This window comes from Lampris incognitus, chromosome 1 (assembly GCF_029633865.1).
Source record: "Lampris incognitus isolate fLamInc1 chromosome 1, fLamInc1.hap2, whole genome shotgun sequence".
NCBI lineage: Eukaryota > Metazoa > Chordata > Actinopteri > Lampriformes > Lampridae > Lampris > Lampris incognitus.
The window spans coordinates 121,077,773-121,199,668 of record NC_079211.1 but is presented as its reverse complement, the minus strand read 5'-3'; the positions used below and the strand labels follow the sequence as shown (position 1 = coordinate 121,199,668).

Here is a 121,896-nt window from a genome sequence, read left to right as displayed (position 1 = left end):
AAAAAAAAACCTTGGGGATGTGGAGATCAGAACCACAGGTGCCAATCAGAAACAAGAAGGGCTTACTTTGGTACAAATCTAACATCAACCAACACTCAACCCTTTTACATGAGTTACCCGAATCTATTCTCCACTGCTAATGAACTACAACAGTCAGACAGCTGCACTGTGATTGGACGATTAAAAAGACACAGCTGGAATGTGACTGGACAGTCTGCAGACCAGGAGATGGGGACAGCAGCCACACAAGGCATTGTGATTGGACAGTTCAGAGTTCAGTGTGCTAGGTGGCTGCTTCCATGTTGTCAGCCTGCATGCTAACTGCAGCATAATTCAGTCCAAGCAGTGGGGGCAGGGGGAAATACCACTGACTGTGGTGAATACTTCAAAACTGCAGAAATCAGTTGGTGAATCATTCAGTCAGTAAGTCAATCAGAGTCAGTAAATCAATCAGTCAGTCCACGATTGTATTCCATCCGTTGGCCCCACCCTTCCCTGTCCTCCATACTTTCATTTAACCAAAGCAGTAAACAGCACATAGTAGAGTCTGGTGCTTGAATTGTTTTGGCATTGGCAATAAACATGTCTTACCATGATAAAATGCATTTATGTGGCACAGTTGAACATTTATCAAACAACACTGTCTCATAAATCACTATCTCCTCAGCTCCCCTGAATCTACAGAAAGCATGGACATTTTTGTCATGGCACATGACAGAGGAAAAGGCCCTAACGGTCCCCTAAACCAGCCACTCCCCTCTCTTTTTGTCACATGTCACCTCAACTCTGTTGTTATGCAGCTGCTGCAGAGCTGCAAAGTGACCATCGTTCTGAAAAGACGTCAGTCCGTTTCTCTAAATTGTTGCTACAGTGGCACAGTGGAAATCTAGGAATAATTATACTGCGTCATGGCTGCGTGCTTCAAGCATCATAAATGCTTTACTTACTGGATGGTACCAAAATTAATGAAAAGTAATAATAATGATTAACTTCAATCAATATCAAATTAATGTCAAATAATTTAAAAATCACAGTTTAAATCTATATGTCGAGACCTGCCAATCAATCCTTCACAGGAAAACAGAAACCATTAATTAGAGAGCTGCAATATCATTTGAGAATGGACTGATAGAAGAGCAGGGAAAAGGGTTAAAAACATTACGTTTTCCTTTTCACAAAAATGGGGGAGGGAAGGAGCACCTTGCAATCTAGCTTTGAGGCACCGCACAGACAGACAGACAGATAGACAGACAGAAAGAACCCCCTCCCCCCTCAGCCCTCGAGTGCACAAACTAGTTTCTTTCTGTCATAATAAAAAACAAACCAAAAAAAACTTCACAATGCGCAAAGCTTAAAAATTAGGATCAGTGCTGTACATATTCAACAGCATCTCCTCCTCCTGCCCTATCCTATTCAGTCCTTCTTTGCACCCCCCCCCCAATACATTTCATCAACTCCTTAAATAGTAAGATAACATTTACTGTGCTCACCCCTCGGGGACCAAGGGGTTAACGAATGGCAAATAAATTAGTATTGTGCAACCATTACACTTTTTTCTCCAATTTTCTCTTTTCATGTGTGTATGTTTTATCTTTTCACAGAATGCGACAGTCAGTCAGTGTGTTGAGGACCATCCTGCAGGCACAACCAGCCATTCTCCACCCTGCTGCCACTACACCAGGTTGTACTCCTTTAGGTTGAGCTGCAGGATGGTGTCTTTGACGGCAGCAAAGACGAAACGGATGTTCTCTGTGTCAGTGGCACAAGTGAAGTGGGAGTAGATGATCTTGTCGCTGTCGGGGTTTAGGTCCACGAACATCTTGAGAATAAACTCTCGCCCAGCTTGAGCGTCTCTTTGGGGACCTGGTTGAGACAGAGATGACACTCCATATTCGCATCTAGTAAAACAGTGCCACATTCTTTTCATATCGTGCATGCCACTTCTGCTTTGTAAAAGAGCGTGGTGAGGACCTGGCAGGAAAACAAGATGACACCCTCTTTGGAGCATGCAGGGTACAATGGGGCATCCAGTTACAACTGAGGATGGGACACTTGCCTATCAAGGGGCTGTCCTATAAATTAAATTTCTAAACAGCACACAAATTTTCAAGAAGCTTTTTTCTGGGGCCAATTTCTTGTTTTACAGGCTTGTGCTGGTTGCTCTAACAAAGAATAATGGTTTTAGGGTACAGACTCTTGGTAGGCTTTGTATTAAAATATACAGAGATATCATAATGTGTCAACTAATTTGGACCTTGCAGTAGGATTTGTCTCAGGGTAATAACTCTCGGCTTCCTGACATTACGCCACAAAAAGCAATAAGCGTGGCTTGGTTGGAACTGTGTTTTGGGTCTAGGTTGGACTTGGCTCTTTGCTCAGGGTGAGTCAAGTCAAGGCAAGTCAATTTTATTTGTTTAGCCCATTGTCACAAATTTGCTTCAATGGGTTGAAGAGGTTCTGTCGTCACTCACCATCATATTCTGGGAAGTAGTCAACTAGGTGAGAGTACATGATCTTCTCCTCCAGCAGGTCCTTCTTGTTGAGGAACAGAATGACGGAGGAGTTTTGGAACCAGGGGTATGTGATTATCGTCCTAAATAATGCTTTACTCTCCTCCATCCGGTTCTGTAAACAGAGAGTGTGTGTTGTGTGTGTGTGTGTGTGTGTGTGTGTGTGTGTGTGTGTGTGTGTGTGTGTGTGTGTGTGTGTGTGAGTGACAGGGGAAGTCAGAGAACAAAATACATAAGAGAAAGAGAGAGAAAGGGAAAGTGGCAGTTAATCAGTTAATTAAACCAGACTCTTTCATACTCATTAAGTACATGTTTTACTAAATGTATTACACCGCAGGGACAGAACTGATGATGAGAGGGAGAGCGGAAGAAGAGACGAGAGAGCAGAGCACGGAAGCTTTTCATTTCTCCCTGGTGCTCGGTTTCAAAGTTTAATAGAACAAAACAGTCACATGGAATCCAAGCCTTAGATTTAATCACATTGCTAGTAGTACAGTAAAACAGTACTATATAGTATCTATATGTCATAAAAGTTGTAAAATCAAAGTCAATCACTTTAGAAAAGGACATCTGACCAGTCTCCCCAGTTTTAAAAGTTTTTTTTTAATCCCCCCTTTTTTCTCCCCAATTATACTTGGCCAATTACCCCACTCCCCCTCTGCCAATCCGGGGAGGGCTGCAGACTACCACATGCCTCCTCTGATAGATGTTGAGTCGCCAGCCGCTTCCTTTCACCTGACTGTGAGGAGTTTCGTCAGGAGGACGTAGCGCGTGGGAGGGTCAGCTATTCCCCCCTAGTTCCCCCTCCCCCCGAACAGGCGCCCCGACCGACCAGAGGAGGAGCTAGTGCAGCGACCAGGACACATGCCCACATCTGGCTTCCCACCCAGACATGGCCAATTGTGTCTGTAGGGACGTCCGACCAAGCCGGAGGTTAACGCGGGGATTCGAAAGGATGAATAAACCTTTACAAGCACTATCGAACATTCAGTCCTTTCCATGAGACATTATTCCCCAAAATGTCCTTCTACTTCAGAGGACGGCAGCCACCGATGGATTCATGATGTTGGAAGAGGACAACCTGAGGCGACTGTTTTTTTTTTCATTCAGCGTGCTGTTTAGGATATCATGTTTTATAAGGATAAATTTAATTTGTGGTGGGGATATTCTTAGGCGACGTACCTCCTGCTGATATTTCAGCAAAAAAGCTTTAACAAACTTCCACTTTGTTGTCCCAATAGGCAACTGCAAAATAACCCATATGACTAAGCAAGACAAAGAAAGAGCAAAGGAGAGCCACAAAACACATTCACAAGTCACTTATATTTATAATTTCAGGCCAGAATTTTTGGCATTATTTCTCTACTGACTGATAGCTGAAAGTGCTCATATTGCCCAATACTTAAAGACGGACAAAATGTTGGTGCATCTCATTTCAGATTTTAGAATTGTCTTCATCCCCAGGCCACCAAAACCAGAAAAAGGTGTACACACACGCGCACGCACGCGCACACGCGCACACACACACACACACACATGCTCATTCATACCCTCACACACATGGGTTTTCTGGTTAAGAAGTGGACGTGGCCTGACGTGGTATTCAAAACAGCTGGCTGATCATTTACAAATGCTTTCCAAGGGAAAGAGGGGTGGTGCATGGCTGTGCAGGGTGGTGAGGAGAGTCTCATGTCCGTTGTTTTATATCAGGGACAATGCAGTCTCAATGTTGAAATAAAAAACTGACCATTTTAAACTGACCAATATGTAAATAATGGTCAGTTATTAGCATAATTCTATATTTACATAATACTCAACTACTTTTATGTTAACATATTAAATAGGTTTACTATTTGTTAATCAATTCATTGATCTGATTGTTAATCAATTCAGCATAAAATTCTTGTCAGCTTCTATTTTGTATGTGCTTGAGTGTATTTGTATGTGCGTGTTAGCATTTAGCCTAAGTGCAGTCAACTTACCTCGTTGTCTGACTCCACCAAAACTTGGTCGTACTCACTCAGCGCCACCAGGAACATTATGGAGGTGACATTCTCAAAGCAATGGATCCACTTCCTCCTCTCTGACCTCTGACCCCCCACATCCACCATCCTGGAAAATAGGTTGAAATCAGGAGAGTCAGTAGCTGTTATGAACATTGATAATGTGTGTGGTACTGTATGCATGTCCCCATGATAAACACTTGTGATCATTGGGATTTTGGTCAGACAACTGTCCAGTCTAACAAACTGAGCTTAGACTTTGATCCATGAGCCCATCCTCCTGGCAAACCGAGAAAGATTTTGATATTGTGTAGAGACCAAGTATATATGGCTTGATCACCAACCTGTCTCCCTTCGGCTCATTGCTATCTGATCAACTGAGCATGCCACCAATGAGTGTGTTGACTGAAATTTCCTTAGTAGTCATTAAAGTTTCATCAGATTTTTTTTCCACAGCAAAAGGTCACAGGTGAGTCAAATGTCACAACTAATGAAACTGAGTATCGTGGAACTAGACCAATTTTCGCACCACATCCAGCCATTTGGGTGTTGAGTTTCTAGTGGTAACCACTGAGAATCGGTGAAGGAGTCATTGTTTTCTCTATATTCATTCATTAATATCTAGTTGTCCTCCTATGAGTCCTATAAGATCCAGTCCACAAGACTACAAATTGGAGCGACATCTCAAACAAAATCAAGTGAGTGCCATCTGCTGGTATTTTTCTCCCTCTGCATTTCCCATTCATCAGTGATGCAGTGATGGCACACATCTAATAGGTTTGCAGTAAGCATTATTTTTCCACCTCTGACAATATCTATATTTTGCAGAATTTAAAGGCTAGAAAACAAAGAGAGGGGAAAAAAATAGAACAAAGGAACATGATAATGCTGATATCCTTCAACCAGTGTTGGGGAGTAACGGAATACATGTAACTGCGTTACGTATTTAGAAAACAAAATATGAGTAACTGTATTCAAATACAGTTACAATTTAAATTTATGGTATTCACAATACAGTTACATTCTTGAAATTGATGGATTACTTAATTATTTTTTTTCCTTTGGTGCCATTCTTATTTTAAGAGGATTGCAACACAAAATGCAGTGAAAGTGATACCTAAATGTTAGTTCAACAGTAAATTCAGTAAAAAATTATGCTATATTTTCCTCTTTGTTTAAGATTTTTCATTCTAACAGCTATGGAAATAAAGAAAAGGACATGGAAAAGTTCTCTTCTTTCTTTTTTTTTTTATCAGATACAAAAATCATAGATCTTTTGTGTTTACATACTCTTCTAGCCTTTGTTAATATATATCTAAGGTGACTCAAATGCATTCAGATAGTTGATACAATAGAAGAAACAGAATAGTCTACTCAAGTAAGAAGTATTGTGTGAATGCTACATATACTGTTACACAAAATGTAAGAAAATATTTAAGTAATCCAAAGTATTTAGAATACGTTACTCACATTGAGTAATCTAACGGAATACATTACAAATTACATTTCATGACATGTATTCTGTAATCTGTAGCGGAATACGTTTTAAAAGTAACTCTCCCAACACTGCCTTCAACTGAGTATAGGAAAATAATCTGAATTCACTTAGCAAAAGTAAAAATAATCTTAATTTCCATTTCTACTTAAATTGTGGTCCAAAGTATTTGCTGAAAAATAATTATGTAAGTATCCATTTGTTCCACAAGATACTCTTTTCACTTTTATTTGCTTCGGTGAGGGAAACATATGGAGTGACTATTTCAAATGTTGGGATGTATTCATCAAAATAACTAATAATATCTGTTCCAGGTTAGTGGAGTTAAAATGTGTACAGCAATAAAAGGAAAGATCAGAAAAAAAAACTGGTTTGCTTGAATGTAAATAGTATATTATGGCAAGCAGAACACTATTTCCAGTGCTTCTTCTCCTGGATCGCCACCTTGCCATGGTGGAGAAGCTTACCAATGATCCCATGAGCTATGCTGTCTGGAGTTTGGCGTCTGGTAGGATCATCCAAAGCAGATAGGTCGAGCGGGAGGTTCCAGACAAAGTGCGGTCCATCAAAGACCTCAATGGCGGAACTGGCGGAAGATGCCAGGTCACAATGGCAGTGAAGGCGGATGAAGGCTGCAATATAGGGTGATCCCCAATCATCTTGGTTCTCCATGCCATTGGATTCTGGCCACACCCTGCCAGGGACCGTGTGGTGGCTGCAGGCACATCAGCCTCTCCACATAAAACGCTGTCACGCGCAGGTCCTCCCATTATGCGGCTTCAGGATCGGCCTCTACGCCCACTTGAAGACCCAGAAGGACCCAGAAGGAGGACAGTCATACTCGACCCCGAGTGACTGCCAATGATTTCCAGTGTCATTTTTGTCACTGGTACTTGGGGTACTTTTTGACTTTCCAGCCTCTGGACTTACCTGAATATGACACTCTGCAGGTCAAAGGGGTACTCGATAATGCCTGTGGTTGGAACTCGAACCCTCAACACGTCTTGCTGGGTGGGAAGGTAGGAGGGCTCAGCAATCCGGTCCAATGCGTTCAGATAACTGTGCCAGAGACAGAGGACAAATCAATCAAGATGTCCATTTTCTCTTGCTGTTTTCACCGGGAAAGATATTCAGAGTACTGCATGCATGATAGTGAACTTATTGGTAATAACTTCACAGCAGATATGACATCGACAGGTGACACTTTGGACAGAGTAAAAAAAATACTAGTCTGTGATTTCTTTCAAGGCTGGTAGAATTCTAACCAAAAAAAACACAAAACAAAACAAAACAAAAAAAACTCATGTTAATGTATCATTGTCTCCCTGTTCTCCGTGTATGTCGTGTGGTATTTATAGTATGCATACATGTATTTGAGGCTCTGTGCAAAAGGTGAAATAAATTTCCTCTAATAGGACAATGAAGTATCCACCTTAACTTAATTTAAGGGGGTTAATGCCTGAAAAAATTAATATCCTAAAAAATCTATGACATAAAGATGACATATCCTACCAAGGAATAATAAGAAAATGACCAAGAGAAATACTCTGAACTGGCTTTACAAATGAACCGATACTGCAGTGAACTGTTTCTGACATGTGCAGCCACTATGGCTTTTCCAGAGTGTTTATTCCACAGTTTCTCCATTCTGCTTACTATTTAGTGGAGTCTGAAAGTTGGTATTCCCTCCTTCTGTCATAGCACTCCTGTATCCCGCAGTCGTTCCATAAACTCTTGATAGCATCTACATAAGGATTCTCAAACATGGAGACCTTCTCCACATCCACCTCTCTCACAACGTTGGCGTTGCCCTGCGAAAGGAGAGGAGGAGAAGAACCCAGATGAGTCCCTGAGAATCTCTCCTTGACTCAAAATGAAGCAACTGGACCACAAATAATTGACTAATCAAACTCATTTGATCATGTTAAAAATGGTGTGAAACACACATAAGTGACATAATTAGCAGTCCTAATTAGTATTTTTTTTTAATCACTCGAACGTTCTACTTCCAGAGATTTCTCAAGACCTCGAGGCTCTAGCATGGGTCTGATATTTGCAGCCCAAATCCTGGTGGTGGTGATCCTATTATTACTAGGAAAAACAGGGATGTATTTGTCGCCCCAGATTCATATTTAGAACTCCCCCGGCTCTAATAGCAAACGATGCAGATAAGTCCCATTTGAATTTTCCACTCAATTTCATACAACTCTTCAGAAAAGTGAATTTAAAAATGTGTCAAGAACATTTCTAAAAGACCAGTACAGTGAAAATGCTGGAAAGTTGTACCCTGTTCTAAGTCAGACTGAGTAGACATTGGGAAAATGCTAACAGGATAAAAGTTAAAGAAAGATTGAAAAAAAAAGTTGCCCTTAATGGCATGTAACACGAGTACTGGTAAAAATGTGTAATGGTAGAGAAACAACAACATGGTGGTTTGAGTGTTAAAAACGTTAAAATTGTATGTTTTTTCAAATACTGCATGTTGTGGCACATATTGTGATGATACTTTATAGAAGGACTGTGGATGTGCCGATTTGCTTTCACACAACTAAAGTTCGGTTATTTTAAATCTCAAATGTAGCCGTGTTACAGTTTCCATTTATGCCTTCGGGCCTTTGCCAAGAAATTAAAAACGCTTCGACAGCTGTTTTCAAGTAAGTTAAATGTTGTGCCACCGCTGTATGAACGTGGGAATTTCATCATAGACTAGTTCTATTGAGGGTTGAATTAAAATCATACCCACAGTTGGGATATTGATTACCATTGATCTATCATAATTTGTGAAATTCAATGATCTAGCAGCAGAAAAATCAGGATTCACAGAGGGTTTTTTCATCTGACCAACAACAAGCTATTGCAATATAATATAATGTTAAATTTCAGCAAAAATTATCACAGTGGACTTTCAAAATAATTTCGACTGTCTGACTTAGCATTTACATCTCTGACGTAAAAAAAAAGTCAAGTTCGGGCATCTGGGTGGAGTGGCAGTCTATTCCGTTGCCTACCAACACAGGGATCCCTGGTTCGAATCCCCATGTTACCTCCGGTTTGGTCGAGTGTCCCTACAGACACAATTAGCCGTGTCTGCGGGTGGGAAGCCTGGTCACTGCACTTGCGGCTACTCTGATCAGTCAGGGCGCCTGTTCGGGAAGGAGGGGGAACTGGGGGGAATAGCGTGATCTTCCCACGCGCTACGCCCCCCTGGCGAAACTCCTCACTGCCAGGTGAAAAGAAGCAGCTGGCGACTCCACATGTATCGGAGGAGACATGTGGTAGTCTGCAGCCCTCCCCGGATCGGCAGAGGGGGTGGAGCAGTGACCGGGACGGCTCGGAAGAGTGGGGTAATTGGACAAGTACAATTGGAAGAAAAAAAAGGGGGAGGGGTGAAAAAAAACCCGTCAATTTATAGCATTGACCGGCTCACCTAATAGCGAGTCAAGTGACTAAAAAACAAATAACCGCTAGTAAGCTAATGTAGCCGTCATGGAATGAATGCAATGCTTTAGCAATGTTTCACGTTGATGTTACAGAAAGATTCCCAGAACTCATCCCAAACCCTCTAGTCACCTACAAGTCAGGTCTTTTCTATTTATATATAATTATACCGAGCTGCATTTTACTTTTATGCGAATGCTTGTTTGAAGCTTCATTACCACGTTTGATGGTAAAAGACATTTTGCTTCTACTATTTTGGGCACAAACGTTATAAAGAGATCTGAAAATAATGACAAGGGCTGTAAATTACACAGTTTAGTTTCTCGCTATTATTTTGGGGCAGTTAACTGGTGTCCTGTATTGGAGACATGAAAGTAATGTTCTTTTAACCTTGTATAACAGCAAAAGAAGATATGAACATAAAAACAGGTACATGGTGCAGTTTCAAGCTACAAAATTTCATTTCCTTTTCGTTGTCGGTTAGTTCCTTTCCCAAAGATGCCGCTCATCCCCTACAGCACCTCTATTAATGTAAGAGCATGAGGGAGTTTTGTTAATTTAGGAGTATATTAGTGTAAACTACTAATAAGACACGTTAGTCCCTAACTAACGGGTCTGACCCTTTAGCCGAGCAGTTAGTGATGTCGCCTTGTGGTGCAGTACACGCCGTATCGAATCCCGCACTGGGCAAGAAAATAACCGGTTACATTAGCTATACTAAAAGCCGTATTAGTATCATAATAAATAACTTCTAGATGGTAACAGATTATTATTGCTCCTACCAATCATGAGTGTGTGCAAGTGTTGGTGTGTCTGAGTGTGGTTTGGAGAACTGAGTCTCCATCACAAAACCACAGAGAGTTATAATTAGGGCGTTTTCACACTTGAAAGTCCGAACCAAGGTTCTTGTTTTTATTACATTGTATCCATTTGAGCTAGTTAGTTTTGGTTTCACATTGCAACTATGTGAAAGCACTAAAGAACTTTACATGACATGCCTACGTCCTGTCATCATCACTACGTGGCTGCGTCTCCCTATACTGGACATTGACTGGCTGGTAGACAGGCTTGCGTCTGACGTCAGCGTGTTTTCAAATCGGCGGGTAGCTTTCTATCACCGTTTGAATAAATGGAGTAAATGAATGAACGGATTCATTTTGTTGCCACTATGAAAATATTCAGGTGGCATTGCTCTCCCGTCCTCTTATACCCTCTCTCTCGCATCCTCTCCGATTCTGACGATAGCCTGCCGGAACTTCCTGTAATTGGTCCGAAAGTCCGAACCATCCAAAAAATGTTTTCGCACTACAAAACAGTTTAATCCGGACTGAGACCACCTCTAGCTGTTTCACACCTGTAATTTTGGTTCGGATCAAATTGAAAAATCTGAAAGTATCATAGCGAATTCGGGGGACAACGCAACCACAGGCACTGCCGCGGCCGGGAAGCGAACCCGTATCGCCCGCACCACAGGAGGCATCGCTAACCGCTCGACTAAAGGGTCAGACTCGCAAGCCGGCGGCCAGCGTGTCCAGTAATCCATGCACGTTACAGTATGGACCAAATGAGTTAGATGAGAAAGCCCCCTTAGAGTGAGCCCCTTATTTCTAAAAGCAGCAGTCAGAAATAGAAAAAAAGTAAATTCCGCCCCCCTCTTTTTCTCCCCATTTGTATCCGGCCAATTGCTCCACTCTTCCGAGCCATCCCAGTTGCTGCTCCACCCCCTCTGCCGATCCAGGGAGGGCTGCAGACTACCACATGCCTCCTCTGATAGATATGAAGTCACCAGCCGCTTCTTTTCACCTGACAGTGAGTTTCGCCAGGGGGACGTAGCGCGTGGGAGGATCACGCTATTCCCCCCAGTCCCCCTCCCCCGCGAACAGGCAACCCGACCAACCAGAGGAAGTGCTAGTGCAGCGACCAGGACACATACCCACATCCGGCTTCCCGCCTGCAGACACGGCCAATGTGTCTGTAGGCATGCCCGACCAAGCCTGAGGTAACATGGGGATTCGAACTGGTGATCCTTGTGTTGGTAGGCAACGGAATAGACTGCTTTGCTACCCGGGAGCCCTAAAAAGTCAATTTAAAAGATTTCTAGATGAATTAAACAATCAAGCCAGGGTCAGCAGGTTTCAGATGTTGGGTAGAAGCATTGTGATAATGCATGCATGAAATGCATGAAAGCACATCTGGCCCATTAGTGATAATCCATTTTGTTGTTTAACTCTCATGAAATAATTACCTCTAGCTGTATTAGTTAGCTTGAATTGAAACAAGTAAGTCCAAATAAAACAACAAGCCTTTACTCCTGCTATTGTAAATTACCAATGCCATTAAGTCTATGCATTCTTATTTACAAATATGAGCATACCTATATTTTCAATTCTTTTGTGACTTGACAGTGAACATTCACGGGTCAAATGAAACTTGACTCTGTGAAAAAAGAAGCTATTTACCAACTTAAAGTTATGATAACTTATGGAAGCACACCCTGAACTACTGCAGAATATCTCTTTAAGGGAGGATTTTGCATTTAATGCTCTTTTTCTCTGAAAGAGTGTATATTTTGCCATCTGAGAACGAAATTATGAGTATTTTACACATGACTACCAATTGGTCGAACTCTAACATCCCTGAAATAGCAGCAGTTAAGAAGTCAAACTGAAAAAAAAAAGTTTAATTAAAGAATGGTAATAAATAAAGTATTATCACCTCCTCCCAAAAACCTCTTTAAACTCTGCTCTCCATAGTGTAACGAGCAGCCGTTGCAGGGCAGGAAACAACAGAGGCAGCACGGCCGGCTGTCGCCTCGAATGTCTAATTTATGAAAAGCCCCACTGAGGTGACGACTCCTACGCACCACTTCCTTCCACTTGCAACTCTCACAGGGAATGAGCTGCGAGTAAGAGGTTACTGTAACCGCTCCCAACGCTATGAGTAAAAGGACAACCGATTCAGAAAGCTTAGATGGAATCTGAAGACCTTACAAAGGCAGAGGATGTAATGGTTATTGAAAGCTAGGTCAAGTGTGAGTGTGCTGTCTGAGTGGATATGTGACTTGCCTGAGATCTAAAATGGGCCTCGCTTATGTGTGCATGCAAGTGTGCAGGGACATACACACAAATGAACAGACAGATATTGCACGCGCATGCACACACACACACACACACACACACACACACACACACACACACACACACACACACACACACACACACACAGGGTCTGTTAGGAGGTTATGAGTGGTTTAAGGGGACAGGAAGTTTCAGAAAGGGCAGGAAGCGATTATGGATGACTGCTGCAAATAAGATAGACCATGCTCTTAAGACACACACGTTATGACCACTTGCCATTGTCTCACTTGTCTCACTCTCTCTTGCACACACACACACACACACACACACCCTCCCCGCCCACACACATTGTGAAGACGTGAACACACACACACACACACACACACACACACACACACACACACACACACACACACACTAGACCTTCATCATGTTGCTTTCAATTCTGCGTCACTCTTTGTGAGCATTCAGTTCAGTCGGGGTTTCAGAATGGCTTGAATGAAAGGCTCCTATGTACCTTGTTGTGGTCATATCTGTAGGGGATATTAAGTGTCTCCATGGCTCGGATCATGGCCTGCATGGCTGTGAAGATGTTCTGGTAGACCAGTTTGGTGAAACCTCTCTTATCCTCCTCTGAATAGCCCGTCCCGTGGATAATCCTCATCTGTTTGATGAAAGTGCTCTTCCCGCTCTCTCCGGTACCTGCAAAAGGGGGCAAATGGACAGACATGATTCATTTATGAAGCACTCTGGGATTTTGAAACTTTTTCAATTCCGGAAACCAAGTGAGAAAAATCCTTTTTTTTTTCTTCTTTTTTTTTATCCTGGGAGCAAAGTTCATTAAAATATATTGGAATTATTGTCACATGGGGCCTCATCAGAAGTAGGCCCACAGCCTATTTATAATTCTGATCCATAGTTTTAAGAAGCCTTTTGAAAGGATTCACTTCTTTAGTTTTGATCTTTCTGTGACTTTTAAGTGCCTATATACATTCCTATGTTGTAAAAACTATATAAAAATAATCCAAATGGTAACAGTGGCGATGCACCTTCTAGACAGGGGTGCATAAACACATTTTTAAAACTCTACCAAACTGATAAAACTACAGTTCAATGAACACTGCATTCATTTATTTTCTCTGAGAAGAGTTTGGCATTGTTTTCAGACAGTGTGTTGTGAATGAGGACATGCTAAAGGATAAAGCTTGGAAAGTTATTCCAACTAACACAGCAAAAAATAAAATAACATCCAGTGAAAGTGTGGATGCGACGTTCTCAATGAATCAAAACATGTGTGTATGTGAAGACAGACACTTTTCCTGATAAAAATTTTCCTGATGGGAAAAAAGGTCAATCATATCTTCACACACTATGCCCAGTCACGGAAGACATATGGATACAAAGACATGCAAGCTGACACACACACACACACACACACACACACACACACACACACACACACACACACACACACACACACACACACACACACACACACACACACACACACACACACACACACACACATATTCATGTATGTGCACCAACAGAGTGATGATATTCAGTGGTATCTGCTTGCCTTTCAACTGTTTGGTTTGCTCGGGCTGGTTGTGGCCCACATCTCTTCCTTCTCTATGGTGACAAGAACTGTTTGGGTGTGAAGAACCGAGAGAGCTGGCATTTCTGTTCAGTCCAGAGAAAACCTTGGCAAACCAATTCAACAGTCATACCAGTCAAATGGTCTAACCTTAATTCTCAAACTCCAGAAGAACGTAAGCAGGAGGGTATGTGCTGGGTTTTCCATGTCGGCAGTCAGGGGGCTTGCCTGTATTTACGGCCTACCACTAAAGCCATCAATCTATATTTTTCATTTAACAGTGAACATCAGTTGGCTATCATGCACAAACAAGTTGAGGAAGTAGATTGTAGGGTGCTACAGTCTGAAGGTAAAATATCATGTTTGTGACTGAGGATGGTCATATAAAATAACATGTGCAGAGAAAGTTGCTGGGTGCAGTATTAGAATTCATATCCTTCTATTTATTTTTTGCTCGTCATGCAAAACATCGTGGCAATTGCCATAGTTTGCAACTATGTAAGTTCTGATTTACTAGAAATACATTTGCTAAATTATTTGACATGCATTTTAAACAAATGGTAAGCTACTGAATACATGAACAACTACTACTGCAGTATCAGCTGCAGCTCAGTTATGATTTGAGAGGAACAAGGGCAGTGTGTGTTTTAAACAGAACATTTGCCTGGTTCATCCGTACAAGTCAGTCATCATGAAGACAGGCAAATACATGCCCCACTGAAGCTCTTCCCTAAGCACTGAGCTACTCTTTCACGTGAGTGACACTTTTATTCATCATTTTAAATATAATTAAGCCACTTATAATAATGACTTCATACAAACAACAAAATCCCCTAAGGTGTCTTCTCAGCCAGGGCGCTTTCACCATTCCTACATTATTGCTAATGCAAGATTACGCATACAGATTTTTTTTTGCAAAGTGGACATGAATGTGCATATAAACATAATGTAAGTATGAGTTATTCAAATTTTCATCTCTTTCCTGGGCTGTTGCTCTAGTATACTGTTTTAAATGGATGTCTGTGTGATGTGGGGGGGAAAAAAATCTCAGAAACTATTTAACTATGCCAGTGGGTTCTGGATTTACATAGACACAAAGGATCTGCTTAGCTATTTCCTCTTAGGTGATCATTACACAATGCAGTGAAGAGCATGGGGGGGGGGGCAGTGTTTCTGCGCCTGTGCAAATCTCAATGCATCTGTAGCCTTTATGATCTGGATCCCTTTTCACTTGCCAAGCATAAAGGGTTCTCAAGGAATTTGATTTGTTTTGACTGGTGCTGACACATTTCAAAACAGCTGCCCAAGTTAACAATCAGATTGCGTCAAATTTTGTAACACCTGAATCCACTTGAAACTAGAAGAGTGCACTCACTAGAGTGCACATCTCTACCAGGCGTACCTATCTCCCCTTCTCCGGTGTCTGAACTTGACAAAAAACCAGAAAACAGAAAAACCAGTGTTTCTCCTGCCATTGTAAGACATTTTGCACAATGCCCAAGTCAACTGAAAGGGAAATATGAAAAAAAAAGTTGTTAATATGCAGTGCTCAAGCTAAAAAATCTACCTAATAAAAACAGTTTGCCTGTCAGTCTGTGAATGTGCAACCTCCTAGGTGGATCCTCGCACAGAAGCGACCAAGTCTGGCATGAAATGACAAAAAGGAGGACATCATAATTTCAAAGCCCTTGTTAAAACACTTCAAATGTGTTTAACCGTCGCGGTTTTCACGATATAAAATGAATCAAGGTGAGTGGCTGCTCTGCTGATTGACTTTCATTCATAAAACAACGATAAGAAACAGCTCAGCCATGGGAAATATTCTATTACAGCTACTGAGATGATTTCCAGCTGCGACTGTGATTAATCCTACTCTTGAAATTGTATTTTTATAGCGGAGTTTTAATATTAGAGACTATGGCACTTCTGCTTGGCAGTGAGGTGAACAAGGTGAATTATTTTTGGTTCATCCAGTGTTCCTCCAGTTCTCCTGTGCTGAGATCAGCAGTGAATGATTTGCTGGCTTGCAAAATATGAACGACTTCATTTACTTTCAAGACACATACTCAAATACATGTTTTTGTTTTGACACTATCACTGCCCGATCTGACTCAACTGTAGATGTGAGTTGCGCATGTACACGGTTGACTCAGATCGGGCAGTGACAGAAAGCAATGTTAGTCGAGCAAGTTAGAGTGTGAATGCGGAGAGGGAGCAGGGACAGCGAGAACAAATGTTTTTCCAAGGTTTTGAATCACTGCAACCACGAGAGGTTCATCATACAGTCATTACTGTGCATAAAAATTTTAGGCTGATAGGTCCAATAGTTTGCAAGCTTAGCCGTGGACACACACACACACACACACACACCCACACACAATCAAATGCATAATCCCCTCAGGCTATACTGCCTGGTGGAGATAAATATGAAGCTGAGGAGGAAGAGTTTCCTCCGATGATCCACATATTCAAGATATCCAAAGGAGTTGAATCAAGTGCAACTGAACTTGGTATATATCCGTGAAGATGTTTCACCTCTCATCCAAGAGGCTTCCTCAGTCCGTGCCTTTCTGACTAGACCAAGCTAGTCTGTCTAGCTTGGTCTAGTCCAAGAGGCGAAACGTCTTCACGGATATATACCAAGTCCAGTTGCACTTGATTCAACTCCTTTGGATAACCATGACCTGGATGAATGAGAAAATTCACAGACATATTCAAGATAGTTGTCCTTGCAGTTTAAGATAATCAATTCCAGCTCACTACTGTTTTGTGAGCTTTGCTAACCTACAGTATATCCATCCATCCATTATCCAAACAGCTTATCCTGCTCTCAGGGTCGCGGGGATGCTGGAGCCTATCCCAGCAGTCATTGGGCGGATAGGCCGCCAGGCCATCACAGGGCCCCAGTGGGATTCAGTACTTTCTAAAGTTGCCCTGAGACAGTTTTTTTGGGGTGGATATGGGTAAACTCTACAGCAATGATAAGGCCAGAGGCAATATCTTATCTAAACTCCAAAGTATTTCAATGAAAGAGATGAACCTTAACCTTACCCTACAGTATATAACTAACCTAATCTACATTATTCTGTGATGCATGCCACTGAATGCAGTTGTGTGGGCAGGCAGGCTAAAATAATGCTAAACTGCTCTCGAGTAATTTAGGAACTTGATCCACTCATGACACGAATTTGAGTCCTGAGCAAGGCTTTACAGGCTGAAGCTCATTCTTATCTGAGAAATCACCAGTGACATTACTGTGTGTGTGTGAAAAAAAATAAGGAAACAGGGAGTAAGTGTCAAATGCTCCATTTGGGCTAGTTTCTCTCACGTTTTTTGGTGCAACGTGGACATACCCAATGATTTTAATTCTGTCCAATTTCAGCAATGTCTGTGATTTTCACTCTCCTCCGAGCAAATAACCCACTGTTATTGGTCAATCTCTGGGGTAATCTGAGAAATTCACCACTGTCTGTAGTGAAACACATGTAATCTTTACGCACATCTCTTATCACAAATATGTTTTGACTGCTATCGGATGCCACTGGCCCACTCTCTTAATACTGATTCCAAATCAATAAACTGAATTCTCCTAAAACGCGGCTACAAGTGGATCTGATCGCCCCATTATGACGGGGTTTTGTGGTTATGTGTACAATTTTCAAATTGGTGTTGGAATTTGGGTTTGTTCCTTAAAAAATTTTAAATTCATGTTTGCAGTCATCTTTACACGCGTTTCCCCCCCCCCCACCACCACCTGTATTCTGACGAACTCTACTTTTGGGTGGTTAAATTTAAGATTAAGATTTGGGTTAGCGGTTAAGATTAGCTAGTGGTTAAATTTGGGGTTAGGGTTGGTTTGATAATGGTTAAGTTTAGGCTTAAGGGTAGATTAAGGTTAGAGTGTCATCATGTTGAACAACCTGCAATTTATCAGAATATGAATGGGTAAAGAAATATCGCTCTTTAAACTCGAGTCATCACATGACCATGCATGACTCACACATCTCAGACTAGCCATGCCTACCTCCGTAATACTGAGGAGAAACTACCGTGATTCCATTACCATCCATATGGGTATGGATATATGAAGGCACGCAGGTATATGAAAAGCCAGATGCTTTGTTTGTGTGTGTGTGTGTGTGTGTGTGTGTGTGTGTGTGTGTGTGTGTGTGTGTGTGTGTGTGTGTGTGTGTGTGTGTGCGTGTGTGCGCACGTGCATGCGCGCGCACACTCACAGTGGACATGCTCAAATTCAACAAGGGGAGTGGTGGGCAGATTGGCATTTTTCCTCACAAAACCTCTCCACTAAATAGTAGACTGCCAACCTCTTCATCCTACTCCACATTCTGTCTGTAGCTGTTTGTCTGTGGCAGTGTCTACATATATGTATGTTAATTACATTGCATTACAGTCATTTAGCCGACACTTTTATCCAAAGCGACTTACAATAAGTGCATTTAACATAGGAAATCAGGAGAACTACAAGTCATCAGAGGACATAAGTGCATCTAAACAAGCATCTAAGAGCAAAACCAGTGCTTAAGTAAAAGCCCAAGAAAGTTTTTTTTCTTTTTTTTTTTTAAATGAGTGAATACAATCAGTGCTAAGAACAAGTAACAGGGTAGTAGTTCTTGAAGAGGTGAATTTTCAACCTGCGCCAAAAGATGGGCAGCGACTCCGCTGTCCTGACATCAGTGGGGAGTTCATTCCACCACTGTGGGGCCGGGACAGAAAAGAGCCGTGACCAGGTCGATCGGCAGCAGGGGCCTCTGAGCGACGGGGCAACCAGGCGTCCTGAGGCAGCAGAGCAAAGTGGTTGGGCGGGGGTGTAGGGCTTGACCATGGCCTGGTGATAGGAAGGAGCTGTTCCTTTCACTGCCCTGTAGGCTAGCACCAGAGTCTTAAACTGGATACGAGCAGCTACTGGGAGCCAGTGTAGGGACATGAGAAGGGGAGTTGTGTGGGAGAACTTAGGGCGGTTGAACAACAGATGAGCTGCAGCTTTCTTAACAAGCTCCAGAGGTCTGATGGCTGACGCCAGGGCGCCAGCAAGGAGGGAGTTGCCGTAGTCCAGCCGGGAGATGACCAGAGCCTGGATGAGCACCTGTGCCATCTCGTCGGTGAGGAATGGGTGAATCCTCCTGATGTTATAGAGAAGAAATCTGCAGGAGTGAGCAACCGATGCAACGTTTGCAGCAAACGACAGTTGGTCGTCCAGGATCACACCCAGATTCCTCGCAGTCCAAGTTGGCGTCACCACAGTGTTGTCAATGGTGATGGCCAGGTCTCGGTGCAGGCAACCTTTCCCCGGGAGGAACATCAGCTCTGTCTTGTCCAGATTGAGCTTCAGGTGGTGTGTCGCCATCAACTCCGAAATGTCAGTCAAGCACGTAGCAATGCGTGTCTCTACTTGTGTGTCAGAGGGAGGAAAGGACAAGATCAGCTGGGTGTCATCGGCATAACAATGGTAAGAGAAGTCATGCGAGCGAATAACAGAATCCAGGGATGTTGTGTACAGGGAGAAAAGGAGAGGACCCAGAACTGAACCCTGTGGAACACCTGTAGTCAGTCTGCGAGGCTCTGACACAGATCTCCTCCATGTCACCTAGTAGGAGCGACCTGTCAGGTAGGATGCAAACATTGAGGGTGCAGAGCCTGTGACACCCAGCTCCTCGAGGGTAGAGAGGAGGATCTGGTGGTTCACTGTGTTGAACGCAGCTGACAGGTCCAGGAGTATCACGACAGAGGAGAGAGAGTTTGCTCTCACAGAGTGCAACGATTCTGTCACTGCAAGGAGGGCCGTCTCTGTCGAGTGACCCACCCTGAACCCAGACTGGTTGGGGTCCAGGAGGTTGTTCTGGTGGCGGTACAAAGAAAGTTGGTTAAAGACAGCACGTTTGAAAGTTTTGGATAGAAAGGGTAGAAGGGAAACCGGTTAATGTGCATGCATGAATGTTTATCGTGAGTACAGTCATTCCTAGACTAGGTCTAGTTAAACTTAGGTTCACCTGAAGGTTGGTGCCAGTCTAGGCCAGTTTTCTAACTGCTAATTTAGCAGCCTGCCTTTTTTCATTTTGCCTTTTTTGGGGTTTTTTTTTTACCCCCAGTTGTACCCGGCCAATTACCCCACTCTTCCAAGCTGTCCCTATCACTGCTCCACCCCCTCTGCTGATCCGGGGAGGGCTGCAGACTACCACGTGCCTCCTCCGATACATGTGGAGTCGCCAGCCACTTCTTTTCACCTGACAGTGAGGAGTTTCACCAGGGGGATGTAGCACGTGGGAGGATCACACTATTCTCCCCAGTCCCCCGCCCCGAACAGGTGACCCAACCAACCAGAGGAGGCACTAGTGCAGCAACCAGGACACATACCCACATCCGGCTTCCCACCCATAGACATGGCCAATTGTGTCTGTAGGACGCCCGACATAGCTGGAGGCAACACGGGGATTCGAACCAGCGATCCCCGTGTTGGTAGGCAATGGAATAGACCGCTAAGCTACCCGGACCATTTTGCCATTTTAACAGTTAGAAGCCTCAAGACATCTTAATGCAAAAGAAAATACTGGGGTCAGATGCACGAAGCATATTCGGCTATACATAAAAACCATTACAGGAGTGTAAATTAACGAAGAATCAATTAATGGATATTTTCTAACCCAGCCACTAAGGATGCACAAGCCAGTGCATTCTTAGTGCCGGTCCCAAGCCAAGACAAATGGGGAGGGTTGCGTCAAAAAGGGCATCCGGCATAAAATCTTTGCCAAATCAAATATGCAGATCATTAAATCAGATTTCCATACCAGATCGGTCGAGGCCCGGGTTACCAACGACCGCCATTGGTACTGTTAGCCAGCAGGGTGCTGGTGGAAACTATGTTACTGTTGGGCAAAGGAGAAGGAGAGGGGGAAGGAATGTCCAGAGACAGTGGGAGAGGAGGAAGGGTAAGAGTGTAGAGGTGAGTCAGAACTTTGAATGTTGGCACTATGACTGGTAGTTAATGGATATTTTCTCTTTAAATATGTGTATGTTCAGGGGGGCGCTGCTGAGCAGGCTTGATGTAGGACGTGTTTTGCAGGTGCTCCGCCGAAATGTGACTTAATTTATACTTTTTTGCACTATTTTACACTTTTGTAGCTTTTCGAGCTTTACTTTTGCAGCTACTTGCTTTAAGTGACTTTTTTTTCGACTGAGGACGATCTATGCTGGCAAATAGAGGGAAATCCGACGCTCCCAAATCAGGTCGCGGCAACAAGCCTCGGCTTTCTCCTGAGCCAGAATCCCAGCATTAGCTAGATGCTAATGAAGCCCTGTTAATGAATATGAGCCAGATGATGGACGAAATGCGCTCCGATATAATCAATAAATTTGAATCCATCGTCTCGGGTGCTGTCAAAAGAGAGATTACGGCGGCTCTGGAGTCAATCGAAGCTAAACTGGCCTCTCAGACTGAGACTATAACTGACCTCGAGCGCTCGGCTAACGACCACGATAGCAGGCTAGCCGACCTTCAAGCTAATGTTAGCACGCTTAACACCCTGGTCGACTCTCTCTCTCTCCAAGAAATGCGAGGACCTGGAGGGGCGGTCAAGATGGAATAATGTACGCCTGGTGGGCCTGTCTGAGGGTCTGGAAGGCCAGCGACCCACCGAGTTTACTGCCCAACTCTTACGAGACCTATTGGGACTTGATGACAAACCTGTACTGGATCGCGCCCATCGTACCCTCCGTGCAAGGCCCAAAAATGGAGAACCTCCACGTCCGCTTGTTATTCGGGTTAACCTGTTTCAAGTTCGGAACCAGATTCTGCGACGCGCCGGGGAAGCCTCTCCTCTCTCCTACAATGGCAGGAGGATCTCGATTTTCCCAGATTTCACTCCAGCGGTGGCCAAGAAACGGGCCGCCTTTGCCAAAGTGAAAAAGGAGCTCCACTCTTGCCCAAACATCAAGTTTGGTCTTCTCTACCCGGCAACGCCTCGCATTACCTTACCCATCGGACAAACTCACAGGTTTGATGACCCTGCTTTGGCATCAGATTTTGTCGAGAAAAACATTAAAAAAGTTGTCGATCCTGATGCAGTTTAACTGACATGCTAACTGTTTAGTTGGTTAGCCGCTACTGCCAGGCAATAAGACTACATTTCCCATAGTGCCTTGCTTCAGGGACGTTCGATTGCCTACGGTTAGAGACCAGTCTATGCTAGAGACTGATGTTACCACTGTTTTCTGTTCACTTTTCGCTGCTTTTTTTTAAATCTTAAGTTGTTTAGTTAAAACTTGAATACACATTTGCTGTTTAATTATGCATGAATACTTCAACTTCGAAGTTTTAACAACAGGAGTCACTTTCATGTTAAGCTTGTTTGACGCTGCAAATTCATGCTGCTTGTCTACTTTTTCTAGGGTGGAATAGTTACATGTAGCTGCTTAGACCATACATAATTTACATTATTAGGCTATAAGCCTGTTTATTATTGTATATTTTTATTGTTTCCTTAAAATGTCACATTTCCTTAGTGGACGCCGAATAGTGTTTGGTGGGTTTTTATCAGAGCTACTAGGAGGCGTAATAGTTTGTGTGGGTTTTTTTGGGTTAAGTTGCGCGCATCCCGTTTGGGGGGATGCTTCTGCCAGTGGGTGGGTGGAAGGGCTTTTGGTTTTGGTTCGGTTTTGTTTTTCGTTTTTGTTCTTGGTCCTCTTTTTTCCCCCCCATCAGTCAGGCATTTGTTTTCAGTGTTTGCTCTACTACTGTCACGCTGCCTTGTATATAGCACTGTATATGCTTAGTCATATCTCGTACTAATTTAAAAGTGCCTTCATATGGGGGGGCATTAAATTCGTTAGTTTTAACTGTAAAGGACTCAATAACCCCATAAAACGTAGCAAGGTGTTGCATCATCTTCACACTCTTGGTGCTCAGGTGATCTTTTTACAAGAAACCCATCTTAAAGCTTCTGATCATGCCAGATTGAAAAGGGGATGGGTGGGTCAGATATACCATTCTACATTCCAGGGTAAATCACGGGGGGTTGCCATTCTGCTGCACAAATCTGTTCCATTTATTTATTCATCTGTTATTTCTGATCCAAATGGTAGATTTGTTATTGTTACTGGCCAAACACATAACACTCACTTGATTTTGGTAAATGTACACTACCGTTCAAAAGTTTGGGATCACCCAAACAATTTTGTGTTTTCCATGAAAAGTCACACTTATTCACCACCATATGTTGTGAAATGAATAGAAAATAGAGTCAAGACATTGACAAGGTTAGAAATAATGATTTGTATTTGAAATAAGATTTTTTTTACATCAAACTTTGCTTTCGTCAAAGAATCCTCCATTTGCAGCAATTACAGCATTGCAGACCTTTGGCATTCTAGCTGTTAATTTGTTGAGGTAATCTGGAGAAATTGCACCCCACGCTTCCAGAAGCAGCTCCCACAAGTTGGATTGGTTGGATGGGCACTTCTTGCGTACCATACGGTCAAGCTGCTCCCACAACAGCTCAATGGGGTTCAGATCTGGTGACTGCGCTGGCCACTCCATTACCGATAGAATACCAGCTGCCTGCTTCTGCTCTAAATAGGTCTTGCACAATTTGGAGGTGTGTTTAGGGTCATTGTCCTGTTGTAGGATGAAATTGGCTCCAATCAAGCGCTGTCCACTGGGTATGGCATGGCGTTGCAAAATGGAGTGATAGCCTTCCTTATTCAGAATCCCTTTTACCCTGTACAAATCTCCCACCTTACCAGCACCAAAGCAACCCCAGACCATCACATTACCTCCACCATGCTTAACAGATGGCGTCAGGCATTCTTCCAGCATCTTTTCATTTGTTCTGCGTCTCACAAACGTTCTTCTTTGTGATCCAAACACCTCAAACTTGGATTCATCCGTCCACAACACTTTTTTCCAGTCTTCCTCTGTCCAATGTCTGTGTTGTTTTGCCCATCTTAATCTTTTTCTTTTATTGGTCAGTCTCAGATATGGCTTTTTCTTTGCCACTCTGCCCTGAAGCCCAGAATCCCGCAGCCGCCTCTTCACTGTAGATGTTGACACTGGTGTTTTGCGGGTACTATTTAATGAAGATGCCAGTTGGGGACCTGTGAGGCGTCTGTTTCTCAAACTAGAGACTCTAATGTACTTATCTTCTTGCTCAGTTGTGCAACGCGGCCTCCCACTTCTTTTTCTACTCTGGTTAGAGCCTGTTTGTGCTGTCCTCTGAAGGGAGTAGTACACACCGGTGTAGGAAATCTTCAATTTCTTAGCAATTTCTCGCATGGAATAGCCTTCATTTCTAAGAACAAGAATAGACTGTCGAGTTTCAGATGAAAGTTCTCTTTTTCTGGCCATTTTGAGCGTTTAATTGACCCCACAAATGTGATGCTCCAGAAACTCAATCTGCTCAAAGGAAGGTCAGTTTTGTAGCTTCTGTAACGAGCTAAACTGTTTTCAGATGTGTGAACATGATTGCACAAGGGTTTTCTAATCATCGATTAGCCTTCTGAGCCAATGAGCAAACACATTGTACCATTAGAACACTGGAGTGATAGTTGCTTGAAATGGGCCTCTATACACCTATGTAGATATTGCACCAAAAACCAGACATTTGCAGCTAGAATAGTCATTTACCACATTAGCAATGTATAGAGTGTATTTCTTTAAAGTTAAGACTAGTTTAAAGTTATCTTCATTGAACAGTACAGTGCTTTTCCTTCAAAAATATGGACATTTCAATGTGATCCCAAACTTTTGAACAGTAGTGTATATGCTCCAAATTATGACGACGAGGCCTTTTTTAAACGTCTCTTCTCAACTCTCCCTGATATGTCCTCACACTGTTTGATTTTAGGAGGTGACTTTAATTGCTGACTCAATCCTCAGTTGGACCGCTCCTCCTCTAAGGTTTGCTCACCTTCGAAATCTGCCAAAGTAATCCAGTCTTTCATGGAAGAGTTTGCAGTTTCTGATGCCTGGCGCTTTTTCAACCCTTCTAAAAGGGAATATTCTTTCTTCTCCCATGTGCATCACACTTTCACCCGTATTGACTTTTTCTTGGTTGATAATAGACTACTTTCATCGGTGTCAGACTGTAAATACAATCTTATTGTCATATCTGACCATGCTCCAATCTCAATTAACATTTTTTTTAAAAACATAATCAACACGCACTCACCATGGCGTCTTAATACACGCTTACTATCAAATGAGAATTTTGTTAACTTTGTTTCACAACAGATTGACTTTTTTGTGAGTGTAAACAAAACACCTGATGCGTCTGCTTCTTTGCTGTGGGAGACATTAAAGGCATATATTAGGGGCGAAATAATTTCTTATTCAAGACATGAGAGAAAAGTTAGAGAGGAAAAATTATCTAGGCTGGCAAAGAGTATTTCTCAACTTGATAACTTGTATGCTTCCTCCCAGTCCCCAGATATTTACAAGGAACGTCTCTCCTTACAAGCTGAGTACGATGCCCTCATGACTCATCGCACTACTGAGCTCTTGCTCCAGTTGAGATCCTGGTTCTATGAACATGGTGATAAGGCCAGCAAGCTACTATCACACCAGTTGCATCAAATGGCTACATCGCGTCACATTTCTCAGATCCAAACAGATTCAGGTAAAACTACTGACCCTTTACTGAAATTTTAATAATATTTTTAAGGAATTTTATGTATCTCTTTACTCTTCTGATCAAGGTCCATCTCCTCCTAATTATGATACCTTCTTTGAAAATTTAGATATTCCCTCTATTGGTCTATCAGACGTGAAAGTATTAGAGAATTCAATTACTTTTTCAGAACTTCACACAGCTGCTACATCTCTGCAAAATGGGAAGTGCCCAGGCCCAGATGGTTTCCCGTCTGAATTTTATAAGAAGTTTTGGCATAAGCTGGTCCCTTTACTATTAGATATGTTCAACGAATCACTTGTCGCTGGACGTCTTCCTCAAACTCTTAATCAAGCCTCTATTTCTCTCCTCTTGAAAAAAGACAAAGATCCCTTAGCTTGCTGCTCTTATCGCCCAATAAGTTTACTGAATGCTGACTTTAAATTGTTATCCAAATTACTAGCACTACGCCTTGAATCTGTTCTCCCTTCTATAATTTCTCAAGAGCAAACAGGATTTATTCGAAATAGGCATTCATTCTCTAAACTTAGATGTTTGTTCAATGTAATTTATAATGTTCCGCCTTCTGACACTCAAGAGGCTTTGATATCTTTAGATGCCGAGAAGGCGTTCGATAGAGTGGGGTGGAATTATCTTTTCTTCACTTTAGAGAAATTTGGCTTTGGAAAAAACTTTATTTCATGGATTCAGTTACTCTATTCTTCTCCACATGCTTCAATCAGGACGAATAATATTAACTCTGACTACTTTCGCCTTTTCCGCTCTACAAGACAGGGCTGCCCCTTAAGTCCTTTGTTATTTGCTATTGCCATTGAACTCCTTTCAGTAGCGCTTCAATCCAATCCCCATAATACAGGCATAGTAAGAAATGGCATGGAACTGAAAGTCTCGCTTTACGCGGATGATCTCCTTTTATACGTTTCTGGCTTGCCCACCTCTGTCCCTGCTATACTCGCCACTCTTCAGTCGTTTAGCCTGATATCGGGATACAAACTGAATTTGAGCAAAAGTGAAATATTTCCTATTAATGCCGCCGCTAACGATTATCCCTTGCATACTCTACCCTTTAAGATTGCCCAACAGTTTCACATATTTGGGAGTTAAAGTCGCGCAAAAAATGGAGGATCTTTATAAAGCAAATTTTGCCCCTTTACTGACCCGAATTAAAGGGGATTTGGATCGCTGGTCCGTTCTTAATCTTTCTTTGGTTGCACGAGTCAATACGGTCAAAATGAATACTCTCCCACGCTTTTCCTATCTATTTCAATGTATACCTCTTTTCCTCCCTCAAGGCGTTTTTCCACAAAGTGGACAGCATGATCCTGGAGTTTGTATGGAATAAGAAAGTTCCTAGAATGCGTAAGCAATATCTACAAAGGCCTAATTTTTCGGTGGCATGGCACTGCCTAACTTTAGATTTTATTATTGGGCTTCCAATATAAGAATTTTTAAATCCTGGCTTCAACTTGAGGCCTCTCAACCCCCTCCAGAATGGCTTATCATAGAATTCAATTCGGCTAAACCTGCGTCGTTAAAAGCTTTGCTACACTTCCCTATCCATTCCTCCACATCTCCATATACTAAGAATGTAATTGTTAAAACATCTCTTAGAATCTGGGTTCAGTTTAAGCGCTTCTTTGGCCTACAGACTTTTTCTACCTATGCTCCACTAGCCGCCAATCATGTTTTCCCTCCTTCCCTGATGGATAGTGTTTTTTTAAGGTGGGAAAGGCTTGGCATCAACACCTTTAAAGACTTGTATATTGATAATGTTTTTGCCTCTTTTCAGCAATTGTCAGACAAATTTTCACTTCCTAAGCAACATTTTTTCAGATATCTGCAGGTCTGGAGCTTTACTCATAACATGTTTCCCATGTTTCCCCACCTACCTAATGTTTCTGTTCTAGATAGTTTCCTGACACCAATCCCAACCTTAAAAGGCTCCATCTCATATATTTATAACCAAATTTATCTTTTACGTCCGGACTCCTTAAATTCCATTAAGATGTTATGGGAGAAGGATTTGGGGGAGGCAATATCAGAGGAAATTTGGGCGGAGATTTTAAAACGAGTTCATAAATCCTCTATTTGCGCCAGGCATAGCCTTATTCAGTGTAAACTGGTTCATCGCACCTATTATACTAATGCCCGTTTGTCAAAGTTCTATGATGGAGTGTCCCCTGCATGCAACAGATGCCAGCATTCATCTGCGGATCTTATACATATGTTCTGGCTTTGCCCATCTTTGCAAAAATATTGGACAGAATTTTTTAATATAATTTCTGTAATAAGTGGGGAAAAAGTTGAGCCTGACGCTTTTGGTGCGTTGTTTGGAGTCTTTCCTATGTTACCAACTCTCTCTGCAGTTAAAAAAGACCTCCTCGCTTTTACCACTTTTTTGGCAAGGAGACTAATAGTAATTAAATGGAAGTCACAGGTGTCACCCTCTTATTTTCACTGGGCTCGAGACGTTCTCTATTTTCTTAAATTAGAAAAACTTCGACTTTCACTGAGTGGTTCTGCTGATAAATTCCAGAAATTATGGGGTCCATTTTTTCAATTTATTAATCACATAAGTTTCCCATTTATCCCGGACTGATAAACGTTTTTATGGTTTACAGGGCTACTGATGCTGGGCAGCGTGTAGTTTAACTGCTGTTATACCAAAGTATTGTGGCGTGCGTGGGTGGGTGGACGCGTTGGCCGGTCGGCTGGGGGGTCCGGCCCGTTGGTCGGGGGCCGGTGTGTCTGCTTGTCCGTGTGCGTTACGGTATTGTCTAGTGGGGACACCACTGTCTGCTGACTGATGTTTTGTTTTTGGGTTTTTTTTTTTTTTTCCTTCGTTTTCTCCCTCCTCTCTCTTTTGGCTGCGTTTTTGTTTTTGTCTTAATTTTTTGTTTTTTTTTGTTTTGTTTTTTTTATTGTTATTTTCAGTTTATTTTCTGAGGCAGTAATGCTGTTTTTGTGCATAACATTTTTGATTGTCACTTTTTTACAGTAATTTGATAATAGAGAAGTTTATCGTATATGTACATATACATATACTATATTTATACCTGTTTTGGATAAAAACATTTTGTAATGCAAAAAAAAAAATATGTGTATGTTCAAAACTACAAGCTACTGAGATCAGACACTGAGACAATGTGAATGCAATGAATCCATAATTCAATTCTGTAAATATTTGTAATATAATTTACGGCAACGACACAACAACACTAGTGACCTGGTTTCTTTTCAAATGGATCTCTGGTAATCAGAGGGGTCAACACCAAAGTTAACATTGTCAACCGTAGGCATCAGTAAACTAGGCAGAAACAATGCTTCTCATGATTTTAACTTTGATCAGATTACAATTCAGTAAAATGATGAATTAAATCCCTCATGCTAGACTATGTTGTGAAAGAGTTACAGTTTGATGTATATATGGCAGGCTGTCATGCTGCAAGTCAGGTACCGTTGCGCTTTTCTGAGTTTTAACGTTGTTTCATGAGATGGGATCCCCTGAACTATCTTGGCAAACAATGACATAATAACGACCCGTCCTTGCTTCTTCTAAAACACAAACATAAGTCTTGCTTGGCATTGGTTTTTTTTCTTTTGTACTGTGTGGTTTAGCTTTATCTCCCTCTCTCTTTTCTTATTATACCCAATGGACCGGTTTAAATGTACCTCCCACAAAAAGCTTCGTTCCAAGATTTTTCTCAGGTTTCAGATAGTGGGAAGATTTTAGGGGCAATTGTGGGAGTAACCTGGTCAGATTTACCTTATATTACACTTCACAACTTCTAGTCCAACGCATGTATTATTCACATAATCTCTTACACTATCAATATCCTTTATTTAGCTGTGGTGGAATGGGGTGCGGACCAACTGCCCAAAGTTAGCTTAATTGGCTCGGGGCAGATTAAATTGTGTCCGCACCCACATGAAGACACACCAGATGGGGGGGGGGTAGGGGGTGACCCCTCCAAAAATGTTTGACTGAGAGCATCTAAAAATGTATGCTGTTGTAAGACATTAAAAATGTTTTTTTAATGAACATTTCAACCATCATGGGTAAGAAAAATGAGGACATTTTTTTTCTGCAACCCCCCCCCCACACACACACACACTATCCTCTCTCGGCCTCTCTCTCATATTTTATCACTTGGTATTGCCCGTGCAGTTTCATTCAAGGTAGGATTTCACAGAAACACCGCCAACAGAGAACCAAGTAAAATATCCTCAATTGCCTTTTACGTTCTCAAACAAATCAAATCAATTGATAAAAGGTTTTAAGTTGTTGGCTAGCTATAAACACGATTCAGATGAGCTAACTTAAGCTCTGTTGAACCAGTGCAAAAGCATCTATTTCTTTTTCTCTTTTTTTTTAGTTTCCCCCCTTTTCTCCCCAATTGTACTTGGCCAACTACCCCACTCTTCCGAGCCGTCCGGGTCGCTGCTCCACCCCCTCTGCCGATCCAGGGAGGGCTGCAGACTACCACATGCCCCTCCGATACATGTGGAGTTACCAGCCGCTTGTTTTCACCTGACAGTGAGGAGTTTTGCCAGGGGGATGTAGCACATGGGAGGATCACTCTATTCCCCCCCAGAACAGGGGCCCCAACCAACCAGAGGAGGCGCTAGTGCAGAGACCAGGACACATACCCACATCCGGCTTCCCGCCCGCAGACGCAGCCAGTTGTGTCTGTAAGGATGCCCGACCAAGCCGGAGGTAACACTGGGATTCGAACCGGTGATCCCTGTGTTGGTAGGCAACGGAATAGACTACCACGCCACCCAGACACAAAAGCATCTATTTTACAATGTCAATGTTAAGCAAATAGGGTACTATGTAAATATCATGTAACCTTAACTACTCTATGAAAAAAGGGCAGTAAATACCAGACCTACTTCAGTTCACAACAGTTATACGTTGCATCTATGACAGCTTGTCCTTGTCTACCAGGCAACGCACTACAAAAAAACAAATGACAAATAGTCATCAGATGGAAAATTCTTCATTTAAAAATGTCCAACCAGAAACTGCTGCTCCAATAAACCTGCTGCTCTTTTTGGAGAACACTTTTCCCATTTGACATCCAGTGATTGTGAGTGAATTTCTAATTAACTGTGTGCTTTTTAGTGTTTTAACATTGTTTAATTTAGCACACAATCACATTTTGATGGCCAGTCCTTGCCTTTTCTAAAACACAAACACAAGTCTTTCTAGCGCTCATTTTCATATGTTATTGTTCACAAAAACAAAAAACACTGACACAGCTAACTTGTCATTTTCTGTGCCTACGGTCCCTATTCAAATGAACTTGTCTCTCACGGCGGCTTTGCTCTGAAAACCTGCAGTCAGACTTACCATCAACTTTCCCACTTCTCTTTAGATTTCTCAAAGACCTTTTTGGGCAATTTTTTTCCTTTTATTAGACAGTGAAAAGCAGACAGGAAATGTGGAGGAGAGAGGGGTATGACATGAATCAAAAGTTGCTGGCTGGATTCGAACCGGCGACGGTTGTGGCCATGTGGTATGTGCTGAAACCATTCAGCTACAGAGGTGCCTGAGATTTCTCAAAAAAGCTAATCAAATGCTTGAAAAGTGTTAATTAATTTACTCTTTTCATAGAACCAACAAAGACCATGTTCTCAGTTGAAATACATGTGCGTGTATTTGCATGTATATTACATGTTCTGACTCATAATTTTACCAGCATTTAAAGCATAACCTCCAGTAAAGTAAAGGTCTTAATGACCAAATGTCCACATTTAATTTCTATTGTTTTGATTCATCCCTCAAGATTTTCTCATTGGGACGACAGTAACACGTCTTCTGGCAGCCAAACGGTGGAAGCTGCATGTTTACAGTTGGACTGTTACTGGTTTGAATGAGTGGGAAACGAAAAGCATATGAATGAGATGTGCTCTCTCTGGCCTCTAGAAACACAGCCAAGAGTTCTCCAAGCAAGGCTCAGCTACTAAGGCCGGCTTACTCAACAGCCAAGAGTAAAATACTATGCTTGTATTGGACAGCATTGTGTATCTTTTTCACACATAATTTCCAAGCCTAATCATATCAGATGTAAAAGGAGGGCGGATTAAAATAATCTAAAGAATTCTTAACTCGCTAAATTATTTTTTGTTGTCTGTACCACAGAGTACAAAATCCTCAGGGATAAGAAGCAATTAATGAGTTAACACCTGGAAAAATCAGAAAGCCAATAGCGAAAGAGAGGAAAGTCCAAAATTTCAAGATCTGAAAAAGAATGTTCTGTACTTGCTGATGAGTTTTGTGCGTTGTATGTGTGCCTGATGGCATGCAGTCCACAGGGACACAAAGCAATTAGCAAGTTTGCGAACTCTCAATAAACAGATAGCATATAGGTTAATGGCGCCTTATGGAGCATGCATCACTTCCTCCAGTTAACGCAACTACCACTAATGCAGGCAGTAACTGTCTATAGGGAATGAAAGTAGACACATTGCTTTGTGTGTGTGTGTGTGTGTGTGTGTGTGTGTGTGTGTGTGTGTGTGTGTGTGTGTGTGTGTGTGTGTGTGTGTGTGTTTTTGTCTGCTATCCGCGTTTGGCCTAAATGATGTCCTATCACATCTCCTATCCTATGATCAGTTGCAACCTCCCCATGCCACTACATAAATCATTCACACAATTCCCTGGGACAAAAGCGCACAGAAAACAACAAGCAACACAGGAAACAACAAGCAACACAGGAAGTGAGCAACCACTGTAGGGAAGGGCTGTACGCATAAAGAATATGTGCCTCATCAAAAATCTACGACTGCAGAATGAATATGTTGAAATGAATTGGATGCACTCCTTGCAAAGCTATTTACACTTAGTTTTACCTTTATGCAAATTGTGACATTTTAATCATACAAAATCTTTGATCACACAAAAGCCATGCTGATGCACAAATGTTAATGTGTTGTATATTACATTCTTGTTATAAGTCAATGACAAATTTTCCCCTCATTCATACTGCTCAACTTCACAGCAAGCTTTTCCTTTTCCACTTCTTGGGTCATATTTTCTGTGCATATTTATAGACAACACAAAGTGCACATCTTGATATTGTAATGCACTATTTAACCACTTTGGAATCCAATGAAATAAACAAAAGCCAAGTAATACAGTACGATAAAAAAGACTAATGGAAATATGAATCACAATTACGATCCCTTTGGTTGGGGCCGGAGTGATGATAAATTAAATAAATATTTAATGTAGAGAAAGACTTGGACTGAGCGGACGGCAGACACACACCATAAAGCAAACACATTTTGGTTTGAGTCAATGACTGAGATTGCATTTTCACAGAATGAGAGTGGTCGGGTTTGAAATGCTTTCACCGGATGACATCAAGGGACTTTATCTATATCTAATAAGGATTGTGGCAGTCAGCTCAATTAGCTACTTTATCTTTTACCCAAGGTAGATTGTTAACAGGAATGATCTGTTCCATCATTTAAAGAAACAAGGAGGTGTCACTCTGCTTCATACCTGCTTCAATCATCGTTTTGTTTACACTATGCTTTACAAGCCTCCTTTACATGATGCTTTGAATAAAAGGATTTAAGGGCCTTGCCTGCTCTGTCAGTTCATCTCCTATCAAACATGTTCAAACAGAAATGTGTCAAGAAAATAACAGAATTGATTTCCAGCTCTTGATTCTACAATGACAGTTCGTTTATGAAATTGACTTTTCCCCCCAAATTTAATAAATGGGCTCCTGTGAAGATGAATCGCTTCATACCCACATTTCTTCATGACTCTTCCAACAACTGATATGGCTTACATGCAAAAAAAATAAAAAAAATAACAATAACGTATCCTTAGATGAATAGCCTGCACTTTTAATAACACCCCCCTCCCCCACTCACTAAGAAATACCCGGCTATAATCATCTTATTATAAAGGCATAAGAACGAAATTAACAGACCTTTGATATTTACATGGGCTGCAACCCTTTATTGGCTGATAAAGTAAGACTAGGAGGGGCAGTGCATTTTAGAGAACTTTTGTGATGTCTCTCTACGCTCATTGCGCTGTCATTATGTTTCAGTTACTTTAAAATGACTAAATGCATGAATAAGTGAGCATAGCACCACACATAAAAGTCTATATATATCATAAGATCCAGTCCCCTCTATACATCATAAAATCATACATCCCCTACCTCCATATAGTCATTCCCCTCCTTTAGTCTACAAAACACCTCCTACTTAGTACTCTGGGATTGATATGACCGGAGGTTGGTGTTATAACGCAATATAGCCCAAACTGCTCCCCAATAAAACATGCTAGACTTTGACCTAGACAGATATAACACGACCATGAGGGGCCTTTCAGCGTGCACGGGTTTGATTTAGGCCTGTGAGGAAACGAGGGAGGGTTGTTGACAGGGTAGGATTTCCTAGACATTGACAGGCTGCAGTTATTCAAACCAGGTGATTTGTATTGGAAATGACGGGCCTGTATATCGTCGCCCCCGGAATGCCTGCTGGCCTAACAACTGGTGCACACGACTCGTAACACCGAGACGTTTAACCCCCCTCCCCAACTTCACTCGTGAGGGCAGGCAGCCTACAAAAACATCAGCCTAGAGGGTATTTCTGGAGGAATTTGGGCTTTGCGTCGCTCTTTCTCATCTCGCCCACCCGGTGCCCCCAACCCCCCCCCACAGCCAGCTTACCGAGAAGCAACAGTTTCAGTTCCCTGCGAGCGTCCCTCTTGTCCCGGCGGAGCTGCCTTTCGATCTCGTCGTTGATCCGCCTGGCTTCTTTCGCCTCCTCGCTGAGGCAGCACGCCATTATGGACTCCAGGGTCATTATCTTTTTTTTTCTTCCTTTTCTTTTCCAAACACGCACTTTTCCCGCTTCTGCCCCTCAGTAATTCATCCAGATTTGAGTTTGATTGAAAAATCGAGGCCTAGGAAAGCTCAATAACGCCCTCGTGCAGGCCTGTTTGTGGTGAAATAACGCGTGGACGCCCTTATATATTTGCCTAAAGAGTGCACAGATTTGGGGGGGAAAGGAAAATGTAGATTTCAGAAATTATTCTCCCCCCTCCCCCCGTTTCGGTTCGCGTTCCGGGCTCCCGACACTTCACAAATGGTTCGCGGAGCCGTTCGCATGGAATATCTGTGCAAAACCTTAATTGGTGTAATCTTCTTTTCCTTCTCAATATGATCAACAGATCCTTTTAAGACATATCCTCCGTACTGCTCTGTGTGATCTCGTCAAGCATTCTCATCCGCGCTCAGTCACTCTTCTGTAGAAGTCCTCGGTTTTGGTTATTTCGTCTCGACAGTATCCCTTACGGCGAGGTTATACTCCGTAATTCAGGGCAACAGAAAGAAAATAAAAATACACGAACACGAGGTCCCCCGTTTTATTTCCAATAGCTCGACTCCCGGGCGTGGTAAAGCAGAATATGGCGGACTTTCACTCCAATCCGCTAGACTGGGATACAGTACAGTTATCTCTCCCTGTCTGCTTAGAAAACCCAGAAAGCCATTCACACGGCAGTTCGCCCGGGAAAATATCGCCCATAAGTCTCAAAAAGTTTGAACATCAACAACTCGGTACTGAATGACATGCGAAAGAAACGCCGTGTTGTCTTTTCTTCCCCAAGCAGTCTTCTCCTTTTCCTCAATTCCCTTCATGTAATTTTATTACAGAGGCCATCCACTCATCGGCTGGCTGAGTGACGTCGCCTCCCATCGATTTGGGGGAGTGTCACGTCAAACCACCGCTGCACACAAAACGCGAGCGTCTGCCCCCAGCCTGTGAAACAGCTGAAAGTTGTGCAGCTGTTGCGCGCACGAAAATCCGTGACACACTTGCAAATACAGCAGACCCGGCGACCCCCCCCTCACACACACACACACACACACACACACACAATCTTTACTCTGCTGACAGTCTGGTTTGCATGCTTTATGTGCTATATGCACTTCTCAGGAGCAGTCATACTTCCTTTAAAATAGAGGCGACAAATCGCAACCACAATGGTTGGATGGATGGATCTCATATCATGTTATCAGTTACATCTGTGTCATTATTTTAAGGTGGTGTCATCGGTGAGATTATCTTTGTATCCCTGGCTTGTTCATTTTAAACAATTTAAGTGTATTATTATTATTTTATTACTCACAAAGGATAGACAGAAGTCAAAGTCAGTGATAACAAAATACTGTGAGACTTTCTTTTGTATTGGAACTACAAATCAGACCTGGGCCTACAAGCCATCTTCTGTATTTGGTCCTTGCATGACTAAAGTAGTAAATGAAGTTGGGTCCAACAAATAACCAACTAAAGTTCTCATTTGGGTCTCAGGCATGTTAAGATTCAGAACTATGGCTGAAGGGGATGTTTAACCTTGGTTAAAAGACCGTCTGTAAGGTTAACAATTAACATGGAAGGTCACAGTGTTTACATCTATAATGTTGACCTAAATCATAATCGTTTCTTGGCACTGCTCTGCATTGCTACCTATGTTAAGCTGTTTGTGAAAATATTCACATGCCTGTTTGTTTACCTAGAGCCTCAAAAATGGAAATTGAATTCATAACTTGTTAACATAATAATAAAAGACTTGATACTTTGCAGTTGTTTTGGCTGAGGATGCAATCAACAGAATTTCCCACAGATCAATGAGTGTGTAATCCTCATGCGTGGTGAGGAATGGGGTCTGTACTAAATCAAGAAGGTTGTCTTTATGAGCTGAATTTGGTTTGGTGAGACTCTTACATTTGCTTCACGTCTACATGTAGCCTCGATGAGGTGACAACATTTTAAAGGCCATTTAAGAGAAAAGAGTCTGTTTGATATAAGTGAATATTTGTGCTATCTATTATTGCATACTATGTTCTCATTATAATGTTCAAATGTGTTTATAATGAAATTTCTAATGCCTTATAAAACCTTAGGACCAGCCCTTCAATTGTTCAAGTGTTACACACAATTTGAATACCAATTACAACAACCAGAAAGTTTAAATTGAGGTCATCTCGCAGAGGTATTGTAGTCTGTTAATTGTATCCCAGCTAAGTGGCCCACTTAGACCTCTTCAAATGAGGACATTCTGGTGGCTAAATGCATAAAATGCACTCATGTTAGGCTGACTTTTAATGCAGCACCCAAACTGCTGTATGTTATGATGCATTGTTTCCCCTTTTCCTGTCATTATGTCTTTAACAATAAAATATCACACATAAAACAAAAATAAGTTGAGATGTAAAATTGTGTCAGTAGAATGAATGCTAGGTGTCCAGGGACCGGTCTGACTTGTCCCAGATTTGCTGCCTGGGGAGTCATGTCACCCTGTGTCTGAAATGGAGGGCAATCAACCAACTCTCCAAAGAACCCATTCGGCAACAGGTCCATAACATTATAACCTATTACATGTTCCCCACACTTTAAAACAAATATTGTTAAAGCGCCTGTCCAAGGCCATATTTGCTACATACAAAACTCTTTACTGAAATTTCGTTTTTTTTTGAGAAAGGCAGGTATCTTAAAAATGATGCAATAATTTTCAGAAGTATCCTCATGTCATGAAATCTTTCCTACACATTTAAGAGTGTAAGACAACCTCAAGAAGACATTGACAGCAAAATTTTACTTCTGAGATTTGTTTGGTGGTAGCAACAGAATTAGTCTATAATTTTGGACCCATTCTAGAGACAAAGGGACAAAATACTACTACTTGATATTGATAAGCAAAATACAAATAAGTCAGTCAGTCAATCAGTCTATCTATCTATCTATCTATCTATCTATCTATCTATCTATCTATCTATCTATCTATCTATCTATCTATCTATCTATCTATCTATCTATCTATCTATCTATCTATCTATCTATCTATCTAAACTTAGCACAAAAAGTAAGGAAATTGTGTTTGGTAGATTATTTCTTTGTTGTAACAATGCTTCTTGGCAATAAATCTTATATCGGGCAGCTGATTGTCAGCACCTCGGGTACCAGAAGCTCAATTCAAGATTCAGTAGTAACAGCAAAATAAGCTGTTTGGCATTGGCAGAGAAGATTTGGCACATTTTTCATGAGCACAACCCACATACTCAGCTCTGCTGCTCAACCCACAAATGCATGTTCCTTACAAATGTGGCACTATTTCAAAGGGAAATACACAGGCTTTCCAACGGTATAAGATTTATTGCCAAGAAGCATTGTTACAACAAAGAAACAATCTATCAAACACAAATTTCCTTACTTTTTGTGCTAAGTATATCTATCTATCTATCGATGTTGACAGGCCTACTGCACACGTGAAAATTCTACACCACATATCGTTCTTCACCTATGCCGTTACGTACACGTATTTGTAGACATTCAAACTATGCATTTGTTTATTTGCTCATCTACTTGTTTTTATTGCTTTTATTTATCAATATATCTATAAAGCTGTAAAATTTACTAAATAATACGGGTAATGTAGGTCATATACTGAATCTGTGCCTTTATTACAACCTGTGAATCACAACCGTCACTGTTCTGTCATCACGTTTTCCAATACGAGTTTTATTTTGAAGGAGGAAACTGTTTTTCCGGGCGTGTGTCATGTGACCGTGTGCTCGCCTAGTTACCGGGGGAAGCGTCGCTAAGGAAAGTAGGATGGGTCAGTCCTAGTTGGAAGAGAACGGTCCACTTCTCAACGGGATTTAACTCAAGTTACGAGTATGCAAGTTGACGGGAAACGCTTCTCGAGGTGTTGGGCTATGAGACTACCGAGGTTTTGCATTGTTAGATTGGCATTCTGGCGATGTTGCTTCGTTCGGTTTTTCTGGCATGAGCGATAAAGCGAGATTAATTAGCTTGCTGTCGAGCTAGCTATCCAGCCACAGCATCTCAGCGACCACGCCTGCTCGTGACAGGTAAGACATTTGTCACACTCGTGACTCGTACACTATGCACCATCACTTTACATTGTTATTCACTGTAAGTAAGCATGCAAACCTTCCTATGTGTATTCCCACGTGACGTATTTATTGCACATAGGTCATGGAAGTAGACAGTTCATAGAAGGTGTTTGTGTAACTAATTCCCTCTGACAGTAATGATGCGGCACTAATAGGATTTTAGCCATCTCTTTCCTGCCACTTGTTTTGTGAGTAGGGCAGGATATAGAGCGAGGTGCTTATTACTTAGTTGTGCGTGTGCTTGTGCGTGTGTGTAAGTATGTATGTATGTATGCATGTATGTATGTGTGTGTGTGTGTGTGTGTGTGTGTGTGTGTGTGTGTGTGTCTCGGTTGCGTGTGTCTCGGTTGCGTGTGTCTCGGTTGCGTGTGTGTACGCGCGCGCATGTTTATACAACTGCGCGTATGCATGTGAGTGCGTGATGTAATCTCACTGGATGTTGGTCTGACCGGACCCTTATGCAAGGCGTAACAGTAACAGATTGTTGCTAATTAAGGTGGAACAAATGGTTGGTTGTTCAGCTCTAAATTGCAGTACAGAGAGGATTATGGTAGAGGAAAAAAATTGCCATTATGATAATTATCATAGGGATTGATTATAATCAGTCATCAGAACATAATCTGGATAAATGTAATTTATAACACAATTTCGACAGATACCCTTATTCAATAGCGGAGTTAGCGTTGCTGCAAGCTTTGCAATGTATGCAATTTGAGGCCAGCAATCACTTAATAATAATCTAATCTTTTTAAATGCAAATATCTCCATTTCAGCATTGTAAGCAAACATGAATATGTTTAAGATCCATCCATCCATTATCCAAACAACTTATCCTGCTCTCAGGGTTGTTGGGATGTTGGAGCCTATCCCAGCAGTCATTGGGCGGCAGGCGGGAGGCCATCCTGGACAGGCTGCCAGGCCATCACAGGGCTATGTTTAAAATGATCCACTTAAATTTAAACAAGATACCCTGTCGAAAAAACAGTTTCGGTCTTTCAAAAAGGGGCAGTAGCTCCTTACATTTAAAAATGGTTCAGGTGCCTAAATGCCCTTTTACCCCATACTTCTGAGCCGTCCTGGTCGCTGCTCCACCCACTCTACCGATCCGGGGGGGCGGGGCTTCAGATTACCGCATGCCTCCTCCGATACATGTGGAGTCGCCAGCCGCTTCTTTTCGCTTGACAGTGAGGAGTTTCACCAGGGGGACGTAGCATGTTGGAGGATCACACTATTCCCCCCAGTTCCCCCTCCCCCCCGAACAGGCGTCCTGACCGACCAGAGGAGGCGCTAGTGCAGCGACCAGGGCACATACCCACATCCAGCTTCCCACCACAGATACAGTCAATGTGTCTGTAGGGACGCCCGACCAAGCCGGAGGCAACACAGGGATTAGAACCGAAGATCCCCATGTTGGTAGGCAATGGAATAGACCGCTGCACTACCCTGACGCCCCCCTTTTCACTCTTGCCATGTCCCCAGCCCCCCTGGGCAATTTGACATGCTAAATAAAGAGGAGTTTTGTTCTGGGGTTTTTTTTTTACTTCAGAAGAGGACTTTTGTCCAGGTGTAGTGGCATTTATGAATATGTGTCTCTCTATGAAACAGCGAAACTGCTCTAGGTTTCTTACACGGACATGGGCAAACTACAGAGCAAGTTCCGCAAGAGATCTGACCGCTACAGGTAAGACAAGCACACTCCGTGAATACTACTTGAACAAGTGTTTACACCACATTTATTCTGCAGTACTGGGACACAACTCTGTAAAACAATTGTGTCTGCCTCTAGGCAACATGTAAAAAGTGATAATTATACCACTCTAGTTTAAAATTAAGAATGTGATATACGTCATCATTACTGTACATCTCATCTCATCTCATCATCAGCCGCTTCTCCAGGGTCGGGTTGCGGTGGCAGCAAGCTAAGTAGGGCACTGCAGACGTCCCTCTCCTCAGCAACGCCCTCCAGCTCTTCCTGGGGAATCCCAAGGCATTCCCAGGCCAGACTGGACATGTAGTCCCTCCAGCAAGTTCTGGGTCTACCCCGGGGTCTCCTCCCAGTTGAACATGCCCGGAGAACCTCCAAAGGAAAGCGCCCAGGAGGCATCCTAATCAGATGCCCAAACCACCTCAACTGGCTCCTTTCAAGGGGAAGGAGCAGCGGTTCTACTCCGAGCTCCCTCCGGATGTCCGAGCTCCTCACCCTCTCGCTAAGGCTGAGCCCAGACACCCTATGGAGGAAACTCATTTCAGCCGCTTGTATCCATGATTTCACCCTTTCCGTCACTACCCAAACTCATGACCATAGGTGAGGGTTGGAACAAAGATTGACTGGTAAATTGAGAGCTTTGCCTTCCAGCTCAGCTCCCTCTTCACAACAACGGTTCGGAACAACATCCGCATTACTGCTGATGCTGCACCAATCCGCCTGTCAATTTCCCTCTCCATCCTACCCTCACTCGTGAACAAGACCCTGAGATACTTGAACTCCTTCACTTGAGGTAACAACTCATCCCCAACCCGGAGGGAGCAATCCACCATTTTCCAGTAGAGAACCATGGCCTCACACTTGGAGGTGCTGACTCTCATCCCAGACAGTTAACACTCAGCTGCAGACTGACCCAGTGCACGATGGAGGTCCCGTTCTGATGAAGCCAACAAAACCACATCATCTTCGAAGAGCAGAGATGCAATTCTACGGTTCCCAAAACAGACACATTCCTCACATTGGCTGCACCTTGAGTTCCTGTCCATGAATATCACAAACAGAATCAGAGACAAGGGACAACCTTGGCGGAGTCCGACATCCACCAAAAACGTGTTTGACTTTGTGCCGAGAATGCAGACACAGCTCTCACTTTGGTTATACATGGACTGGTTGGCTTGTAGCAACTACCATGGTACCCCATACTCCTGCAGTATCTCCCCACAGCGTGCCCCGGGGTACATGGTCATAAGCCTTCTCCAAGTCCACAAAACACATGTAGACTGGCTGGTCAAACTCCCATGCCTCCCTCAGCACTTCCGCAAGGGTAAAGAGTTGGTCCGTTTTTACCCAGCCAGGACGGAATCCACATTGTTCCTCATAGATTCGAGGTTCGACAATCAGTCGGAACCTCTTTTCCAGCACCCTAGAGGACGCTTTCCCAGGGAGGCTGAGTAAAGTGATGCCCAGATAATTGGAGCACATCCTCTGGTCCTCCGGTCCGCTCCAGTTTTTAAATATGGGAACCACCACCCCAGTCTGCCACTCCACAGGTACTGTCCCCGACCTTCACGCAACACTGAAGAGGCATGTCAGCCAAGACAGCCCAACAATGTCCAGAGCCTTCAGCATCTCATGGTGAATCTCATCCACACCAGGCGCCTTGCCACCGAGAAGCTTCTTAACTACCTCAGAGGCCTCTGCCAGGGATATGGGTGGGGATTCTCCCGGGTCTTCAGACTCTACTTCCTCCACCGAGGATGTGTTAGCCAGGTTCAGGAGCTCATCAAACTGTTCTTTCCACTGCCCGACAACATCCTCAGTCCGGGTCAGCAGTTCCCCTCCCTGGCTGAACACAGCCTGGGTCAAGCCCTGCTTTCCCTTACTGAGTCGCCAGATGGTTTGCCAGAACTTCCTTGAGGCCAACCAAAAGTCCTGCTCCATAGCCTCGCTGAACTCCTCCAACACCCGAGTTTTTGCTTCTGCGACCGCCGAAGCTGCAGTCCTTCTGGCCTTCTGGTACCTGTCTGCTGCTTCAGGAGACCCCTGGGCCAACCAAGCCCGAAAGGCTTCCTTCTTCAGCCTGACGGCTTCCCTCATCACCAGTGTCCACCAGCGGGTTCTTAGGTTGCCAACTCGACAGGCACCAATGACCTTATGACCACAGCACCCACCTGCCGCATCTAGAAATAGAGGCTTTGAACATGGCCCACTCAGACTCCATGTCCCCAGCCTCCCTCAGGATACACGCAAACTTCTTCCGGAGGTGGGAGTTGAAGATCTCACGGACAGGGTCCTCTGCCAGACATTCTCAGTTCACCCTCACTACACGTTTGGGTTTGCCCGGTCTGTCCGGCAGTCTTCCCCGCCATCTGGTCCAACTCACCACCAGGTGGTGATCAGTTGACATCTCAGCTCCTCTCTTCACCAGAGTGTCCAAAACATACAGCTGCAGATCTGATGATATGACTGCAAAGTCTATCTTCGATCTTCGACCTAAGGTGTTCTGGTACCACATACACTTATGAACTACCTTATGTTCAAATATCGTGTTTGTTATGGCCAATCCATGACTCGCACAGAAGTCCAGTAACAAGATACTGCTCAGGTTCCGATAGGGGAGGCTGTTCCTCCCAATCACGCCCCTCCAGATTTCTCCATCGTTGCCCACATGAGCGTTGAAATCCCCCAGCAGAACTATGGAGTCCCCAGGCGGAACCCTATCCAGGACACCACCCCAGAAACTCCAAGAAGGCCAGATACTCCAAACTGCTATTCGGTGCATAAGCACAAACAACAGTTAGAGCCTTCCCCCCGGCGACTCGCAGTCGTATAGAGACGAACCTCTGATTCCCTGGGGAGAACTCCAACACGGCAGAGCTCAAGCAGGGACTCTTGAGTATCCCCACACCCGCCCGGCGCCTGTCACCTTGGCCAACTCCGGAAAAGTAAAGAGTCTAGCCCCTCTCCAGGATTTGGTACCAGAGCCAATGTGGAGGTGAGCCCAACGAATTTGGTACCAGAGCCCGTGTGGAGGTGAGCCCAATGATATCTAGTTGGTTCCGCTCCACCTCCCGCACTAGGTCAGGCTCTTTCCCTGCCAGAGAGGTGACATTCCACGTCCCAAGGACCAATCTACGATGCCAGAAGTCGGCACGCCCTGATCCCCGCCTTTGCCTGCCACCCGGCCTGCATTGCACCCTACCTCAATGCTTATCGCCGCATGTGGTGGGTTCACGGGGTGGTGGCTCCACGTTTTTTTTTTGGGGCTTGGCCCAAACGGGCCCCATGGGCCAAGGCCCAGCCACCAGACTTTCGCCAGCGAGCTCCCTTTCTAGGTCTGGCTCCAGGAGGGGGCCCAGTTTCCCTTTTCCAGGCAAGGTGCTGTAGCTCTGCTAGCGTACTTTCATTGGGTTTCTTGAGAATCACTTAGTCTGGCCCCTGCCCTGGGACCAAATTGCCTTGGGAGACCCTACCAGGAGCTATTGCCCCGACAACACAGCTCCCAGGATCACCGGGACACCCAAACCCCTCCACCACGTTAACGTGGTGATTCTTTGAGGGGTACTGTACATTTTGTACATGTGTATTACTGTACATTTCTTCAACAAATATAGGTCTGTTATTAGGAATTAGCATATTTAACAGAGGATAGTTTAAGCACTGGAGCCTTTATGAGAACCTGGGGCTAAAAGAGGAATGGATAGGCTTCTAAGAGCAGTTACACTGACATAAAAAATAGTAAAAAATGATGTGAAAATTATTTACAGGAGTACTCTTAGATCCTAGTTATGTTCATTTTGGCAAGCTATATAACTAACTATGTTATAGAAGTGTCTGTGGTTAATTCTTTTTGGTCTTATTGTCCCATGGACTTAATGGTACCCCATAGTTACAGCCCATTGGCGAGAGCCTAGCAAACCTTGTTTTTGTATGAGCCTGTGTCTTACTGGGATTCAGAAAACTTGTGTGTTGTGTGATTATTGTTTACTGTGGGTGTGTTCCCGTGCAGGGCATCTCGGGATGAAGGGACAGCTCATTCCTCTGACAGTCAAGTGGTGCAGTATGAACCTGCCCATCAAGGATCTATCAATACTGTCACTAACCTGAGTCTGGACTTGTGTGTCTCTGGAGGAACTGACCAGGTGCAAAACAGTAACCTTTACATATTAAAGGATTGATTACTGATAAAAATAGGTGATGTTTACCATCTGTGTCCCCTGGCTTTTATAGAGATAAATTTGTTAGTATCTACAAAAGGGATGGGTTATGCAATAAAATAGAGAAAAATATATTAGTAAACAAGTTAGAGGCCTTGTTTAGCCCTTACCCACTCTGTTTTTATTGGTGACAGCCTAATTTTGGAGATAGTTCAGCCCTGCTCAGGAGGTAATAGTAAATCCAAGTACTGAGAACCTTCAGGCATTGTTGTCAATCATGATTGGTCAAGAAATGCGTCACACACCATCAGCACTACGCCACAGCTACAACCATCATTTTATAAATAGGGAGGAGAGCCACTCCTCTGTTTGCTGTGCACAACGTCGCATGACAAGTGGCACTGACAGTGTGACCATTGCTTTTTGTGTCATATTTTCCAAGCTTGGCGATTTTTACAATACAATGGAAACAAAAAGAAGAACCTATACCAGAACTTACACAGGATCTTAAATATTCTACATACTGAAAGTTCCAGGTTACGGGTCATTAAGCTTTGATGATAGGTAAGGGCAATTAGAAACCACTCCAAGAGACAATTTGTAATTTAGTATATTAAAGTCAAGTTTATTCATATAGGCCTCTATCACAGTTACAGTCTCAAAGGGCTTTACATACCTGCAGTGAAATTCAGTAGATACAGTAAACAACACCCCCTGTCCTTAAACTATTGGTTTGGATGAGGAACAACTCCATAGGAAAACTTTTACAGGAAGAAAATGGGAGACACCTCAGGAAGATGCATACAATAGAACACAAGTTGACACAAGAACACAACAAAGTTGAAATTGGTGAAACAAATTTTGAAATAAAATGTTTGAATGATAATACTTAATGATTACACTTAAGAGAGTGAAACATTTTCCACAAAGCAAGTAAGAAACCCTAGAAGTCAAATATGTAAAATAGTGAATGCTTGGATTGCATGGTATGCAGATGCATGGAAAAACACCCTTGTCAGAAATTACTTTAGCAAAGGAGGGATAGGAAACAGTATTTTCATGTGTGGTCTAAAAATTGTTTAGGTGAGGCACAAATGAGCTAATTTCCTCACAAGTGTTGTAATTAGAATTGGTATGCATAGCTTATTGTGTATATAATGCTCATTTATGTGCACAAATCCCTGTAGGCAGTGGTGGTGTATGATTGGAAGCAAGGCCGGATGTGTCAGTCTTTCCAAGGTCACAACCGAGAGGTTACCAAGGTAATACCATTGCTACAATTTAGCTCTGCATTTGTGTGTGTTACAAATTTTATGCTCTTTTATTTTATATGCAATTTTCCTGTGTTCTGAGCTCTAATCAAGTTGTGTCTCTACATCTTATTTCATCGTTTTTTCCCTTCTCCTTGCCTCATCTTCTCTGGTATTCTCTTCTCACACCTAACCCTCTTGTCTTTCTTCATCTGTCTTCATAGTTCTGTGTTATCCTGTCAATACACAAATTAATGCTGTTCTTATCGCTCCTCTCCTCTTTGGACTATATGTTTCTTCATAATTCTTCAAGACTCTTATCTCCCAGGTCCTGTGCTACCCTGGCAGCACATGGATCTTTAGTGCATCAAGGGATAAGAGTGTTCTGATGTGGGACCTAAACCAAGGGGACGAACCAATTCAGGAATTTTGTGGACATGAGTTGGTGGTCAATGGACTAGCTGTCAGCCCTGGTAACACAAAAAACAACTAGCTATAATATATAATTTGAAAATAGATGCTTTAAAACTATAAAACATGCAATGAATAATACAACAACAACAACAACAATAATAATCATAATAATACAATAACAATAAAACAGGCGGCACGGTGGTGCAGTGGTTAGCGCGGTTGCCTCATGCAAGAAATTCCTGGGTTCGAGCCCCGGGGTAGTCCAACCTTGGGGGTTGTCCCAGGTTGTCCTCTGTGTGGAGTTTGCATGTTCTCCCCGTGTCTGCGTGGGTTTCCTCTGGGTGCTCCGGATTCCTCCCACAGTCCAAAGACATGTAGGTCAGGTGAATCTACTAAATTGTCCCTAGGTGTGAATGTGCGTGTGTGTCGGCCCTGTGATCGACTGGCGGCCTGTACAGGGTGTCTCCCCGCCTGCCGCCCATTGGCTGCTGGGATAGGCTCCAGCATCCCGCGACCCTGGTTGGGATAAGCGGCTTGGATAATGGATGGATGGATGGGACAATAAAACATACTTTTATCAGGCATTCAGTTAATTTTCTAAAGGAAAAAGGAGCATTGTTGTTCTGCAACCATTGTGTGTTGAAGTAACACAATAATCTAATGCTCACTTAAGTCTGTTTGAGAGTAGCGATCTGCACTTCCCAAATGATGCTGTATTATTGTAACTGTAGTCTATTCACAACAGATGGGAGGAAGCTGTGCAGTGGTTCTCGTGACAACTGGATGTGTCTATGGGACATCGAGACTGGGGAGTGTGAGAACAGACACAACATCTCCAGAAACCTGGTGAGAAAAAACTCTGTGTCTATGTAGGTTTGTGTTTGTGTGCTTGCGTGGGCACGTGCATGTGCTCTGGCAATGAGAATGGGATTCTGGCTTGCCTGTTTGCATGCATGAATTTGTAACCTATTTTTCATAGCTCATGCTGGACTGTAAACTCTCCTACGTCTCCCCATCTCTTTCCAGGTGACACATGTGTGCTGGGTACCAGGCAGCTCATCTTTAGTGCAAACCTCTGAGGACAAAACAATCAGGTGCAAAAGGAGTTGCTAACTACCTGTTGTAATAACTTATGAAACCAATAACTAGACTTGGATATGATAGTTAGCCTACACACTTACCAATTCAGTGTAGATATACACAGACCATCCTCGGTCATTCAGGCTACAGCTAACTTACTACCACCCCTTCTATGTAGTGAATGTACTCTGAATTGCTTGTTATTTTCATTATTTAGTTCAAACATCATGTTTCAAAAGCCTACGTCAGATGGTATTTTGTCAGAATTCTCTCACGTCTTTGCTTGTTTGTGTATGTATGTACATATTTATACATGTATGGCCTGCATATCTGAATGCGTGCAATAATGTGTACTATGTGTGTGCATGTGTGTGTGCGTGTGTGTGTGTGTGTATGTGTGTGTGCGTGTGTGCGTATGTACGCACAGGGTGTGGGACAGTCGTGTGTGGCAGGTGACCAATACTTTTCCAGCTAAGCAATACATCCAGACTCACTGTGACGTTTCTCCTAGTGGAAACTACCTTGTGTCCAGTAGCAATGGCTTTGGAGGCCAGGGCTGCGAGGCTACGGTAAGGATGGAAATGGGCTGTTTGGTTGCAGTTGGGTGCTATATTGCTTTTGGTGTAAGGCTGAAGGTGTGGGGCTTGTTTGGGGGTAGGTAACATATTTGAATTCTCTGCAAGTTAATTATGCTTTTTCCACTGCACTGGATTGGGGGGGGGGGGGTCGATAAAACATTGTCTGTTGAAGATATTTTTGTCATGGTCTCAAAAACATATTTTAATTTAAACAGAGATTGTTGCTTGGGCTTTAGAATGGTTTGAATATATATGCTTACACCACAAACATTTTCCCATGTGCTACATTTTTATCATTGTTAAATTGTTATATTTTTGACAAACAGGATGTTACAATATGTAGTACAGTTACCTGGGATAGTACATACTTTACAGTGGTATGTGCCTGTGTCTCTCCATTCATGTGTACAATTCTTTTTTGAAATTGTGCATATTAAGCACAACTTGACTTTCAAATGGTTCAAAAGTAGGTAGAAAATGTTAAGTTTGGGGAAATATTTTTCTATCAGATTTTGGTTTGGAAGATGAATGCATTATCCTAGTCAAGACTCCAGTGTGTTATTTGCCTCATGCCGATATTCCTGATAGTTCCATTTTGATTCCTTATGCTCAGTGTGCTGTGTTAGCATGTATGTTTGTGTTTGTGCGTATTGGTGTCTTTAGCTGTGGGACCTGCGGCAGCCTGGCTGTAAGGTTGTGGAATACAGAGGGCACCTCCAGACCACAGCCTGTTGCATGTTTCTGCCCTCTCCTCCTGGTGGCACTGCCAAGGTGGCAACCTCCTCTCACGACAGCTCCATCAAAGTCTGGGATCAAAACACTGCAGGTAAATACACAATGAAACACACACGGATGAAAACACATCTATGCAAACAGAAAGAGACAAGAACATTTATGCTGTACACGAACACAAAAAAAATGCAATGCATACAAAGAGATATACTGTATTCACTACATACACACATGCTCATTTCTGTGTGCAGATGCATGTTCATGAGTTGTGCACACACACACACACACACACACACACACACACACACACACACACACACACACACACACACACACATTAGAGTGGTGTTTGTAAAGTAAGCTTACCCCCTGATCTTTGCCTCCCTCTCCTCTAGCCTGTCTTGGGAGTTTGGCCATGGACGGCGCTGGTCCTTTGGTTTCTTTGGCTCCCATTGACCCCACCAACCTTCTATGTGCCAGCTTTAATACTGGCCTCCACCTTATCCATGTGGGCCAGGGATCTGGGCAGATTCAGGGCTCTGAACAAGGTTCAAGTGCTGTGTCTGGACTGGACATTAAAGTAGTAGCACGCTTCTGAAAACTGAAAAGAACCTGGTGTGACTCAGGTAGACCTGGGAACCACCAATAGCACAGGAAAGAAGTAGCATCATCTGTTGTGTGGACATCTCAACTTTTCTTTTTTTTACAGATTATTTCGATGGCAGTTTTTCTTCATACTTCCTTTGGATAGCCCTACATACTGTAGAGCGTGACAGAAAGGGTGGGGGAGAACTTGGGAGAAAAGGAGAGGATGTGACATCTGTCAAAGGTTGTCTGAATGTTGAACACAGACCAACCCACAAAGCTACCTGGATGTCTGTCATGTATGTCCCTACCAGAATTATGAGGTCCAGACATGAGCATGTCAAATCAAATCTGATTGTTCGCCAAGCAAGTTGGAACACTAACATAAAAAGTGCAAGGTATATATAAACATTAAAGTTTGTGAAGAACATCAAAAAGGGACAATAGGACAACAGAATGGCTATCTTTTCACATCCATATAATAACCAGGTCCACTCTGCCCCTCTCCACTGACTGTGGGGTTTGGGTGAAAGCTGGTCAGTCAAGGATGTGGCCAGGACATGAGAGACATAAGACAGGGCAAACCAAAGAATAAGTAAGTAAATAAATAAATAAAATAAAGCCTCCTAAAAGCAGCAAAGCAGGAAACTCCATTTGAAAAGAGTTGCAATTGTATGAAAATGTTACTGTTGGAATTGGTGCATACAAAAAATGTGCAAAAAGAGTTCGAGTTATATTTTATTATTCTTCACATCTTATATACACTTACAGTGTTTACTGCTGTTGTTTTGCCTTTCCCATGTTGGGGTATGGTGGCATTAAATAGTATTTTTGTGAAATTGGATTCTTTGTACACTTCACATTACCCAATAACTAAATGTTAACAAGTTGATCAAACTAAATAATTGAACGTTTCAGCCATTTTCCAGTGTGCACCCAAGTCAGCAGTGTCATTACTCAGTCTTGGAGGTAACATCATTTCAAAATATCCATATTATGCTTGGCATAGGCCTTTTTTTGCATAATTTAAATTTTGTGTAAATGAAAGTTAAATCCTTGATGGTTTTTTTCTGATTTGAAATTTTTACGTATCCAAGGGCTGGACACCCCTGATAAGTGTGCCCAGAAGACCAAGAAAGGGGCATGTCTTTGAATTGGTTTAAAGAATAACTCAGTAGCCAGCTGCAATAGCTAATATCAAGGCTTTCAAACCTTTACAGCACTGGCCTGGGCTTCTGGATTGGAATCAAGTGACAGACACAAATTGACTGACTGATACAAGTGACCCAATTCCAGTTTTTTTGCTCATGTGACACAGATCAGATATGTATTATGAGAATATAAGCAGGAAAAAAGCACATGGAATTGGATATGGGTTCCTTTTAAAAGTAATTGTAAATAGGCGGGCAACAAAATAAGTTACAGGCAGAAAAAAATTCTGAACTGGGCATCAGAATCTGCAGTGTAAACGTAGTCTAATTAAGCCTTGTAGTTATGTAATACTAGAAAATGAGAGTGAATGAACAGTTTGAGAAAGGGAACATTGTTTATTTTTGTGTGTGTGGGGGGGGGGATTATGCATCACCTCATGAAATTTTGCCAGGGATTTGCGTAAGCGCAAATATCATTTTGTACTGAGGTTGTGATCATTTTCTCTCCTATAGGGAAGGTGTGATCTGGTATTTGTGCAGCTCTCATAATTAGTAGGTGTCATTGCCTTTCATCGCTGAAACATACTGGGGGGGGGGGGCATCTCCACAATGAAGCCCCTCATTAAATAAGGTTTTTTTAGATGGAAACAGACTGTGTGACCAATCTATTGCTTCATCTGACCCCGGCTACGACTTTTGTCATTGAGTCATTGTGTCTGGAGGCTGGACAGACCTTACAGACACGGCACACACATTTATCCATCCAGAGTGGTAAGAGGTCAAACAAAGCAAACATTACAGTGACTCTGATTTTGACTTTCAAACAATCTTGACAAAAAACAAACGCATTTGACGTTACTAGATGAATGATCTATTTTGAAGTCAATAGAGGTTATGTATTCTCAGATTGTTCAGAGTGCACCAAGAATGCACATTTGTCTGAATTCTGGTTCACTGTTGAACTGAGACAGGAACAGAAAGCACTGTGTCGAGATATGGCAATAGTGCAGAATTCAAGTTAACTTTTGTGTAAGGCAAGATTTTTATTTTATTTCAAAATGGAAGACCATTGTGGAACCAAAGAACATAGGGCATTCATTTTGTAAGAACCTGTTCTGTCAATATTATTCAAGCTAAATGACCTGAGAATCAAAAGCAAAAAAAAGATAGAATAGAATTGAATAGCCCGTTTTATAGGTTAAGAAAACAATAAATGTGTTTAATTTCTCAGCATGAGTAGAGGATCTTTGGCCGTAGCTTAAACTGTGAACATAATGACCGTGTATCATAGTTTTTTCTCACGTTCTGTATATTAAGAGCTTCATTTAACAATGAAAGTAACATACTTGATCATTCTCAGCAACATAATCCGCAATCCAACCACGAGAAAATCAATTGGGGGGGGGGCGGCAATTTGCGGGTTCAAACCTTTCCGCTCTCAACGGAAGGAAGCAGTTCAAACGGACAAAAATTAAAAGCGCGAGCAGCAACGGGCGGGTTTCCGGCTCCACAATGTAACAAATAGGATTGTTGTTCCTAGTTTGTGTTTCCGGGGAGCAATTAGAGTGTCACACAGACCCCGAGTGACGCTGGCTAGACATGAAAGTAGCTGAACTGTATGACTTAAGGAAAAAAATGTATGACTTAAGGATTTCTGTTAATAAAGTGATAAGTAAGCAAGTAAAGCTTTAACCGTCCATTCTGTGGGATTAAGTAAAGAACGGAACAGAATGAAACATGGTGGCAGCGGTGTCAACCGATTTAGTTGCCGTTTGATGTGGACGAGTGTAGCAGTGCAGCTAGCTAGCTAATTAGCTTTGAGGAGTCGACTGGTTAACGTTGTCGCCCGCGGTGCAGGAGATACGGGTTCGCGTCCCGGCTGTGGCGGTTCCCGGGCTGCCCCCCTAATTCGCTGCATCTTGTGTCACTCGGGGTGACACAGACCCCGAGTGACGCTGACTAGAGATGAAAGTAACTGAACTGTATGACTTAAGGATTTCTGTTAATAAATTACCTATCTGGTGTTATATACATCACAAACACTTTGTGCTTGTGATGTATAATAAATCCAGGCTTAGTCCACTGGGTAAATGTAAGCTCAAGGTCAGAAACCCCAGAAACAATAAATTGTACAGACTGGAGTTTCAAGTGGTGGACCAGAAAGGCAGAATTCCTTTACTGGGCAGGAAGGCCAGCAAAGCCATGAAGTTAATAAAGGTACAGTACGAAAATATCCTGGCCATTGACAGCATAGTGAAAAAAGAACTGAGTCATGTAACGTGAGGAGATATGTGGCAGACACATGACGATGGAGAAAATCAAAACAGAGTTTGAAGATGTGTTCACTGGTGATGGCTGTTTGGAGGGGGAATATCGCATCGAAATAGACAACAGTGTAGCACCAGTGAAACTGCCAAAACGCAGAGTGCCAGTTGCTATGATGGCACCTCTTAAAGAGGAACTCAAGGATCTAGAGAAAAGAGGGATCATCACGCCAGTAGAGCAGAGCACAGACTAGATACGTAGTATGGTCTCAGTGACAAAACCAAATGGGAAGCCAAGAATCTGTATAGACCCAAAGCCACTGAATAGAGCACTCAAAAGGAGCAATTTCCCCCTACCTACCATAGATGACATCCTCCCAGAGATGTCAAAGGCAAAAGTATTCACAGTTTGTGATGTAAAGCACGGCTTCTGGCACGTCAAATTAGAGGAAGAGTCAAGCTACCTAACCACATTCTCCACCCCCATTTGGCCGGTACCGTTGGCTGAGAATGCCGATGGGTACAAGTCCAGCACCAGAAGTCTTCCAAAGGAAGCTCATGCAGGCACTTGAGGGCTTACCTGGAGTTAACATCATAGCGGATGATGTGTTGATCACAGGTGAAGGTGACACAGAATAAGGCAAACCAAGACCACAATGAGAAACTCAGATGCTTCCTGACCAGGTGCAGAGAGCGAAACATCAAACTAAACATAGACAAATTCAAGCTACGGTGACCGGAAATACCCTACATTGGACACCTGCTGATGACTGAGGGACTGCGGGTTGACCTGGGGAAAGTATGTGCAGTCAGGGAGATGCTGAGGCCGACAGATGTAAAGGGGGTACAGAGACTGGTGGGTATGGTAAACTACCTGTCAAAATTCTATGTTCACCTGTCATATGATTGTGAGACAACTCACACACAAAGAGAACATGTGGGAATGGATAGATGTACAGGAAGAAGCATTTCAGACGCTGAAAGACAAAATAGCCAATGCACCGGTTCTGAAATACTACAACCAGGATGATGAGTTGACGCTACAGTGTGATGCATCAGAAACAGGGCCGGGAGCAGCCCTGACACAGAGAGGTAAACCAGTAGCATATGGTAGTAGGGCACTCACACCTACTGAGAGGGGATATGCCCAAATCGAGAAAGAATGCTTGGCAATAGTATTTGGGATGGAAAAGTTTCACCAATATACCAATGGCAGACAGGTGACTGTACAGAGCGACCATAAGCCACTGGAGAATATTCACAGTAAGCCACTTCTCAGTGCACCAAAGAGACTGCATCAGATGCTACTGAGGCTGCAAAAGTATGGCATCAGTGATCTACGTACCAGGCCAAGATATGTTGCTGGCAGATAGGCTGAGTAGGGCATACTTACCAGAGAGCACTAAGGGAGAAATTGAGACAGAGTTAGAGACTGTGAACATGGTTAACTACCTTCCCATCTCTACAGAGAGACTGAGCTCAATTAGATCTGCTACGAAAGAGGACACAAAGTTACAGAGGGTGACAAACATGATTCTGACAGGGTGGCCACAGAACGAAAATGACATCCCAGCAAACATCCAGAACTACCACTCATTCCAGGATGAACTGAGTTTTCTGGATGGCATCGTATTCAGGAGAGAGAGCAGTGATACCTGATGCACTCAGGGCTGATATCACTCATTGTATCCACTCCTCCCATCTTGGAGTAGAAGGATGTCTCAGGAGAGTGAGGGAAAGTGTATACTGGCAAGGAATGAATGAGCACATAAAGACTTTCATCTCCAAATGTGACATATGCAGGTCAGTAGACCCTAAGCAACAAAGAGAGACACTACACCCTCATTATATGGCATACAGACCTTGGGCCAAGGTAGGGACAGATCTGTTTTCCTTTAATAACAAAGACTACTTGATAACTGTAGACTACTACTTCAACTTTTGGGAGATAGATTATCTACCAGACACTAAGAGTAGCACAGTGATCAGAAAGCTAAAGGCCCACTTTGCACAACAGGGGATACCAGATGTTGTCATTTCGGACAACGGACCGCAATGTCTCCGGAGTTTCAACGATTGAGTCAAATGTGGGAGTTTGAACACAGGACATCCTCACCTGGATACACCCAGAGCAATGGTAAAGCTGAGTCAGCTGTAAAAACAGCCAAGCGTCTCATGCTGAAAGCTATGGCTGCAAGACCGGATCTATACTTGGCTATGCTGGACCATCGCAACACACTGAGCCAAGGTTATAACACGAGCCCGGCACAGAGACTACTGAATAGGAGGACAAGGACCCTTCTTCCTACCACAGACACTCTGTTGGAGCCGGTGATAATGGACAACACACAAGGACTGATGCCTAACAGACAGACAGGAGAAGTACTACAACCGCACAGCAAAGGACTTGGACCCTCTTAAAAAAGGTGACAGTGTGAGAGTTCAACCTTTTGAACCACATAAGGTCTGAAGAGTGGCAAAGGTGATAAAAGCAGTGGGCCACAGATCGTATGAGGTGGCGCTGGAGTCAGGAGGTATTCTGAGAAGGAATCGTTGTCATCTCAAATCCAACCACTGCACATCCGCCATGTCTACACAAATAGGGACTGAGAGACACACCAAAAGTGGAAGGGGTAGATCAGAGTCAAGCAGGGGACCAACACACTATCACTACAAGGTCGGGTCATCAGATTATCAGACCTTGCTACCTGAAAGACTTTACTCAGTGTTAAGAATATGGGTTTGGGACTCTTGCAAAGACTGAGAATAGTGTAAGGTTTCGTTAAAAAAAAGGAAAAAGAAAAGAAGGAAAGAGATGTGGAAGTGGAATGTTTATACAGTTTAAAATGTTTGGTTATGGATATTTGAATAGGATTGTTATTCCTAGTTTGTGCTTCTGGGGAGCAATTAGAGTGTGACACAGACCCCGAGTGACGCTGGCTAGAGATAAAAGTAACTGAACTGTATGACTTAAGGATTTCTGATAATAATGTGATAAGTAAGCAAGTAAAGCTTTAACCGCTCTGTTACATGATTTCTAAATACAATACGCCCATTCTGTAGGGTTAAGTAAAGAACAGAACAGAATAAAACACACAAAGCCAAGTAAAGTCTCTTAAGCAAGTTTGATTCTGTTTAAAAGGAGCGAGACCAATCACACACTTGTATCATCATTACAACGTATGCAAGAAAAAATTCCAAATTCAACAAAGACGTCCATATATCTTCTCTACCACATACAGAGGCGGACACCCCGGCTTCAGAAAGTGAAAGTCCTACCATGTATTTGTTCTAGCCATTCACTAAACAAGGTGATTTCACTCTACCTGGCTGAAGAGTTGTGCTACTTAAATTCAGCTGGTGTAGTGTATGCATGGGTGGAACAAATACATGGCAGGACATTTACTTTCTGAAGCCAGATTGTCCACTTCCGATCACATAGAAAATGGGGAACTTAATTGGGGAACTTATTGATGGAAAATAATCATCTAATTCAGTGCCATTTATCATGATGCTAAGCCGGTTTTGTTTTGTTTTGTTTTTTTGCCCTGTTTCAGCTACAGATGATCTAGGTCACATGGTATGTTTGATTTGTTGCTATGCTGAAGATGAATCAGTGGTTTATCCTCACAATTTGTTGTTGTTTTTAGAAGGCATACACTTTGAAGACTCCCAAGTACAGCTGATTGATTACTGATTCAGTGAATGATCTTCAATAAACATGGGCATTGACTGAAATATGAGCTAGTGCTAACCAAGTGAAGAATGAGCATACAGTAGAATGCAAAGTTACTGTTTGGCCCAGATGTGCTATATTGTATCACTTTGGGCTAAAGATGAGCCCGAGTACTCGATAAGAAATTTAGCAACTTATGTACAGATTTTACATTTATTATGCAACTCATAATATACAACTAGGTATCCAGTTATACCAAAGTAAGGCGTTAGGCTAAGAATTCCATAATGTTTAAAGGACTAGCCCAGGCCTGTCCTGTTTCATAATACCACTTTCTACCTCTAGAGGCAATAGTGAGTCACTGTAGTGTCCAGTCTGCCCTCAGTCCAACATTTTTGCCAGTGTAAGCAATTCACAACAATTTAACTGTTGGGGGTAAAATTCTGGGGGGGGGGGGAATCACACATCAACATTCTTCTCTCAGGTGTATTGTCAAAGATTTTGGTGAATTTTTTGTTTTTCTTCAAAAGATTGGATGGAATAGAAAATGTACAGTACAAATTATATAAGATACTGAATGAATATCACTGCGGACTCACCGTTTTGACAGATCTGAACACCATTTCAAATATGTGGTATCTAGTATCTAAAGAATGTCTGTGTCAATTTTGGTAACATTTGAGTGAATACTTGTGGAGATATAGATGTTAAGGCGGCATGGTGACGCAGTGGTTAGTGCGGTTGCCTCACAGCAAGAAGGTCCTGGGTTCGAGCCCCGGGTAGTCCAACCTTGGTAGGTCATCCCGGGTCGTCCTCTGTGTGGAGTTTGCATGTTCTCCCCATGTCTGTGTGGGTTTCCTCCGGGGGCTCCGGTTTCCTCCCACAGTCCGAAGACATGCAAGTCAGGTGAATTGGCCATACTAAATTGTCCCTAGGTGTGTGTGTGTATGTGTGTGTCGGCCCTGTGATGGCCTGGCAGCCTGTCCAGGGTGTCTCCCCACCTGCCACCCAATGACTGCTGGAATAGGCTCCAGCATCCCTGCGACCCCAAGAGCAGGATAAGCGGTTAAGATAATGGATGGATATAGATGTTAATTCATTTTGAATATTTTGAAAAATATAGTGACGGACTTCTGAATTGACTTTTTCTTCGGCAGACCATCGAAACGACGATGACTGTGATGCAGTTTAAGCTCGGCAAGCATGCCTGTAGGCCATCAGGCCCGCATTAGAGCACAATATCGCCCACATTTGTTAGACGAATGTTGTTTAAGTTGGTCTGTTATGTCTTGCATGGTGGGCCTTATCATAGGCTTCTTGTCTCTTGTTCAACAACTATTACATTTGGGTGCCAAATGTAACAGACCTTTTTTTCGCCCCGTAGCAGAGGCAAACTTTTGTCACACATCAGTGGATGTGCTGAAAAAAATTTCAGCTCTCTAGGACATACGGGTGGTTTTTTTTTTTAATAATTGAAGTGTGGAATGTGAAATGTCTAGAAATCTAGATTTGTTATAAGCCATGCACACTTTAAGAAATCATTTATGCATCGACTGAGTAATAACCCTGGATCGTGCAACCCGTATTTCAAATGAATTCATGCAGCCGATTACGACATACAAACTTTTAGCATATGTTTAAAAGTTTTGTGTTGATTCAATAAAAAAAAATTAATGGTTATGGCCAATTTCCTGCTAAACCCCGCCCTTTGCGAAGTTTTTTTGATTGATGGCAGCCATGTTTTTGGACCGATCTTGACCATGTAAAGCAGATTTGTGTATCTCAGTGCCCCAATACTGTTTGCTAAATTTGGTGTTGATACAGTCAAAATCCAAAAAGTAAATGTCACATTACTCTTTTTCAGTTCATGCAAATTAGTAAAAAAAAAAAAAATCCATCACGGCATACTTTTATGGTCCAATTGTAGGCTCCAGCAGTGATGTGCAGTCAGGGGAGGCAGTGCCTCACCCGGGCTAATAAGAAAAAAAATTAAATATCATGATAGTTAAAAAAAAAGTATTTATTTATTTATTAACTTTAATTTGTTAAGATTGTTGTAAAAAAATTTTTTAATCATGTAAAACTTGTTTTATCAATTAAAGGCATGCCTTATTCAGGACGGCTTGCTCTCAAAGCTAGCGTTCGTGAACGCAGGCTGCTGAGACAGAGTCTGCTTGTGCCTCTCTCTGGCACAAATACATATAGTTCACCGCCTACCCAGCCACGGACCTCACTGCACGTTACTGGGCTCCAGCATCCCCGCAACCCTGACAGCAGGATAAGCGGTTTGGATAATGGATGGCTAGATGGACATTCAGCTGGATGTGTGTTAATTTCAAATCAATCGGATTACACAGTGTGGGCGTCTCGGTCTTTAGAACTTTACGACTCCACCGCAGAATCTGACTCCCCTTCGCGTGAACGGGTTCTCACGCGAAGGGGAGTCAAATTCTGGTGAGGGGGGTCGGAAAAGTCTATAACATTTTTTTTAATAAATCATAGATTGCAGTCATGTTTCTTGTAAAGCATTTGCACATGATTTCTAGTTATCGAGCCAAGTTTCATGGGCTTGAACCCTATTTATTTTTCTATTGCCCTCGGTTCACCTCTGTTGAGTCTCTTGTGCCATATGAGATCAATTTTTTATTCCACATTCTGTACAATTCATTCAGATCTGACTGAACTCATTTCTACAGACAAAAGTGTTGATTTTGACTATGAGGGAGACTTGATCCTTTCGACTCATATTTTAAAACAATATAAAATGTGTCTGATAATTCTTGAACACACACAACTTTTACCGAGATATAAAATCCTAATTACCCGACCTAATATTTTAACACTTGGTACAGCTGAAATGAATGGGGTACAATTAAGGAGAAAGTGCATGAGGATATCCATGTTGATAAAGTTTAATTGATTCAAATCTGGACCTCATTTTCACTGTAAAACCACTTTAAAAAGAACCCCTCCCCAAAAAAAAAAACATCTTTGGAAGTGACAAACACACAATAAACAAGCAGGCAGAAGGACTTGGTGCTCCCCACATCACTGAAGCACAGAACATATTAAGATAGAAAATGTTCAAAAAACATGTGGATCAAAAAAAGAAAAAAAAACTAACATCCTTCTCTCAAGACAGTTAATGGCCTGAAATGATCCGAATTGGCACAACACAAGTCAAGAGGAGGCTGTATGGACACATCATCATCTTCATGGACTGAAATGCTGAGAAGGCCGCCCAGACACAGGGCACATGTCAACTCTGTCACAACAGGTCTGACATGAGACTGTACATAGTCCTGCCATATTACACCTCCCCAAGAGAGAGAGAAAAAAAGTAAGGTTTCCATTATTTGCAGTTGGCAACCCAGTGGACAACTCCAGTTAGGACATTAATCATGTCTAGTAGAAACTTCAGTGGCACAGCGTCTCTTACAATATAAACTTCAAAATGTCTAGGATTTTTATAAATACTATATCGATTTATCACTGATCAGCCACCTCTCATGGCATCTATTTTACATCCTGAATGCTGGTATAATTCGAAAAGAAATTGGCACCGATCTCCTGTTAAACATGTTAGCAATGCCAAATCTCGGTAAATGTTGCAAACCATTTACACCAATAAGCTAGCACAATAAATACATAAAAACCACTTGGAGGGATATGATTTGTTCGTTTTGTTTGTTTTTTTGGAGAAACCAGCTCTTTCACGTCACCACTTTCACAGCTTGAAAACTTTTCCAGCAGGATTGATTAGTGACTCTGGTCCTTCCCTTAAACAGTAGTGTGGAAATATTACATATCATCTGATACTGAAAGTTAAAACCACAAATAACCAACAATAAAGATGGGTCCCTCCAAAGCAGCTTAGTAAAACCTCCTCACCTCAATCACTTTACATTAATAACACCAAGAACACCTTGATGCATTTAGCAACCTCACTTTCTGCCTCAATAACAACATGCATTACTGTTCACTAAACACCATCGTAAGCACACACACATCATTAGTACTACATATACAGGTTACCATCTACACTCTCTTGGGATAGATAAACACTACCGAATGCTGTGGACCAATCAAGCACCAAAACAGCCAAAGAAATCATACTATCAAAGGTCCTTTCATATTAGCTTATCCTTTACAATTTCAAGCTTTTCAGACAATGTCATGACAAATTTAAATTAAAAAAAATTCTGAAAAAAGATGAGTTATGGCCAGCGGTCACAATCATGATCATAAATGGGGTTCAACCCCGTGTTGGTTTCATTTGGTGAGGCTTAGGTACCACTGGACAGGGCGGCAGTTTCTCCTATTATGCTGTAATGGATTTGTATCACTGAAGTACATAAACAATTTATGATTTTTGACTCTTTATGGGGCTCTCCTCCACTGCACTATCGACAGCCACCACAAATCCCACAAGTTATACAGCCACATTTTGAACCCACTTTTTGCCAGTTCAGCCTTTTCCTATATAGAAAATCAAAGATTGGTGAGGTGACCTGAGGGTGACAGCGGGGTGGGACGGAGGATTAACTGTGGGGTTTGTGTTGATATCATTGTTGGTGGGGATGACACAAGGCAGAGTCTTGCAGGGTGAACCTGCCCTCTGACAGAGAGGAAGATTTGGTCTATGCGACGATAAACAATCAGTGCTGCAGCATCTGCAAAATCCTCTTTACGCTCAAATACTGACTTATTCATCCAGCAAAACAATAACATCTTAAAAGCTCGCCATCAGTACAAAATAAGACAAAGTGGTCCTTGGCAGTTGGAAATATTTCTCAACCTCGATCACCAAAATGTTTACAGAACACAATGTTTTAGTCACATAAAAACATAGCAAATATGGCATGCAAGAAAATAGCGGGTTGTTTGGCTGCATGGCCAAATCATAACTAGCCTTGGGAGTTGTTTGATGGTGAGAAAATCTGGCTTCAACAAAAACAGAGAACAGGAGGCCCATGCAATTAAAAACAATCTGAGTTCAAATGACAAACACTCATTGTTGATTTTTTTTCAGTCCCCGTTTATGGTCTTAAATCCTATGAAAGTGGGACAATAACAGAAAAAAGGCATTATGGCAATCAGAGCTCAGCCAGGTTTGCTTCAGTTATGTAACAGAGAGTTTGAGCCCTCCAGTGGTTTTGGCAATTGCCAAAATATGGGTTTAAACCAAGGACCGGACATGACCGCTTTCGTTAAAGGACATGCTACAGCATTGGTTATGCTCCATGGTTGTTGGTACATCACTAGAGACGTAAGGCTGTCGTTATTACACAATTTCAGTTGCAACATGGTGTGTAGTACAAACTGGGCACACTATCTCCCTCCACAGCATTGCTCTTCTAACTGGGCAATCGTGAGCTGGAATTTTCTTTAAAAAAAAATCAAACTTAATCACGGAAACTCGGAAGCTGAGGCAGAAATACAACCCTCAACACAAACTGTACAATTTACATCTCACTTAGTCACAGTGAGAGCTGGTCGCGACTGCAACAACAGGGGCTTAAGTTAAGGTATCTACTTTCTTTGACCTTAGTAATGTTGCTATGAAAGACCACTGCTGATGTTACATCTCACCTTCCAACACAATTTATAAGCGACCCTATTACATGACTGACATTCTCACAAAGATTTCAGTGTCCCAATTTTATATGGTAAGTCTGTGTGACCCTGAAAACTAAACTTTTTTTTAAATTCACACAGCGCTAGGGTCACTTGTATAAAAACATCTACTTTACACGCTCGACATTAACATTACATGAACAAGTCCTAAATTTAACAGGTATGAGTTTTAAAATGACTGCAAAGAGAAGGGTAGATAGAGATAATTTTGGTTCAAAATAAATGGGTGGATGAAAAGATACAAACTATTACAATGTCAAAATATAAAATACTGCATAGGGATGGGTACCAAAACCCGGTATTAAACGGGCACCGGTGCTAAATCATTCAGGACCGTAGTATTGATAAGATCTTGATGTTAACGATTCTGCTATCGGTATTGGAGAAATTAAGAAAATAAATTTCCTATTTATTTAGGCTACATAAACATTATTTTACGCCTTTTATCTCACCAACTCCGTTTCTAATTTGCAATAAGATTAAGACATTTGGTGCATTTTCGCTATTCCCAATCCAGAAACCGGATCTCTCTCGGAGCCTGTGGTATGCGTGAGCCGAGGGGCGGGGCCAACTGTCTCGCGCTCTCAGACGCGCGCATGCGCACACAACCATACACGTAGGAGAGAGACTAAATGGTCAAAAGTCTGGTACAATGCTCGTTGCCACAAGTGAAACAAGTCTTTTGCATGTAAGGGGGGAACACAGGCAATCTTTAGAAACATCTAGCGAAAGTGCATCAAATACAGGCGGAGAAATTAGTTTTCGACTGCCTAACTCGTAGTTCATCTCGTTGGCTCATCCACCTCAGTTGTTATGTATGCTAGCAGTCTACAGCCCACACAGCGTTAACTAAATTATACAAACAGGGTGTCTCCCCGCCTGCTACCCAGTGACTGCTGGGATTGGCTACAGTATCCCGCGACCCTGAATAAGGATAAGCAGTTTGGAGAATGGATGGATGGATGAATTATTAAAAGTAATGCTCTGTCCAGACATCCATCCATTATCTTAAATGCTTATCCTGCTCTCAGGGTTGCTGGAGCCTATTCCAGCAGTCATTGGTGGGGCAGACACCCTGGACAGGCTGCCAGGACATCACAGGGCCCACACACACACACACACACACACACACACACACACACACAAACATTCCTAGGGACAATTTAATATGGCCGATTCACCTGACTTACATATCTTTGGACTGACTGTGGGAGGAAACCGGAGCCCCCGGAGGAAACCCACGCAGACATAGGGAGAACATGCAAACTCCACACAGAGGATGACCCGGAATGACCCACCAAGGTTGGACTACCCCGGGGCTCAAACCCAGGACCTTCTTGCTGTGAGGCAACCACGCTAACCACTGTGCCACTGTGCCGCCCCTGTGCAGACATGAGAAAATAAAATGTTAATTCTGTTCTTTAGTTTTGTTTTTTCTCTCAAAAAATAATGAAAGGGGCATCCGGGTAGCATATGCTTGTCGTTTGCTGATACAACTACATAGACTGTACTTCAAGAGACACTCAAATAAATGTTCAAGACCCACCAAATCAAATGGGAAACAGAAAACTGGCGTGACGTTGTGAATGCATGCTCGACTGCGGTCAAAGGGTGATAATGATGTAGCGTAGTGATCTATTCCATTGCCTACCAACACGGGGATCGCTGGTCGCGGGTGGGAAGCAGGATGTGGGTATGTGTCCTGGTCTCTGCACTAGCGCCTCTGGTCGGTTGGGGTGCCTGTTTGGGGAGGAGGGGGAACTGGGGAAGGATAACATGATCCTCTCACGCGCTATGTCCCCCTGGCGAAACTCCTCACTGTCAGGTGAAAAGAAGCAGCTGGCGACTCCACATGTATCAGAGGAGGCATGTGGTAGTCTGCAGCCCTCCCTGGATCAGCAGAGGGGGTGGAGCAGCGACCGGGACGGCTCAGAAGAGTGTGGTAATTGGCCAGGTACAATTAGGGAGAGAAGGGGGGCAAACAAAAAGAACCGATAACAGTACTGTTAAAGTACCGGATCGATAAGCAGTATCGGTAAGAGTAGTTCCATCAAAATCTTAATGATACCCATCCCTAATCTTGAAAATACAGTACTACATGAGAAACTAAAAAAAAAAAAAAAACCAAACAAAAGGCTGAAGTGACCAAAATATTAAAAGAAGCTGCCATGAACACTGACCGAATATCAATAGTAGACACAGGCAGCCATGTGCCATACAGTACCAAGGCACAACACCGGCTTGACCATTTCTGATTTATAGAAACCACTGTCTTCCACGTGTTACACGGTAAATATTAAACCTTACCAGTGAATTATTCATATGACCTTTAATGTGAAATAATAAACAGAATATACAACTGCTTAATGTGGAGACTTGTAAGACACGTTCATTTTGCACTGCAGGGTCAAGTGGGGCTTACCAGGACCAGCTCATCTATCTTGACGTCACGTTCGGCCTATAATGTTGACAAATCGACCCCATTCTAATCTGCAAAACCAAATAGATACCAAACCAAATATGACCACTAGATAGGTAGGAAAGGGATTTCTCTCAACAACCTGTGTAGAAAATCGGAATCTGATCATGTATTTGCATCCAAGTTTAAACACTCTGTATGGACCAAATACAGGATTTATCACTATTGATATTTTAAATGAAATTACAAATGGATCAGTGAATTGATATTTCAGACTGTTTTTTTCTTTAAGTGACTGAGATGACTGTTAAAAAGTCCCAACTGACCTTGTTTGGCCCTGTAGTGAAATCTGGCTGAAATCGACAAATTTGTCCTTGTCGGTTTGGTGTGTGAGGCAGCACTTAACACTTCCTCCCATTTACAGATGTCGAGATGTGATTCAAATCTTAAGTTTCAACATGATCTAAAAACAGAAACCGTACCCATCTGTCGTGGAATTGCTTGAAATAACTGAAGCGACTGCTAGTTGATATCTTTAAACGATTAGCTATTTCTTGATTGTGTCCCTGAGATATTGTTGCCCATCTGATTTTCCCAAAATTTGAAGGCGACTTCCCAATATCCAGTGACTTTTGTCATTTAGCAAGCTTGAAGCGATCACACAGGGGAACGCCTAAGTAACACATACAGTGCCTTGCAAAAGTAGTAAGACCCCCTTCACAACCATCACTAATTTCTGGATTATACAAGATACCCACACGTCTATTCCTGAACAGTATTATTTTTGTGAACCCATAAGCTCTAACTGCATGTTCCCAAAGCCAAACTGTGCAGGTCTTACAGGGTGGTGGGATGGTGCCTCTGGACAGCGATTTTCAGTCTGTACCACAGATTTTCAATAGGGGTGAGGTCCGAACTTGGATTTGGCCACTCCAAAACGTTCACTTTTTTATTGCTGAGCCATGCCATTGTTGCTTTAGCCTTGTGCTTAGGATCATTGTCCTGCTGGAAGGTGAACCTTCTCCCAAGCTTCAGTTTTATGGCAGACTGCAACAGGTTTTCTTCCAATATTTCCCTGTATTTAGCTCCAATCATTCTTCCCTCAATTTGAACAAGGTTCCCAGTGCCTGCAGATGAAAAGCAACCCCATAACATTATGCTGCTGCCGCCATGCTTCTCTACTAGGGAAGGTGTTTTTTAGAGCATGAGCAGTGTTAGGTTTGTACCACACATAACGCTTTGAGTTTTGGCCAAAAAGCTCAAATTTCAACTCATCTGACCACAAAACCTTTACCCACATCCTAACTGGGTCTCTCTCATACTTGGTAGCAAACACCAAGCGGGCTTTTATATGCATAGTTTTGAGCAACGGTTTCTTTCTTGCCACCCTCCCATACAGGCCAGATTTATGAAGGGCCATCATATGGTTGACTCATGCATATTTACTGCAGTTTCAGCCACTGACCTCTGGAGCTCCTTCAAAGTGATTCCAGGATCATCTGCGGCTTTCCTCACCAGCCCACGTCTTGCTCAGACACTTGGCTTTGAGGGACGGCCTGTCCTACAAAGCATCTGGGTGGTGTGATACAGCTTCCACTTTCTGACAATGGATCCAACAGTGTTCCGTGGGACATCCAAACACTTGGATATTGTTTTGTATCCCTCTCCCACCTTCTGAATTTTAATCACTTTGTCTCTTACTTCAGAATTATGCTCCTTTAACTTCATTTTCTGATGGAGTTCATGCCCGGCTAATGAACTTTACACAGTGCTGTTTATACCCATTAACGAGACCGTTACTTTTATATCTTACAGATGCACACTAATTATATCCAATTGTGTTAACCTGAGTTTGTTTTAGGAATAATTTGTCATTTGTGTAAACTTGGAGCTTTCAGAGCACAAGGGGTTGAATGCAAGCACTATATTTTAGTGCTTGCATTCAACCTCTTGTTTTTATTAATAATTTTTTTAATAAAAAGTCAGCAAAACAACTTATTTTGGCTTTGGGAACATGCTGTTAGAGCTTATGGGTTCACAAACATAATATTGTTCAGGGACAGATGTGAGTATCTTTTATAATCCAGAAATTAGTGATGACTGTGAAGGGGGTTGAATATTTTGCAAGGCACTGTATTTTCACATGTCAACAGCATGCCTCCTTGCACAAGCACACTCTTTCCCACAAAAGGAAAGGAGGTCTTGATATCTCCTTTTACCTATTTCTGCTATGGAATGGTGATTTAATGACATCAACAACAACAAAAAGAAAGAAAAAATCAGAGATTTCAACTAGAGGATGGAAAAAAACACAATAAATAAATCCTCTTTTGACAAGAGATCTCACATCATGATCCCTCACTGGACTTTCACCACTTAAGAATACAAGTTTTTTTTTTTTTTTTTAGTAAAACACTTACATCCGATCGCCATTCTATTTCAATTGCTTCCAAAAGAGAAAAATAAACGCCCCATTATGTTCAAAGATAAAAATAAACCCACATCATATGCTCATTCATCAAGAACAAGCCTTCATAACAATTATCTAAAATAGCAAAAAATGTAACCCAAGCTTGCATGGTTCTTGAAAGAAGTACCAGTGTAGAGACCGGGCTGCATTTCATCTCAAAAACTTTGGATGTTTCCTTTTTGTACCTCCAAAGAGATGTAGCCATTAAATTGCAATTACTTCAGATGATAAGGTTAATAAAATGAAAAATAAGGAGTGTGATTTACCTTAACTGCAAGTGAACTGTCCACCCTTGGGAAGTCAAGCAGCCGAAACACTCGAAAAAATTTCCAAACCAAGTTTTGCCCCAGATCTGACAACTGAAATAGCTGTACATATGTAGCTGCAGATATGCGGAGGAAACCACTTTCTGACATGAAACGCAGCTGGTTCTACACTATCTATCCATAGTACCATCCCCGTGTCCCTCCCAATTGCTCTTTACTGCTCCCCGTTGTGTTCCAGGCTGACTATGACCCGACTCAACCTGATGTTGAGCACCCTGATCTGAGTGTCCAAGTGGTCGATCTTCTCTTCTAGTGAGCCAGTCCCTCCTCCCCGGCGCCAGTATGCTCCCACAGGCCCCGTCATGAAATACACTGCCATGATGAAGCACAGTGGCAACACGGCACGCTCGGGGTCACCTTCAAACTTCTGCAGGATGTAGAGGCAGGACAGGGCAAAGACAGCCACGCGTGCCAGCCAGAAGAACCGTCCAAAGGCGGTGTGCAGCACGTAAAAGAAACCCCCCAGGAACAAGGAGAGAAACCAGTAGGCTAGTAGCATAGCGCCGACTAGGAGTAGTGCACGGGCGGGTGAGTTGATGAGGACCGTGGGACTGAAGTAGTGGCTGATGTTGGAGGCTGTGGGGCAGGGGGCAGGGAATGGGAAAAGAAGTAAACATCGTTGACTTTAATATAATTTGCCACAAGAGAAAAAAAATCTCAGGGGGATGTAACAATATATCTGAACTAAACAGACCAAATCAAGCTGGAATGCTAAAAAAACAGATGGAAAACTGGAATTTCTATTAGGATTACAAGGCTGTTCTCAATGTAACTACTTTGATCTTTAATATGTTATGATTGTTGATACCAGGAAGTACAATGATCTCTATGTCGCAGGAGTCTGTATGTCATAGAAATCTCTATATCGAACACTTTTATTCCACAGGTAAAACCAGGAAAACTTTAAAAATGCAAACTTACAATCGAAACCCATGACATCCAGCAGATCAGTCCAGATCTTCCAGATGGTGTCAATGAAGGCATCGACTCGATGGACAAACCGCTCTGTCGTCTTTGAGAAGAACTACATAACAGAAGAATAGTAAGAAATGTATTTCCATTCAGGGAGTTTTCACATAGCTGGATTAGGTGTGACTGATAAATTACTCAATTCAAGCCCCTGCAGTCACAACAGTGAATGTCAACAGAACACTTATGACTTTTTAAACAGTATCTTAAAATCTGACAAGTTGTGTTTATTATGTGTTTACAGCATAGTCAATCATAAGGCAGGATTTAAATGGTCTTTCCATTTTTTAAACACAGGACTTATTAAAAGGTTCTGGATTTTCTGAAATAATGAATTTCCTTTAAGATGCACAACACGGGTCAAAAGTGACTCGGGCAAATGATTTTATTTTTTATCTTTGCATGTTATACATTTTATTACTCAATATTTAATGAATTCATCAACTACATTGTTTTTTTAACATAAAAAATTTATTGCAACGTTATATGTGTGTTAATGTTTACCAAAAGCAAATTCCACCGGCCTTGGTTGTGTGGCTAATAAAACAATCTGATATTATTTTATATTTGCATAAGGGATAGCATGACTGTATGCCTGTACCTGTGTTTTTTCCTCCCCGTTAGTGATTAAAGAAGTTAAATATAAACTCGTATTTGGACTCTGCATTTGTCCCTTAGGGGCTATAACAATTAGCAACGAGGTAAAAGGAAGCTGGAAGAAGGAAATATTCACTTTTGTTTATTGTTTTTTTCTGATCAAATGTTTTTTTCGGCTGTGTTAGCACCAACTCGGAGTTAGCGAACCGCTGAGGGAAGAACAATGACAACAGTAGGGACAGTCACTGTGTAACCCACATGATTACATGTACCCTGTGACGTATGTAAGTTCCACGAGTAGCCTCTAGGAGGCACACTAGCTACAGAGTTTAAACCATAGAAACAACTGTCGACAATAGAGAAGAGAAATACGGATATTTAGAAATACGGACAACTTTGACTATGGATACTTGAATTATTGATATTTGAACTACGGATATTTGAGCTACAGGACATTTGAACTACGACAAAAAAAGATCCCTCCCACGAAGCTTCCTTGGTGAGCCGCTAGCCAAAGCTAAAAAGTAAACAGCTTTCTGTGTTCCATGTAATCATAGCCATTTACGTAGGATATCTTGATTTTATCCAAAGACAGATGATCTCCTGTTGAAGGAGGAAGGAAGACTCTTTTCTCTTGTGTTTTGTACGCTGCTGGAATCCTGGTGAGATAAGAGTTTAAAATCTTGAAATCTAAAGACTGACAATTTTCCATTGGTTGCTAAGCTAAGCTAACCCAGCTAAAACGTATATCTATGATCCTTAGCAGTTCCCATATGATTCAGAGCTTTAAAACCAGTCAGGACACCCGGTCCATAGGGTTTATTTGATGTAGGAATGTTAGACATTTTAATATAATAATATGCTTGTTGTTAAAAAAAACTGTAAGCTCCAGTTGCCACTATAGTCCATGGGCCAGAGCCCAAAATTTCCTATTTCGGTACACTCAAGGTGGCAAAACTTACTTATAATTTTTGAAAGGATCCATGTCTGTAGATGATATTTTAGTATGATAACCATTCCTGAGTGGCAGCTGTATCACAGTTATCAGCTCATGAAGTTAACCACCCCCTAAAGTAAATTGCATTTTAGACGCTGGTGCATATCCTGGTTTAGCCTCATGGTCAGGACATTTTTCAATGTTCTATAATATTGTCTTTGGTATCATTTTAAAGGGGACCTTCTTAGCTTTCATTCAAGCCCTGTTGTGGATATTTCTCACAAATATAGAGGTCACTTGAGCTCTTCAACCCGTCAATAACACACATCTTTCTGCAATGTTCGCCTAAACTATATACTTTCTTTTAGCCCTGTGGCATCTAGGAATATCAGGGACACAAAACACAAAAACTGGAATACTCACAGGACTGATTCAGGAAATGTATAATATACCCATACCATTTCATTGTGTGAGGTGATTGTGAACCTTAAATTAGAAGGGCATTATTACTAAGAAACTAACTAGACCAAAGCCAGTTAGTCCATGGGTCAGACCAGATATCGATATCACCCAAGGTGACACAACTTCACTGGTGCCATTTTATTTGGTACACTAACAGAAGTAAAATAATACATGATAACCTTTCCAAATGAGCAGCTATTTCATTTTTCTTTCAGGAAACCTGTTTCTGTGCCTCTCACGATTGTGTATTTGCCCAGATTTTTACAAATATAGCATTTCAACACCCCTGGTACTGATTAGCCTAGCTTAAACTCTGGGACAGTTCTTAGTTGGCCAACAACCAAGGATAACCAGTACTGTGTACTTCCATTCATTGTGCTAAGCTAGGCTAACGTGCAGCCAGATAGCTTTCTACTAAACACATATAGAGGAAACTGGTATCTATCTTCTTGTCTCACTCTGGAGAAGATTGTAAGCTAATTTCCCATAATGTTAGCATGTTCTTTTAATGTATATGTTAATATGATTAGTTAAAGTGGCTACGAGGAACTTTCATCTTGTGTTGATTTTAGCGGCCTCATGTGGACAAAATACTGCTGTTGCATAGCAACTAGGTAATGTATCTATTTGTGGCTATGTAAGATAAATAATGGTAATATGACGCTGGTGAAGCAAAGTAAACTTTGTTTTAGTAGTGTTCATACACCTAAGTTACATGTATTTGTTTGTATGTGGCAGGTGAAAACTGACTGAATATGGCCACTGGTGAACAAGCAAGTTTTTACCCAATACCAAAGCGCCCACGGGTGGAGTGCATTATCCACTGTTCTGATGATACAGATAAGCTGGTTTCACTACAAAGTGTCGACTCATGGAGAACTCTGCTCAGGGCAGCTCAGATACGAAATCATGCACCAGTTTTGAAACTGGCAAAAGACATTCCTGAGGGACAGATTCCAGCAATCTACTACCACAGAAAGTGTCGCAGTATCTTCACTATGAAGCAAATTCTTGATGGCCTCCTTGCAAAAGAAAAGAAAAGTTGTGTCTCTGCTGAAGAGAAACAATCTAAGAGAGTAGCTCGACATGCTCCAAGTACATCTAGGACTTATGATGCAGAGTGCATATTTTGTCAGAAAAACAGCAAATATTCCAAGAGACAGAATACGAGAGAAGTACTGGTGCAGTGTCGAGAACTGCGAGCTGATGCAAAGATCAGGAGTGCAGCCACAAAGAAAAGGGACAGCAGATTCCTTGCCATTGTGAGTAGAGACCTTGTAGCAGCTGAAGGGCACTACCACAGGTCATGCTATAGACTTTACACCAAAGAAGAGGTTTCCAAAGGAGAGGTTGCCAGCAATGAAGATGATGATGCTGCAGCCCAGTATGAAGCTGCTGTGAATAAGGCATACAATGAGCTGTTCCTCTTCATCAGGATGGAGCTTTTTGGCAATCCTCAAGTGATGACAATGACTGATCTCTCTTCTAGACTGGTAGCTTCAATGAACTCCCAAGGCATTGCCCAAGTCAAGGAATCAACCAAGAAGCACATAAGGCGAAACCTGGAGAGTGAGTTTGCTGGAGCCTTGCAGATATTCCCTGATGAGAAAGGAAAATTCCTCCTCTATCCCGATAACTTGTCCATGAGGGAACTTGCCAAAGAAAATCAGTCTCTCAAAAGGGAGCTGCAGACCCTGAAAAGTGTCAGTGCACAAGATGTTATAGCCAAAGCAGCCATCAAATTGAGAGCAGACATTAAAAGTCAAGATGTTCCTCAAACCTGGCCGCCTGACGTCAAACCAGAAGCAGAATGTCCTACCATTCCAGAGTCGCTCATTATCTTCCTGTACTCTCTACTCACAGGCTCAAATGATACTGATCATGCATCCCAGAGAGTGCAGTGCCTTCTGCAGTCATTTGGCCATGACATAGTATATGCAGTGACATGTGGAAATACCAAGCCTTCCAAGCACATTGTTCTGCCATTCAGTGTCAAATCGTTGACAGGAAATGTAGAGTTGATAAACATCCTCAACCGACTTGGTCACAGTGTGTCCTATTCACAGATGGAAGAGATCAACACTGCCCTGTGTCTCCAGAAACTCTCATCATCAGGGAGTGGCATTGCCCTTCCAGCTAACATCCATCCTGGCATATTCACAACTTTAGCCTGGGACAATATCGACCGTCTTGAAGAAACTGTCAGTGGTGAGGGAACATCTCACAGAGTCAATGGGATTGCTGTGCAAGCAAAGCCAGTCAACCCACTTCCTGTCCAACCCATGCCCACTGTTCCCAAAACAAAGAAGAGAAGCATTGATGGACCCCCACCAATGTTACCAACTTACAATGCTGGACAACGGGTAGAGCCACCACAAAGCAAAAAGTCAGATGCCGATACTGCAGCCAATACTAAGCTTGCCAGAGAGAAAAACCTTCTTTGGGTCCTAGCACGCATGTCACAACAAGAAGAACAGTCAGTCAGCAGCTGGACAGGCTTCAACATCCTGACTCGAGGAGAGATGACGGTCATCCCCGACAATATAGGCTATCTGCCTACCATCAATGCTCCAGCGACACAAATGTCTACTGTCAACGAGGTGCTTAACCAGTCACTGAGCATCATGCAGTGCTTAGGCCTGAGGAAGATTGTCTGTGTCTTTGACCAAGCCCTGTATGCGAAGGCTGTCGAGATCACATGGAAACACCATGACAAGTTCCATGATATTGTAACCCACATGATTACATGTACCCTGTGACATATGTAAGTTCCACGAGTAGCCTCTAGGAGGCACACGAGCTACAGAGTTTAAACCATGCAAACAACCGTCGACAATAGAGAAGAGAAATACGGATATTTAGAAATACGGACAACTTTGACTATGGATACCTGAATTATTGATATTTGAACTACGGATATTTGAGCTACAGGACATTTGAACTACGACAAAAAAGATCCCTCCCACGAAGCTTCCTTGGTGAGCCGCTAGCCAAAGCTAAAAAGTAAACAGCTTTCTGTGTTCCATGTAATCATAGCCATTTACGTAGGATATCTTGATTTTATCCAAAGACAGATGATCTCCCATTGAAGGAAGAAGGAAGACTCTTTTCTCTTGTGTTTTGTACGCTGCTGGAATCCTGGTGAGATAAGAGTTTAAAATCTTGAAATCTAAAGACTAACAATTTTCCATTGGTTGCTAAGCTAAGCTAACCCAGCTAAAACGTATATCTATGATCCTTAGCAGTTCCCATATGATTCAGAGCTTTAAAACCAGTCAGGACACCCGGTCCATAGGGTTTATTTGATGTAGGAATATTAGACATTTTAATATAATAATATGCTTGTTGTTAAAGAAAACTGTAAGCTCCAGTCGCCACTAGCCACCGAGCCAACTCGGGCTACATGGCATGCATGGAACCCATAGCAGCCAGCTAGACGTGAATTCACGTTGATAGTGCCGCAGCCTGGCTGCGATGACATTGTTTTTAACTGTTCTTACAGCAATAGGCAGTTGTCATTCAGCCGCATATTAGTTATATGTAGGAAATGATTTAATTCTGAGAATTGACTCTAGATTTGGGTATTTTTATTTTGTTTGTAATTGTTTGATAGAGATTGCAATTAATAAGGAATCTGTACAATTTTGTGCAGACTGTTTTTTTAGTACCCCGAACAACCCCCCTTGCTACACCCTTTTGGAACCCTTGGATACCCCCTTTGGATTGCCCCCATCATCGCCCTGGATTTGGATTCATCATCATCGCCTCTACATTAACTTGCCCCTGTGATTGTGGTAGGATCTGGACATTGCACCTTGCACAGATTGGAAGACTGAATCATTCCCCCTTTTCTTTTCTTTATTATTTTCTTTGAGTGCACTCATACTTTATTTTGGATTATTTTCTTTAATTTGTTAGTGTAGAATATGGCTGCATGAGTAATATATTAGAAGGGTATAAAATAGAATATAGATAGATATAGACAATAAATAGAATATTAGGAAGAACTTTTAAAAAGTATAATAGAGTAAAATATATATATATATATATATATATATATATATATATATATATATATATATATATACACTACCGTTCAAAAGTTTGGGATCACCCAAACAATTTTGTGTTTTCCATGAAAAGTCACACTTATTCACCACCATATGTTGTGAAATGAATAGAAAATAGAGTCAAGACATTGACAAGGTTAGAAATAATGATTTGTATTTGAAATAAGATTTTTTTTACATCAAACTTTGCTTTCGTCAAAGAATCCTCCATTTGCAGCAATTACAGCATTGCAGACCTTTGACATTCTAGCTGTTAATTTGTTGAGGTAATCTGGAGAAATTGCACCCCACGCTTCCAGAAGCAGCTCCCACAAGTTGGATTGGTTGGATGGGCACTTCTTTGAGCAGATTGAGTTTCTGGAGCATCACATTTGTGGGGTCAATTAAACGCTCAAAATGGCCAGAAAAAGAGAACTTTCATCTGAAACTCGACAGTCTATTCTTGTTCTTAGAAATGAAGGCTATTCCATGCGAGAAATTGCTAAGAAATTGAAGATTTCCTACACCGGTGTGTACTACTCCCTTCAGAGGACAGCACAAACAGGCTCTAACCAGAGTAGAAAAAGAAGTGGGAGGCCGCGTTGCACAACTGAGCAAGAAGATAAGTACATTAGAGTCTCTAGTTTGAGAAACAGACGCCTCACAGGTCCCCAACTGGCATCTTCATTAAATAGTACCTGTTAGAGCCTGTTTGTGCTGTCCTCTGAAGGGAGTAGTACACACCGGTGTAGGAAATCTTCAATTTCTTAGCAATTTCTCGCATGGAATAGCCTTCATTTCTAAGAACAAGAATAGACTGTCGAGTTTCAGATGAAAGTTCTCTTTTTCTGGCCATTTTGAGCGTTTAATTGACCCCACAAATGTGATGCTCCAGAAACTCAATCTGCTCAAAGAAGTGCCCATCCAACCAATCCAACTTGTGGGAGCTGCTTCTGGAAGCGTGGGGTGCAATTTCTCCAGATTACCTCAACAAATTAACAGCTAGAATGCCAAAGGTCTGCAATGCTGTAATTGCTGCAAATGGAGGATTCTTTGACGAAAGCAAAGTTTGATGTAAAAAAAATCTTATTTCAAATACAAATCATTATTTCTAACCTTGTCAATGTCTTGACTCTATTTTCTATTCATTTCACAACATATGGTGGTGAATAAGTGTGACTTTTCATGGAAAACACGAAATTGTTTGGGTGATCCCAAACTTTTGAACGGTAGTGTATATATATAACACATCTAATTTAGTATTGATATTGAAATAACTTTACTTTGAACTGTTGAAATAAATTGGTTTTTTTATTGTAAACTATACCCACGAGTGTGTGTGTTGTCTTTGGGGTGAGTACTAGAATCCGGTCTAGAAAAAAACCTACACCAATCTCCACTGAACTTAGACATTAGACTGTAAACTGTCCCTGCGCAAGCATAGGCCCATTCCCCTGTCGTGCAGGTTACAGAAAGTTGGCGAGCCAGCCAGGAGATTGGTTAATTAGCGTTTCAGGCCATATACTACCCCACTGACCACACCTCTCTATAAAATACTTGATTATATATATTTTTATTTTGAAAATAACACAGTCAATATGGATCTTTGCAATCAGTATAAAGTCCATGGACAAAACTGCTTATTAGTTGAAGGTGTCAATGAGATGAGCTCTGCCGAAACGATAATAAGCTTCTTCGAACAACATGGGAAGATCTCATCCTGCATCAGAGTTGTGGATGAGCCCAACCAACCTAATGGTAGGGTAATAATAGAATTTGAGTGTGAAAAGTCAATCACCAGGATAACCCCAGATACCCTTGGCCTTATACCTAGCCCTGTTGATCCAACTACTCTATGGAATGTCAGAACAATTAGACAAATATGTCAAGAGGAAATAGGCAAAGACTTAGCCCAGCAATATCTCGAAGAACTCAGCGCTATTGGTGGTAGTGCCATGTCAGGCTATGCCTCCATCTTAAAAAATGAACTGAGGCGCATTCGGTCTACAGCATCACAGAAAACTGACAACACGTCTTTACCGGAACACAGCCCTATGCAAGACACTAAGCCTAGCATTGATGTTGAGCACACGCCTAGCATGACCCAAGAATGTAACAGACGGCCATCTATATCTGACATTCACCGTGCTCCAACCACACACTCATCCATGCGTAATTCAATGAGCCTTGAAGAAGACATCATTAATCCCCCGAGCATCCAGAACGTAGTAGTAGAACATGTTATTAAGAATGAGTCAACACAACCATACAGTAGCCCAAGTAAAATTCGAACCTTCTCAGGTAGGCTTCCAAAGCCAAATGGGGAAGTAGATTATGAAGCTTGGAGAACTCAAGTTGAGCTGCTTCTAAGTGACACCTATGTCACCGATTCACAAAAAATCAGAAAGGTTCTAGAGAGTTTGGTTGGTCCAGCTTCTGACATGGTGAAACCGCTTGGTGTCAATGCAAACCCTGTTGCGTACGTAAACCACATCGAATCAGCCTTTGGAGTCGTAGAAGATGGAGAAGAGCTTTTTGCTGCATTCTTGAGTGCAAACCAGAATTCTGGAGAGAAGCCATCTGATTATTTATTCAGACTTCAGACCCTCCTCACTAAAGTCATCTCTAGAGGGGGAGCTTCACTTGTAGATTCAGAAAAACACTTAATAAGACAGTTCTGCAGAGGATGCTGGGACCACTCGTTGATTTTAGGTCTTCAGCTTGAACAGAAAAAAAATAGCCCACCCTCATTTCCTGAATTGCTTCATCAGCTTAGGACAGAAGAAGGCCGTCGTTCAGCTAAACTAGATAGGATGAAGAAACATCTAGGGAGCTCAAAAGCTTCAGTGCATGCCCACACTGTTTATGGAATCGAAGCCCCAGCCGAAAACAAAAATGAAGACACACAGAAACTCCGCGATGAGGTAGCTGAGTTAAAGAAACAAATTGCAACCCTGTCCATCAAGGAAGAACCACAGCCAAACAGAACTCAGATTGAAACCAGCTGCATGGTCATGAATGCCTCCACACCTCGAATTTACACGCGTCGTTTTCCCAAGCCATGGTTCTGCTTTAAATGTGGTGGAGATGGTCACATTGCTGCCCACTGTGTGAGTGCCCCCAACCCCGCTCTTGTCCATCAAAAGAACACCAAGCTGAGACAAAAACGTGAAGCTCACAGGAATACGCATACCCTCACCTCCATGCCTTTAAACTAGTAGCAGCTCCTGTTTCGGGACGTTCAGGAGCTAAGTACCAGCATAACAGTCCCAAACCCATTAATGATATTATGAATAGAACCCAGACAAGAAAAAATAGATACAGACAAAGATACCAAAATAGCCAATCCCTTCCCTGTGAACTTGTAGGGCCACGCTGCACTGCATCTGTCTCCATTGAAGGAATAGAATGTGAATCAATCCTTGACACCGGTTCCCAAGTAACAACCATTTCAGAGACATTCTACTTGAACCACTTATCGTTCCTCCCCATCCAGCCCATTCAGACTCTTTTCCAGATAGAAGGTGCAGGTGGCCAACATGTTCCTTACCAGGGTTATATCCAAGCCCTCATCTCCTTCCCCAGCAGCATCACTGGCGTAGCTGAACAGGTCTCTTCATTAGTTCTCATTGTGCCAAATTGCCATCTTAACACTCAGATTCCCCTATTGATTGGAACCAATGTCCTTGACAGATTATATGAAGGTGGCATAGAAAAGCATGGAAGAGAATTCTTACAAAGGCCCAATATCAATAGTGACTGTATCTTGCTGTTCCAGCATGTTGCCCTAAGTCATCAGGAAGAGATTTCAGCCAATCATGTTAAGTTGCATGGACGCCATCCTGTCACCATTCCACCAGGAAGAAAAGTGTGTCTTTGGAGATGTCAGAGTGAAGAAACATTTCCCACGTTCCCTTTTCGTGGACGAATCCCCTGAAACCATTTCCTTACCTGGTGGAGTGTTCGTTGAAAATTCCTTGATAGAAACTCCACTTCGATCTTTAAACAAGATTCCTGTCATTCTCAGAAATCTGACTGATCGTAGTGTCACACTGCATCCAAGGCAGGTGATAGCTGAAATGATGGTAGCACAGTATGTGATGCCGTCTGAATCCCAAAATATGACTGTGCCTGACATCCCTCAGTCTCAGAGTAACACCACCAACTTTGATTTGGAAGATTCCCCCATTCCAGAAGAGTGGAAAAAACGGATCACACACCAGCTGAACAGCATGCCAGAGGTGTTTGCTGTTGATGACTTGTCTCATGGTCATACAACTGCAGTAAAACATCGCATCCGACTCCAGGATGAGGCCCCTTTTAGAGAGCGACCCAGACCCATTCATCCCTCTGACAGAGAAGCTGTCAAACAACACCTAAGAGAGCTGCTAGACGCTGGAATTATTCGCGAGTCAGAGTCTCCATTTGCTTCCCCCATTGTAGTTGTCAAGAAGAAGAATGGTGCAATAAGACTCTGCATAGATTTCAGGAAGCTGAACATGAGAACGATCAAAGATGCCTATGCTCTCCCCAACATCGAAGACACCTTCTCTGCTCTTAGTGGAGCCAAATGGTTTTCTGTCATGGATCTGAAGTCAGGCTACTATCAAGTAGAAGTTGCAGAGGAAGATAAGCACAAGACCGCTTTTGTCTGCCCTCTAGGCTTCTATGAGTTTAATCGTATGCCCCAAGGTGTGACAAATGCACCAAGCACCTTTCAGAGACTGATGGAGAAATGTGTTGGAGACCTGCATCTCAATGAAGTACTAGTATTTCTGGATGACCTGATTGTCTTCTCTGACACACTAGAAGAGCACGAGGCCAGATTGATGAAAGTGTTGAACCGGCTCAAAGACTATGGCCTAAAGTTGTCCCCTGAAAAATGCCATTTTTTCCAGACTTCTGTTAAATACCTTGGCCATGTTGTAGATGCCAATGGAGTCCACACAGATCCAAGCAAAGTCTCTGCTTTGAGAGAATGGCCTCAACCCACCAACAGAAAAAAGCTCAAATGCTTCCTAGGATTTGCTGGATATTACCGACGTTTTGTGGAAGGGTACTCTAAAATAGCAAAGCCATTGAATGCTCTAACTGCTGGCTATGTTGCTCCAAGGAAAAGAGGGAAGATTTACAAGAAGGACAGGGTCAAGACTTCCATCAATCCCACCTTACCTTTTGGAAATGAGTGGACTGAAGAGTGTGACGTTGCTTTTAGAACTCTCATAGATAAACTGACTTCGGCCCCTGTTCTTGCCTTCGCCAATCCCAATCTTCCTTACGTCCTGCATACTGATGCCAGCCGCGATGGTCTCGGTGCTGCGCTCTATCAGGAACACGATGGGAAGCTGAGGGTTGTAGCTTATGCCAGCAGAGGACTATCCAGAAGTGAACAAACCTATCCTGCCCACAAGCAAGAGTACCTCGCCTTGAAATGGGCCATCTGTGAGAAATTCCATGATTACCTCTATAGAACAGAATTTCAGGTTTTAACAGACAATAACCCCCTAACTTATGTGTTGACCACAGCAAAGCTTGATGCAGCAGGACATCGCTGGTTAGCCGCTCTGTCAACCTACAGATTCACCATAAAGTATAGGGCTGGGATCAGCAATCAAGATGCCGATGGGTTGTCCAGAAGACCCCAGAGTCCGTCAGAAGAAGATGAGGAGTTCAAGCAGGAGAAAGCGAGGATAGAAGAGCTGAAGCAAAGGGTTTTGGATGGAGAAAGCAAAACTGTTTCTGGTGACATGCTGTCTGCTTTATGTCAACGCCACTCTGTGACCACTTTGGCTGACTATTTGCAGCCAGAACTCCCCATTCTTGCTGAATCCTTAGCTTTAGATGCTTCTGCCATCCCTGATGACTTTGTGTTCTCTGGACAAGGCACCCTCCCTGGAATGACTCACAATGACTGGTATCAGTCTCAAAGACAGGATCCATCTATCAGACGTGTGATCAATTTCATTCAAGGAAACCGAAAACCCACTTTTCAAGAGATGTCCTCTGAACTGTCAGAAGTCAAGCTGCTCCTTAGAGAATGGAATAGACTAGAGCTTATAGATGGAGTACTGTTCAGGAAATGTCTTGATCGTGGGAATCAGATCTATCAGCTGGTGCTGCCTAGTAGCCACAGAGAAAGAGCATTGCAAGGCCTTCATGATGAAGTCGGTCATCTTGGCGCTCAGCGTGTCCTTCATCTTGTTCGTTCCAGATTTTTCTGGCCAAAGATGTTTCAGTCTGTTGAACAGAAGTGTAGGACTTGTGAAAGATGCGTGAGGCGGAAAGCCAATTCCCAGCATGCTGCTCATATGGAGAATATACAGACCAGTTATCCCCTTGAACTGGTGTGTATGGATTACCTCTGTATTGAGCCTGATAGTAAGGACACTAGAAACATCCTCGTCATCACGGATCACTTCACCAAGTTTGCCGTTGCCATCCCCACGAAAGACCAAAAGGCGAATACGGTTGCCAAAACACTGTGGGAAAACTTCATTGTACAGTATGGTTTTCCAAGTGGCCTTCTCAGTGACCAGGGGAGAGATTTTGAATCCCACACCATCAAGGAGTTGTGCTGTCTGATTGGAACCAAAAAGATCAGAACCACGCCATACCATCCACGTGGAAACCCTGTCGAGAGATTTAACAGGACCCTTCTCAGCATGCTCGGGACACTAGAAGACAAGGATAAATATCATTGGAGGGACTTTGTCAAACCGCTAGTCCATGCATACAATTGCACGAAAAATGACACCACAGGCTACTCTCCATATGAATTGTTGTTTGGTAGACAGCCAAGACTACCCATTGATCTGGTTCTAGGCCTTACACCAGACCAAATTGGATTCAAGTCGCATTCAGAGTATGTTAAACATCTTCGACAGCGCCTCCAAGACAGCTATGCACTTGCTTCTGAAAGCTCTAAGAAGATGGGAGAGAAGAATAAAGCCAGGTTTGATAAAAAGATCAGAGCCGCAGAACTTGTTACCGGAGATAGAGTCCTGGTGAAGAATGTCAATTTAAGAGGAAAACATAAACTTGCGGACAGATGGGAAAAGGAAGTCCATACTGTGGTAAAGAGGATGGGAGATGGCCCAGCGTATGTCGTCAAGCAAGAACAGGGTGAAGGTCCACACCGTACCCTTCACAGAGACCTTCTTCTGCCCTGCGGCTTTCTACCTGTTACAGATAAAGTCTCAGAACCTGACACAAACTTACCAACAAGGAGGCTGAGACGCAGGGAAACAGTCTCGCAGCAGACCAGGCACGACAATATTGTTGACCCAGATATGCCCAGCAGTGACGAGGATGAGGATTGCTATCCACAGATCTCCACAAGGTTTCCCCAAAGCATTAGGACAACCACACAGGCCACCCCTCTAGCACGTGCCACGGAATTGTTGAACCCAGTCGGGTTGAATCCAAGTCCGTCGGAGTTCTCCCAATCTGATAGTCCACTCCTTAGTGAAGTACCCCATACCCCTGAGTCTGTTCACAATCAGTTACTTGAAAAGAAACCAATTGGGCGTGAGACAGAAGTAGTCACAGATGAATTCTCTCAACCTGTTCGAAGACACTTACCTGAGGGAGACCCCGCATCATCTACTACTGTTGTACCTCAATTTGGACCTATTGAAGGACGTTCACCTGAAAACAACCCACTTGAACCCGAGAGTGCACCGCCCACTGGTGTGACAGGCCAGGCTGACCTGTCTGACGGAAACCCGTCTGAGAGCGAACCGATCAGAAGATCTATCAGAGAAAGACATCCCCCTGAGAGACTCTGTTATGGTGAACTAGGAAGACCTTTAGTCCTAGCCATGGCCTCATTTTTCGAAAGTTTGGGCAGAAATGTCCCTGATTCTTCTAGAGTGCCCTCTGCAAGACCATACAGTGTTTAGACGCATGCAGAGACTGATGCGGTTTAGAGGGGGAGAATGTAACCCACATGATTACATGTACCCTGTGACGTATGTAAGTTCCACGAGTAGCCTCTAGGAGGCACACGAGCTACAGAGTTTAAACCATGCAAACAACCATCGACAATAGAGAAGAGAAATACGGATATTTAGAAATACGGACAACTTTGACTATGGATACCTGAATTATTGATATTTGAACTACGGATATTTGAGCTACAGGACATTTGAACTACGACAAAAAAGATCCCTCCCACGAAGCTTCCTTGGTGAGCCGCTAGCCAAAGCTAAAAAGTAAACAGCTTTCTGTGTTCCATGTAATCACAGCCATTTACGTAGGATATCTTGATTTTATCCAAAGACAGATGATCTCCCGTTGAAGGAAGAAGGAAGACTCCTTTCTCTTGTGTTTTGTATGCTGCTGGAATCCTGGTGAGATAAGAGTTTAAAATCTTGAAATCTAAAGACTGACAATTTTCCATTGGTTGCTAAGCTAAGCTAACCCAGCTAAAACGTATATCTATGATCCTTAGCAGTTCCCATATGATTCAGAGCTTTAAAACCAGTCAGGACACCCGGTCCATAGGGTTTATTTGATGTAGGAATATTAGACATTTTAATATAATAATATGCTTGTTGTTAAAAAAAACTGTAAGCTCCAGTCGCCACTAGCCACCGAGCCAACTCGGGCTACATGGCATGCATGGAACCCATAGCAGCCAGCTAGACGTGAATTCACGTTGATAGTGCCGCAGCCTGGCTGCGAAGACATTGTTTTTAACTGATCTTACAGCAATAGGTAGTTGTCATTCAGCCGCATATTAGTTATATGTAGGAAATGATTTAATTCTGAGAATTGACTCTAGATTTGGGTATTTTTATTTTGTTTGTAATTGTTTGATAGAGATTGCAATTAATAAGGAATCTGTACAATTTTGTGCAGACTGTTTTTTTAGTACCCCGAACAACCCCCCTTGCTACACCCTTTTGGAACCCTTGGATACCCCCTTTGGATTGCCCCCATCATCGCCCTGGATTTGGATTCATCATCATCGCCTCTACATTAACTTGCCCCTGTGATTGTGGTAGGATCTGGACATTGCACCTTGCACAGATTGGAAGACTGAATCATTCCCCCTTTTCTTTTCTTTATTATTTTCTTTGAGTGCACTCATACTTTATTTTGGATTATTTTCTTTAATTTGTTAGTGTAGAATATGGCTGCATGAGTAATATATTAGAAGGGTATAAAATAGAATATAGATAGATATAGACAATAAATAGAATATTAGGAAGAACTTTTAAAAAGTATAATAGAGTAATATATATATATATATATATATATATAACACATCTAATTTAGTATTGATATTGAAATAACTTTACTTTGAACTGTTGAAATAAATTGGTTTTTTTATTGTAAACTATACCCACGAGTGTTTGTGTTGTCTTTGGGGTGAGTACTAGAATCCGGTCTAGAAAAAAACCTACACCAATCTCCACTGAACTTAGACATTAGACTGTAAACTGTCCCTGCGCAAGCATAGGCCCATTCCCCTGTCGTGCAGGTTACAATATCATCGTTAGGCTTGGGGTATTCCACACCATCTGCACACTGCTGGCAATAATAGGAAAGCGTTTCCAAGATGCTGGACTCAAAGACCTCTGCATTGAGTCTGGCATGATTGCAGAAGGCTCAATTGCTGGTGTTATGGATGGCCGCAAGTACAACAGGGCAGTGCGACTACACAAGCTCCTGTATGAGGCTCTCATGCGACTGACCTTGAATGGTTTCCTGTCCTGGTTGGAAGAAACTCACAGGAATGACATGGTTCACCTGAATGAGACACTGAAGACCATTGACAGCCTTGGGAAAGAAGTCTCACAACATGCTTTGAAGGAGGTCCTCGAGAACAGCTCTTGTACACGCATCATGGATCTATTTGAAGTCTACCGTGAGTTCCTTAGAGGTGGAAACGGCAGCCTCTCGAACTTCTGGATGTCCTATTTGGACATGGTTGAAATCTTGTTGGGGCTCATCCGAGCATCCAGAGAGGGAGACTGGATGCTACACTTGGCTAGCATTCGAGCAATGATCCCATGGTGCTTTGCTTATGACAGGATGAATTATGCACGCTACCTCCCCTACTACTACGCCCAGATGTCTGAGCTGCCCATCACACACCCAGATGTGTACACAGAATTCATGGAAGGAGGCTTCTCAGTCCAACTGGGCTCCACCAATCCCTTTGGCCGAATCCCTGTTGACCAAGCTATAGAAGAAACGGTGAACAAAGACACCCAAACAGCTGGAGGGACAAAGGGATTCAGCTTGAAGCCAGGAGCTGTGACCAAATATTATCTCACAGCTGAGTATAGAAGCATGTACCTCAGACAGCTGAGAGACCTGACAGGTCAAGGCAGGTGCAAATGGTCTCATCCAGATCTACAGAGTCCAAGGATCAAGAGAGATGAAGCAGATGTCCAGTCTCTCATGGACCTTATGGAGAATAACTGGCTCAATCCTATGTCCCCTGATGAGATTGATTTGGTTAGCCTCTCCACTGGCAACATGGCTCCACCTGATGTGACCATAGATCTCTTGAGAGCTCTTGAGAAAGGAGAAGAGGCCTACCAAGCATTCCAGCAAACAAGGTTAGATGCAGACCCACCACCTGTGAAATTCCACGACAAGATGACCAAGCAAAGTCTGAAAACATTCTCCAATGTCAGCACAAAACAAGCTCATGGAAAGAAAGCACAGGATGTGGTTCTGAAGGCAGATAGAAACCTTTTCAGTCACATGATCCTGGTGGCTGAAAGCAGGAAGGTGAATCTGAAGGATGTCCTTGCCTACCCATTGGGCCCACTACCATGGGCACTGGCAAATGCTGATGGGTCCTTACGAAAAACAAACAAGGCTGCACTTGCCAGAGAGCTTGAAAAGAATGTATCTCCTGCAGAAGACATCCCAATCCCATCTACTTCCATCATTGATGGGATGAGCCTGGTCCAAAAAATGAATGGCAACAACAAAACCTTTGCACAGGTGGCAGAGTCAGCCTTGACCCAGGTCCTCCATGAGGGAGCACAGAGTGGGAGGATTGATGTTGTTTTTGATGTCTATCACCAGACTTCGATCAAAGATGCTGAACGACTGAACCGGGGTGGAGACATCACTCTCCAGTACAAGAATCTTGCAGGGGGACACCACGTCCAGCAGTGGAGAAAATTTCTGTGCAGTTCCTCCAACAAGACAAGTCTCATCAAGTTTCTGGTGGAAGAGTGGAAACTCCCACGATACAGAGCTATGCTGCATGGCAAGGTGTTGTACATGACCTGTGAGAAAACCTGCTACAAGTTGACAGAAGATGGGTGTGAGGAAGCAGCAGAACTGCACTCCACACATGAAGAAGCTGACACCCGTCTGCTCCTGCATGCATTGCATGCAGCAAATGCGGGCTCAAAGTCAGTTATCATCACAGCTGAGGACACTGATGTCATGGTGCTTTGTCTTGGCTTCCAGAAGGACATCACCTGTCCCATCTACCAGAAGTGTGGGACTCAGAACCGCACACGGTTTGTCGACATCACCAAACTGGCAAGTTCACTTGGAGACAGCATCTGTGACAGCCTAATTGGCTTACATGCCTTCACAGGCTGCGACACTGTCAGTGCATTCGCTGGTCGAGGGAAGCTGAATGCCCTGAAGATAGTGAGAAAGCACACTTCCTGCCAAGAGACTTTTAGTCAACTGGGACAGACATGGAATGTGAGTGATGAGCTGTTCCAGAAAATTGAGCAGTTCACCTGTCGGATGTATGTTGCTAATAGCAGCACTGCTGAGGTGAACAAACTGCGTTACCAGCTCTTCTGCACCAAAAGGGGAGAGGTTGAGTCCAGCCAGCTGCCACCATGTAGAGACTGTCTCTTTATGCATGTTCAACGAGCCAACTATCAGGCAGCAATATGGAAGTGCTGTCTGCAGGCTAACCCTGTGGTGCCAAGCCCTACTGAGTATGGATGGACAGACGATGAAGGCAAGCTGGCCATTTACTGGATGCGCTCCCCACCTGCACCAGATGTGGTCTTGGAAATGCTAACATGCAAGTGTGTGCATTCATGCAAAATGCCAAGCTGCATGTGCCTGTCAAAATGGACTTCCATGCACAGACATGTGCAGGTTACAGACCTGCAGTAACCAAAAACAGCAGGATGGTCCAGAACTGGACTTTGAACTTGGGGAGTCAGATGATGAGAGAAACGAGCAGTTTGATGAATGACAGTGTGATGATTATGATGGTATTACTGTGGTAGTAGTCTATTGATGCACAGGATGTTGATTCTGGACTTGGTTACCCAGAGCTTGATAACAATAATGTAACCATATTCACATATACCCATTACCCTACCCATTACCATTACATATACCCACTAATGATATGGGATTACATGTATCATTGACTAAGTATATGTAAATGTCAATGTTGTTTAAAATATTAAAATAGTTCATTACCTCACTATGGTATTCCTTTTTATCATGTATTTTGATTGTGTATTTAAACAAATGTATAGAGACCAGTTTGTGACCTAACTGGCTTTGGTCTAGTTCTCATTTAAGGCTCACAATCACAATTCATCATCATCGCCTCTACATTAACTTGCCCCTGTGATTGTGGTAGGATCTGGACATTGCACCTTGCACAGATTGGAAGACTGAATCATTCCCCCTTTTCTTTTCTTTATTATTTCTTTGAGTGCACTCATACTTTATTTTGGATTATTTTCTTTAATTTGTTAGTGTAGAATATGGCTGCATAAGTAATATATTAGAAGGGTATAAAATAGAATATAGATAGATATAGACAATAAATAGAATATTAGGAAGAACTTTTAAAAAGTACAATGGAGTAAAATATGTATATATATATATACACTACCGTTCAAAAGTTTGGGATCACCCAAACAATTTTGTGTTTTCCATGAAAAGTCACACTTATTCACCACCATATGTTGTGAAATGAATAGAAAATAGAGTCAAGACATTGACAAGGTTAGAAATAATGATTTGTATTTGAAATAAGATTTTTTTTACATCAAACTTTGCTTTCGTCAAAGAATCCTCCATTTGCAGCAATTACAGCATTGCAGACCTTTGGCATTCTAGCTGTTAATTTGTTGAGGTAATCTGGAGAAATTGCACCCCACGCTTCCAGAAGCAGCTCCCACAAGTTGGATTGGTTGGATGGGCACTTCTTTGAGCAGATTGAGTTTCTGGAGCATCACATTTGTGGGGTCAATTAAACGCTCAAAATGGCCAGAAAAAGAGAACTTTCATCTGAAACTCGACAGTCTATTCTTGTTCTTAGAAATGAAGGCTATTCCATGCGAGAAATTGCTAAGAAATTGAAGATTTCCTACACCGGTGTGTACTACTCCCTTCAGAGGACAGCACAAACAGGCTCTAACCAGAGTAGAAAAAGAAGTGGGATGCCGCGTTGCACAACTGAGCAAGAAGATAAGTACATTAGAGTCTCTAGTTTGAGAAACAGACACCTCACAGGTCCCCAACTGGCATCTTCATTAAATAGTACCTGTTAGAGCCTGTTTGTGCTGTCCTCTGAAGGGAGTAGTACACACCGGTGTAGGAAATCTTCAATTTCTTAGCAATTTCTCGCATGGAATAGCCTTCATTTCTAAGAACAAGAATAGACTGTCGAGTTTCAGATGAAAGTTCTCTTTTTCTGGCCATTTTGAGCGTTTAATTGACCCCACAAATGTGATGCTCCAGAAACTCAATCTGCTCAAAGAAGTGCCCATCCAACCAATCCAACTTGTGGGAGCTGCTTCTGGAAGCGTGGGGTGCAATTTCTCCAGATTACCTCAACAAATTAACAGCTAGAATGCCAAAGGTCTGCAATGCTGTAATTGCTGCAAATGGAGGATTCTTTGATGAAAGCAAAGTTTGATGTAAAAAAAATCTTATTTCAAATACAAATCATTATTTCTAACCTTGTCAATGTCTTGACTCTATTTCTATTCATTTCACAACATATGGTGGTGAATAAGTTTGACTTTTCATGGAAAACACAAAATTGTTTGGGTGATCCCAAACTTTTGAACGGTAGTGTATATATATATATATATATATATATATATATATATATATATATATATATATATATATATATATATATATATATAAAACACATCTAATTTAGTATTGATATTGAAATAACTTTACTTTGAACTGTTGAAATAAATTGTTTTTTTTTATTGTAAACTATACCCACGAGTGTGTGTGTTGTCTTTGGGGTGAGTACTAGAATCTGGTCTAGAAAAAAACCTACACCAATCTCCAGTGAACTTAGACATTAGACTGTAAACTGTCCCTGCGCAAGCATAGGCCCATTCCCCTGTCGTGCAGGTTACAACTGCATTTGATAGCCAGTCACAATCATGGAAGGAATATATTGACATTTTGGAACATTTTTTTTATTGCTAACAGGACCCTTAATTGTCCCTAGGTGTGAATATGTGTGTGTACGTCGGCCCTGTGAAGGCCTGGCGGCCTGTCCAGGGTGTCTCTCCGCCTACCACCCAATGATTGCGGGGTAGGCTCGAGCATCCCCGCGACCCTGAAAGCAGGATAAGCAATTTGGATAATGGATGGATGGAGTCCCTGCAATGTGAATGGCACACTATACTTTGGAAATTGTCTACGCAATGAACACAGGATAGCTTCTGTTACATCAGACAATTTCGGGTCGCAAAAACATTTCAATTTGGAACTGGACAGAAATTTTGAAGAACAAAAACTGAAAATGACAGGTCAATGAGGTATAAACAGCCAGACGTCTTTCTGCACAAGCTGCAGAATGTTTAGATGAGTGACTGTTAATAGTTTGCAGGAGACGATGCCAAAGTGTAGATGCGTAACTATAAGAAATAGCTTTTATTAATTACTAATGATGTGTCCAGGTTGCACCACATGGTATATCAAAGAACTAACTCAGTATGACGATACCAGTGACATCCAGGAAAAGGCTGGATCACAAACACGAACAGTGGGGTGACAACTGGAGACAGTGGAAAGCTCAGAGAGACAGAAACCAGGTCAGGGAGGGTTAGCTCCCCAAACTGCAGCTCTGAAGAGGGAGCACCCACAAATATGCTACGAAGAGCCTTTCAAAGAAATATCCCCAGTTGGGGGGGGGGGGCAAATGGGTGGATATACTGATAACAACCCAAGCTAATGAGCAAATGACTACGAGCTCAGTCTGCAGATGCGGCAAGGTCTGCAGATCCACCAGACCAAGATGGGCTGCTTTAGGAAGGAGCAAGTGATGCAACGTACAGTACCTGATACAGCACCTGGTGAAATGGAGGTGGAGCTAGGCCCGGAGACACCCCACAGTGTCCAGAACCTCAAAGCATCACAAGCTACACTGCAAAATAGAACATCCCTGGGTTTTGTGGCCTGCTGCCAACAAAGAGTCAGAGTGGCGCCAGTTCAACAAAGATGTGGATGCAGACCTTGAAGCAACAGCCAAAGGTGGTGCAAACCAGAGGCTCCAGACAATGAGCACCTTCATAGTCAGAATCGCTTGGAAAGGTTCGGCATCAAGGCACAATGGGCCACCAAGACTACTGCAAATCCAAACCAACAGGAAGTCAAGATCGCCCAACTTAGACAAGAGCTGAGGACACTCAAGCCAGTACAGAAAGGCAAGTATGCAGATCTGGTAGTATTGGAGGAATGGGTGGAAGGCCCACTCTGCTGTGAGCCAGCTGAAGTGGGTTGCAAGGGCTTTGCTGGCCAGTCTCTACACCGGGTCCTGTGACTCTTGGGGATATGTGTGCTGCAAAGAAGCGCCATTAGGAACATATTTGAAGCTGCTGAAAAGGCTTCCTGTTGGCTATGGGTGAAGAGGGGTGATACATGGTATAATGCGCTACTTGGACACGGGTCAGGGCTTGATCATCCCCACCTGGGTCACCAAGGTGAGGGTGTCTGATGTTAAGACCCAAAACACCTGATGACCCCAGGTTCATTACTGACAATGTGTCCAGGTTGCACGACATGGTGCATCAAAGAACCAATATTCACTTGTTAGTCCATTTGTAATAGGCAGGGCACTGCTTATGATGAATTCCAAGATATATGCACACGTTTAGGAAAAAAAAAAAGATTACTTTTCATCATTCAATTTCTCCAAACTCGTTTTACTCATCTTTCAAAGAAATATTCTAATATCTTGTTTTGATATATCAATATCAATCATATTCTCATAATTTATTTCTTTTTATCTCATTTTGTTGCCAGCAGCCTCTCCAATTGCAGCATGATCTGATATTGTCATGTTGGTGTTGTTCCCACGACACCATAATTAATGTTGCTCCAGGATCATCACTGCAATGGACCAATCATGTTGTTGTGATGTTGTGCCTATGCAACATGGGGAAAAAGACCGGAAAAATACCAAATCTAATCTAACATAACCTCAAACAATAGCTAACCTTAACCTAACTGATAGCTAACCCACCCCCCACCGAGTCGCAAAGGCACAACAACACAACATGATTCACAGAAAGTTGAATCAGTTCATCTGGACACGTTTATTGAGAGAAACGTTTCATCACTCATCTAAGTGACTGCTTCAGTCTCAACTGACTGCAGGTATCCCCACCCTTACAAACAATACAGTGGCATAATGACCTAAAACAACGACCTGTTTCATATGCAAACTGCCGTGACCATTAACCAGAGTTGCAATGGCAATGTGTACTATTCACAGAGGATTGGGTAATGGTTGCAAACAGCATTGTAAGATGGCGACCGATGTAAAAAAAAAAACGCTTCTATGCACCCTATGCATTGCCTTTGAGCACAGCCTGTTGAGACCTATGTACTATTGAATTTGAACCTAGTTTTTTGGCACTTATTTGCGCTGTCGCCTCCTGACTAGATCCTTGCTTGTGTTGTATTAACTCTCAGATGTACGTCGCTTTGGATAAAATTATCTGCTAAATGAAATTGTAAATTGTAATTGTAATGTACTCTTACCCCCCACCAGATCAGATGGTCGTTCCCTCTTCACATAGTTGGCCTCTTGACTCGTTCAAACCAGCGTTCCTCCTTATCAAGGATGTGCACAGCCTCATCCTTGAAAGAGTGACCACTGGCCTGTACATGGGTGTAGACTGCGGAGTCCTGGCCTGACGCGTTAGTTCTTCTGTGTTATGCCATTCTCTTGGCACAAGAGGAGTAGACGAACGAGCAGTCAAAGAGGTCATCTATGTGAAGAGGGAACGACTATCATTGAACTGGGGGGGGGGGCCTAAGAGTACATCTGTCGCCATCTTACAATGCTGTGATTGCAACCATTCCCCAAATCCTTTGTGAATAGTACACATTGCCACTGTAACTAGTTATTGGTCACGGCAAATTGTTTATGAAACCGATCGTTGTTTTAGGTCGATGTGCCACTGTATTGTTTATAAGGGTAGGAATATCTGCAGTCAGTTGAGACTGAAGAGGTCACCTAGATGAGTGATGAAACGTTTCTCTCAAAAACCTTGTATCTAGATGAACTTATTAAATTTTCTGTTATTTTCTTACCTGGATTATTGAGCATGCATAAAAACAACGTGACTGTTCGGTTGCAATGATGGTCCTGGAGCAACATTAATTATGGAGTCGTAGGAACAACGCCAACACGGCAACATCAGATACACCCAAAATGCAGCCTACATAGTTATAGTAGTTATGACTATAGTTATAACTATAGTTGCCTACATGCTCAAAGCACCAAATTTTTTAGCAGTCAACACGCACTTGTAGACAGTGTAAGACCAGGTTTCACTGCTGTATCTGCCCTTGACTTTGCAGAAGAGAAACGGACATTTACTGTATCGTGCATCCTTCATCACTTCACTTCCCGTTACAAAATCCAACAAAGAATCAACCAACAAAAGACTTGCATAGATCTTGCAGAAAACACCGCTAAACTGCAGCCAAACATTTCCTCCTGAACTACACGGTGTGTGGAGTCACACAGGGGCCTATCCCGTATGTATGGCATCAGTGACACGCTGGTACAATTTGGCGGGTTATTGCATGAAGTGATATTAGGACGTAACATTAGTTTGCTAAATGCAGAAAATGTGAAGAAGAGAATGTATTACAGAACATAAACAATCGTGAATTTAGTTCCTTCCAAAGAATAACTTGGAGATAACAACGAAGGGACACCTATGACCGTCTGAATTAAGCAGCCCGTGTCATCTCTGCAACAAGATGTCACTTAAATGAGTCAAATCCCCCATACACTCTGTTAAATGTGACTTTCCAGCATTATAGTGCACAGCTAACGATTATAAAAATAATAATTTAAAAAAACAGTATCCACTGATACGTTGCCAGAAACGACTTGACCACCAGCCAAGCTTACAGCAGGTTAACGAGCTCATTTCAAAATGGCAACCACGGATGGCTCATGCCGGGTCGCGATTGTTTCCTATTCGCCACGCTGCTCTGGTCATTTAACAGCAGCAGGAATAGATATCAGTCTGCATTTACGAGGATGAATGAAATGAACTCACTTTGTACAATCCTCTGACGCTGTCCTCTCCAAAAATATTGCTCAGAGTTTGGTAAATGCCGTTTGCCGCCCGTCGGAAGCTGTTCTGGTTGCTGGAGTCCTTCCTGCTCCTGGCCGCTGCGGCTGCACACAGCAAGACCAAAAGCACCAGCAAGACGACGGAGACTCTGGTTCCCTTCATAGCACCGCAAACCCCAAGACGTCCAAAAGAATTGTGTTCCCGAATGACTCACTCAAACGCAGACAGACAAATATATCAAAATGTTAGCTGCCCTGAAGGTACACCTTAAAAAGGGACGACAGCAGGAATAGCTGTTATGATGGACGGAGCATCTTCTTCGTGTGCGTCTAAAAGCGCAGCTCAACTCAAGTTTACTGCTGCCCTCCACTGGTAATGAGGGAGTACTTGTAAGGCTTCCCTGACGTCTATGCCAGGGTCGAGTAAAATGCTGATGCGTATCATTCTTACATTAATTATTAATTAAACTCAACAGTCCGTGTCAGGCTATACTCAGTTTGGCGAGAAAAATCTCACATTTCCGCTTACACTGCACGTTTCTGAATTGAAAACTCTGGCTTTAGGCTCTCCGTGCGTTTAGGCAGATCCACAGATCCATCCCAGAAAGTTGAATCAATTCATCTGGACACAAAATTTAGTGGGAGAAACGTTCCATCACTCATTTAAGGGACTTCGTCACTCTCAGCTGACTGCGGGTATACCCAACCTTATAAACATATACCTGCAGTGGTGAGTGATGAAACGTTTCTCCCACCAAACGACTCGCAAGCCGCGGTCTGAGTACCACTGGTCCAGATGAACTGACTCCACACTCTGGGATTTCCTTACCTGGATTATTTATTGAGCATGCGTCGAGACATCCACAGATGCCCATTTCAGTAGGCTTGAAGCCTCCATCTGAGGCGGCGACGTGTGATAGCAGCATCTCTCCGCTAGAGGGCAGAAGGCAGCTTCGCTCATTTCCATGGGCAGCTGAGGCTGTCGTGGTTTGCATGTGGTCTGCATTCACCAGACAGACTGGTTCTGATCTAACAGGTAATAGTGACGATGATGATCATGAACTTAACCTTAGGTGTGATTTTTTCTTTTTTTATGTTCACAGAGGGGAAAAAAAACAGAAAAAACTTAGACAAAACATTGAACTTTAAACAAAACAAAACAAAGTTTTAAATTCTAACAAACATGGTGATGCAAAAACAATTCCCATTTTTTTTCCCCCACGCTAAACGTTCAAGTCCATAACTACAAGGTTTTCCTCTTGGTTTGATAGGGATTAAACCTATGGGTCTGTTTAACTTTGAGAGTGTTATTAGGTGAATAAGTTTTTTTCTTCTTCAACGACAGATTCCCTGTGAAATGCCACTAAACGTTGTGCCACAAAACAGACTGTCTCCATCAGCAGGTTAATTGACTCTTTAATTAAAGCTTTGTTACATAGAGCTCATTAATATCTTTTTCATTCAGCCTACTTTCTCCACTACATTTAGGGTCCTATGCTTCCATGTTGTGATGTTTGTGTACCCCTCTGTTGGCCCATGTGTGATTCTACATGATTCTAGTCAGCCATGTATCTCCCACTGTCAATTCCTTGCGTATGTTCGTATGTTGACCAGAGAGACCTACTGTATGTTATTTCTGTAACAGCCTTTTTTATTATGGCCGGCAGCTATAATTATTTTGAGAGAGCTGGCCAGGTTACAGAGAGAGAGAGAGAGAGAGAGAGAGAGAGAGAGAGAGAGAGAGAGAGAGAGAGAGAGAGAGAGAGAGAGAGAGAGAGAATATAAATAGAATTCTGAATCCATTATTGAGTGCAGATATTGGGGATGGTCTCTCTCATGGGTACAGAGACAGAGTTGTCTTCGCAACATAAATAGCAACCACTCTCCTAAGTGAAGAGGGTTACAATTTCCTCTCTTCATCCTCAGCCCAGGGACCGGCTTAATCTGATAAATGCGACACGCAGAATAACATTTAACTGGTTGGCATAACAGGTTAGACAAACATACTGATGTCAAGAACAGGTGCTCCAGTTCACATAAGTCAGATTAATGCACACAAAAAATGGACAAATCCATAAAAGTCATAAGAGATAAAACTATTCTTGTGAAAATTGTAATTGTTGATTAACTTGCCGACACCTCTAGTTTTGTAATAATTTGTATAATAATTTGTAATTTTGTAATTTTAGTAATTTTGTAATTTGTGACATTGGGCTATACAAATAAAATGGACTTGACTTGACTTCTGGTGATACTGCTAACTACCATTGGTGTTTGGCCTTGCTAAATCTTGATGATCCATTCTGGTGCTATCCTGTCAGCAGGCCACGTACCACCAAACAAAAAGTTGTGGCTATTTATTTTGGCATGTCTGTTGGAAAAGGTCTTGTGTGTCCTTGGTCTCCTATATCTACTAGTACGGTATGCTGTGGTTACTGTTACCCACTGCACAATCTGCCATTTGCACCAGTTCACTGTTTACAATATGTCACCTTACTATTGCGCAGACATTTTCCACTGTAGCACAATGTCCAACAAACTACATCCAAAGTCTGCAATGGCTGCTTTTTTTGTTTTTGTACATTTTTAGTTTTAGGTTTTTTTGCACGTATCCTGTTCTTGCCCGTTGGCTTCTCTAAGTACTCTTAAGAGTGCTTCTATTTCCCACTTGTGTGTTGACCCTGCAAAACAAGCATTGGTAAGTGTAAACTTGCTTCCATATATGGCAAATGAACGTGAAAATGTATGGGAAGGTACTGTCTTGAAGCCGCCGTCGATAGAAGTATAAAAAAAAAGGACTTTTATTTTTGTGTGTAAAAACAAGTCAGGCTGGGAAGACAAGGCACAATATGCAGGTTACGAGAGGAAGTCACCGGAAATGAATTAAAACTTAACTTGAAATAACGGATCATTGCCCATGTTAGAAAACATTACCTCACTGAACTTTATAGATATATATAAATACTTCTGTACCCATGACTACACAGCCAGCATCTTCTCTGTCTGAATGTCCTGTTTCTCTGCTGCCCATTCTGTGGGTTAAATATATTCGTGTGTGTGTGTGTGTGAGGTTAGAGGCACACTTACATTAAGACACACTGTAACACACGTGTGAGTGTGTTTATGTGTGTAACTAAACTTCCAGGCTACAAACAGCTGCTAGAAACGTTTGCATTTTTAAAGCTGTAGAATATTTGTGTGTAAATATCCTTGATGCTGTCCATCGCTGGCGTATTTGATACAGTTGCCAATCCGTAATGATCCGAATCGTGAATACTTTGGTGGTTGCTCATTTTATCTGTCACTGCTGGTCGGACTTGCCCGGGAAAGAATGAGCTGGCACTTAGTGTTTTGTGTTTTCACCATAGGTGCAGAAAGAGGAAGACAAGCAGCGTGACTTTAAACAAGTAAAGCTGCTGTGCTTAAAAAAACAGATATGGCAGATTATGGTTGTAGAAGACTTTTACCAGTAGACACGACAGCAGTAGCTAAAACATTTATACACAGGTCAGTTTCAACCTTTTGTGTGTATATGTGTGTGAGTATGTGTGTGTATGTGTGTGTGTGTGTGTGTGTGTGTGTGTGTGCAGCATTGGAGAATGTGTTCACACGACAGCACTGGAGACGGTTTCATTTTGAATTGATCTCTGGGATTTAGTGTCATTAAACACCAGAGAAGCTACCAGTATCACTTTAAGTGTCTACACAACCTCCACACTTACACACCTACACAACATGCACAGTCAAACGCACACACACACACACACACACACACACACACACACACCTACACAACATGCACACACACACACACACACACACACACACACACACACACACACACACAGACGGCGTCCCTACAGACACAATTGGCTGTATCTGCGGGTGGGAAGCCAGATGTGGGTATGTGTCCTGGTCGCTGCACTAGCGCTCCCTGTGATCGGTCGGGGCGCCTGTTCGGGGGGGGAAGGGGAACTGGGGGGAATAGCGTGATCCTCCCACACGCTACGTCCCGTGTCAGGTGAAAAGAAGCGGCTGGCGACTCCACATGTATTGGAGGAGGTGTGCGGTAGTCTGCAACCCTCCCTGGATAGGCAGAGGGGGTGGAGCAGCGACCGGGACAGCTCGGAAGAGCGGGGTAATTGGATGGGTACAACTGGGGAGAAAAAGGGGGGGAAATCCACCCCCCAAATAAAACAAAACACATATACACAGATGTCAACACAAATTATAGTATGCACTTGTGGGGTTTTTGAAGCACAAAAAGCAAATTTGTAATACTTTCTTTTTCTCTGGCCTTAAAGGCCTTACTGACACACACAAATACATGCAGACACACACACACACAAATCATTTTAACATTTGACCCGTGTGCTGTAATTGTATATGGTGCTAAAAAGGCATATGATCTGTCTGTTTCCTGCATAGTAGACATGTTAGTCTTCAGACTGCCAACAAGCCAAACGTGTCTGCATGCACGAAAACACATGTATGTACATCTGCTTTTGTTTGTATGAGTTTTTCTATTTGTGTGTGCATGCGTGTGTGTGTGTGTGCGTGTGCATGTGTGTGTGTGTGTGTGTCTCAGCAAAGCCTTCTTTGAGGCTAGGAGAGCTTGGCAAGGCAGAGAGAAAGTTATCACTGTAATTGCAACCCCTGCTGTGCTTCAAACACACACAAAGACTTCGCCCTGTTCTTAGCTAAGCTACTTGCTCACCTTTAGGGAAATGCAGATGACATTATGAACCCTGACACGTCACAAGCCCTCTTACAATCAACTTCTTTCCTCCCAAACCATCAATCTCTCTTTTCAATTGAGCTTACATGTGGTTGGTTGGCTGTAATAGACCCTGGAGTGTCCCCTGGGAACTTCATTAGTCAAAAACACATTTTATCTCTACTCATCTATACTGAACTGACAAAGAACAGCCTGAATGGATGAGTTACAACATTAGCGGTTTGCTAACGATTGATAACTTTGAACACAGCCTACCTTTTGTTGTTTTGCAGCTTTTATGAAAGAATGCTAAATTCAATTAAACATACCTAACAAACGAATCAAGGTCACCATGTTCATAATAACCTCCAACAAGTGCACCCAAGCCCACATAAAATCTGAATTTAATTTAATTTGATTATGGTTTATAGAAACACTTTGGGGTGAGTTAAGTAACTCCACCTTCATGAAGCGTACCCTTATACGGGCTACCAAAACACCATCCACTGATGTAATTCTGCTGTTTTATTAACCTTTTTTTTTTTACCTAAACTGAAGGTTTTTTGGGTTTAATAACTAATTCTTAGGATAAATTTAAAGTTCTGTGATCACTGTGATCCAAGAATCTGAATGGACAATCTCAGTTAAACAATGCATTTCTGCCAGTCTGAGACCAAGCCAGTTTGCCTTACCTTCTGTAAATTGCACTTTTAGAGAGTACAAAACTTCGCATCCTGGTAGCGTAGCGGTCTATTCCGTTGCCTACCAAGATGGAGATTGCCAGTTCAAATCCCCGTGTTACCTCTGGCTTGGTCGGGTGTCCCTACAGACACAATTGACCATCAAGTCAATTTTATTTTATAGCCCAATATCACAAATAACAAATTTGTCTCAGGGGGCTTTACAGCAACACAACATCCTGTCCTTAGACCCTCACATCGGATTAGGAACAACTCCCTAAAAAACTATCCTGACAGGGCCCCTGTAATAACAATGAAAACAGAGATTTCAGCTTTAGTTTATGCGGAAATGATATGCATTAGCTCAACAATAGCTAGAACAGACCAAGAGGTCATCCATTTTTCCCTCAAAAAGGAAAAGTTCCCTAATCCAGAGGTAATAGTCTATAGCTGGTGAGTGCAGAAGGACATAAAAAAAACAAAAACATTTGGATTGTGATTCCTGATTAGATGGTTAACAAAGTGTCTTTTCCTGGCTGCCGTCCATCGACGGGATAAATGTAGAGGGGAGGGGAGAGTTCAGAGTTCAGGACTCAGAGTTGAGGAACATAAGTTGGCCCTAACAAGTAGTTGATCATCCTTCTGACAGCTTCAAAGCACTTCCACTGGTCTGGGATGCAGAAGGGCTCGAAAATGTGAGGGAAAGGAGTATCGTAACCACAAACCCTGGAGATGCGAGCCTCCAAGTTGAGGAAGCACTCCTCCTGCACTGCTGAGCTGATCTCAGCAGCAAATCCACCTGTGACTGGTGTCTCATGACTGATGAGCAAACGCCCAGTTTTCACCATGGACTTGCAAACTTTTTTCCCCCCCAAAAACAGGCTGTGGGTGGGAAGCCAGGTATGGGTGTGTCCTGGTCGCTGCCCTAGTGCCTCCTCTGGCTGGTCGGGGCACCTGTTCAGGGGAGAGGGGGAACTCGGGGGAATAGCGTGATCCCCCCCATGCGCTATGTCCCACTAGTGAAATTCCTCACTGTCAGGTGAAAAGAAGTGGCTGGCTACTCCACAAGCATCGGAGGAAACATGTGGTAGTCTGCAGCCCTCCCCGGATCGGCAGAGGGGGTGGAGCAGCAACCGTGCAGCTTGGAAGAGTGGGGTAGTTGGCCAAGTACTCATTCATTCATTCATTATCCAAACCACGTATCCTTACTCAGGGTCGTGGGGATTCTGGAGCCTATCTCAGCAGTCATTGGGCAGCAGGCAGAGAGACACCCTGGGCAGGCCGCCAGACCATCACAGGGCTGGCCGAGTAAAATTGGAAGAAAAAGGGGAGAAAATCCAAAAAAATAACAATATACAAAACTTACATTTGATTGCAGCAAACTGTAAGATGTTTCCATGCCAGGAGATCTGGTTTTATTAATTTTCCACTTACATAAAATCTAATTATTACACAGCATGATGCTGAACACTGTTTACTGAATGTGAGCTAATAATGTTAGGTGTAAGACCAGGAAACAAATCCCTTATCACTGGAAATCCTAAAGTTTTATGAACTCTCTGTGATACATTTTGTTCAGACAGGCATTTACAGATGGCCCTTCGCTCCTCTGTACCCACTCGATTTCCTACAAACTGTGTCTGTTATTTGCGGAGCAGTTAGTAAAAGTTTTATTATAGTGAAAATTTAACTTTAGCTATGAATACTCAGATCTCGTTATGTCTTTATGCATGTTCAACAATCCAGGTAACTTTCTTTGACTCAGATATCAGTTAAAAAATTTTCATGCAATCATCCAAATTATTTTTTTTATCCTTACTCCAAGAATGATCCCACGTCATTAATACAAATGCACTGTGACACTTTGCAGAATCTGCAGTAATTTACTGTAATAAGCGCCTACCTCTTGAAATCTTTTGGCTTGTTCTGTGTTTTTCAGGGGTCGCCACAGTGGATTTTATTGTTTCAGTCGGTACCCTGTGAGGGCACAGCACCAGTGGCAGCCGTTGTTAACCTGGGCCTCGACCGATCCAGTATGGTCTTGTCAAGCCGCATACTGATTTGGCAAAATTTTATGTCGGATGCCCTTCCTGACACAACCACTAACCCTATGGACGGGGGCACAGGTAAAAGCACTGGATGCCATCCCAGAATTTGTGGACTTAAGCCCATGCCCGTTGCTTGAAATACTTCAGATATTTCCCTCTTTAGTGTTAAAAGACAAATGGCTACATGGCATGTCTGTTTATATGTTGTAGTGAAGATGAAGCACTATTCCAAGTCATATTTTGCAGATTGGTGGGTAACAAATGTTTCCTTTTTGGCGTGCACTGAAAGTATAGTACACTAAATTGCATTCTAACTCCAACATCTCTTTTCATGCACCTTTTCCATAGACATTAACATTCACGGAAGAAGGCCACCCTGCCCATATCAATGTAGTAAAAGGAACCAAAGCCTGTCTGTGACTTATTGTGTTGTCATTAAACTCTTGCAAAAGTCCAGCTCGGACCAAATTTCTGAGATTCTCTGATTTTGACGCCGAAGTCGCAATATTTGTTGAATCCATTTCTAAATTAGGATGTTATTGGAAAACACTGAAAAAAAAAATGAATGCATCCTTTTTCACCCTGATCTACTGATCAGGCCAAAACATGAACAAAGTGTGTCACTCTCCCTACAACAACCTTGGATGAGATGAGATGGTAAAGCACTGTCATGTGGAAGTATTTGTCTCCTCAACATATCCCCGCTCATACAATTCATCATCTCCACTGACTCAGCCAAATGTCCCATTCAATTATACGCAACAGGTGCGTTCTGGACCCTGTGTCTGGATTTTCTTCTTGTGCTACCAAAAAGTGGATGAAGCAACAAGTTAAGTTGTGGGACGCTTCCAGAGCTGAGCTCACGTGGAGCCTCCGGGTGCTCTCAGAGGGGTTTTCACATTTTCTTGACAGGGACCCAAACACGGGGCACGCTTTGCACCAGTCATACATCTCTGTCACTCCCCTAAATCAACTTGATGTGCCGCTGGGTGTGTGTGTGTGTGTGTGTGTGTGTGTGTGTGTGTGTGTGTGTGTGTGTGTGTAAAGAAGTGAGAGAGGCCTGAAAGACAAGTGCTAGAGTTATACACACTGCCTGTGGGAGCTGACAGGAGAGCTAATTGTAGACATGCCAGTCAAGGCTCCGGGTGCCGGCAGGCATTTCACTTGCTCTGTGTGTGTGTGTGTGTGTGTGTGTGTGTGTGTGTGTGTGTGTGTGTGTGTGTGTGATGAGTTGATTGTAGACAGACCATTCTAAGTACATGGGATTTTTTCTTCTCTGCTCCCATCCACTTATAGTAGGAGGAATAACATGGGATTTAGTGGCGTAAACTGAACAAGGTGCACCTCTTCACCAAGTTAAACTTGAGTCTCAAGATGACATGGTTACACAACAGTGTGTAGGTGTCAGTAGGTAGATGCAAAAAAAAAATGAATTGAGGATCCACTTCAACTAATCCTGCTGCCATTTTCTGAGTTGTTTACATATTTATTCCCGCTGTGTCGGCCACCTCGAGCAAAGGCTGAAAAGAAAAGTAGAATTTGGCCATTTCAAGAGAGTTCATGAGGAACTGCAGTTGGTTTGAGTGACAAGAGCTTTAATTTGTAAATGGTGGTTTCATCTCCTAAACTGAGGGGCTGTCAGATGTGATTCTTTTCCCATCCCTTCACAGCACCCATGGCTAGGTTTCTGTTCACTGCATACCGTTCTCAAAAAACAAAAAACAAAACAAAACATCTCTGTTTCTAACAGTTCCTTTGACTGCGGTGATTGTTAACATTGAATGTTGATACTGATGAAGAGGATTCCTTGAAACGTGTATTACGGCAAAGCTGAATACCCAAAATTGCAAGTTATAAATACTCACATGCTGTTGGATAATGCCAGTTTGAGATTGTATTTCTTGAGCTGATGCACACTCTCTCCTGAGTCTTGCTGTCCTGCTAAAGCAGTGGAAGTCACTGCGTTTATGAATTATGTAGTTGTACGTGAGTTGTACGGGTCTCCCTTTGTGATTTCTTTGTTGCAGGTGCAAAATCTCTTGGTTATCTGAACATCAGCAGAAGCATTTGAAGTATTAGACTTTTCTGTTGAATGAGAGTAGCGAAATATTTTTGTAATCATAACGCTGGCATCCGTTTTGTAGCCATTGCCAATTACAATGAAAACAGGCCCGGGGGTTTGAAGCCACTTGTTAAACATCAGAGATGGTTGTGAACAGACAGGATGGCTGTCTGCTGGCGTTATGTAAGCCTCACCTCCCTCGTTATCTCTCTCTCTCTTGCTCTCTCTTACTATCTCTCTTTCTTTTTCTGTGTGCTGTGTGAGTGTGATTTTTTGGGGGGGGGGTCAGAAAAAAGGCAAGGAGAAATTTCAGAGGAAAGAGAAAGACAAAGAAAAAAAATTTGAAAGACAGGGAGGTAAAAATAGGCATGAGGGCAGAAACCGAGGCAGAGAGGTGAAGTGGATTAAATGTAGAGATGGAGGTATCAGCAGCGTAACAGATACCTGTTGGCTGAAACATCCATCGGTCTCTCAGCCATTGGATCCACCCCCTGTTCCTTGCCAGGTCTGTGCCCAGAGGAGAGCAATGGGTTGCAAAGTCAAGCAAAGCAAACAATGTCTCTGATCTTAATGCCGACTGTCAGCTGCTGCCATGCATCAGAGCGAGCGAGCGAGCGAGCGAGCGAGCGAGCGAGCGAGCGAGCGAGGGAGAGAGAGAGAGATTGAGTTTGTAGTTTGTTAAGGCACATGTAACTGAGTGTGCAGTATGCAGATGTCTGGCCACAAGGGACATCACTTGTTTGTGTGGAAGAGAATAGAAGATTTTTCAAGGACCATTTTCATAAACGAACCAGTGTTTGTTTAAAAAAAAAACTCATCGTGCATTCACACATTTCAGGGTGGTTCTGGTCATGCTTGTATCTGAAACACTTCTCACCCACATAGTCAGGGCTGTGTCTGACTCAGCACTGGAAAGCCACAGTAAAAGACGAAGTAAGGCGCGTTGATCAGATAGGAGGAGGAGGGAAAGAACCTCGCACAAAGAGTGGATTCTCAAAAGAGCGTAGGCAGCCTTGATAGATGAGTCACTCAAGATCTGTGGTGGATGGTTTGGTATTGGCCGCAAAACAGAGACACAATCTGAAATCCTTAATTGTTCAGTGATATCAATGTTTTATAGGCTGCAATCGAAAGGAAAAAGAAGGGAGCAAGATAAAAAAAAACATGTCCACTCATATTATGAACTACATCCTCTTTCTACGAGTTTTGATTTCTGGTAAATGAGGGAGGACAGTGTCTTATTACAACCAAGCAAATTGTGCAGCTAATGCTGTGTACAGTGTAAGAGAGTGAAAAGAACAAAATAAAAGCACAGGTATCAATCTGCAGCTGCTTTCGTTTGTTTGATATGGTGTTTCCATGAAACAGGAAGTCAAGCATCAATAGTAAGGTAATCATCTAAACAGGAGTATTTATGAAAAACATGACCGTCCCTCGTTGATAAGCCAATATAGCTTTTTATTGTGGGGAGTCTGTCATTACCTGCCAAGTTGTGGCAATGGCATGGCCATAAAACTGTTAATGGATAAAGGGTGTTTTCTTGATGGAATGTAAAATATTTTATGTTGCCTCTGTAAGACCGGACCAATTTAAACAGCTGGGAAAAAATCTATCTGTGTAACTGTAATAAAAAGTCTCTGTTCACAGCATCTGCAGACTGGATCCACTGATGTATTGGGTGGTATGGTGACTCTGTGGTTAACACTGTTGCTTCAGAGGCATCTGGGTTTGACCCTGGCCCCTTTTTCTATGTGGACTGTGTCAGAGTTACCTGTGGTCGAACGAACGGGCTTCGCTTCCACAGTCCAACGACACACATCAACTGCTGACTAACTTGTCCTCCAGGTTTGAATGGGAGCGAGAGTGATTGTGGTGTGTCTGTGTGTGTGTGTGTGTGTGTCAGTAAGGCCTTTAAGGCCAGAGAAAAAGAAAATATTACAAATTTGCATTTTGTGTTTCAAAAACCACACAAGTAAATACAATAATTTATGTTGACATCTGTGTGTGTTTTTGACTGCATGCTGTGTGTGTTTTTGACTGTGCATGTTGTGTAGGTGTGTAAGTGTGGATGTTGTGTAGACACTTACAGTGATACTGGTAGCTTCTCTGGTGTTTAATGACACTAAATCCCAGAGATCATTCAAAATGAAACCGTCTCCAGTGCTGTCGTGTGAACACATTCTCCAATGCTGAACACACACGCACACCTGCGTGTGCACACACGCACACACACGCGCACACACACACACACACACACACACACACAAGTTTGAAACTGGGTTTTAGTTTTAGCCACTGATCTATGTATAAAGGTTTTGGCTACTGATGTCTACTGGTAAAGGTCTTCTACAAAGGTGAGTGACACCCCAGAATGATGCTAATGGGTTTTATGGAATAGACACTTCATTTTCAGTAAACATGAATGGATCTCAGCACATGTCTAAGAGCTTACTGCTGCGAAACCCAGCCGAAGTCACTGATATGCATGTTGGCACAGTTTCCCCCTATCCCCCCCAAAACATTCACCTTCAGCACATGCTGTAAACATGCTGGGACCAAGCTAGGATCATCATACTGAACGGAGTCAGCAGGGTTGCCTGGTCATCAGGGACTCCACTAAAGGATTGCTAAAGTCACTGCTTCAGTTTGCAGCAGAAACTGTCAGGCCAGTCTGACTGTTGTTTCCTTGAGCAATGCACTGACTAACGCCTGCTCCAGGAATAGGTTGGGGGGGGGGGGGACTTCCCTATTCGCTTCTGTCACTTGTGCCCTTGGCTTGCATGTGAAAGTTACATGATATGGCAGAATGTGTTATATGGCAACCAGATGCTCTGATATTCACATTCAGCTATAAATGTGCTGTACTGTGATCCTGCTAAAACAACAATATTTCAGCCCAGGATCACAGAGCAGCACATTTATCACTTCGGTGTGTTCATGAGCGTTCAGACACTCGAATTAGATACCTACGTATGTCATCCTTTATTTGTGTTATTGTCTTGCTTTTTTTTTTTTACTTCCTCTACAAGTGCTGCTAACACATACAAGCTAAACAGGATGTGATGATTTATTTGTGTTCTTTGTCTTCTGTTTAAATAATGATGACACCGGGGAGTTTATGGCATGACAGATGAATTCATACATTCAGGATGTAACTCTATTTTAAATACATCAATACTTAAGAAAACACTGTATGTTAAAAAAAAAAGGGGGACATCATGGCAGTATGGGGTGATGTCGCAGTTGTCCTGAGTTGATTCAAGACAGCTTTTACTTGTGGCCACCCATTTAAATATTTTAAGTAACTTTTTTTTTAATCTGGTGTTTTTTTTCCTTTATGTAATTTTAATGAATGCGTGTTTGTGCCCTCAACCAGCATTTTTGTCCGTTTCTCTGTACCAGAGACCACCGTCTGTGCTGCAGCCTTGCTACAGATGCCATTTTGGCTGTTTGTAATATAAACAGCAAACCATTTGTGATAAGATGGTAAGTGGTTTCGATGGGCTCGCACATGCCAGTTAAAAGTATAGTTGGGTTTTTGGGGTTTTTACTATATGTCCTATTTAAATAGAGTCAGGCAAACCTGTGGATACCCTTTTTACATCTATGTGTACAATCTGAAGCTACATTGAATAATGAGTTTAGCCTGGCTTGGCTCAGTAGCAACTCCTCCAAATTCAGTCGATAATTTGTTGGAGTTCGCCTGGAGTTAAAAAAAATTTCCTAACCAACCTACATTCAAAATATTAAAAGTTCAATTATAATTTGGAAATGTTCTGGTTTTGTAAATGTGAAGACAAAGTATTAATGATCAACTTTGGAGAGGGAATATTTCCCTTCTTTTGAGAGGCACTGCTAATGATATCTGTAGACCACCAGCAATTCAGCTATGCTAGGCTAAACCCACCGTTCAACCAAACTTCATGTCGCCCCTTTTACCCCATGACAATAGAGGGCAGGGCCTTAGGTTCTCTCACTATAATCCAATTTACATTCATCTTAGTTTGGGTTCCCTAATTATAACAATTCCGATTAAATGAATAACCTTTAGACGAATAATCAAACAAGACAAAGTTGCAACTTGAAATAATTATTGTAAAAAACAAATAAATAAATAAATAAATAGTGCACTTTCACTATATCAGGCTCAATACAGTTCAAATACAAAATTACAGTAGGTATCTTTTTCAGTATTCCAAATCAGACACATTAAACATTAACTAAACTAAAGCCGGCATCTATCAAACTAATAAAGGGGTCTTCAAAAACCCACCCTCGTTGCAGGCCTGATTTCACATGTCCGACCGATGTTAACGTCACTCTTGCGCGCTAAACAGACAAACATACTCACTCAGTTCAGGAGAATAGCAGTTCCAGAATGTTCCGGAAATGGTGGTGCACGCGAATGGTCCAGGCGCGGGTGAAAATGAGATGAAAGGTTTGCTACTGGTGACTTGCTCAAACATGAGAATCCTACGTAGCCAGAAGAAGTTTGAGAAAACCCTGGTGGCTCAAACCCTTATCTGGTGTGTCTGATCCCATGCGAGTCTTCTTTTAATAGCTGCGTATGTTCACTGAACTAGCAAACAAGGCTACTACATCAGCTAGCTTAGCTAACTAGCTTAGCTAACTAGCTCGCTAACGACAGTCACGGTGAACTGGAGAGTGATGCAGTAACGCCTAACCGAAGTTCACTTTACATCCACCAGTATCACACTTAACAGCTTACACCTGACTCGGTAGCTATAAGACTGACGTTTGCTACGTTTTCCAACTATCTCCTCTTCACCAGCATTGAATATACCATCTCACCCCTTCTCTTCTTCTTCCTCCTCTTTCTTCACAACCACTTGAACCTCCCTTCACCGTGACCCTTCCCCCTTAATCCTGATTGGCCTTACGTGCACCAAGTAAGTAAAATAAGAAAACATATATAATCATATACATATTTCAATGTAGTACAACTGTACCAAAATAATAACCGGGTTACACCCTCCCCCTTCTAAACGTATGTATGGCCTCATAAGACACTAAGAAACTGGTCAAACTAAAGAGTACTTAGTGTGAAGAGTGTTAGGAGTGTATGACCTGTTTTGCTCTGAGTTTATTTGATCTCAATGACAAGACCTCTGTGCACAATGGTTAGAGGTGGGTTGCTGGATCTACCTAGCTCATCATAGGTAAGCCTGACTGCTTTACAGCTCTCTTTGGCCTTGGCTCAGATCTGACTCTCATATTATCTTTGGACACATTAACTGTCTCTTCCTTATACCTACTGGGGATTTTACCCCAGGTGCTTCTCTGGGGTCTACTAGGCACCTGCTCTACACTGTCTGCACTAGACTCATCTGCATCCTCCAACTGTCTTTCCTCATCTGACCCATCCTCCTGTTGAATAATAGTCCTATTTTCACTGTACCTCTTTGGCCAATTGGGTGTTAGGTGGCCAGGGTGTGGCCAGAAAATCACAGGGATTTATAAGTCTGGCCTGATTCAGTTTTAATCCAGTGTGCATCTTAACTTCTGGAGTGATTCTGAATTGCTGGTTCATCTAGAATAGAGTAAGTATCGTCTTTCTTGCTTAACAAGTTGCTACTAGTCTTATTCCAGCCGCTTGAGTATTAGTCCTTTTGTCTATACATCTGCTGCTGGTTCCTAGTGGGATCTCATTCTAGCTGTAGCTGTCTTATTCTATGTACTTACTTGTCTTGTTTACATATTCTATCTGTAGCTCTTTTTCACCTAGTGTGTCCTTAAATATTTCTTGTTGCCTAGCTGTTTTGACTTAGTTATCCTTTTAGCTTATAAATATATTCCTTGGTAATTTTCTGTTTGCAGTTTTAATACTATTGTGTGAGGTTTGATAGAGTTTTACATAAGTGACCAGTTTCTGGGCAATAGTCCTATTTTCAGTGTCTCTGTTTGGCGAATTGGGTGTTAAGTGGCCAGGGTGTGGCCTGCACTCATGGCAGACAATTAGCAATCAGTGTTCTTTAAATCACTGCTGCTGCTTCCAAGCATCAGGCAAACAAGCCTAGGTTGAACGAAGGCTAGAGTGAACAAAGGCAAGCACGACTTTTTTAAGCCAAAACTTCGTCAAGCATGGACTGCTCTTTTTAGATCTGGTCAGTCATCTGTATTTTGTGTACCTAGTATAGACTAAGTGTTTCCTTCGCATTCCTGTCCTTTCCTCTTCCCGGGGCTGGCATAGATGTTGGGGTCACTCCTAGGCACTGTGACCCTACCAATCTCATCTATCCCACTCTCTCCACTCACGTTGAGCGAGTGGTGATGGGAGGGCTCTGGAATTGCCAGTCTGAGGTGCCGAAAGCTTAGTTTATCTCAGGCTACGCATCCTTGCTCTCCCTCAACTTTCTTGCTCTAACTGAGACCTGGATCATGCCAGAAAACACTACCACACTCGCAGCTCTGTCTCATGTGTACTCTTTTTCTCACACTCCCAGAGCTGGGAGGCGGGGTGGTGGTACTGGCCTGCTAATCTCCCTGAAATGGAAATACTCTCTTGTTTCCATTCCACAATTTTCTCCTCCCAATTTTGAATTTCATGCTGTTACTGTCTATTATCCAGTCAAACTCACCATCGTGGTTGTGTACCGCCCACAAGGCCCCCTTGGTGAGTTTCTGGAGGAGCTTGACACACTTCTCCAACTTCCCTGTTGATGACTCTGCACTTATCCTTCTCGGTGACTTCAACATCCACACTAACAAGCTAGATCCTCTTCTCTCTTTCCTCTCCTCCTTTGACCTTCACCTCTCACCCTCTCCTCCTACCCACAAGGCCGGCAACCAGCTGGACCTTGTCTTTACTAGACACTGTCCTATTTCAAATCTCTCTGTTACTCCCCTCCAGCTCTCTGACCACTATTTCATGTCCTACTCTCTCCCTCTCTTCACCCCCCTCAGTCCCTTCCCCTACCCACATGGTTTCCACCCGTAGACACCTCCGCTCTCTCTCCGCCACTGATCTTTCTTCCTCTGTTACCTCTATTCTCCCTACACCTGAATCTTTCTCTCTCCTACCCCCTGACACTGCCACTGATCTTCTCTCTACCCTCTCCTCTTCTCTGGACAATCTCTGTCTCCTCACCTCCAGGCCTGCACGCCCAACTCCACCTGCCCCTTGGCTGACTGACTCAGCACGTACTGACAGACGGAGCCTGAGAGTGGCAGAGCGCAAATGGAGAAAAGGCAAACTCCCAGAGGACCTTCTCAACTTCCAGTCTCTTCTTTCCACTTTCTCCTCCTCCCTTTCTGCTGCTAAGGCTGCCTTCTATCGCTCTAAAATCCTATCCTCTGCCTCTAATCCTAAAACTCTTTGAAACCTTCTCTACACTTCTTCAACCCCCACCTCCTCCTCCTACTTCCTCCCTTCTCCCTGATGACTTCGCTAACTTCTTTGACAAGAAGGTTAACGACATCAGATCCTCCTTTTCTCACCACCCGGTTAGTGCTGCTTGCACTATCCCACCCTCTACACCGTCCCTCACCTGTCCATGTCCCCCCTATCCCACCTCGCTCCCCTGTCCCCCGACGAGGTTCTTAACCTCATCACATCCAGTCGCCCCACCAGATGCTCCATTGACCCGGTCCCCTCCCCTCTTCTTCAGTCTATAGCACCTGAACTCCTTCCCTTTCTAACCCACCTCATCAACACCTCTCTCCAGGCAGGATGCATTCCATCTGCCTTCAAGACTGCTAGAGTCACCCCCCTTCTCAAGAAACCATCACTTAAACCATCTGACATCAAAAACTACAGACCAGTTTCCCTTCTACCCTTTTTATCCAAAACTTTCGAACGTGCTGTCTTTAAACAACTTTCTTTGTACCTCCACCAGAACAACCTCCTGGACCCCAACCAGTCTGGGTTCAGGGTGGGTCACTCGACAGAGACGGCTCTCCTTGCAGTGACAGAATCACTGCACTCTGTGAGAGCAAACTCTCTCTCCTCTGTCCTGATACTCCTGGACCTGTCAGCTGCATTCGACACAGTGAACCACCAGATCCTCCTCTCTACCCTTGAGGGGCTGGGTGTCACAGGCTCTGCACTCTCAATGTTTGCAACCTACCTGACGGATCGCTCCTACCAGGTGACATGGAGGAGATTTGTGTCGGAGCCTCGCAGACTGACTACAGGTATTCCACAGGGTTCGGTTCTGGGTCCTCTCCTCTTCTCTCTGTACACAACATCCCTGGGTTCTGTTATTCGCTCGCATGACTTCTCTTACCATTTTTATGCCGATGACACACAGCTGATCTTGTCCTTTCCTCCCTCTGACACACAAGTAGAAACAAGCATTGCTGCGTACTTGACTGACATCTCAGAGTGGATGGCGACACACCACCTGAAGCTCAATATGGACAAGACAGACCTGATGTTCCTCCCGGGGAAAGGCTGCCTGCACCGAGACCTGGCCATCACCATTGACAATACCGTGGTGACGCCAACTCGGACTGTGAGGAATCTGGGTGTGATCCTGGACGACCAACTGTTGCATGCTGAAAACGTTGCATCGGTTGCTCGCTCCTGCAGATTTCTCCTCTATAACATCAGGGGGATTCACCCATTCCTCACTGACGAGATGGCAGAGGCGCTCATCCAGGCTCTGGTCATCTCCCGGCAGGACTACGGCAACTCCCTCCTTGCTGGTGCCCTGGCATCAGCCATCAGACCTCTGGAGCTTGTTCAGAAAGCTGCTGCTCGTCTGGTGTTCAAGTGCCCGAAGTTCTCCCACACAACCCCCCTTCTCATGTCCCTACACTGGCTCCCAGTAGCTGCTTGCATCCAGTTTAAGACTCTGGTGCTAGCCTACAGGGCAGTGAAAGGAACAGCTCCTTCCTATCACCAGGCCATGGTCAAGCCCTACACCCCCGACCGACCACTTCACTCTGCTGCCTCGGGACGCCTCGTTGCCTTGTCACTCAGAGGCCCTTGCTGCCGATCGACCCGGTCACAGCTCTTTTCTGTCCTGGCCCCACAGTGGGGGAATTAACTCCCCACTGATGTCAGGACAGCGGAGTCGCTGCCCATCTTTTGGCGCAGGTTGAAAACCCACGTCTTTAAGAACTACTACCCTGCTACTTGTTCTTAGCACTTATTGTATTCACTCATTTAAAAAAAATTCTTTTAATCGCTTTCTTGCACTTTTACTTTAGCACTGGTTTTACTCTTAGATGCTTTTTTAGATGCGCTTATGACCTCTGATGACTAGTAGTTCTCCTGATTTCCTACGTTAAATGCACTTATTGTAAGTCGCTTTGGATAAAAGCGTCGGCTAAATGACTGTAATGTAATGTAATGTAATCAAACTCTGATGGGGTTGTCGCTTTGGGCAGGATGAGAGTGACTGAATCTACCAGGTGCATTTGCCCAATCACAGTTCCCACTGGAACAGCTGTCTCTCTCAGAGAGTAATTTCTTACCAAGACTCTGAAGCTGTTAATGTCCATTGTCTGTCTCCACACCACCATGGGCTGAAGTGTCACGCCAGCAGGGAGTGAGGAATCTACCACCAGGATTTCTTGGTCAACAGCATGCTTAAGCTCAACTTTTCACACAACTTGCACATCACCACCAGGGGGTAGAATTACAGGACAGGGTCCTTGCCACCTCACACAGCCTACATTCACCTTCTCCCTCCACCAACACATCCGTGCCATCAAGTGTAGTCTGGTCTTCTACACCACAAGCTTGGACACCCTGAGTCTGAGTCACGTCAATACCACTGTCTCTGCATTGCTTCACCAAGCATCTGACATGACTAACGTTGGTCCCTACAATGACAGATGGCTGATTTGCAGTCTTGGGTCTTGGGGCATCAATCAATCAAGTTGCATTTTATATAGTGTATAAGGGCAAGTACTGTCACAGTCTGACTGGTACCCACCACCTCTGCAGGATACTCCAGATCTACTACTATATAGCCATGGTAGGGGTAGCTGAGATTGGATTCACGTAAACCCCAGAGGGCCAGCCCAGAGACAGGTTGAATGGGGACATCAGACAAGTACTTCTGGTACCAGGGTTCAAAGATGATAGTCACCTGTGAGCCACTGTCTAACAGCGTGGTGCAAGGTTTCCCACTCACTTTCAACTGCACAAGGCTAGGTGGCCTGACCAAACCTTCAGGAATACTTGGGACTCTCCTGTAAAGTAACTGCACTTTTTTCACATCACACTTTGGGTCGCCAGCTGAGGCATCACCTGTCTGCTGCTTGTCTTTTGACACTTTCAGGGCCTGGATTAATCTCTTGATAACCTTAGCCTGATTTTCAGGGTTGTGGCACTTCCCTGCAAAATGCCTACTCTCCCCTCAACGGTAGCAGAATTTCTCTTCTGCACCCTTTCATGATCTTCGGGGGGAACTGGAGACAGGTTTTGAAGCTTCCACAGTTGCGACTGCACTTGTAATCACTGGTTCAGTCACCCTATTGGCGACTTTTTGCTTAATCGCTTCATTTACTTCTTCAAAGCTGCCAGCTCGGAGTCAGGATGGGGCTCACTGTGCGGAGATGCACTGAGGGATGTTTTCTCAGCACATTGCTGCATGGGCTGGTCTGGCCTAGTTGCCATAGATGCAACTAAGGACTCCAGCTCTTTTATTTTGGCTTTCAAGCTCTGAATTTCAACCTGCTTTATGTCAGCCTCTTGCACTGCATGTCCACACTGCACAATGGAGCTGAGCTTTTTCCTTGACGCCGCATATTCCTCCTCTGTACGTATCTCCTTCAACAGCTCAAGAAAGGTTGGCGGCTTAGCTTTCCTCTCTCTTAGGCAGAGATTAACTAACATTAAATCTGAGGCTACAGCACCTCTCAACAATCGCTCTACCCATGCTTTATCCACACACTCAGGCAGGATACCACCTCGCTGACTCACTTTATATGGCACCTGTTCCAGACACCTCAGGAAGTCGTACAGCTTCTCATCTGACTGCTGCTGCATTAGGTGGAATGCAAGGTACAGGTCATCTCCAGATACTACATTCCTAAAAACATGTTCAAGTGCTTCCAGGCACTGTTCAGGGCTGACAACAAGATTGCTGACTCGGGCAGCTTTAACTACATCAAGGGCATGGGTCCAGAAAAGAGACGTAGGCAGTGATAACTACCATGCTCACTAGGGGGTTTTGTCTTTTCAAGCAAATAACTAAGTGCGCACAGGATGGATTCTGTTGGGCTAATGGGAGGGTCTTGGATATTTAGGAATGGAGAGCCCATGCTCTGGAGGTCATCCTCCATCTTACCCTCAGCCTGCAGCAGCCCTGCTAACGTCTCACTGAAATCATCCACGGATGCAGGTGGGGCTTCACCTACTATGACTATAGGCCACGCCTCTTTACCATCAGTAGGCAGCACTTCAGGAGGAACATTCTCTTTCTTTAACTTCTCCCGACATTCACACAGGATCATAAACCTGTTGCGTCGCATGTTAAAAATCCTACCTCTGACACGCACACGACCCAAACATTTCACTGTCTGCAGGGTCTCTTCGATTCTAGTGACATCCACATCTTCTGGGATGAGGCCCATAAGTGCATGAGCCTAATCTAAAACCTAACCATGACACCGGGCCTTATGCTCTGTCACTTGCTCAGTTTGACCTTCCATTTTCTCCAATTAGATTTTTCCTTATGCAACTTTAATTTGTCTTGACTTTTAACTGATTCTATTTTTTTAAACCCAAACTATCCCAGCAGTGCCTCCATTTTATGTAGCCCCTTTTACCCCATGACTATAGAAGGCAGGGCCTTAGGTTCTCTCACTATAGTCCAATTTATATAAATCTTAGTTTGGGTTCCCTAATTATACCAATTCCCATGAAATGAATAAACTTTAGATGAATAATCAAACAAGAAAAAGTTGTACCTTGAAATATTTAGTTATTGTAAAAAAGCAGAAAACAAAAACAAAATAAAAAGTGTACTTTCACTATATCAGGCTCAATACAGTTCAAATACAAAATTAAAGCAGGTACCTTGTTCAATATTCCAAATCAAACACATTAAACATTAACTAAACTAAAGCCGGCATCTATCAAACTAATAAAGAGGTCCTCAAAAACCCACCCTCGTTGCAGGCCTGATTTCACGTATCCAACCGATGTTATCTTCACTCTTGCGAGCTAAACAGCAGAGTTGTGACCAAGTCACTGTTATGCAAGTCATAAGTAAGTCTGAAGTCTTAAGGGATCCAGCACCGCTGCTTTGAGATATACTGTGTCCAAGAAGGGTGCAGTTGCTCCATCTCTGGATTCCCTTGCCATCTTCATGTCCACAAATATTCCAAGGAATCTTCCGTTTAGTGATCCTTGGAGGCTGTGGATCAGGTTGCCAAGAAAGCGCAGTTGTGTCTTCAGTTTCTCCAAGTGATGGTTTAAAGAAAGAACACAAGGGAGGACCGTGCTGATCGTTACCACCTTCTCTCCTTGGGTTAGATCTGTTGCCTCTGCAAAAGGCTGCAGAATATTGATAAGCTCCTTCAGTTGGCTCCACTCTCTAGATCAGCGGTCGGGAACCTATGGCTCGCGAGCCATATATGGCTCTTCCGGTGACGGCATATGGCTCCCAGACAATTTTGAGTTGAAAAAAAAATCAGTTTGGAACTGATTTTAAAATACTTGTGATATTTCTTAATAATACTGTGTCATTTTAAAGTAAACAGAAATTAGTTTTGAAGATAAATTTCACGGGTCACGGGTCACGGGTCACCCGTGGGTCGGGTCGGGAACCAATGGCTCGCGAGCATGTCCGGGTCATTGTAAAGGTGAAGAAATCAATTTGATCAGATAGCCAACTAGTTTATCCGCTTCAACCCTTGTAAGGGAAAAGAGGGCGAAAAGAAAAAAAGACGGTGGTTACCGTGCATTCCAGGCTGCGTGCGCAGAGGAATCTGCATTTTTGGAGAGAGCAGGATCTGCCGTATGTCTCATATGCAATGATAACATTGCATCGATGAAACGGTCACATATAAAGCGGCACTTCGATACGCCATGCAGCACCAGAAGTCGCATTAAAAGTAAGACATATTTCATTTATTATACGTTAAAAATACTATATGGCTCTCAATGAAATATATTTAGAAATATTTGGCTTTTATGGCTCTCCCAGTCAAAAAGGTTCCTGACCCCTGCTCTAGATGAAATGTAACCTGCTTGTGGCCTGCAACTTCAAGTACCTTACACAGTTGTGGGTAGTCACAGTCTATCACTGATTTCACCTGCCTAAACGTTGAATTCCAACGTGTATTTACAGAAGCAGGGATTCCACGGCGTCCAAACGCATTATCAAATGCTTCTTTAAAAGTTGTGCTGGTGTGAAGCAACGAGCTCAGCCTCGATGCCTTTGCAAGAGCTGAATTGATTACTTTAGTATCTTTTAAGTCATCTCCCACCACTAGTTGTAGGGTGTGGGCAAAACACTCCAAACGCTGTTGACCATTTTTACCCAGAGTGTCGTTGAGGGTTTCCTGTTCTTCCACTGAGAGGTCGTTCCATAAGTCTGCATCATCAAGGTCATCTTCATAATCAGTGTCTTCATGTTCTTTTGGAAAACACACTGTGAAAGCCTTTTTCATATTAGCGGCATTATCACAAAGGATGTAACCTAGCTTACTTTTAATGCCATACTTGTCAAACCTCAATTGAAGGGCCTCAGTCTCCATTTCCATCCAATGGACGGTAACCCCCAGGAATCCTCTCATCTTGCGATTGGACCATATGTCCACTGTGACGGAGACATAATCTGCTTGTGCTAACTGATTTTTCAGTTTTGTCTGCCTTTCAGCAACCAGGCTGTCAATCTTGGAATTCATGGTTCTGCGACACACTGGAGCACACTTGCTGTCCACCACCGACAAAGTGATGGAAGCTTTTATTTTCAACAATGGACAACGGCATGTTGCAATTGATGATGAGGTCTGACATTATGGCACTAGTGATTGCCTTTTGCTGTGGGTGGTTTGTGTTATATAATTTCACTGACTGCAACTCTATGAATTGTGAGATGTGTGGCTGCTGTGGGTCGCTGCAGATCTCTTTACTCTTCTGGTACTCATCAAATCTATTAAATAAGATACAAAAGATGTTAGCACATTTGTGTTAAATAATAGGGTAAGTATTACCAATCTCACAATAATTTAAATTGGAATTGCAAATATGAGCTTGTATGGTAATGTGTTAATTTTACCATACCTAGCTGGCTAGCCCAATGGTTCTCAAACCTCTCGAACCCCCTGATTCCACTAATCCCTAGATTAGTGGAATCAGGGGTGCTGCTGGTATAATTCAATAAATACATGGGCTGTGTGTGACGAAAGGCGCACCCTACTTATGTACACTTATTAAGTACCGATGTACGTGACGATGTGTACTTAATAAGCGCACATTAAAATATATAGGGGTGCGTTTTTGGTCACAGCCATGGAGGTTTTAGAACCACTGGACTAGACACAAGGGAGTATTTCACAAAGCTGGCTAACTGAGTATGCCTGACATCTGTGCAAAGTAAACCCTGGAAACCTTTAGATCTGGAACATGGATTGAAGTAAAAAGAGCTGTTCCGGGGTTCACTCTGCGCAGAAGTGAGGCTTACTTAGTTAGCCAGCTTTGTGAAATAACCTACTACCCCATGGCTCTAATCTAAGCCTATGCTTAGTAGGCTATGTTTCATATTGGGTGCAGTGCACTGTGTGTCATGCTTTGAGCATTATTTCAATTGCCATTGTGCCATACAAAAATTGTTGTAATATAGGAAATAATAGGTATTAATTTTGGTTTCATGAAACAAGTAAATGTATTTATAAATGTTTATCATTCAATAGAGAAAAACCTTTCCAAAGACAGTATATAACTAGATTAATTTGAATCATGGAGATACTTTAATATTTTTTATTAATTTGTTTATTTGACAGGGACAATGCACAATAAATATATTGCACCAGAATTAGCTATAAGCTAATTTGCATCTGTAGTCCCTCGGCAGGAGTCGTCGGTAGCATATAATTCGGAGCATCAAGTCTAAATGCTCAATTAAAAACAGTGTAAACATAATCACGATTGAATACCACTAGCTCAGTGCCAGCTCGGAATGGGCTGATTTTCTCGAGAACCGCATTATATTACGCATATTTAAAACTATATCATATTATATTATAGTATGATACGTGAAACCATGCACTGAAACAGTGTTTGATTAGCTAATTATCAGGGGGCAACAGGGGGTATGCTAATTCATTCCGGTGACTGCTACATCGCCCAGACATCGTTTGCCTACTGGGCCAACATAATTGAATATTCGCTGTTAGGTGTTCTGAAACGGAACAGTACGTTCAATTGTATTTTTGAGACGAGATTGGGACGATGTTTGGGCGATATAGCCTGGCTGGCGTATTCCTAACGGGCAGATTGTGTCTGTGTGTGTCTGACCACTCACACGCTACTGTACCTGTAGGCTAGCAAACAAACTTACTTCTCTTTGTGGCTTTTCAGATGACGCACAAAGTTTGACGTTGTTGAAATCCCATCTGATAATTTCGCTGCACATGTTTTACAAACAGCAGTCATTTTCTTCCCAACAACTTCGAAGGTCTTATAACCGTAAATCAATATTTTTGGAATCGTTCCAGCAGCAGCTGCACTTGCCACGACTGCAAACTCTCCGCGCTCATGTTGAGTAGAGCTGACGTTAGTTTTTGAGTAGCATGATGGTACCTCCAATTAGATTTGAGTATTTTTGTTTTCCCGCCCATCTAAACGTTTAATTGGGCCTGCGCGATGCGTGTGCGTAGGTAATTGTGTGCGCGCTGGAAATGAAGAATGATTACAAAATAAAATAAATAAAATACGAGAGAGGTGCATCCCGCATAAACATTGAGAAAACACTCAAACAATTATCTCGAGTCATCCAGCTCAAGTCCAAGTCCAAGTCATAGATGTCAAGTCTCAAGTAATTTTCATTTTGGCAAGTCAAGTCGCAAGTCATCAAATTTGTGACTCGAGTCGCACTCGAGTCCAAGTCCACTACTCTGCTAAACAGACAAACGTACTCACTCAGGTCAGGAGAACGGCAAGTCCAGAATGTTGAGGAAATGGTGGTGCGCGCGAATGGTCCAGGCGCGAGTGAAAACGAGACGAAAGGCTTGCTACTGGTGACTCGCTTCAACGTGAGAATCCCATGCAGCCAGAGGCAGTTTGAGCAAACCCTGGTGGCTCAAACCCCTTCTGGTGTGTCTGATCCCATGCGAGTCTTTTGATAGCTGCGTATGTTCACTGAACTAGCAAACAAGGCTACTACATCAGCTAGCTTAGCTAACTAGCTGCTAACGACAGTCATGGTGAACTGGGGAATGGCGCAGTAACACCTAACCGACGTTCATTTTACATCCACCAGTATCACATTTACAGCTTACACCTTGGAATATTGTGCGATTAAACTTGTAAACTATAAGACTGACGTCTGCTACGTTTTCCAACTATCTCCTCTTCACCGGCCTTGAATCTACTGTCTCACCCTTTCTCTCTTCATCATCTTCTTCTTCCTCTTCCTCCTCCTCCTTCTTCACCACCGCTTGCCCCGCCTTTCATCGTGACCCTTCCCCCTTACTCCTGATTGGCCTTACGTACAAGTACGTAAAAAAACATATATGATCATATACATATTTCAATATAGTACAACTGTACCAAAATAATAACCGGGTTACATTCAAATTGTACACACAACGATTTTGCCTCTGACTCTGTGTAAATGACACATAGGAAAAAACCTGAAAACCAAACTGTCCTTTTTAATAACGGAACTCAAACAATAAAGAGTTTAATGATGGTAGTGTGGAGATGGTTTTGCCAAACCTCGCTTTGACTGTACTTGCTTAGTGTCAGTTCACTAGCAGGGCAGACTAAAATAGACCCCTGAAATGACATGGATGACTGACCGTGTGTGTGTGTGTGTGTGTGTGTGTGTGTGTGTGTGTGTGTGTGTGTGTGTGTGTGTGTGTGTGTGTGTGTGTGTGTGTGTGTGTGTAGTTTCTCAGTGTCTTCTGATATTCCTTACCATTTAAACAGCGTAATTTAATTGGCTAGTGGCTATCCCATCCACAGTGAAAGGACAGTGTGTAAATGTATGTGTTTATTAAATGTGTGTGTGTGTATAATAATCATTGCCATGCCACCTAATTCTCTCTATTTATATGCCTGTTTTGACAGCTGATGCAGAATGGAAAGTCTTGCAGGCAAACTGCTTGGAGAGTAACACACACACGAAAATGCAAAGATAACTTATTTTTTATAAAAGAACATGCACATACACATGTGCACACAGACACACAAACATTTTAGTGAGAGAAATGGTGACTTTTAAATTCGCTGACATTTTACAAGTGTGTAATGTGACCCTGATCCAGTCTTGGGGCGTGTTAGTTTGTGTGTGTGTGTGTGTGTGTGTGTGTGTGTGTGTGTGTGTGTGTGTGTGTGTGTGTGTGTGTGTGTGTTTGTGTGTCAGTTTGTATGCATGTGTGTTCAGGCTTGTATATGTGTGTGTGGATGAGTCCCTGGTTCATCATTTGGCTCAGCCCAGACTGGTATCAGATTCAGGCCCGAGTTGTCCCCATCTTAATACCCTGCTTACCTATTTTAACTGTGAGGCCACAGGGAGCCTTATGTAATCAGTCACGTTTTCTCTGCACCACCATCTTAATTATCACTTTTCTATTTCAAATTTAGCAGGTGCTCCTCTTGTTCAGAATGTTTCCTTGTTAGTGTTCAACATGAAAGACACGTTGCATTGTATTGAATCTCTGTAGGGTTTTGCTCAAGTTGAAAATTGATGCAGTCAGGGCTGCAACAGGCTGCAGCAACTCCAACATGACTTCATGGATTTATCCCCCATCTTACCTACTTTGAACCGCTACCTCTGCTCCATTCATTTCTTCATTGAAAATCTGTTTGTGAAGGACAAAGTTGGTACACCTGAGGATGTGAGCTAACAACCCCCCTCGGATGCAGTGGTGCACCATGAAAGGTAGTCAACCGATGATTTATTCAACTTCTTACCTTCCTCAATAAAAATCAAAAAGCTACTAGTCAAAGGTACATCATTTCAAACAGTGCTGTATTGTGCAACACATTTTAGGTACTCCAAGGGTGGACACATCATAAGAGGTGGATTCTGGTAAGCGTGGAACTTATCAAACCCAACAAAGTCAATGCACTCCATTAGACTCTCTTTATAGGTGCAGTCTAGCTGCTCAACAGCGCTGCATTTCTGGGGCTTACTCAACAGCTTACAATTGTCTTTCTATGTACATGCCAACCAGCATGCTACATATTCAACAGGCTTGCTTGAACAAAAACTTCCACATATATGTGTATATACATAATTACAGTTAGGTGCCAGTGAACCTCATTAATCAGATGATGAATAAACTCCACTCCCCTGCCATTACAATGCAATTTAACATTGTCACATAGTCCTGCTTGAGACATTTTTGTTTTCTGTCCATTTCAGTGTTGCTTTGTTCAGGTTTTTCTTTTGGTGTTGGGACAATGGTACTGTCATAGTCCTTCTTTTTCTTTTTTCCTCTGCCTTCATTTTGATTGTTCTTTCCCCAACAGATATCCTTGAAAAGAGAGCATTGTACCCACTGCTGTAAACATAACTCGTGAGTTTTTTTTTTTTAGAAAAATGTATGACCATCAGAGCTCATTCTTCTAAGTCAGCAGTAAATGAAAGCATGGATTCACTCCAAGAGTACTCCTACAAAGTTTTCTCTCCTGCCGCCTTGAAGATCAAAAATACAGACAGAAAACAGACAGTGAAAAGATAAGGATAAAAATTACTGGCACACTCAGACAGAAAGAGTCAGACATAGAAACTAGAGATAGAGAAAAGACAGCAAGAGGCATGCAGAGGTGCAGAGATATGTACGGATAGATGGCAAGGCCAAAGGAAGGAGAGAGGCAGGGTGGGTGTCTGGTGACTGAGCTGGGTTCACCTGCAGGGATTTAGAGACAGACAGAAGACAAGGTTTATGTAGGACAGCCTTCCAGTGGGGCATTGTTCGGCCCTAAATATAGATGGAGAGAAGTAGGCTGAGCTCACAGTTCTGCCTAAAGGCCAGAAAATTTAGCCACATTTTGAGCCATGTCTACAGACAGTGAGTTTTGTGTCTGTTATTTTCTTACAAGGGGCATCCTAAGGGTTTAAGTGTACTCTCCAGTGTCTCTCTAATAAAACCTTGAATAATACTGCACTGAATGATAATGTAATACTTAATTTGACCCCATACAGTCCCATCTCAACTGTCCTGTCTTCTACAGGGTTGGTTACAATTGCAGCCATAGGGGCAGTGTCTCGCTGAAGGGTTATTCAGCAGGGTGGATGCACGCAGACAAAAGGGGTATGAAGTCGGAGCGAAATCAGCAACCGGATTTAACTTTTTCATGTCTATAAGCTTTGAAAGCAGCATGATAAAATGTTTGGAAACATTCAGAAATGACATTGTATTTTTCATACCTTTATCCAAAACTGTTCTCAATTTTTTCTTCAAGAACTGTGAGGAAGTGTCCTGGTCCTCATTAATATTGAGGATTGGGGAATAGTTGCAATCACAGCATTGTAAGATGGCGAAAGATGTACTCTTAGCCCCCCCGGTTCAGGGATGGTCT

At 42.8% G+C, this 121,896-nt stretch overlaps 3 protein-coding genes across 3 annotated transcripts; 1 reads left to right on the top strand and 2 right to left on the bottom strand.

The window, feature by feature from the left end:
• Positions 1 to 1,412: 1,412 nt before the first annotated feature.
• On the bottom strand, positions 1,413 to 35,278 carry LOC130125540 (guanine nucleotide-binding protein G(q) subunit alpha). The gene is made up of 7 exons (XM_056295125.1): positions 34,462 to 35,278; positions 13,041 to 13,225; positions 7,665 to 7,819; positions 6,939 to 7,067; positions 4,493 to 4,622; positions 2,472 to 2,625; positions 1,413 to 1,863 (listed from the first exon to the last, which is right to left on the bottom strand). The coding sequence occupies exons 1-7, from the start codon at positions 34,595 to 34,597 to the stop codon at positions 1,673 to 1,675; spliced, it is 1,080 nt and encodes a 359-aa protein (XP_056151100.1). The 5' UTR covers positions 34,598 to 35,278; the 3' UTR covers positions 1,413 to 1,672.
• Positions 35,279 to 38,394: 3,116 nt separating this feature from the next.
• On the top strand, positions 38,395 to 49,226 carry wdr31 (WD repeat domain 31). The gene is made up of 10 exons (XM_056294275.1): positions 38,395 to 38,667; positions 40,318 to 40,393; positions 44,427 to 44,559; positions 45,762 to 45,836; positions 46,153 to 46,297; positions 46,984 to 47,084; positions 47,265 to 47,332; positions 47,746 to 47,887; positions 48,560 to 48,722; positions 49,024 to 49,226. Exons 2-10 carry the CDS (start codon positions 40,347 to 40,349, stop codon positions 49,224 to 49,226), a joined length of 1,077 nt encoding a protein of 358 aa, XP_056150250.1. The 5' UTR covers positions 38,395 to 38,667; positions 40,318 to 40,346.
• An 18,084-nt stretch (positions 49,227 to 67,310) lies between these two features.
• On the bottom strand, positions 67,311 to 92,874 carry bri3bp (bri3 binding protein). The gene is made up of 3 exons (XM_056294874.1): positions 92,695 to 92,874; positions 68,078 to 68,180; positions 67,311 to 67,732 (listed from the first exon to the last, which is right to left on the bottom strand). The coding sequence occupies exons 1-3, from the start codon at positions 92,872 to 92,874 to the stop codon at positions 67,311 to 67,313; spliced, it is 705 nt and encodes a 234-aa protein (XP_056150849.1).
• Between the last annotated feature and the right edge of the window lie 29,022 nt (positions 92,875 to 121,896).

Bases quoted from the DNA above. Each gene is read 5' to 3' on its own strand.
- bri3bp (XM_056294874.1), bottom strand. From the start codon at position 92,874: ATGAAGGGAACCAGAGTCTCCGTCGTCTTGCTGGTGCTTTTGGTCTTG. The intron at 68,181-92,694 runs GTGAGTTCATTT...TCTGTTATGTAG, and splicing joins GCGTCAGAGGATTGTACAAA to TTCTTCTCAAAGACGACAGA. The intron at 67,733-68,077 runs GTAAGTTTGCAT...CCTGCCCCACAG, and splicing joins GGATGTCATGGGTTTCGATT to CCTCCAACATCAGCCACTAC.
- wdr31 (XM_056294275.1), top strand. From the start codon at position 40,347: ATGGGCAAACTACAGAGCAAGTTCCGCAAGAGATCTGACCGCTACAG. The intron at 46,298-46,983 runs GTAACACAAAAA...TATTCACAACAG, and splicing joins TGGACTAGCTGTCAGCCCTG to ATGGGAGGAAGCTGTGCAGT. The intron at 48,723-49,023 runs GTAAATACACAA...CCTCTCCTCTAG, and splicing joins CTGGGATCAAAACACTGCAG to CCTGTCTTGGGAGTTTGGCC.
- LOC130125540 (XM_056295125.1), bottom strand. From the start codon at position 34,597: ATGACCCTGGAGTCCATAATGGCGTGCTGCCTCAGCGAGGAGGCGAAA. The intron at 13,226-34,461 runs GTAAGCTGGCTG...CCCCTTTTGCAG, and splicing joins ACTGAAACTGTTGCTTCTCG to GTACCGGAGAGAGCGGGAAG. The intron at 7,820-13,040 runs GTACATAGGAGC...CTCCTTTCGCAG, and splicing joins ACAGATATGACCACAACAAG to GGCAACGCCAACGTTGTGAG.